The sequence below is a fragment of the Ascaphus truei genome, chromosome 1 (assembly GCF_040206685.1).
Source record: "Ascaphus truei isolate aAscTru1 chromosome 1, aAscTru1.hap1, whole genome shotgun sequence".
Lineage (NCBI taxonomy): Eukaryota > Metazoa > Chordata > Amphibia > Anura > Ascaphidae > Ascaphus > Ascaphus truei.
In genome coordinates, this window is record NC_134483.1 from 162216834 (window position 1) to 162361012 (window position 144179).

Sequence of the window (144179 nt, forward strand, 5' to 3'; positions counted from 1 at the left end):
CATTAAGAGCTACCTCTCGTTTTCAAGTACAGTATGTCCTTGTCACAAAATAAAGTTGACAACATTACAAGTTATAGTTACACACAGTAACAGGTTTAAAGTAGGAAACAGCCAAGGTTTTCAAGGAATTTAGACAGGAAGCGGATTTGAGGGTCTCGGGTAAATTGTTCTCACACTGGGGTGATCGGTACGAGAAGGAAGAACAACAAGATTCTCTATTGAACCTTGAATAACTATAAGCAGTTTTCTGGAGACGGATCTAAGGAGAGAAGTGATGTGTACAGTAGGTGTGCTGCTCAGATAATTGGGTAACCAGAAAGTATATGAAGGCGAGACAGGAAAGAGGCACAATGCGTCTGGACTCAAGTAATAGCCAACCTAGTTCAATGAACATATGTCACTATTTAATAGCGAACCTCTCTGATTTTTAGCTAAACAGAATGTATCATTTATCTACTTTTTTCTTGAAAAATGTTCCTTTGTCCCAATGGACTATTTAGGGATGTCCCTTTTTACTCTCGCAAATCTCCTATAGTGGGATCTTTTAGAAGTCAGCATGTGCCTTGTAAATAAAGCACAACCCTACAAGGCCATTTCAACCAAATGGGTTGAGGTAACATGGAGTTCAAAATTAAACAGGTTCTGTCAAATTCCAGAGGGGTTTGTCGGATTGCAGTGTTTCTACACCTGGAGCAGCCTGGTTCCAGAGAAATTGTATTGTTTAAAGTGTCTTGCTTAGGACTGAAGTGATCTAAAAGGAGTGGCATATTTGCTAATAGGTTAAAGGTAGCTGACTGACACCGTAAAAAAAAAATTGGATAAGCATTTTTTTTCTTTTTTCAAACTTCCCATGTTCACAGTAAACAAAGCCTTGGAGAGTTTTTTTTTTAAAATATGTGTCTTGTGTCTCTTGGCAACAATACTGTTTGTCAGTCCTTCAAGCTCTATTCTTTGTAAAGCAATGTTTTCATTTTTCATAATATATAAATTATTTTTCATTAAATGCATTAAAAAAAGGTAGGGGCGATTCTGGTGAACTTCCTCTGGAAATGGCACTCGCTCTCTCTCTCTGCTCGGGAATGGGTAGTCTTTTCTCTTCTTTTATTTTTTCTTCTCAAACTCAACTATCTTCTCTCTTACTTTCCTTATATTCTATAGACTTTTCTTGTCTTATACTCCTATGGTCATTCTCTTTCACCTGTTATTTCCCTTTTTACTTATTTAAATCTCTCCCTTTTCTTATTTATTTATTTCATTATTAAAAACGGGCTCTCCCTTGTCTCTCCTCTGTCCGGTCTTACCTGCATCAGCTCTTTTTTTTTTTTTTTTGCTTTTGAACCATGTACAGATCTTTTATTTTTTATATATTTTTTTTTTGGGGGGGTACAAATATTTTTTATTGAATAAACAGAGAAAAATAGTATAACATAACATTGATTCCAGTGTCAAAGTGTAGGTACACTTACAGTGACTTTAACAAAGTTAGGATACTTTGACCTTTATATAACAGTATACTATTCTTTCAGTATATATAACATGAGATATAACATTCTTCCCATCGCTAAGCAGGATTAACCTAGTCCCAACCAGTGGGCTTCATTACTGTAATATGCATCAGCTCTTTTTAACTGTCCTCAGATTCTCTCTCCTAACTCACTAACTATTCTAAGGGTCCTAATTCAAATCTGCCTCACCAGCACAAGGCCTCCTGCCTCACTGCTCCATGGAGGAGGAAAGGAAGATGATGAGAACTAAAAGAAAGGTGTGGGATCCCAGGCAGGGGTGTTTTAGAACACCTTACAATAACTTCTGAATTATATGGCTGCTACTGATAAGATGCAACCATCCTGGACACAGATCCACAAAGCTCCGTTATTGACATAACGAGAAGTGAATTTAAGTGCTAACGGGTATCTTCAAAGCTCAGCAACGCTGCTTTAAATGCTGTTTTCAGCCGTAATGAGTCCTTGCGTTACTATAACGGATGTTGATCTGAATGATATGCAAAAAGAGGTGTTGCCTCGCACATCTGCCGAGCTCAGTTAGAGTTAAAGCGGGGATTTAACCTTTCGTTACTAAAGGTCACAGCTAAACGTGGCGTTACTCACATCCAGACCCTGATTATGGGTATTTTACAGGGTTTGGATAAGTGTAAGACCACAATTAGGAATAATTTAACTATCATATTATTATTTACAGGGCTCTTTATTTATTAGGAACAGCAGGAGAAAAACAATGTTTCAGGTCCCATCGGGACATTTCATCTGATTAAAATTATACAGTGAAAGCACAATATTGATACATATTCAATTATTGAACTACCAATCGTCCCATGTATTCTTGGCGCCAAAACAAGTCTCTAGAGACATCTTAACGTAACGGTTCCAGAAAACAAGTTCTACAATATTTCTAAAAACTACAAAATAACGTGAGTGAGACTTGGAATGCTGCCTGGAATGCCAGCCGGATATAAGTAGGCAACCATAACTACGACAGCCACTATAGTGCCAGTAAACATCTGTAATAAAAATAAAGATATCACAGGCAATGAACATATCCGGTAATATAACCACTTAAGAAATGAAATCATATACATAATCAATTAAGTGTATGTGTAGTAACTAAAGACTAAGTGATGAAAGGCACTACACCTAAAATTACGGATTTCTAATATGCTTATGGCTAACCCAATAAACGTGCAGTCTCAAGTGGGGTTTTTATTGGATTATCGATAACCCAATAAAGATGACGTTCTGTGCAGTTTCTAGTTGACTTTTAGAACATGAGAATAAAATGTACTCTTTCAGTGGATTACAATATGAATTCATTTTTTGGGTGTTGAAATCCAAAAACGTATTTACAAACAGATATTTTTTTTTAGAAAAACGACTAATTGTAACAACTTATTATTAGCCAATTTTGTAGCCACGTATAGTACTTCTAAATATGTTAGACAGAGTATTCTTAAGCATTGGAGATTTTTTTTTTTACTATGATTCAAAGTTGATTATTAATTCATTAATAATGAAAATGCATTATTAATTCACACCCTCTTTTTTTGTATAGAAGGGGATAAATATCTGTGACCAATTGGTACAAGTAGATACACAACTCCCAACTGCAACGCAATGCCCCCTGTCTTGTAAAAAATGTGAGATCTTCCCTTGTTTACACTGTAACCACTGTAATTCAGTGATCAGAGGGAATTCTCCCACATCCAACAGCTAGAAAATATAAGATAATGCATTTCATCACCTGTTATTCAGATTTTGTGATCTACTTATTACGGTGCCAATGCGGTAAAGGATACATGGGGAAAACTATAAGCCCCATTAAAAAATGTATTAGTGAACACAAATATAATATTAGAGAAGCACCCAAAAACATTACTCAGCTACCTATAGATAATTGTAGTAGCAAGACACTTCTAGGATTCACGACACTCTGTATGCCAATTGAAATTGCAGATAATAGATATTGTGCACGCCCCCTAAAAAGAGGGGGAAGGAGAGTGTGTCCAAGGATTCACAAGATGGCTACTTAAGGCCTCGGACACGCTTACCGCTGGCGTGCTGAGGCACGCTGAGGCTCAGGGAAAGCGGTTGCTTTCCCTGGCCTTGCGGTTGCTTACCGCAAGCGCTCTCAGCAGGCCATCAGAGGGCGGTCCGGGGGCGGGCGCGTCACTGGCCGGGGGCGGGCCAGTGACGTCACGGAGCTGGTTCGCCCTCATTGGGCGAACCGCTCACGTGACCGGCCTGTCTCGCCGGCAAGCGGGGGAATTTTAAATGCAAGCGCGCGGAAGCGCAGGTGAGCCCCTACTAAAGCCGCTCTAATTGCAGCTGTAGGGGCTCAGTGCTGAGCGGGAGCGCGCCTCAGCGCGCTTCCGCCAGCAAGCACGTAACATGGCCGAGGCCTAAGGCTTGAGATCCACAACATACTGACGCAGAAATAGTTTTGAAAAAAAGCAAAGAATGGACAAATCATAAAAAACCCATTACACTTCTCTAAAAGATGTGAACCAAAGGAGAAAGTGGGCTTGCTTCACGCAGTTGAATCAGCCCTGGTGTCACCATATGCTCTATCCATCAGAGAGTATGAAGGTGGAGCATATTATCCCTTCTGTGAACATGCCACAAAAGAAGATATAAAGCATGTGTAACAAAGACTATTAACACAGATTACACATATAATCAAAGGGGACATTTCTAAGATAAAAACTGAGCGTTCCCACATGGGTAGCCGCACAGCAGATCTGGAGGAGTCTATGCTGAAGGCGCAAGAGCAGCTTCTGTCAGCAGATGCACTCTCAGGGCTTAATTATACAAGACCTACCATGCCAAGTAGAAGACCGGGACAACATACAGTAGGCAAGAGAAGCAATCTGCGAATCAGGAGGGTCCCTGAGATTGTGTACCCTGCAGAGATTGAAGGATGTAATGAATCCAAAGGGAAAACTCTCCCTGGGATCATAAAATAGAAAGAATGTATGTAGTGCGAATTTGCTACCAATATTCAAAATAGTGCTCAAAAAGTACTATAAATTGCCTACTTGTGGTAGCAGAAAAATTCAGGCGTTTTCAAATGTATGAAGGGTTAACACAGAGTCATTGGTCTTTTCTTTAGGACGTTTATATATTCGAACGCCCAATGTTTATGTGAAGAAAAGAGATGAAAAAGATATAGTGCAAAACTGTTTTATAGAATTAAAATGTACACTAGAGCAGTGAACAATGCACTCATATGCTCCAGGACAGTAAACAGCGTATAGACCACCCAGTGTCTTATAGCGCACCGTCCTGAATACTCGCTCCTGCAGATGCCGACTTCTCCTGTCCTGATGCCAGCTGCGCTTCTGGGTAGATGGCGTCCCAAGAGGAAAGGTGCAGGGAGACTAGTGTTCCAGCATCTACTCACAGGGAAGGAGGAAGGACGATTGTCCCCAATCTAATTGTACCCGCGAAAGCTCATAGAACCGAGTTAAACATGTAGGGTGGAACTTTAAGCGCCAATTGTCCTTCCTTTTTTGAATACTGGTAGCAAGTTTGCACTATGTATATTCTTTCTATTTTATGATCCTGGGGAGAGTTTACGCGTTGGATTTGTTGCCGACTTACCTAATTAGATGTTGGGAAACATCTTCAGGAAGAGCTGCAACTCTTCTCTAGGGTGATATGCTCATGTAAAGTTATATTTCACATTTTTCACTTAATTTCACCTATTTGATATTCACTTTTTCATATACATGAGTCTTAGTATTCATTATAATCAGTATTGCATTCACTGAGTTCACTGTGATTATCAGGTTTATCCTTGTCTACTCTTAGAGTTTCTGAATTATATAAGGAGTTTAAATCACTACAGTATTAGTGATTCTTTTTGCGCTTGTTTTTCTCTGTTCTACAGATTGAAGGATACCTGCAGAGCCTTTTCTTCCATGTCCTTAGCACTTTTGGGGCTGTCATATTTATGGCTGCCTACTTACAGTGGCGAGAAAAAGTTTGCGAACCTTAGGATTTTTACATATTTCAAACCTAAAATGTTATTAGATCTTAATATAAGTCCTAATAATAGATAAAGATAACCCGATCAAACAAATGACACAAAAGCATGATATTTTTCAACATTTATTTATCCACAAATAATTAAACATTCAATATCCATGTGTGAAAAAGTATGTGAACCATTAGATTCAGTACCCCTTGAGCAGAAATAACTTCAACTAAGTGTTTCCTGTAACTGCTGGTCAGTATCTCACATTGGTTTTGAGGAATTTTGGCCCATTCCTCCTCACACACCTGCTTCAACTCAGTGACATTTGAGGGCTTCCTTGCATGGACAGTTCGTTTCAGGTCCTGCCACAACATTTCGATGGGGTTTAGGTCCAGACTTTGACTAGGCCATTCTAAAATGTGGAATTTCTTCTTCTGCAGCCATTCTTTTGTAGATCTGCTTAGGATCATTGTCTTGCTGCATGACCCACTTCCGGTTCAGCTTCAGCTTGCAGACGGATGGCCTGACATTCTCCTCTAGAATCTCCTGATACAATGCATAATTCATTGTTCTGTCCATTGTAAAGCACAGAAGATGAACAGGATGGACCTATAGCATATAGGAGAGATAAAAAGAACAAGGAGAAACCATAGTGCACTCTGTATAAAGTACAATAGAGCCCTACTAAAGAATCTCACTTACAAAATAATAAATGAAAATACACAGAAAAATATGGTCTTAGCTGTTTGTATGGTATCTTGGAGAGATCCACTTAATCCACTTGCACTGGGCTCCCTTCATGATCCAACAGCTGGGCTCACCAGTATTCCGAAGTTTCTCCCAGATTTACTCAGAGAGATAGTAAGATAAGGAAAAGAGAGAGGTACCAAAAATACAGAGAATGTATTATATATCACATAAAAAAAGATATGTTCCACAGCTTGGCTCAGCACACGTCAGAAAGCAGTTCTGGGATCCTTAGATCACTCTTACAGATTGTCCTGCATATCACAGTCACAGTTCTCTTTACTGGCCTCACGTTACGCTTCACCGATATGCACCGATGCTGGGCAGTTTACAGAGACGTCCCGTGTCCTTCTCCTCCGTTGCTGCCGTGCTTTCGGATTGCTTCCGCATCACGTGCTGCAGGTACTCGTGTCTCGCGAGATTTCGGCGTGAGGACTGTGTTCTGTTAAATCTGAAGGCTGCAGGGAGAGTTTAGGTAATTCAGTTTAGGCATTTTGTGTCTAGCCCTGTGTATTTTCCTGTCAATTACTTGCGCAGTTCTGTTTTGTTCCTATGGTTCTGTCAATAATGGCAAGCCATCCAGGTCCTGAGGCAGCAAAGCAGCCCCAAACCATCACACTCGCACCACTATACTTGGATGGTTGGGATAAGATTCTTCTGTTTGAATGCAGTTTTGGTTTTCGCCAAACATAACGTTTCTCATTGAGGCCAAATAGTTCTACCTTTGGCTCGTCTGTCCAGAGAACATTGTTCCAGAAGTCTTGTGGATCATCTATGTGCTCTTTGGAGAATACAGTACTCAACCACAGCAATGTTCTTTTTACAGTGCAGTGGTTTCCTCCTGGCTATCCTTCTATGAACACCATTCTTGTTCAGTCTTTTTCTGATAGCCATGAACACTCACATAAGTCAAGGCGAGAGTGGCCCATAGATCATTGGATGTTACTCTGTGGTTCTTTGTGACTTCCTGGATGATTTGCCATTTTTTTCTTGGAGAAATTTTGTTAGGACGACCGATCCTAGGTAGAGTGATTGTGGTCTTGAACTTTCTCCATTTGTCTGACAGTGGATTGGTGGAGCTCCATATCCTTAGAAATTGTTTTGTAACCCTTTCTAGACTGGTGAGCATGAACAACTGCTTTTCTGAGGTCCTCAAAGATTTATTTTGATTGTTGCATGACGTGTTTCCACACACCTGTATGGTGAAGACCAAACTCACAAAGTTTGTGATCTTTATATAGGGTGGGGCCTCCCAAATTCACACCTGAAGATCTACCTAATAATTTAAACACCTGATTTTAATTATTTCCTTTAATTTAGCTGATAAAAATATGGTTTGCACATACCCTAATTATTAATTACTTATTGTTTGTCTTATTCATACATGATTTTGTTTCAAAAGACATGGAATTGTTTAATAACCCGATTGGATATTTAAGAAAAGACTGGTTTTGATTCAAGAAGGATATCATGGAAAAAGTATGGAATTTCCGTACTTAAGTAATAATCCCTGAAGAACAGGGCATTACTGGCCAATAATTCCCTGGCTGGAAGAGTTGAAGGCCCGAGGCGAAGCCGAGGGACTTTAACCCAGCCAGGGCATTATTGGCCAGTAATGCCCTGTTCTGAGGGGATTATTACTATTATAGGCTAAATGTAGGCTTATTTCATAAATAATAGACATTTTTGTATAGTTAAATAGATTTTTTTATTAAAATAAAATGGTAAATACATGAAACCACCTCTATATACACTCACACTGCAGCTATCTATATCCACACAATGCTGCCTCCTCTGTGTACACACACACACACACACACACACACACAGCAGCTCACACACAAATTGCTGCTACACACACACACAAAACAGCACACCACACACAACACAGTGCCTCTACACACACACACTGGAGCTCTAGATACACAACACAGCACCTGCTCTACACTCACTACACAGCACCTCTACACACACAGCAGCAGCTCTACACACACAGCAGCTCTACACACACACTCAAACTCTGAGGCTACACACACATGCTACACCCATAAACACTGCTACTGACACACACACATACACACTGGAGCTCTATATATATATACACACACACACACACACACACACACAAACACACACACACACACACACACACATCAGCTCTACACTTACACAAACTGCTGCTACACATACAACAGCACAACACACACACACTGCAGCCACAATAAAAAATGCAGCCACTTACTAAACTTTGCAGACTCCCCCCCAGCTCTACACACAACACAGCACCTCTACACCCCCCCCCCACACACACACCCACACACACTTACTTCTTTGCAGTCTCTCTTTCCCCCCTCCCCCCTCCAATTCAACTGAATCTGCTCAGAAAATCTCAGTCAGCTCAGGAGGGGGTGGAGTCAAACTGTGGCTGATACTTTTTGACCAATCCCCTGCCATGTCTCAGAGCTTTTACTTAATTCAAACCAATCCCCTGCCCTGTCTCAGCTGTTCTGAAAGCTGATTGGCTGGAAATAAACAGATTGACAACTGCATTTTGCAAACTGCTGAAATTCAGGGCATTACTGTGGATAATGCCCTGAATTTTAACCAATCAGAGAGCAGGGTTTTCAATAATGCCCTGAATTTTACTGCTTTAGCCTATAATTATCATTACGGTTCACAAACTTTTTCCTCCACTTTATATATTGCAATGGAGATATGGTGGTTATGATCAGCGCAAGTAATCCAGGACGGATTTGGATAGAGAATATAACAAAATATATAGCGTAAATGTAATGAAACTTACAGTATTCAAAATAAAATTCACATATGACACATGTTAATGGGAAAGTGACAATAGGTAAATCAATATTTAGTACTCACACAGCCGTGTGTGATCTTGTTCACATCAGGTTTCTTTTAGGGTCAGGGAAATGTATCCTCTCATTTAATCCACCAATTGGAATCTAGAGATAGTGAGTAGCTGGCGTCTCCCTCGTAGTACAAGCAAAGGAAATAGGCGAAGCCGCAAGTCAAATTATGAACAATTTATTGGTAACAAAAACAAGTGTAAAAACTCACTCTAAAAAGCACTGATCAGCTGCGGATACCGCCTTGAGTCCTCTGTCTGTGGTGTACTCCCGCAATATGCGTCCGATAGCGGGACTGCTAGCAGGGGGCTCGTCTGGCGTACGGAAGCTGAGAGTGGCCAAACTTCAAGCACGCACCGGCAGGGAACTACGTATGCGTAAACACCAGATCTCATTGCCTCATGAGGATCAAGGGATGATCTTCTTCTGGTTGAGCTGAGGTACTGTTAAAGGGCCAGTATTTATGATTTAATCTTTTTTCTATCATTGTGTATTTTGGTCTAACAGCATTATATTGATTGGTATTGCAATCTGTATTTACTACCTTTAGGGAGTGCCCCAGTTATTTTGTTCTACTATATATATTGCAGCACTTCCGTTTTCCAGAACCTTTATGCCAGGGGTGGGGAACGTCAGGCCAGAGGCCCGTATAAGGCCCCCGAAATCATTTGGTCTGGCCCTGCTAAGGCAACTGCTATAACCGGGGTCACGCTAATTTTTTAAAAAAAATGGCTGCTGCGTGCCCGATCGGGAGGAGGTGGTGTGAGGCGCCGACACGATCCCCAGCAGCCACTGTACTAGCCCCAGCAGCCACCGTACTTCCCCCCGCAGCAGTCCCCTCACTTCCCCAGCAGTTCCTCCGCACTTACCCCAGCAGCCGCCCTACACGATTCCCCCAGCAGCAACTACCAGAGGTAGGGGTGGGGGGGATCTGTGTGCCTGCATGCCTGCTGTGTGAACAAAATATATTGTGCGCAACTAACAAACCTCTAATAATATCAGTGATCAGTTGTGTATTAACATAAACCCTTCTAATTTTATCCAAATGGTAAAACCACATAAAACCACAGTGTGAAAAATAAAGAATTTTACATAACCGTGTAGTGTGGTACATAGAGCGTCTGCTGCTATAAAACAGGGGGTGGCTCGGCACCCCCCAAACACTAAAGATATGGAGACAAAAAAACAGCGCACAACGCAAATAGTGAAGTATGAAAATAACAAGTGTATATTAAAATAGGGGATAAACGGGTTTTCTGGCCTGGCCTGACCCACCCAATCTCACATTGGCCCCTGTGGTCTAACCAGTCCCCATTACAGTGTAGTGTCTGGTGGTGCACCTGTTGGAAACAGGACTCCTGAGTCTCCCGCATGATGTAGTGTGGGGATTGCCAACCCAGACAGGCAGCTGAGGTAGTGTGCATGAGTCCTATCTATATACAGTGCAGCGCCTCCACCTCATCAGGATCCCAGCGTCCGCTTGTGGATGGTCCTGGTGAGGAACTCCTCTGTGGTGCACTCCTCGGTGTAATCACTCCACACTTGCACATGAGGGTATATTGGAACAGAGTCATCTTTATTGATGTACGGTGGGCTAGCTGCCCGTCACAATGGATTCTCTTAGCTTTCCATTGTTCACCGTACTTCCCTTTAAAAGGTATCTCTTCCCTTAATTGGTGGATTCCCTATCCCCGTAGGGATATCTTCCCTGTGACCAGGTCCCTGGTCACAGTTCCATACACTGTCCTTTCAACAGCTGCTTTCTCCTCTATAACTCAGCAACAACTAACTTTTGCACAGTGCTGTGCCTTATGTATCCTCTGGGGGCTGGCACAACTCTGACATCACTAACCATGGATTCAGAGCATGTGACCACTCCCATCCATACATAGGGCACCTCACCAGGGTGTGAGGGCAAACCTCCATAATTACTGCTGGCATGCCCACAACTTACCAGGCCTTACTGTCAGCAGGAGAGATGACTGTTAGCCATTTTACAGCAGGCTACATTCTCCCCCTGGTGAATCCCACCGTCCCCGGCTGGGACCTAAATTTGAAGTACCTTTCTTCAGGAAGCACTGTAAAATGAAAAACACACACACATAATTATTCCAACATTACAGTCGGGGGTAACCCAATAGACGCAGACAGGATCCTGTGGGAGTATCTACATGCTGCAGTTTTACCAATTGTAAGTTTTTCTGTGTTTTGCTGTTACATTAAATCAGACCCTGTCTTACCTTGGTATCTTCTTTCTTTGCGCTCCACCTCCCATCTCTTCTTTGCATTTTGGACTGTATACCTGGCCGGCTGATCACCGGAGGGAGAGGGAGCAGCGGGAGAGGAGACCTTCCGGAGGAATTTCCCTGAGGATCACAGACAAGCGCGACTTCCATCTCCAAAAACTCCAACATTACAGTTGCATGATAAACACCTTGCGCCAAGCGCGGCCCGACCAGCAGCCACGAACTTGCGCAACAACTATCCTGTACTTCCTAATAGTAGTGCCGAGGGTCAGGTTTCTTAACCTCCTGACCCCCCATATCCAGGACAGTTATGCTGTAGTTTTGCGGCAACCCCCTCTCAGGCCGGTACACTACCTTGTGTTTGTACACATTCCTGCCAATGCTCCAAACCCGCATTAAGTGATCTATTCTTTCTTCAGCCCGGCTGCCTGTAATGGCACCCCCTTTCTTGACCATGTATTCTTCAATGGTCTCCCTTAACCACCTATCCCTATTCTCCTCAATTTCCTCCATGAGGGGTTCGGGGACATATGGGTACTCTAGGCCATGAGAAATTTTATACTTGGCTGCAATAGCCCTCTCGGCCCGGCTGATCCAAGTCAACTCGGCGTTCCCTGCCCTCCCTGGCAGCACCCATGACAGGGGTTCGTCTGGATCCACAGGGTCAGACAATATCTCTGGCCCCATAGGTTCTATATTATACTGGCATATCTGGATCCACCTTTCCTGCATCTCCCTCTTCTTCTGGGCCGGTGTAAATTCCCCTACCGCCCACCAATAGTCCACCACGTCCTCTTTTTGCAGCAGGAACCGCGTGCGGTCCATCCACCCCACATATCCCTCGAATAAGGGGGCCCACCATCGGGTCTCCTGGAGTCCTTCGGATCCCCATTCTAGCGAATCTCCTTCCTCAGTATCCCCCCCAAGAAGATATCCCCGAGGTTCCTATTGAGCGGGGAGGATTAGACCACCTCTCCTGCTTGGAGCTCTCCTCCAACTAAACTATGGCCACTTTAGGCACCCACCTGGATTCAGATACCTTCCCCAATTGCCCTCCACCCCGTAACCCACCAAAGGCATAGCTGCCCAGTCTCTCCCCAGTCCGTTCCTCACCAGCTCCCTGGGACCCTTCCGACACCCCCAAACTGGACGTGGACCCACAGGAAAAGGTGACTGGGACAGGGGCGTTAGCTAAGGCATGGGGTTGGGCATAGGGATGGGCAACGGGTATACGCGGGGTTCCGACCCGCTCTCTACCCTCGGATAGTCCTGAATCACTGTGCGGCCGATCCGCTGGGGAAGTTTCACCCTTCTCAGCTTTCCTCGCCGTCTGCCAGCTCTTGGCCTTCACAGGTGATCGGGAACCGCCGCCCGATCACCGAAGCGTAGATGTTCTCCTTCCGGTCGCTCCGCTACCTCCACCGGAAGCGACGTCATCACCGGAACCGGATACGCCGCCATCTTGCGATGGATCCCCATGCGGGATCTCTTCTTCCACGACGACGTCCGGAAGATCCGCCGCCTGCACGTGCACCGCCTGGGCCTGGCAGGGCCTCTCCTCCGCAACAGTCTTTATCGGAGCTAGGTAAGCACTAGGACTTGTCTTACCACTCCGCTGGTTGGGCGTGGACCGCCCGTCGCCGCTGGACCCGCCGGTCCCTGAATGGGAAGGGCTCCGCCTCTCGACCTTCCGCTCCACTGGCGACACCCGACTCCTCTCACCGCTGGTCCCGGTAAGTGGTGCCTTCCTTCCGTTCCCTTCACAGGGTATCACCACGGGCCGGATCACAGCCCCAGTCGACTCTCTGGGATCCTCATCGGAGGGATCCGCCGGCTCTTTGTTCGGGGTCACCAATCGTGGTGATCGCCGTTTGGCCTCCCGGTCGATACACTGACCGACTGATTTCTCCTGTTTGTCCTCAGGCAGGACGATACATTCCGATCCCCATTCTCCGGGACCCGTGCCCTCCCGCCATAGAGCACCGGGAAGTTCGGCGGTCAGCACAGCCGTCTTCCCCGCGGGTTCAATAGATTGAATCGGCGCAAATGTGGGCATAGGCCATAGATACTGCGTACCACACTGTGGACAGTGCCCCGCTGTACCCACGGTGCCGCCTGGTATTCGGCATTGTAGGCATAGGCCCACCACGGTCTCTGTTCCAGCCACCCAGATTACCAGCACGCCTCCTGGTACCGACTATGGCTGAGTGGTCATCATGCCCATCACTTCTTGGGGTTGATCCATCCTCTTGGTGGGAGTCACTCGCTGCAATGGTTTGCTCGCTAAGCTGGCTCCTCGCGACTGATCAGCAGGGGTTGAGTTGGCAGCCACTCCTTGGTCCAGCTCCACCCTCATCTGACATAGTTGAAACCCGCCCCCAGTAGTAGCGATTATGGGCGGGTCCCAGAACGGTATAGGATGTCCTTTAATTGAGGCCGCACCTCATTCAGTCCTAGAGGGCGCGGCCACAGCTTTCGCGCCCTTATCCCCAACAGGGTGGGGTTCTTCCTTTGGCGCCAATCCCAGCCGCATTCTTGCAGCTGCCTTGCTTGCAAAATACCCTTCCTTCTCGCATACAGCACCAGCTGCAGGAACTACCTTTGGTAACAGCACCGTCGGTTCACCAGCTCTTTGCTCCGCTGGATTCATACTCACGGGGCATAATTGGAAACCACTCCCCCTGGTTGAGATTAGGGGAGGGTCCCACAGGCTAATCGGTTGGCTCAGCACTGGGGCTGAGTGAGTCACTGTCCATGAGGGCGCGGCTGCAGCTTTCGCGCCATACCCCCCATCAGGGCGGGGTTTTCCTGTTGGCGCCAATCCTGGCCAACTCTCTGCAACTGTTGCAAATGCAGTTTTCTCCTCAGCAAGCCCACGCGGTCTCCCAGGGAAGCGGGAGCCGCCATCTTGGTTAGTATTCTGCATAGCGCCCACCGGCTGGTAAGCAAATTCTTCCTTTTCACCACACATTACAACAATGTCTTGCAACACTGTCCTCCAGGGTAGTACCCTGCGGTCCTAGGCAGGACCAAAACGGCGCGAACACAGCCTTAGCACCACTCCACAGCAGGCTCGTGAAAGTCATTTCTGTAGCTTGCTCTCCCATGGCACGCACACTACATGCACTCCTTCCATCTGCCTCCGTCCGCCATTTTGGACACTCCGCACCGCGCGGATTCTCCACTCTTGCGGTCGCCATAGATGTATTGTTTTCGTGATTATTGTACATGGAGCTCCTCTCTGCGGGGCAGCTACCACACCGGCACAATAAAGATTTCTCTGATGCACCACCTTGTGTACCTAATGTAGGTCTGACTCGTGTTGCACTACCTCAGGCTAGGCTCACTCTCTCAGTGTCTGCTGTATCTCCTTCCTCCCAGTCTGTGCTCCCTTCGGTAAGTGGTCTGGAATGGGCTAGAGTACTCTGGAGCTTCCATGCAGTACTTGACGTCTACCTACTGTTGGCTAGCCTAGCGCAGACCCTCTCCAGGACCCCTGACTCGTTACCAGGCTATCCTTCCAGGCATCTTACCAACTAGCACTGCCTCAAGGTGACCTGGAAAGCTATAGCCCCTCTCCAAACCCCCAACTCCTTTCAGGCCCCTAGGTCGTCCTTGCGAACTGACTATTCTCCATCAGCCCCTGACTACTCCTAGGTCCGTCCCAACGCAGCACAAAGTGGCAGCAGACACTCTCCCTGTTTCCAAGTGACCTAGCAAAAGCCTGTCCTGTTGACAGGTATCTCAGCAGCGCCTCCAAATGTAACGGGTTTTCTGGCCTGGCCTGACCCACCCAAGCTCACATTGGCCCCTGTGGTCTAACCAGTCCCCATTACAGTTTAGTGTCTGGTGGTGCACCTGTTGGAAACAGGACACCTGAGTCTCCCGCATGATGTTGTGTGGGGATTGCCAACCCAGACAGGCAGCTGAGGTAGTGTGCATGAGTCCTACGTATATCCAGTGCAGCGCCTCCACCTCATCAGGATCCCAGCGTCCGCTTGTGGATGGTCCTGGTGAGGAACTCCTCTGTGGTGCACTCCTCGGTGTAATCACTCCACACTTACACACGAGTGTATATTTGAACAGTCATCTTTATTGATGTACGGTGGGCTAGCTGCCCGTCACAATGGATTCTCTTAGCCTTCCATTGTTCACCGTACTTCCCTTTAAAAGGTATCTCTTCCCTTAATTGGTGGATTCCCTATCCCTGTAGGGATATCTTCCCTGTGACCAGGTCCCTGGTCACAGTTCCATACACTGTCCTTTCAACAGCTGCTTTCTCCTCCTCTATAACTCAGCAACAACTAACTTTTGCACAGTGCTGTGCCTTATGTATCCTCTGGGGGCTGGCACAACTCTGACATCACTAACCATGGATTCAGAGCATGTGACCACTCCCATCCATACATAGGGCACCTCACCAGGGTGTGAGGGCAAACCTCCATAATTACTGCTGGCATGCCCACAACTTACCAGGCCTTACTGTCAGCAGGAGAGATGACTGTTAGCCATTTTACAGCATGGCTACATACTATATATATTGCAGCACTTCCGTTTTCCAGAACCTTTACGCCAGGGGTGGGGTACGTCAGGCCCGAGGCCCGTATAAGGCCCCCGAAATCATTTGGTCTGGCCCTGCTAAGGCAACTGCTATAACCGGGGTCACGCTAATTTTTTTTTAAAAATGGCCGCTGCGTTCCCGATCGGGAGGAGGTGGTGTGAGGCGCCAACACGATCCCCAGCAGCCACTGTACTAGCCCCAGCAGCCACCGTACTTCCCCCCGCAGCAGTCCCCGCACTTCCCCCCGCAGCAGTCCCCGCACTTCCCCCAGCAGCCGCCCTACACGGTTCCCCCAGCAGCAACTACCAGAGGTAGGGGTGGGGGGGATCTGTGTGCCTGCATGCCTGCTGTGTGAACAAAATATATTGTGCGCAACTAATAAACCTCTAATAATATCAGTGATCAGTTGTGTATTAACATAAACCCTTCTAATTTTATCCAAATGGTAAAACCACATAAAACCAGTGTGAAAAATAAAGAATTTTACATAACCGTGTAGTGTGGTACATAGAGTGTCTGCTGCTATAAAACAGGGGGTGGCTCGGCACCCCCCAAACACTAAAGATATGGAGACAAAAAAACAGCGCACAACGCAAATAGTGAAGTATGAAAATAACAAGTGTATATTAAAATAGGGGATAAATATTCAGCGTACATCAAGGTACTAGGACATAAGCATTGAGTGTGTACAACACACAAGTTACCACTTGGCAGCTGCTAGTACAGGAGTCAGGAGCTTGTTTCCTTCGGCAAGCGTCTGGGACAGCAGCTGTGATGTTTTCCTTCCTAGGAACACCCCTGCACTCGATCACCGCCTCTATGGAAATCTCCCCTCTGGTCAGCTGGGCTCCAGGTAAGTCGAGCGATCTGCAGCCTGCAGTCGCACTCAGAAGGTCCCCGGATTGATCAGTGAGGACTTTTTAGCCCCTATTTTAATATACACTTGTTATTTTCATACTTCACTATTTGCGTTGTGCGCTGTTTTTTTGGCTCCATGCCTGCTGTGTGCCTGTCTGTGTCTGTATGGCCCGCGAACGACGTTATAAATATCCAAATGGCCCTTGGCAGAAAAAAGGTTCCCCACCCCTGCTTTACGCCATCAGGTTATGACATCACTTGAGTCTGTGTTCGCTCCCACAATATAGTTGGTAGTTCACTACTTGTGTATGTGTAAATATCGTGCTTCCACTGTAACATTTTAAGCTGACGAAAGTTCCAGATGGGACCTGAAATGTTTGTCTCCTGCTGTTCCTAATAAATATTTGTATGACACTCTGAATTATGAGTGAAGCTGGTTACATTGTTGGGTACCCACCACAGTTTTGTATTTCTATAGAAAACAATTACAACACTTATATAAATCAGAAAAAAGGGTAATTAAAAAAAAAAAATCCATCCTTTTTAATTGAAAAGAAATTGCACTAGGTAAGTGGGAAAATAAAAAAAAAGTTGTGGCACTTAAATGTATTGATATAAAGGTTGTGGGAGTCCATAACACTTTGACCACCGTTTATCATTATCTAACATTTCACACAAGGTTTTACTATATGAATATGCAGGGCGAGGCTGTGTAGGGGGAAATGATGCCATCTACTGGCAGAACTGCTTCTAAAAAAAATATTTGAGATACACTTGAAAGATACCTGCGATGTTTTCTAGTTTCATCTATGAAGATCCAAATGTTGCTCCCTTAAAAACGCCATCAACACCTATAACGGATATACATTTCCTCAAGGAGTTGCTCAGTGAGTAAAGGCACTGACTGGCACTGAATTTGAAGCAGGGAGTCTGGTTCAATTCCCGGTGTCGGCTCCTTGTGACCTTGGGCAAGTCACTTTATCTCCCTGTGCCTCAAAAAAAAACAGATTGTAAGCTCCAGGGACCTGTGTCTGCAAAATGTCTCTGTAAAGCGCTACGTAAAATTAGCAGCGCTATACAAGAACATGCTATTATTATATACTTGAACAACTCTACTAGAAACTGGTTAAACACAACATAATCAAAGGTCAAATTAAATAGGCTAAGGCTTCGGGCATGAGGCGCGCAGCTGCTGCTCGGCAGTGAGCCCCTGCAGCCGCAATGAGAGCGCTTTAGCAGGGGCTCGCGCACGCGGTCTAAGGCAGGGAAAGCACCCGCTTTCCCTCAGCCTCCGCACAGCTGAAGTCTGTATGGACTCAGCCTTAGTGTTTCATTGTTCAGCAAATAAAAATACCACTTGTGAGCACATTCAGACAGACAGGTCTGCTTTTCCCAATTATCTCTTGGCATATTATGCTTCCACTGCAGCCAGGGATTCTGGGAAGTTACATGCAAATGAGCAGTGTCGCCTTTTCGTTGGAGTTTTTTTTGCCACCTTTTTACCCAATGTAACTTATATAATGTGTTTCATTGTTAAAATCTGCATTGCTGTCACGCCCATCTTCAAAAAGAGAATTTTAAAACCCATTCTATATTTGTAGTTACTTTGTCATTAATGTAAGCTTAATTTTGGTAGGGGTTTCCATTTCTTTAGCCCCTTCCTTATGTATGTTGCTCTCATCTTCCAAGAGTAAGGTCGCTTCTTATTTTCCCCTGTTTGTCTTCAGTCAGGAAAATGGTAGCAGATTTAATTAATCTGCATTCTGGATGTCATGACTAAATTAAAAAAAAAAACAGAAATGTTTTGACATCCACATACAAAAGAGTAACATCTACATGTACATTAGCTGGACAGAGTTAGCTCCACTTTACTGATGGTCAAATGACCAAGTCCCGAAGTTTGGCAAACACTCATCCTCCAGCATGGCGATTACGTCACCCCACCACTCTAGACAGGAAGTCTATGCAGGAGTATCTGCCCTCACCAAAAATGGCCGGCTGATCTTTTCTTCATAAAGCTTTATTGATAAATTACAATTCAATTCAGAGTACGTTTCTGCTACCTGCATGATGAACATCATGACAAAGCGACTCGGCAGCCAGCTGGTGACGTCGCACCCACGCTGCACGACTCATGCAGTGCTGGGCACTCTGATTGGTGGAGACCGCCACATGCCTGTCTCGCGCGACAGTTGCGTCGGCTTTGCGACTTTCCAGTTAATGGTCGTAAAGCGCGTCAGTGCGCATGTGTGGTTGTAACATCCTACCCCCATCCCCTCTGTCTCCATTCCTGGCCGCACGTGTAGCGGTGGAACGAAGCTCGCGGGGAGGAACTTGACACGCAGCGGCTCGCGCCTGAAATACGGTGCGTGACTGGAAACGCTGTCTCCCGGGGTAACCGCCGCGAGCAGCGCCTCTTTGTATATAATGTGAGACTGTATATACCACCTCATATATACCTAGATACATTCCTGTGTCTATTATGTGCATGTAAATACACGTGTGTTTATAATATATATTACCCTCCAATACTTCACAGATCAAACTGCAGGTACATATGCGTCTTATATCCCACACACAGACCCCAAAACCCCGCACTTTATATGCTTCATACCCCTATGTGCCCTTATATACGTCGCTCCGAAACAAATACATTGACTCTGTCGCAAGCGCTTATAGTAAGCGCGACGGTGACGTCGCGACCAAAATTTTTGAAGCCGGGTAAATTTGATTTTTTTAGAGACCGTCTCTACATGTGACTGTCTCTAAACCAATCAAATTGTGCGGCCCGTCCCTTTTACTGACGTCACTGGCCTTGTTGCCAGCGACAATGCTTCAAATCAAATTATAACTTTCTGGTGGCGACGGGTAACGTCATCGGTCGCGTCGCCAGCACTGTAAGCGCAGCCTAAACAAAGCCCCACTGCACATCCAATATGGTAACAATGGAACAATTTTTGTTTTTTTTCTTCTCATAAGTATGAGTCGTGTAGTTCAATGTTTAAGCCTAACAAAAATAATTATTTTTATCTTAGCCTAATTGGTAGGAGCGCAGGAATCGTTCTTTTTGTTTTTCTATATGTATCTTTTTACCTGCAGCAAACTTATATAGTGAGGAGCGCGGTATTATGTACAGTTTCTCACAAATGTTTAAGTCTGCAAGCACGTCAAGGTAGATCCCTCATATACCCTACACCTGTCCTATAGCCCAACCCTTCATAAAGCTCCCCTAAACACCTCATATACCCCAACCCCACTTCTATAATGATCCACCAAATTACTAAAATAACCCACATTATTTGGCAGTCGCAGAGTGTTTAGGGACAGCTGCTTCTCATTGCGACTGGTTCCTTGGCTAGGGTGGCGGTAGGCGGGCAGGCGCGCTCACACTGGCCGCTATGAAATACATTGAGGCAATGTGTGTGGGCAAGCGCCTGCTCGGCGATTAGCTGCTTGCAGAGGAAGCAAATTTGAATTTGTCATCCGCAAGCGCGTCACGTGAACGGTTCTCCCAATGAGGGCGAACCAGCTCTGACGTAATGGCCTCGCCCCCTCTCGCGCACCTAGCCGACCACAAATATATGAAGTGATGCAGAGGTCGATGCATTACAACCTGTACATCAGGTAACTCTTACTGTAACTGCCCAAATCGCACGGTGACGTACATGGCTCAAAACTTAAGAGCAAAGACCTGGATACATTGCAGCAAAGAGATGCAAGATAAATATGACAACGATCTACCTTGGTCTCAATTACATTTTTTGCTGCCAATTTTTGGGGGAAGAGAAAAGAAAATGAATGAGAAACAAAAGCTGCATCAAATGATTTTTGTAGGTCTTCATTCAAACCTAAGGAAAGTTTACGAGTACAGTATTGACTTAATAGTGTATCCCTTAAGTTGCAAAGAACATTACAAATAGATTTCACAACATATATTCTCTTAGATTCATTGGCTAAAAATAAGTAAACATACAGAAATTTTTCAGTGATTTGATGATAGGTGTTTGCAATAAAATAAGGATTTAAATTTTTTTTTAAACCCATTGGGGCCTGTGTATGAGGGTTAAATGAATGTAATGCTGGAGATTAAAAAAAATCTGCACCATATGTATCAAAGAAAATATTGCATGAAAATTATAGGATTTTTTTTATATATATACATCTAGTGCAGCTTGTTTTGTCCCATAATTGCAGCACTTTCGTCTCAAAACATAGCCACCTTAAAGGAGCAATCCAAGCATCTTTTTTTAACCTGGCTAGAAGCAGGGCGTCTCTGGAAGCTGAATCCCCATTAAGCTGGAGAACACCTGCTTCGGGAGATACTTACCTCTGTTGTAGGTGCCGGTAGCCGCTCTGGCTGGACTTTAAAGAGTAAAGCTCCCACTTCACGCGGGCCAATAGGAAGTCCAATCTGATGACGTCACGGCTTCCTCTTGACCCGCAGGGTGCAGGAGCTCTGAACAGAGGCGTTACGTGATCCCTGGTAGCTGAGCAGAGCGCCTACCGGCATCCACTACGGAGGTAAGGCTCTCCGGAAGCAGGGGGTCCGCATAGATGAAATTAATGTGGGGTTCAACACCGGGTATCTAGGTTAAAAATGTAGACCTTGGATTGCTGCTTTAATGTTGAGTTAACATTTTTATCCCGTAATAAATGTATATTTGTCATGATAAATGTAGTTTTAGTTCATAGGGCCCTTTATCAAAATATCACTACAATTCCTATCATTCGGATTATATTATATGTGGAAATGCTTGACTGATGTTAGAGCTCAATGTAGTACTGTGCATTATATGCTTACACTCTTTTCATTGACCCCTATCTAGTATACGGTTACATTGTCTTCCCTGTGCTGGGGAAGATTTTAGACCTTTACATTTGAATGGAGCTGAAGTCTTCTCTAGCATGGGGAAGACATCTTCACAGCATATTGATGAGGGACAAGGTCTTAAAAATTGTCACCATTGTGAATTTTTTAATTGGCCGTAACGAAAGAAGGTGTGTATTATATATTATTCACTTTTCTACATTAGACAGTTTGTTCTCAATTTGAAAGCAATTAAACGTATTTTGAATTGAGAAACCAAAGTTAGAAAGTGGTATAGAAAGAGTTGAATGCTTTCACTTTCTTGCAACTGAGTATTATGAGTAGGACGGTACTGTTCCCCTGTTTCTTTATAGTTTATTGCTGATCTTTATTTCATTTTTTTTTTTTTTAAATCTTCCTGCCACTGTAACTTGTAATTCGCATTTTTGTTCTTGTAGCTTTGTCATCATGGAACCTAAGAATAAAAAGCAGTTCAAAGCAAGAGAGAACCCTTCTCTGCAGAAAACTACCAAGAACACCGCATTTAAGAAAGCTAAAGGTAATGACAACTATCTTGTAAAATATTAAGCAGTATACCCTATTTGGGATTTCACAAATACATAAGGTGCAAAAGTGGTACAACTCAGAGGCACAAACTGCACCTGATGTATCAAATGTAAAATATCTAATTGAAATGTCACTAGATTAAACAAAAGACAAATCCTTTTTGAATGCCATGGAAAATATTATTTTATTAATGCTGGAATCGGTTCTTAGCGTTGGCGGTGACACTTGTTATTCGCTGTTTTAATCCTTAAAGTTTTTTGTTTTTTTAATGTATTTCTTTTTTATTTTCCATTAAATAAAATGCCATTTCTTATTTTTTTTTTAAATTAAGTTTAACATTTAATTTTTATATCCTTTTAAAAATATTATTATTTTTAATCCCCCCCCTGACTGAAGGTTAAAAACACTTAAGAGGGACATATTTCAAAATGCTGTCTCTCGGTGTGTCAGTCAAGACTCGCTTATTGGTTTTCTTTTTGACAGTAGCACCAGGCTTTCAAAAACAAAGAGGGAAAGGCAGCACAGGCCAGGGCCCCATGGGAAAGACCAAATTTAACAAGTTTGCAAAAGGCAAGACATCGTCTGACAGACCAGGATGGAAAACTGGCGTGAAACAATATGCAACCAAGAATACAAAACAGGGAGATGGCTTCACAAAGAAGAGGAAACATCAGCCAGAGGACCAGAAGGAAGGTGAGTGTGCCTGTGGGTTATAGCCACCCGTTAAAACAAATGAAATGTAACCCGCTCACAATTCATCTCTTGCTTGTAATGGTGTGATTGACTATGTGCAGACTGTAGAGGATCCTTTTGCATTGTTGACCACTTACTGTATGTGATGAGCCTGCAGCCACGCCCCCTGAAAGATAGAAATAAAGAAACAAACAGAATGCTTCAGATAAAGAGGGTAAATAAAGAGAGAGGCATAATTGTACTTAATCATTTGATTGGTTTTGCACTTTGCAAAAGCGCCCTTACAATAAATGTAAAAAATGTAAGTAGCACTGTGGCACTACAGCTAAAGTAAGGCAACTATTCTCTTCGATCCATCATACTGTATGGACCTTGCTTTCTGTTTGGACTTATTTAAGAGGCAAACGATCCAAAACGGCACCAAATGTCGGTCCACATGTTATAATTTGACATTCAATTTAAATTAGGTTTACTCTTTAGGGATTTGCCACTGTACTTTGTATTTCTGTCACTGCGCATAACGCTATGTTAATGTGCATATATTACTTGCAGAGAATGAATCCAGTGCCAGCAAATTGAGGCGACATTATACACATGGCCTGCGAATGAAAGAAAAACTAGATAAAGAAATATAGAGAGGGTACTATAGATTACATCAGGGGTGTGCAAACATTTCCCCCTGCGACCCCCGGCCTTGTCTCCCTTGATGCTTGCGCGGCCCCATCCCCCTTTACCTTGTCTCTGGTATTCTGACATCAAGACGGCATGGGACATCACCAAGCCGTTGGAGACAAGAAAGGGACCTTAAAGGCCTTGCATGCGCTCCCCCGGCATTTAATTTAAATGCTTTGGGGAAGAGCGCAGAAAATCTTGTGTCCCCCAGTTTGCGCACCCCTTGATTACACTACTGTGGTCAAGATATAAAAATCATGCAATAGAGCTACAGTCAAGACACACCAAAAATGAATAATCAGTCAAGTTAGTCAACTCATAGTCAGTTTAATGACTTAAAGAGTCATAACCACATCCAGCTGTCGATATATCAACATAAAAATTTGTTTTAACAAAGCAAGTATAACTGATGGCGATTTTAACTTATGCCGTTACCCCTTGTCACAGGCTCTGAAGCCAAGAAACCAAAGTGGGATGACTTCAAAAAGCAAAAGAAGGAATTAAAGCAAACCAGGCAGCTGAATGAGAAAGACAACTTTGAGGTCATGATAAAATCCAAGCAGATCTGGGAGAATATAAGAAGGTATGCTGCATGTCACTAATGATGTTGGAGCCTATTAAAAAAACTGGGCAATATAGATTTTAATATAAAGATATTTTAATATCTCTACTCCTATATCTCCACATCAGCTTGTTTTTCGGACACTTAATTGGTATTAATATTCCCTCTGAATTTGTATTTTGCTATTTTCTTGTTATTTGTTTGTTATACCTTGTCTTGATCTATTGGGACCTTGTATTTCCCTGTTTTTAAAAAAATAATAAATAGCCCAGATTTATGCATTTTTCTATCTTGGATTGCGCTCTTTGTCTTTTTGGTGTATTTTGTGGATTGGATTTATCCTCATTAGAGCTGCATCCTTTTTAGTTTTCATTCCCCTCATCACTACATGTCTTAATTTTTGATAAATTTTTGAGCTCATATCTTCCTTTATTTCACACAATATTTTTTTATACACGTCTAGCGCTGGGTTTCTCCCCCCTCTTCTTCTTTTTTTTCCTTCTAATTATATATAAGGAAAAAACAAACAAAAAACAGGCGCGCACTCATAGTGTAGTAAAGTTACAAAATGTTATGGAACTGAATAAAATATAAAATACGAACTCACAAACAAAACAGGAACAAGAGCATGTATGACATCAATTCTCAAACGCCAACGGTAGCAGCAGTGTCCCAGCAAGGTATCTGGTGCCGATATGTTGTCTCACTCGTGATCTGAAGGGACCGGTAGATGCGTCAAATCTTCCGTGTACTGGATCTATAGTATGTGCGCCGTGTGCTTCCCCACTTCGGTCCCTCCGCCCACCGAAGTTAGTCTCTAGTTGTCAGGACCGGTAGTTGCTTGCAACGTCACAGGGATCTCCGGATTGGCTGTAACATCTCTCGGCAAATAATCTCTGCTTAAGCTGACCTTACAAAGAAGGAGCTAATGTTCCCATCTGTTCAATCGTGCATACAGTAAAATAGAAACTGGCTGTACTTGTACTCCCAAAATATACCCTACGCATTTCGTCTTTTGGACTTCATCATGGGATACTTTGCAATAGTCACCAGACATGCAAAGTATCCCCTGACAAAGTCCAAAAGACGAAACGGTTAGGGTGTGTTTTTAGAGTACAAGTACACACACACACAGCAAAAAATGGCCCTTTTTCTAACCTGCACAATCAAGAATGCTGCTTTTTTTTATGGTTGAATTTGCAATTTTAACTGTGAAAATAGAGTATATATTGTACATAGTTGAGCTTTATTAACAATGTGCAACCCGTAGGTCTTAAAATAAGGACCTGGGTAGCTTTATATTCCAATGCTATTTTTATGGTTACAGTGAGAGGCGCAGCGGTGTATACATGTGTGTACATCCACCCACACTCACCCACCCACAACCACCCACCCCCTCCCCCCACCCCACACACTACCCGCTCCCTCCCCCCGCAACACACTCCCCCCCCTCCCCCCCCCCACCCCCCCGCGACACACTACCCCCTTCCCCTGCAACACACACACATACCACCCCCTCCAATTCTCTAGCGGTAAAGTAACCTAGCAACATTTGAAATGGTAAAAAGTATTGAAAATAAATGAAAAATGTATGTGACATCCCTTTGTCCAAGCAATGTTGTTGATGAGCAGGCGCATCTCCGTGTTATAGTTTTGGTTTATTGATCTTTTTACTTCTCATCTGGCTGCCTTTCTTATTTATTTTTTTCTGCTATGAGTCCCTTGTACTGACGCTGGAATCATGATGCACTGAAAATCACAATATTATACTCTCAATGATGCTGGAGGCATGTATAAGATACATAAGCTATGTAGCGCATATTATAGGGGTTAAGACTAAAATCAGTATTGGCTTATTTACAGGCTTAGATCCAAGCTTGTTTTTCAGGGCTACTCAGATGAAGTTTATTGCATTAAGCTCACTTTCAATCTCACTTGTCACATTAACTGTGTGTGTGTGTGTGTGTGTGTGTGTGTGTGTGTGTGTGTGTGTGTGTGTGTGTGTGTGTGTGTGTGTGTGTGTGTGTGTGTGTGTGTGTGTGTATGTATGTATATATATATATATATATATATATATATATATATATGTATATATGTATATATGTATATATATATATATATATATAAAATCTATCACAGTGCTTTTGGAAAAAAAACGGTATAAATCTAGCAGATGGTCCGCTGCGTAATTCCTAATTATCTTCTGCTGTAAGGTTTTAAGGTTTAAAAAAAAAACTTTTAGAATCCAGCCAATTGTAATTTATTTAGAAGTTTGTGTGTGTGTATATATCTATCTATCTGCACTTTAGATTCTGTATGTTGCCATTTTAATTAATAGCATCTCTTGATATCCCTGCTCTTCTGACCTGCTTCTACTCTCCTCCTTGGTTGTAGAAAGGACTGTGATGTCTCAAAGAGATCCAAGCTAATGGACAACCTGGAGGAGCTGCTTCAGGGCAACGTGAAAAGCGTGAGTACAGCTAGCACTGATTGAATCTTCTTAAAGAGAAAGTCAGGCCGCATGATGCAACGTCTGAACTGTCCTCAGTCAGGATTTATTGCCTTTATTTAGCACAGAATCAATCCGATCTGTTCTGTTCTTGTGCAGTTTAATTAGATTGTATAACAGGTCAATGTGTATTACATTTTAAAGTGTCGGTGAGTGTGTCTCGAGAGTTGTTTATTTGTTTGTATTTAACGAAATTCTGTTACATGCCTATGTATGTGCACATTTTGTACCTCTGATTAATAGGGCTGCAGAATTGTTCCTTGATAAATCTCCAATTGGACACTTTAACTTAACAGTATAAAGCTATAACCAGTAGCATGCAAATACTTCCTATCTTTAGCAATCAAATCGATCACTCACGAGTGCTGCAACATTGTTTCTTGTTTGTATCCTGTGACATATAAATACACATGCATACATAAACAGGCATACCCTGGTTTAAGGACACTCACTTTAAGTACACTCGCGAGTAAGGACATAGTGCCCAATAGGCAAACGCCAGCTGACGCATGCGCCTGTCAGCACGTCCTGAACAGCAATACCGACTCCATACCTGTACCGAAGCTGTGCACAAGCGGGGAGACTAGAGCCTGTTACAAATGACTTATTTGCATCAGTTATGCACGTATATAACGATTGCAGTACAGTACACGCGTCGATAAGTGGAAAAAAGATAGTGCTTCACTTTAAGTACATTTCCGCTTTACATGCTCTAGTCCCATTGCATACGTTAATGTGGGGTATGCCTGTATACACACACACATACATACGTTTCAGCGCCGGTAGCGGCGCAAAATCATTGTATTCCCTGTCTTCCCCGCTGTCGGCCGGATGCACGCTCAACTGCCGTGTGCGCTCGCGGCCCTTGTATAGAAGGGCTGACTAACCTCAGCCAATTATAAGTGCCGCACACGGCCTAGCGCACGCGACCACTTTATAACAAGCCTAAATGAGACTGCCGCTCTAAAGATGTAGTTTTGGGTTACATTTTATGGTTGAAATGGCCTATTAAATAGTTTTCAAAAATCCTAGCCATCAAAAATCCCTGCCTTCTCCAGAAAGCTGTGCTTGACCAAGTTCAGGGCACAGGAGGCAGCACTGTTTCCTTTATTATTAATCACACCAAGGTGCTGAAAGGTTGATGGAGCCATTGAGTGATCAGGGAGTAAATGGGACCTTTCACGGCCTTTCGTTTTGTCGGGTTTTATGGCAAGAGGAAGTGTTTAAAAGGGGTCCCACGTGTATAAAAGAAAGTTTGTAAACAACGGAGTCATTTTTTCCCTCAGGGGAATGTACTAATCATTCTTAGGTTTCTATAAAGATTTAAGAAGGTTTTTTCCTTTTCAGTGTTAACAACACGTCAGTCTAGCAGTGTTTCATACATCTTTAGCCTGTCGTTTCCTTCTCAAAGGACCAGAATAGGTGGAGAATGGGCACGGACCTGTTCAACACACACACACGGACCTCATACAAAGGGGACTCCACTCGTGGGAAATTGCAACTTACTCTCATTTTTTTTTTTTTGTTTTTTTTTTTTGTTGTAAGAATGATGTTAATGAACCAGACTGAACCCATCAATCGTTGATATTGGTCCTAGGAAAGACTGTATCTTTAATTATTGTGTGTTTGCGCACTTCATGCTTGGTGTATCAGTACAAGTTAAACGTTTGCAACGTGTGGAAGTAAAGTGATAGCAGAACATTCTGTGCAATAATCTCTGGGATACTCAATCTACTTATGAAAATTGTGTTACATTGGGCGAAAGACTGGGTTTATCCATAAAATTCAATGCCTTTGAATTTCACATTGAAGTTTAGTGTGTGTGTGTGTGTGTGTGTGTGTGTGTGTGTGTGTGTGTGTGTGTGTGTGTGTGTGTGTGTGTGTGTGTGTGTGTGTGTGTGTGTCACCTGTAAATCCTACATATATTTTCCCCTCACTGATATGCCCATTGGGGTGTTTGTCACCTTTTGATGTTTGATAACTGCAGTGAATGACCTAAGCATTATTTTGCCCCTGACAGATTGCCTTTGCTCACGACACAACCCGTGTAATCCAGTGCTACATAAAACATGCAAATGAGAAAAGAAGGCAAGACGTTTTTGAACAGCTGAAAGGTATTGTTTTTATTCTTGACTGTGTATATGCGAATACCAACTTCTTCCAAGAGTGACGTCCTTTACAGAGCTTAAATATTTTAAGGTAGTAGTGTAGTCATTTTTGTTCATTGCGAATGTTTGTAAAGCCACCTGCCGCCTTCACACCATTACTTTGCATGGCGGTGCTGTCAAGGGGTAAGACTGCATTCAAATTATTGGTAAAAGTGGAGTATCTTGCATTTCGTCAGTGGGTTCAATGCCTTTGTGTGTGATGGGAAAAAATGGGTAACATATTCGCGATCAGTTGTCTGCAATTTAACTTAAAGTTAAGCGCTTTTTGTGATTGATTCTGCCGTAGTAAGAACACTTGGGGCCGATCCACAGAGCTCTGTTAACTCAGGGCTGATAATTCATTAGCACAGGCTTAACGTCATGTTAAATTAGCACAACCATGCGCTGGCATCAAATAACATGACAGTAAAGCATGTCTTACCTAAAAGTGGTGTTACTACATGAAAGAAACTACAGCATACCCCGGTTTAAGGACACTCACTTTAAGTACGCTCGCGAGTAAGTACATATCGCTCAATAGGCAAATGGCAGCTCACGCATGCGCCTGTCAGCACGTCCTGAACAGGAATACCAGCTCCCTACCTGTACCGAAGCTGTGCGCAAGCGGGGAGACTATAGAGCCTGTTACAAATGTGTTATTAACATCAGTTATGCACTTATATGATGATTGCAGTACAGTACATGCATCGATAAGTGGAAAAAAGGGAGTGCTTCACTTTAAGTACATTTTCGCTTTACATACATGCTCCGGTCCCATTGCGTACGTTAATGCGGGGTATGCCTGTATACCTCCCCAAACACTAGTTTATACCTGAGGGAGAGATACCTGTGCACAAAACTGAACACAGTCAAATTGGTAAATTTCCCAGGTATGTCAGGTGTGTTTAGTTTTGTCATTGGGAATTTTACATAAATATGACTCTCCCGCCCTCTCTAACTAACGTTACCCCTTCGGAAAAAAACGATATTTTCATGTCTGTAAGAAGTTTACAGTGCCTTTTTTAAATGAAGAGTAACATTTTTAAATATATATTTATTTTATCTACCCCACAGAACATATAGTAGACTTGAGTAAGTCTAAGTATGCCAGGAATATTGTGAGGAAATTCCTTATGTATGGGTAAGTTTTTACAGATTGCATATTATTTATTTTGTAGTTTTGTATTTTTTAACATTGTTGGGTAGGTGCTTTTTTTGTTTTCAATGTGACCCTTTTGTTGGAAATGTTGTAGATCAATGACTGAAAAAAGGCTGTGTGGTATATGAAGAGAGCTTTTATTACCCATATTTATGGACGTGAAATGGACTTTTAACATTTCTGTGCAAATGTTTTAACTAGAGGATGGACAAAACTGCCAGAACCCGTGTCTGGATTTTCGGCACGTTTTTTTGGTGAAATATGATCCACACACCAAAATCCAAAGGCGGATTGGACACTAAAAAAATATGCCCAAATACATCATAAATCACAACCAGATTATTAGCACCTCTCTCAAGGAGTGCATGCATGCGTACGTGTGCGACGTACGTGAGCGACGCACGTGAGCGTGTGTGTATATATAGATAGTCCTACAAATTTCCCTACAAATAATATAGGGAGAGAGGCACCTCTGCTCAAAAAGAAGTACACCTGGACGACCTGGGGGATAGACTGATATATGCAAAGTATATTTAAATGACTCGCATCCCATATTTCCTAAAATTATTTCCATAAGAACTTTTATAGAGTTGAAAAGGCAACTTGTGAGGCACAATTGTCAGGCCCACCAGGATTAGAACTCCCATCCTTTGGTATTCTGGGCAGCAGCTCTAGCAGGGTGATCTACCCCTGCTGATGGGTGCCATCACTGTCACAGAACGCTTTTGAGCTGCTCACATCTGTGCCTTGTTTTAAAAGCAGACCACTTCCTGGTTTTGTAAATGCAGTGTACCTTGTGCACAAACAGGAGCACACCTGAGAAACCTGTGAGATATGTTAATAGCTGGATTAGGCCGTGGTTATACCAAAAACCGCCGCAGGTGCAAAAACATACTGCTAAAATCTTATGTAGCTGACCATACCATCAACGACGTCCGCGCCGCCTGGGGCAGCAGACTGGCGAGTACACAGAGGATTTTGTTTTGGTCAGGCGATGGTGGCGTCACGTGAGAGATTCAGCCAATGAGGGTGAACCGCTCACGGCCACGCCTCCTCTGCTACTCATCTCTCCTGTCTCGCCGGTATAATCAAGATGCCACTCGGCGGCAGCGATGTGTGACGTCACAGAATAGTGCTGCAGCTCTTGGTGTAATTGAGGCCCTAGATACAGGTGTGAGCAGTAGAGCTGAGATGACTGAGCTGCCACCTCGCCCAAAGCATATTCCCAATTACCAATCTGCTGCTTTGGCACATATAGAATCACCAACTAACTATTTTGAAATAAGCCCGTTTGTAAGCATGGTGAGCTAAGACTTGGGAGGGTTTTGATTTCCTCTGGCTGCTCTGTGGGCTGTCAATAGTTTGCACCACCCATGCCCCCTCTCTCCCCCTCATCATTATTGGCTCTCTGATGAGGACAAAATGGTAAGTGTTTGACAAGCGTTTATTTTGGGGCCCCAAACAAATACAATTTGTTAATAATATCCAGAGAAACAAAGGAAGCCAAATCTATGCTATTAGTGTGGCTAGATTAAAGTTAGGAAGCCAATTAGATTGTTAAATTGTTTACAAAAGGTTGTTTTTTTGGCCTGAAACGTGGGATTGCAAAGCGCTTCTGTGATCGTGTATCAATCTTTAAGTGACGTGGCAGTGTTTGCATAACCAAATGTCAAGACGCCCTCACGTAATTCCCACACAGTAAAACATCAATACAACTAGATTTTACAGTTTTATAATTTATGATATTGTTTGTAATCATGTTAAGGGCAAGCGTTTTCTTGCCCTTAATATCCAAATGTCATTGCCATACAGCAGGCCTGCACAACACGCGGCCCGCCTGCACTCACTGTGCGGCCTGCTCTCCCCATCCCTCACGAGTCCGCTCTCCCGCTGTCACCCTCCCCCGCGAGCCCGCTGTCACTCGCTCTCCCCCTCGCAGGGTAGCAGCGCGCTCTAGCATTGAGGCACTTGCTGCTTGCTAGAGCGTGCAGTCCTGCCTGCTCTGCCACCGCCGCCTCCACCGCAAACAAAGGTAAGGTACGGAAGTGCAGGGGGGCGAGATGATGCGATTTGAAGTGCAGGGGGGGGCGCAATTTGAAGTGCAGGGGGGCGAGATGATGCGATTTGAAGTGCAGGGGGGTGCGCGATTTGAAGTGCAGGGGGGTGCGCGATTTGAAGTGCAGGGGGGTGCGCGATTTGAAGTGCAGGGGGGTGCGCGATTTGAAGTGCAGAGGGGTGCGCGATTTGAAGTGCAGGGGGGTGCGCGATTTGAAGTGCAGGGGGGTGCGCGATTTGACGTGCAGGGGGGTGCGCGATTTGAAGTGCAGGGGGGTGCGCGATTTGAAGTGCAGGGGGGTGCGCGATTTGAAGTGCAGGGGGGTGCGCGATTTGACGTGCAGGGGGGTGCGCGATTTGACGTGCAGGGGGGTGCGCGATTTGACGTGCAGGGGGGTGCGCGATTTGAAGTGCAGGGGGGTGCGCGATTTGAAGTGCAGGGGGGTGCGCGATTTGAAGTGCAGGGGGGTGCGCGATTTGAAGTGCAGGGGGGTGCGCGATTTGAAGTGCAGGGGGGTGCGCGATTTGAAGTGCAGGGGGGTGCGCGATTTGACGTGCAGGGGGGTGCGCGATTTGACGTGCAGGGGGGTGCGCGATTTGAAGTGCAGGGGGGTGCGCGATTTGAAGTGCAGGGGGGTGCGCGATTTGAAGTGCAGGGGGGTGCGCGATTTGAAGTGCAGGGGGGTGCGCGATTTGAAGTGCAGGGGGGTGCGCGATTTGAAGTGCAGGGGGGTGCGCGATTTGAAGTGCAGGGGGGTGCGCGATTTGACGTGCAGGGGGGTGCGCGATTTGACGTGCAGGGGGGTGCGCGATTTGACGTGCAGGGGGGTGCGCGATTTGACGTGCAGGGGGGTGCGCGATTTGACGTGCAGGGGGGTGCGCGATTTGACGTGCAGGGGGGTGCGCGATTTGACGTGCAGGGGGGTGCGCGATTTGACGTGCAGGGGGGTGCGCGATTTGAAGTGCAGGGGGGTGCGCGATTTGAAGTGCAGGGGGGTGCGCGATTTGAAGTGCAGGGGGGTGCGCGATTTGACGTGCAGGGGGGTGCGCGATTTGACGTGCAGGGGGTGCGCGATTTGAAGTGCAGGGGGGGCGCGATTTGAAGTGCAGGGGGGGCGCGATTTGACGTGCAGGGGGGGTGCGCGATTTGACGTGCAGGGGGTGCGCGATTTGAAGTGCAGGGGGGTGCGCGATTTGAAGTGCAGGGGGGGCGCGATTTGAAGTGCAGGGGGGGCGCGATTTGAAGTGCAGGGGGGTGCGCGATTTGAAGTGCAGGGGGGTGCGCGATTTGAAGTGCAGGGGGGGTGCGCGATTTGAAGTGCAGGGGGGTGCGCGATTTGAAGTGCAGGGGGGGCGATTTGAAGTGCAGGGGGGGTGCGCGATTTGACGTGCAGGGGGGTGCGCGATTTGACGTGCAGGGGGGTGCGTGATTTGAAGTGCAGGGGGGGGCGCGATTTGAAGTGCAGGGGGGGCGCGATTTGAAGTGCAGGGGGGTGCGCGATTTGAAGTGCAGGGGGGGTGATTTGAGGTGCAGGGGGGGTGATTGGAGGTGCAGGGGGGGTGATTGGAGGTGCAGGGGGGGTGATTGGAGGTGCAGGGGGGGTGATTGGAGGTGAAGGGGGGGTGATTGGAGGTGCAGGGGGGGTGATTGGAGGTGTAGGGGGGGTGATTGGAGGTGCAGGGGGGGGGTGATTGGAGGTCATGGGGAGGGTGATTGGAGGTCATGGGGAGGGTGATTGGAGATCATGGGAGGGTTATTGGAGATCATTGGGTCATTGGAAGTGCGGGGGGGGGGTGATTTGAAGTGCAGGGGGGTGATGTGATGTGAGGTGCAGGGGAGGGTGAATGATGTGAGGTGCTGGGGGGGAGAGTGATGTGAGGTGCCGGGGGGGAGAGTGATGTGAGGTGCCGGGGGGAGAGTGATGTGAGGTGCAGGGGGGGGGGGAGAGTGATGTGAGGTGCAGGGGGGGGGGGAGAGAGTGATGTGAGGTGCAGGAGGGGGGAGAGTGATGTGAGGTGCAGGAGGGGGGAGAGTGATGTGAGGTGCAGGAGGGGGGAGAGTGATGTGAGGTGCAGGGGGGGGAGAGTGATGTGAGGTGCAGGGGGGGGGGGAGTGATGTGAGGTGCAGGGGGGGGGGAGTGATGTGAGGTGCAGGGGGGTTGGGATGTGTGTGGTGTGCAGGGGGGTATTGTGTGTGTGAGGGGGAGAGATGGGGGTATGAGAGATAGATGGGGAGTATCGAAAGATTGAAAGTGAGGGGTTCTGGGGGAGATATGAGGATGATGATGAAGGGTGCTGGGGGATATATATGAGGATGATGATGATGATGATGATGATGAGAGGTGCTAGAGGAGAGATGATGATGATGATTTTATCCGTGCGGGCCAAATTTTTTTTCCTTGGAGCAGTTCGGCGTTCTCGCTTTACGAGTTGTGCAGGCCTGCCATACAGGATTAGGGATATATTTTGTGTGTGTGTGTGTGTAAATGTGTAACTTGTCATGGCATGCTATAAAATGGTGTTGTTTTTTGTTGTAAATAGTAGTTATGCTTTTAAGTGAGAGATTTTGACTTTAAATGTGCAGTTCCACATGAGGACAAAAATCTAACTTTTGTGTTGAATTTATCCGTTGGGGTCTTGTTTTAGAAAAATATTTACTTAAAGTCAATTTGTAAAAGATAAATATAAGCTACCAACTAATGCCCAACTATGAACGTACAGATGTATCCCAGCGTTATTGCACCCGTTGGCGTGTCAATGTTGTAAAAAAAAACACCTCTGTGCTCTGCGATTTTCGCGTGCCCAATATTGTCAAGACACTGCATTAAACATCGCCTTCAGTGACGCTCCAGCTTTGACGCAGAGTGTCGCGTTAGCAGGAACAATAACGTTGACTACATCTGTTTTTTTTTTCTCTTCTGAAGCTTTTCTTTCATGCTTTTCTTTCATAGAGTTTCATGTCCCAACTTTGCAAAGCTAATATTCCATGAATTGGGAAACAACTGTTAACATGGTAGAAGAGATGTTACATGACTGAGTACTTTCACTTTATTACAGTTTCCACATATGGTGCTAAATGGAAACTATACTTTTAACGTTGATCTATGTCAGTCGTGATACCCTACAGTAGTGGTGTTGGTAAAATAATGACTTGAATAGAGAAGAATAACATTAACACGCAGGGCTTTTTTTCCCCCCTTCCTCAATGGTAGATCTAAGTCACAAGTGGCTGAAATAATTAAAAGCTTTAAAGGGCAGGTGAAAAAGCTGCTGCGCCATTCGGAAGCCTCGTACATTGTGGAGTACGCGTACAATCACAAAGCTATTCTGGAGCAGAGGAACACGCTGTGCGAGGAACTCTACGGGAACACGTTCCGCTTCTTTAAGGTAAAACCTCTGGCAGATAAAGGGCAGAGCTGGAATCCAACACGTCAGCTCGCTCACCGCATCACATTTTCTCAGGTGGTTTCTAAGGGAAGGTCGTTCAGCAATGTTTTTATCCAATATTCTTGCAGTCCGCCGACCACCCTTCCTTAGAAAAGGTGTTGGAAGCTAAGCCTGAGAAGAAGGAATCTATTTTGGAGGAAATGAAGCAGATTCTTACACCTCTGGCACAAAAGTAAGTTTTCTTTCTACAGGGGGAAAGGGTGGGTGGGTTGCGGGCTTTAAATGTGTTTGTTTTTTAATCAGTGTAGTAGTTAAGTACTCTAGTATACCTCTCCAAATACACAGCAATGCGAATGCTCATCTGGTATTTGCACAGATTATATTCTGTTTGCTTCAAGCGGAGGGTTTTAGGGCATATCAGGCAATTCATTATATCCCAGAAAAACACATTATTTCCCTTAAAGCTGCAGACCAAGCAATATCCTTCGTGTTTTTTTTTGTTTTTTTAATCAGTTCTGTACTATGAGAAAATACTTGTACCATTTTTTTTTTTTTTATAACTGTGAATTAAATTTTTAATGTATTATAATGAAACACGCTTTTTTGTTTCTATAGCCACCATTTATAAAGTCACATCCCCTTCCTCTTCTGAAACGGGCTCTGGCTCACCCCTTTTTGATCCCTGCCCTCTCTCTAGCAGTGAACCCATTGTATCTAGTGACTGCCTGGTCACATGATCTTCCCCACAGAACTTTGCATCTTTGGTCTTCTTCTGCTGCACTGACAGCCAGCTAGTGAACCCCCGAGCCGAACCTTCGCTGATCGATCGGCAACTTGACTAATTACTTATCATTGTTTGGATTGTATTGATGCAGATATTAAAGGGAAAAACTTGGACTTCTGCTTTAACAGCAGATAAATAAATCTATATGTGATACATAAATCAAAAATAACCAGAACTGGTGCAGAAGAAAAAAATAGATTAAAAAATGATGTTCTCCTACACAATAAGTTATTTTGCCATGTGGTATTTTAATATAACAGACATGTTTGTTCTTGTTGCCCAGCAGTTTATGATATTTTCTGGGTTTTGTCTTTTAAATGTTAATATTCAGTTTTAAACCTTTGCTGTCAGAGAGACTAGTAATGAATTGTGAAACAATGGGGCAGGGAAGGAATTCATTTTACATGCACTGTCCCTGTGCTGATCTCTCTCTCCCCCTCTGCTGATCTCTCCTCTCTCTCCCCCTCTGCTGATCTCTCCCCCTCTCTCTTCCCCTCTGCTGATCTCTCCCCCTCTCTCTTCCCCTCTGCTGATCTCTTCCCCTCTGCTGATCTCTTCCCCTCTGCTGATCTCTCCCCCTCTGCTGATCTCTTCCCCTCTGCTGATCTCTCCCCCTCTGCTGATCTCTTCCCCTCTGCAGATCTCTCTCTGTTGATCTCGCTATCTGTGCTGATCTCTCTCCCCTATCTCTCTGTGCTGATCTCTCTCCCCTTTCTCTCGCTGTGCTGATCTTTCCCCCTCTGCTGATCTCTCCCCCTCTCTCTCTCTCGGGCTTATTCTATATATGCCAAAGTGGCTGATCTGGCTGTTTTCAGCCAAAATTCCACATCGACACCAATTTTGGCTGAAAACATCCAGATCGTCTGCTTCAGTATATATAGAATAAGCATCTTAATCTTATGAAGGAGCTTTTTTTAAATTTATTTTTTAATTAATTCACCAGGAAACTGAAATGCCAACTTATTTGTAATTATAGTGAATTTCCTGCTTGAACAGTGTGACCTCACTATTGTCCTAAAACTGGTGTGGTTGAAAGTCGGTACATGGGTTTACTGTTCCATATTACTGCCAAAAAAAAACCTATTCCACTACAAAGAAGGAATAACGCTTTGTTTTTTGTTTTTTGTTTTGTTTTTCAGGGAAGCTGTGATTAAACATTCACTGGTGCATAAAGTATTCCTGGATTTTTTTAGTCATGCAACTCCAAAAATAAGATCCGTAAGTGAATATTAAAATGATGATGTGTTAATCGACTGGCTTCTTTTTCCAGATTTTAAAACGTTTAACAGCTTGCCTCATTAAAGCTACTCGTAGTGTGTGGATGTCGAGTTTAAAGCTGCAGACCAAGCAATATCCTACATGTGTATTTTAATTTTTAAATCGCTTCTATACTATAAGAAAATACTTGGCATTTATTTAAAAAAAAAAAAAAAAAACCTCTGACTTTTTAATATATTATAATGTAAAAAGCATTTTGTTTCTATAGCAACCATTTACAATGGCACATCCCCTTCCTCTTCTTAAACAGGCTCTGGCACACCCCTTTTTGAGCCATGCCATCTCTCTAGCAATGCACCAATTGTATCTAGTGACTGCCTGGTCACATGATCTTTCCCACAGAATGTTGCATCTTTGGTCCTCTTCTGCTGCACTGACAGACATTTAGTGAACCCCCTGAGACAAATCTTTGCCGATCGATCAGCAACTTAGCTAATTACTTATCATTGTGTGGTTTGTATTGATGCACATATTAAAGGGGGGGCGCGGCGGCAGCTTGGACTGCTGCTTTAAGCTAGGATAATACATTATTTGACCATTAAAATATTATCTACAGATGTAGCAGACGTTACTGCTCCCGCTGACACATTGCAGGATACACACACAGCCCTGCGGGAGCAGTAACGCTTGTCGTTCCATTAGCCACGCGCGAAAAAGCATCATTGCAAACCAGCGGGTGCAGTAACGCCTGCTACAGTACATCTGTAGATTTGTTCTTTGGTCCCTTTTTGGCTAACAGTGGCTTTATAAGTGTATCCCCCCAAAAAAACAGATGAGAAGATTTGGGTTGCAGTTTGCCATACAAGACAAAGCTCCGCAAATAGTTTAATTTAATCACAAGTCAAACATCCCCTACAGGTAACATCTAATGCCAAGCATGAACCCAATAAACAAAGTGACATTAATTGACTTTTGGTTCTAGAGCAGATTCCACCATAAAGTTTTTTCATAGCTCATGTTTTTATTTTTATATTGCCTTTAAAGCGGCAATCCACGCTGGAGATTATTTTGACATAGAATTGAAGCAGAGGTCTCCGCAGCTGAACCGCATTAATTTCAGCTCGGATAGCTGGGTTCATGTAATAGCGGAGTTTGAAAGATCCCCGCACCCTGCGGGCCAATAGGAAGCCGTGAAGTCATCAGGTGCAGCTTCCTATTTGCCCATGTGACACCGTAGCTTCAAACTGTGCCGAAATACCGGCACCCCATTTGGAGGTCTGTATCTCGGGAAGCCTGGGGTTCCCGGAGCTGAAATTAATGGGGATCAGCTTGGGAGACCCCCTGCTTCATACCCAGGTTAAAAACAGTAATACAATTTTTTTTTTTTAACTTTTATTTTTTTAAAGCATCAATTGCTCCTTTAAGTTGCATCTGTCTGTTTCATCACCAGGAAATGATTGAAGCCATCCGAGAATCCGTAATCTACATGATGCACACACATGATGGAGCCAGGGTCGGCATGCACTGTGTATGGCACGGCACTCCTAAGGTACTTGCACATATGAAGTGTCTGGGTATGAAAGATATCACTCATGCCTAATCCGCTTTTCTGTCAATTATATCTTTAACAAATCCCCTGTTACTAGATGTAGCCTAATCCACATGCCTACGCAGCAATGACAGTGAACAGACATAAGCCAGTAATGCCACTTTGGAGAAAGATAGAGAGAGCCTCACGTGCGTATTTTGTTGAATGTTTCCTCTGCCCTTAAGTTCTGCTATGTCAATGATTTTCATGTTGGTTCAGTAACCCTGTACCAACACGAGTGATAGGGTTCACTGAAACATTGCTGACATAAATATGAATCTGTTGGTACATTGCAAAGGCGATTTTAACTCGCCAAATATGATACTGAAAGGGTTTCTTACCAGCAGGTCCTTATAAGAGCAGGTGGCAAACTAGGATAATTTAAAGGTCTCTTCTCTACTGCTATCTAATAGACTGCTTTCTGAACACCTGCTATTGGTAGTAGAACTGAGGAGAGATTGCACGTATTGCACGTTCTGCTTTCTTACATTTTGAATGTGTAAAGCCAGCTCCTAACAAACATCAGTTGAAGTTGGCACTGCTTCCCAAAGTTTTTGTGCGAATGGTGAATATAGGCATCTGTGTGCACCGTCTCATCGGTCATCATTAGGACTCTTGTATGGATATCTAGCCAGCAACTTCTGTGTTTTGTACTGAATTCTTTAGAGGATTTATCTGTTACACTCCCACTTTTTCAAAGGCTTTGTATTTATTAAAGCACAGCTATGCTACAGTCGACATGCCGGAATTGCCTTTAATTCCTGGATAGAGAATTACCAGTTGCAGTGATCACATTTCTTTGTGAACCAGAATCAGTCGTCTTTAATAAATTGGCTGTCAGCCAGGAGTTTAATTCCTTGGTTTGCTGCTGGGGCGCCCTTGGGAATCTAGGCAGTTTATGTGATTTATTTCTGATCTTGTTCTTAAGGATTCACTCGCTAGCAGGAAAACAGACTGTAACCAGTTTTACTGCTCTGGCTTCTTAGCGGATTCACAGCTCTCTACTTCCCTGTCGAACATTGCAGGTCAGATGGGCCCCAACATTACTTGAGAAAAATCCACACAGCACAAAACATGCAATTTGATCAGGAAAATGCATTAAATAAAATGGCATGCTCAGAAATATCATTACACTACAGTGCTAGCTAATTTTCTCTAGAAATGCTTTTCCTCTTGGAATAGCGATTCATGTATTTGCAAGCTTTCTGGTATCTGCTGCCTACTTTGTATGCGTCTCTTATATTGATGTGCCCTACACCATAAGTAACCACCGTTGTGTACAATGTTTACTGAATTTAGTTTTACTGCACGCCAAACTAATTAGGTAGGAATGTTACGTTTGTGTCGAGCATGTTTTTGTACAATGGATCAGAATCAATTTCTTAGCGTGCTATGGTACTAGTTTTCTCATATTAATCCCAATGTGGGTGCATGGGTTGCTGGACAGGGAAATAATTCCACAAAGAATACCAAAAAAACGTTATATTTGCACCCCCAGGTTTCCCTAACAGCTTTGAAAAGTATAATGTTGTTCTAATTTGGTTCATAATGGTGGGTTGTGACTGACTGACACACCCGCATCACCTTCCATCCTGCTTAGCTTGTAAATACAGATAATGTTTTCGAAGTGTGACTATCCCAGTTCACAGTGATAAGTTGTTCTCCTTTTTTTTATTTTGTAGGACAGAAAAGTCATTGTAAAAACCTTGAAGACGTTCGTTGAAAAAATGGCCACAGTAAGTGATCAACCAGGGATGTTCATGAGCAGTGATTGCAGATATATCGCAAAAGTTATCCTTGACTAGGTAGTCACTCTCACCAGATTAGTAAATGTAACAAAAACTGACGAATTAGTACGAACATTGAGCATTTCCTGTCAGTTGGATTGTGCTCGCTGCTTATTTGAGGCCTAGAAGGATGTCGCTGTAACCCTAATTTACACAGAGAACACTAAACACATGTAAATAGTTACCTGCCCTGCATTGTATAGAAAGTATACACCGTAATAGCTTAACCCTTGGGTAAGTTTATATGTGATCTCAGCACAACCACATGTACTCCTAAGGGTTATTAATCACTCAAATAGGACCAGATTGGAAAAATGGCAGTGATATGTTTAATAAATTACAATTAGGCAATTGATGCGTTTAAAAAAACAACAAATCTTGACTGTTTGCCCTCTAATTAGAAAAACCTTTAACTGGTTAAAAGTAGTTACTTGTTGCTTTTTAATCCAGCATGGGAATTTATGTGAATAAATACGTCACTGCGAAATCCTTTAGTAGTAGTGATTTTTGTTTTGTGAGAAATTTGTGCAAAAATTATTTTGATCAACTTTGTAAACTTTGCACTGACCATTATAACATTGGAATTACTGCCACGTCTCTTGGATTAGCTAAAAGCTGCCCAAGCGCAATATGTACAGTGTTATGTTTAGATTTGGGATTTAGCTTTTCACAGTTCATCTTTTGATCTTAACTTTGTAAAGCTATACATTATAGCAGGTTAAGGCTTAATTGTTAAGTGGTGTTGCTTTTTTACATACATTATCTTCTTTTTTTAATGTATTTTTTTATTTAACCTAAAGTAGGCAAATCCTAACTTTGTTTGAAAGATATGGCAAAGCTCACCTTTGTTTTATCTAAAATGTAAAAAAAAATATATGGCAGGTTTGGTACTTTAAAAAAAATTAAAAAATCATTTGCAAGGTCTGTTCGCCTGCGCTTTCTTGATCAATATGTTACATATATCTCTGTAGTCGGTGATGGATGCCATAAACAACCAGAGTGTCGTGACCCAGTGCTAATGCATGTTTAGAGTGCCATAAATCAAGTTTTGTGAATCATCAGCAATATTCATTCAATTACTGGGGAAAATAGCCACAAAAATACATCCACGCAATGAAACAATAAGTGGCTTAGTCACTAAGCCTTTTGGGTACAGCTTTTATTTCATTACGTTTCCTAAATGAGCGGTGCATGTGTGTCCCTCTTAAGAATGAATGTGCTATAATGTATAAAGATGCATAGTCTTCAAACCGCTCCTGTTTACCAAGCTCATTCTTCATAATGGTGCAGTAACCTTCTTAAGGTGATATCTTTAAGCAATTGAGTAAAAGAGGGGCCTGGAATTGTAAACCAGGAGATCTCTGAACCAGACTCAAGATATTTCACTTTTAATTTTAATGAGAAAAAATAAAGATCACTCGTACTAAACCAGGATTATTTGTTTGGGGGGGGAGAAAGACAACTGATGATTTCTTATGACTAAACTCTTGGTTCAGGTAAAAAAAAAATACAAATATTTGGAGAATTGCTTTGATATGGGGTTGGGTGACCTCTTATTAAACAACAAGCATGTCGCTGCCCATTTCTCTCGTCCTGGCCTTTTATCGAATTGGTGGTCGGCAGGTATTAGGCTTAATTAAATCTGATTACTTTGTCAGTGTGGCAGAGATGAGACTGACAATTTTTTTTTTAATCAATTACCTTAAAACCTAATATGTATGTCGCAGACTTTAGTTCAGTTTGGGTTTACTCTGATCACCTCCACTCGCCAAAACAGCATAACACCGTGAGGGTTATTGGACGTGTGCTCTCTGTGTAATCTGAAACCTGGGGAAGGTGTTTGGGAAATATTTTAAACCTCGATGTTTTTTTTTTTTTGTTGTTTAAGGATCTTCAGTTAACTAGGCTATAGTGAAGATTTTTATCACAATAATGTGCAGCGTAAGTCTACAGAAAATCAATAAATACCCTGATCCCCAACCATGGCCTGCTTATTGGAGTGACAAGTAAACAAAGAAGCACCAATGCAAATTCAATATGACATTATTAGTTAATGCATATCTTTTTCTTCTCATAAGTATGGGTCATTTAGTTAAATCTTTTGGCCAAAACATGTTAAGCCGGCCACCACTTGCTTGTACATTTTAACCCCTTAAACACCACATCCCATGCTATTGACGACATAATTGTTTTTTTGTTCCCTCTATTCCCCATGCTGTGTAGCAAAGTCAAAGGGACACAGTATAACATTGGTGGTGTAGGTACCTGCTGAAAGGGTCTACCTTGATGTTGCAAGCCTAACATGTTTTGGGCAAAAGATTGAACTAAATGACCCACACATATGAGAAGAAAAAATATATAAATTAACTAATGTCATATTGGATGTGCATCGAAGCTTTACTGAAATATATTTGGGGTCACTTACCCAGTTGCACTGTAGTTAGCACAATTAAGTATAGGAATATGTAATGCTGGGGTTTTGCACTTACTAAGATTGTGTATTTCTAATTGTATATTTGAGTGACCATAAGGAAGAACTCCAAGCTCCAGACTACAGAATCATGTATTTAGTGCAGCAGCCTTACAATCTTTGCAGTTGATGTGATAATAACAGTGGCTCCCAAGCTATCCATATGAGCACTTGTAAACACTAGGTTTATAGATTGGTAAAAACCTAAAGATCAATAAGACTGTAAATGCATTTCGACATTTAAAATCCCCCTACACAAACCCAGAGTTCTCTCTAAAGCGATGCACAAAATGAACCGCTCCAGGCAGCCATGCTAAGAAATCACCCTACAACCCGCACAAGAATATAGTGCATTTTCCATGCAGGGAAAACCAGTGTAAAACAGGAATACATTTTAAACCGGAGCTGGTGGCTGAGGTGTGAGATGCGGTTTCTCTTCTCTTTGGCTGCTGGAAGAGGAATTGGTCTATTGTAAACACCGCAGCTTTATCATCCCCAAACAGGGAAAGGTGGGCTAATAAAAAATTCAACACAGGCCAAAAGGTTAACAGCTTTTCCGATTCTGACCTTTTCTCTCATATGGCTTATCAACCTTGTAACACTTAGAAAATACAGTACATAGGTTTCTTCAGATGGTTCTGGCTTGTTAAGTCTTACCCAGAGTGTTTTACTAAATGTTAGACAAGCTGTCAACATTTATTTTTTTCTTGTTTTCTGAAATGAAAAACTGGAGAACATCTCCAGCTTTTTGAATGCTGTGTCCAAAACCTTTGCTGGTCTCTGCTTCTCTTCAGGGGGAATTTTCTCATTTGGTCCTGCTGGCAATGTTCGATTGTATTGACGACACCAAGCTTGTAAAGCAGTTAATCATATCTGTGAGTATCTCTTATTTTGTTACACACTGTGTTACATGTTGAGAGCATGGATTAACGTTTGTGTCTGTGGAGTGACGGTGACAACTGTTTGTCTGCTGGATAAAAGACATTTTTTTCCTATATTATGCAATGTATTTCTTTCTGTTATTGTTGATCATTTCTGCATTGTTTTCTCCTACATACAGAATAACCCTCCCTCCCCCTCCACCTGTAGATTGTAAGCTCTCACGTGCAGGGCTCTCATTACCATTTGTACCTGTTTCTGCATGTTTGTCCTTATTTGTTATGTAACTGCTTATGTAATTTACATCTCTCGGGACTCCCCATGGTATCGCGCTGTGGAATATATTTGCGCTTTACAAATTAACAATAATAACATCGTGGGAAGCAGGGTAACATGCAGGGAACAATGAAAAACCAGGGAGCGAGTTGATTAACGGCATGTAATTCTGCTTCTCACTAACGGTGAGATTCACTAGGCTCCAATAGGGGTTATCTTCCGGGATCCCTCATTATCTGCCATTGACTTGAATGGCAGGTGGCACAGAATCGTGGTGTGATCATCCGTATAGGAGGTTACTGAATCTCTCCTTAAGGGCCAAAGTCAATATAGTCATTCAAGTCAGGTGTAGTTTTTGACTGATCGTGCTTAGAACTGTATTGAATAAGAACCATATTCAGTAAAATGAGAAGTGGGGGAATGTGCTGTTAATAAATCAACATTCATTCAAGTGAATAGGAGCTAATACATCACTGAATGTGTGTCCTATTTGGGGCACTATTCGAAATAACCTTACATTGTGAATTTTCAAAAAACTGCTTTATTTTGTTATTCATCCTTGGTTATTGCAACATTTTAAATATCACCTCTATGCTGACGACACACATTTACTTTTCAACCCCTGACCTTACACCTGCAGTATTGACCAAAGTTTCTGAATGTCTCTGCGATATCATCCTGGATGGCCCTCCGCCGACTTAAATTTAACGTGGCATAAACAGAGCTCCTCATACTTCCTCCAAACCTGGCTCTACTACCCCCTTCCACATTACTGTTGGAAGTACTATCATTCACCCAATAGCTCAAGCACGCTACCCAGGGGTCACACTCAACTCCTCAATCACATTCAAAACGTTTCTAAAACCTGTTGCTTTTTCCTCCACAATATCACAAAGATACGCCCTTTCCTCTGTTGCTCGACTGCTAAAACTCTGACTCAGGTCCTGATTCTCTCCTGTCTCGATTACTGTAACCTCCTGCTGTCCGACCTTCCTGCCTCTCACCTGTCTCCCCTACAATCTATCCTTAACGCTGCTGTCAGAATCACTCTACTCTTTCCTAAATCTGTCTCGGCATCTCCCCTGCTGAAATCACTCTCCTGGCTTCCTATCAAGTTCTGCATCTCGCACTCCATTCTCCTCCTCACTTTTTAAAGCTTTACAGTCTTATGCACTATCCTGACTCCTGCATTCTGCTCAAGGATGTCTTCTCTCTATCCCCTTTGTATCTAAAGCCGTCTCCCGCCTTAAATCTTTCTCACTGACTGCCCCACACCTCTGGAATGCCCTTCCCCTCAATACCCGACTAGCACCCTCTCTATCCACCTTTATGATCCACCTTAAGACGCACTTGCTTAAAGAAGCATATGAGTAGCACTGTGGCTAATACTATACACATGATACATAAAGCTTGGCCTCCTGCAGACGCACTTACCATAATGCCCTCCTACTGTCTCTCTACGTTCTTCCTACCTCCCAATTAGATTGTAAGCTCTTCGGAGAAGGGACTCCTCTTCCGAAATGTTACTTTTATGTCTGAAGCACTTATTCCCATGATCTGTTATTTGTATTATTTATTATTTATATGATTGTCACGTGTATTACTACTGTGAAGGGCTTTGTACATTATTGGTGCTATATAAATAGACATTCATTGTATTCACTGTACATCACAAGGATGAGCGACACTACTATTGCCCATATTTGCTGTGGAACATCTCTCAGTCCCTTTAAGTGATTGGTCTGTAAGGTGTCTTCACGTGCTGGGAGTTGTTCTCTGGCAACATGCTCCTTAGTAAATATGTGGCTGTGTTTGTATTTTCCATGGCGGTGCTGTTTTGGAATTACATTTGAGCCTCAACTTCAAAAGCCATTCTCTTATATCGAACTATGGAACAAATACAATTTCCCCAGCAACAAACAAGTTCACTCTCCACATAGATCAGACCACTTTCTGCTAACGTGAGCGTTATTTCACCTGTTCACACCTTTTAACATTAAAATCACAGACATCTAACCGCATGCTTCTGATCCGATAGGGGAGAAATACTTACTCAAGCTGCATTTCTCCCAAATACATATTTAACTGATTTACTATTGTTCAGATAAGTATGTCCACGGTTGTGTTAACCTCCTTCCCTGCCAGAGTGACTATAACACATTACAGAGCAATGCATTGCTGGCTCTCTGGCACGAAAGGGGTGAAGTATACTTTTTAGCTGTGCAAACTTGAGAATGTCCAAGATCTTAACTGTGCGTGTAACATAGGGGATGTTGCTTAATTGATGGTCTCATTTTGTTCTAGAATGATTAGCTGGGGATTTTCTTTGGGGGCGGGGGGGTGATTCCCTGCTTTTTACTATTGTTACTTTTATATTGTATTTATTCTGTGTGGCTTTGTGTGGTATATGTTAACAGAAAGGTGTAAATATCTGCCTTTTCGTTAAACAAGCGGTTCTAACATTTGAGTAATTTTATGGGGTACATAAAAAGAAGGGAAGTGGGTAAGAGCAACAGTATAATCAATGACCACATCAATATATCTTTTCCCGGGCTCCCAAATTTGTTGAAATTTGGCAAAATTATCTGAAAGATAACTAGATCATTTAATTGCATTCATTACCACTTAATAGTCTTAATTTCTTGTAGTAAGGGAAAATGTTTTTAATATAAAGTATCGGTGATATTACATCTACAGTAGTTTCCATAAGTATACAGGTGACTAGTTTTCTCACTCTTCTGGGAATATCCGTGATTGGTTCATTTAACAGTGCTATCCAGAGGTCATTAGTCAATGATAAACCCAATAAATGATTCACCAGGGCAAAAAAAAATGATTATACAAATGTTTGTACAAAAAGTTACAAAGTGCCTCATTTGCAAAAACCTGGAGAGTGAAATTTGCCTTTTCCTTGATTGAATCAAATTATTTGACCGTATCACTAGAATATATATCTGTAACTCTCAAATGCCCACTTTCTTCCAGGCAATAAATCTCAAAAAGCAAATAGCCGGCTAAAAAATTGGAAGTGACCATACTGGATTTTGGATCATTTTAATTTTAGGGAGTGTTTGATAACGAGGGACTTGAAGGTGTTAGGACCTATTCTCTCAACGAAACTATAGTAAGGAGCACCAATATATTGTGCCAGATTAGTTCCTTTCAATGTCAACCCACCTGTTAGAATAGACTCAAATGCCAGGAGATTGTTTGGCTCAGCTAGAGGTATTATAATAAGATAAGGAGGTAAGCATAAGACCACCCTGGAGTCTTTGTAACGATGCTCGTCTCAAGCAGGAAACGGACCTGCAGGGCTGAAATGTAGGAAGATGAAAGAACCGACCTGAGCCGAGGAACAGAGTCCTGATAGAGTAGGGAGTCGTAAGATGGTAAGGGCTGACTGCAGAGTTGTGTAGTTGGTGAGAATGCAGAGGTCGAGGCAGGCGGAAGACAGGGGTGGTCGAGGTACATAGCCGGGTCTGGTAACGAGGAAGACAAAAGGTAAGTACGTTGCATGTACGCAGCATGAACTGAAACGTTGCTCGGCAACTTCCTGCTTCCAGGGCTGTCCTTTTAAAGAAAACTGCCGTGAGCAAAAATGGAGGATCCTGCTACAGAGGGCGAGCTAGAGCAAAATCCCCGTCTGGACTCAGAAAACCCGGGATGGATTTTGCAAAACCTCATAGTACCCCTCCTCCAGAATCGATCTCCGGATGATTTAACTTGGGCTTGTTGGGGATCCTCCTGTGGAAACCTCGGATCAAGGAGGAAGCGTGGACAACACTAGCCTTCATCCAAGAATTCTCCTCTGTACCATATCCCCTCCAAGATGCAAGGTACTGGAGACTGCCTCGAGACCCTCGGGAATCCAGGATCCGACGAGTTACATACTCCACTTGGCCATCTAGTGGAACTGGGCTTGGGAGGGTGGGAGCAGAAGAGTTGTTGCAGGCCACCGCATTTAGGAGAGACACATGAAAGACCGGAGGAATCTTTAGGGTATCTTGTAACTCCAATTTAAATGTGGATGGGTTTGCAATCTTGTAGGGACCTATGAACCTGGTCCCGATCTTCAGGGAAGGACTCTTCAGACGGATGCTCCTGGTAGATAACCATACGAGATCTCCAACCTGTAACTGCGAGCTGGCCGCTGATGCTTCTGCTTAAGGGAGGCTTTAGTTACATTGGCATGATTCATCCAGAGAGACTTTAGCACCTGGACCTTGTCTTCCGCCGCGGGACTTCCAGATATGGAGGTGGAGGATGGAAGAGTAGAAGAAACTGCCGAAATAGTCTGAGACGGTGGAATTCTCCTGGAAGCAAGTAGATTGGGTCATTGAATGCCTGATGCAGTGGTATTCCCTCAATTTGCTTCTTGATGAAAACTTCCCCAAAATCCTGGTGTGCAAGGGTAAGGCCATCGGGGAGAGATACAGATGACAGCGGTAAGTCGGAGCTGGGACGAGGTACAGACAAGCAAGCCCCAGGTGGTCACTTGCCCTGTTAACAAGTCGACAGTTGGGTTGTGGGCACACAACCAAGGGAAACCTAATACTAGGTGCTGATGGTGCGGTGATTACCATGAAAGGGAGTAGCTCCTTATGCAGAACTCCGATGTTCACTACCAGGGGAAGGGACTCCTGGATGATGGTACCGGGTCCTTGGGGTCTTCTGTCGCTGGCTGCAATCTTTAACGGAATCTCAAAAGAGCAAAGGGGAAGTGCGTGCTGTTTGGCGAACGAAAGATAGAGGAATGCCTGAATAGAGATTGCACGAATGCCTGAGTAGAGACTGAGGCCGAACCCCATGAGAGGGAAACCGGTAGAAGAATCCGGGAAGGCACAGGGGGATGGTAGCGATGTCCAGCCAATGTTCTTCCAACTTCACTGGACACAGTTTTCCCGGCCCCGCGACGATCGAGCAGTCACGGATCCGGTGGTCCTGGGACCCACAATACAGGCACAATCCCAAGGTATGCCTCCTGCTTCTCTCCTGGTCTGACAGTCTGACAGTCTGGTAGTACCCAGCTGCATTTCTCGTCATCTGGAGGAGACGAGAAACAAAATTTGGGGCCAACCGAGTCGTCGGGCTCCTAACAGCACGGCACTTCTCAGACAGGTGTTCCTACATTCTGAGATCGATCTGTATGCCAAGAGAAATTAACTCCTCGAGGTCCAGACTGGTTAGTTCATCTTTTAAGTGCTTCGAGAGTCCCTGCCAAAAGGCCGCTACTTGAGCTTCAATATTCCAGTCAGTCTCAGCCGCAAGGGTGCGAAACTCAATGGCGTAGTATTGGCCTACCATGCGAGTTCACTGGCAAATCCGCAGGCGTGAAGCTGAAGCAGAAGATACATGTCCAGGAGCGTCAAACACCAATTTGAACGTACGGATGAAAGCAGAGGAGTCGCTGATCAGGGGCGAGTCCCCCTCCCAGAGTGGGGAGGCCCAAGCCAGTGCCTCGTCCGTGAGAAGAGAAATTATGTAGGCCACCCCGGCTCGGTGCGTGGTGAACATGGATGGTTGTAATTCAAATTGGATAGAGCATTGATTTAAGGAATCCCCTGCATGCCATAGGGTCGTGTGTCCCCCCTACCCCCCACCCCCCATATATTGTAGAGGAGTCAGGATTCGAGGTTCTCTGATCGCAGCAGATAACAGAAGCGGTATTGGAACCGCACCTGCAGCCTTCAAGTCTGGCTGGTGGGTGTCAAAGTGGGTAACTAAGTCCTGCACCGTTTCACACATCTGTGCCAGTTTTGATTGTGTAGGGCGAGGTGTTGCACAAGATCCCCCAAGTGTTGTCCTTGCAGGGTAACGGCTCGTCCCACCTCGGAAGGGTCCATGTTTGGGACGAACAAAATGTAACGATGCTCGTCTCAAGCATGAAACGGATCCGCAGGGCTGAGGCAGGAATATGAAAGAACCAACCTGAGCCGAGGGACAGAGTAGTGAGTCGTAAGCCGAAGGTCAGGGCTGGCAGCAGAGTTGTGTAGTCAGTGAGAATGCAGAGGTCGAGGCAGGCGGAAGACGGGGGTGGTTGAGGTACGCAGTTGGGTCTGGTAACGAGGAAGACCAAAGGTAAGTACGTTGCATGAACTGAAACTTTGCTCGGCAACTTCCTGCTTACGGGGCTGCCCTTTTAAAGGAAGCTGCCAGGAGCAAAAATGGAGGATCCTGCCACAGAGGGCGAGCTAGAGCAAAATCTATACACAAATGTAGCCAATGTTATAGCACCCATACTGCGCTACCGTGGGTGAAAAGCCTCAATAGCCCCGTCACCATCACGCATGCGGCTGATTCAAAACAGTGGCCGCTTCTCCCACTGGCGTGTTGTGTGTCCCACTGCAGCGTGCCATGGCTTGCAATAACATTGGCTTCATCTGTATGAATATGCCTTTGTCTTTGAGACTAATCAGTACAGTGTTCCCCCCTGCCATTAAACATAGAGCATCAGGGAAGCGCACGAGTACCTGATCATAATTAGTGTCAGAGAATGTTCCCGTCGCATTGAAGGCATCGTTTGTGTAGTCTTCTGGAACTAAAGCTGGTCAGCCTTAGGAGAGTGGTATCCTGCAAAAAGGCAACTAGCCAACAGAAGGTGGTGTCCAGCCATGCAAAACATACCAATCTCGAACCCTGAAGTATCCCGAGTGAATTCTTTCATAGTACATCAGTAGGAAGATGTCTTAAAAAGATATGTAGTAGCTGTATAATACCAGAAACCACTTCCCAAAATGTTGAACTGCTATAGTTCATTCTTCGAGTTTTAATAACCCATTTAACATAGTATTTCTTCACTGGAGAGACAGTTGTTTTTCTGTTTACTTTTTTTTAATAATTACATTAATTAATAATTACTTCCTGTTGCGAATGATTTTTATTAGATGTCTCTATACCATGGCTACCTGTTTAGCTACTGTGTTTACTGGCAGATAAATACACTACTGATTTAGATTATCAGATCCTTACACTGTGCTTTAGAAAAAATATATAAAAGCCTATTTATAGGCTTTAAAAAAAAAAAAAAAACATAAGAACAAAGGGTCACCCTCAGAAGATGTAGCGGGGTGGAATCAAGGGAAAGGTTGCAGAGTACTCCACCTAAATGGTAGCCACGTAATGCAAAATGATATCAATGTTCCAATTCGAAAAGGCTGTGTGTTGAAAATAGAATACAACGTGCACATATCATCGTAGATTGCTACTTTAGGAGTATTCCTCAATCCATTTGACTTCTTTTGAAGCCGTGACAGCCTGACTTCAAACAAAATACATTTGCACAGCAAGCTGTGCCTAACTAATATGGCTATGGAATTTGTACATTGCATCCGCCCTTCCCACAAGAGTCCTTAGTTCATTGTGGTCCATAACCCCCTTGCTCTGATTCTTGTGTTCCCCAAATCCGGGTGCGTGTGTAGTCGCGTAATGGCACGGTGCACTGCATCTCCATTGCTTAGCACTGTCTGTTATAACAGATAAATCTGTCGGGCCTTCAGTTACTCAGAGCTGCATTATCAGGAAACTACACACGTGCAAAGAATAAGCCGTTTGGCTGGCTATAATTTCTAAGCTTGTTACCCATGTGATCTGAAGGCCTTTGTTTTGCAAGGCTGCCGGTTTTAGGTTAGATCGTAATAATGGGACGCAGCCAAATCTGGCCCTTTCTAAAAAAATTAAAAAAAATGAACAGCATCCATATTCAGCCATCTTTGAAGCGCGTTTTGCTAGTGCGTTAATCTTCGGTGTCAGGAATAGTGTACCTTGCTTGTCTGCAGCGCAGTTACCTGGCGTCTGTCACGCGTGAAATAAATTTGTGCTGCAAGTCAAGGGAAGTGTATACCTTTCCCCTTACAAACAGCTGAAAGGGAAGCCAAAAAACCCATATATTCAGTACTTGGCATGAAGCGTTCATAAACATGTTTCTTAATCTTAAACTCCTTGGTAGATTAATGCTTTAAATTCGGCTTGCTCACATGCTTTCCCCTTAGTTACTTTGCTTGCATTCCTTTCCAGCACCAAAGGATTGAGACATATTTGACAGTTGTTTTGATGCAGTCATTTTATTCTTCACCTATCGTAGTAATCTGACGTTGCACGCACTGGCATTTATGTAAACATTATCTTCCCCCGGCATAAAAATAATACAGGGACCCATATTTACTAACCAGTGGTATTCCATAAGATACCTTCCAGCGTTAGAAGGCAATTTATGAGCCATTCATTTGAATGGGATGGAAGGTGCCTTCCAGGGCCTAGAATGTGCCATGGAATAGCAGCACTAAGTAAATATGGGCCATAATGAGTGTTATTGTTACAAGTTTCCAACAAAGCCCAGTAAACATTATTAAAGCATTAGTCTCAGCTTTAAAGAATTATTTTTGTTCATTTTACCTGTACTAACTAGTTCAAGAGCGACGAACCCAAGGACCACTGGGGAAACCATATGGCCACATCAAGCAGAGCATGACGACCCCGCAAAATGCTTTAGCAGTTTTATTAAACATATACTTGATTAAGATGCAAAGGTGAAGGCAGGATTGTATGTTTCAGTTATATTAAGTAAAAAGGGGGTTATTTATCAAAGTCTTCCGGCTGGGAAACTGGGGCAATGCTGAGGCAAAAAATAACAAAAGCTTTATTAGAGCATGAATCTCATTGAAATCAACAGCATTTTTTTCTTTGATAAATCTGGGATCTATATGGTTATATTTTTCTCAGTGCAAATATGAGCTTCTGATTTGAACGTAACTGCATCTTTCTGCCCTGTCTTGAAGTCCACAGTTGCTCTACAGCCACACAGCGGTCTTTAAATAAATCCTTTTATCCTTTTGCCAACTGTTACCAGGTAAGGATTTCCGTAATGGAAACCAAGGATTAAATAGAGATCAGTTAAAGAAAGCAGAACATTTACTTAATATACCAGCGTCATAAACTGTGATGGAATATACTGTAGCTGCAGCGTCCTTTTGTGTGTTACGAAAACATGTATTTGTTTTGGCACAGGGAGAGCTGGGAACAGTTACAGGAATGACCAGATGGTAGCAAAAGAGATTAATACTATAAAAAAAAGGAGGCCACTTTGCCTGCAGGATATTTGGCAACCTACTTCTGAAAAAGCAGTCTAAAGAAGCCGTTCACTTTACTCTTGTTTCTACAAGAAACGTGCATTTCCTTTATCTTACCTATTCCATGCTACATTGTGAAGTATTCAGTAGTTAATATTTTTACATGGTTTTATCTAAAATATATACAGTACTTGTTAAAATTTGTAAAAATGGTTACTATTGTAAATTCTGACACTGCTGATTTTTTTTTTTACTTTGCCCTCAGTTATTTCATGCCTATTTCTCCCCCCAGTACTCTTTCATCAGTTATGTTCACCATCTCAGTGAAAAGATTAGACTCAAAGAAATCTCAGTGGATTACTCTGTGTTCAGTGGCTTTGAGGTCGTCCTTTGTCCAACGGGTGTTAGCTTATGGCTTGAAACAATCAGTCAGGAGACTGACACAATTATAAAGCTATATCACAAATACCTATTGCAGTAATGTTCTTAGGTGTCCCCCCCGATTAAGTGTTTTTTCTAGTGACTAGCTTCACATTTTATTAGATACACATGTAGCAAGATAGCAAGACTTGTTGCCTCCTGCACCGGGGGCAAACTGCGTGACCACAGCTGCCCCGGCGCCGGAAGATTATTGCTGTGGGGGGTCCGATCCAGAAGCATGGACCCCTCCAGCACAACCGCAGCAAATGTGGTCTCCAGCGCGTGGATTTTTGCTTTCTGTGCCACTGTACCACCGACCACAGGTCTTTCTAAATCTGTAGATGCTGTTGAAGTCTATTACAAAAATAACATTGTATAATATCATGTATGGCAGGCCTGCACAACACGCGGCCCGCGGGCCGCCGGCACTCACTGTGCGGCCCGCGGCTGCTGCTGCTGCTTTCCCCCCCTCCTCCTGAGTCCGCTCTCCCTCCCCTTGCGAGCCGAGCCCGTTCTCCCCTCCTCCCCCCAGCCCGCTCTCAAGACTGCACGCTCTTGCAGTGCGGCACTTCCGGTGCCTGCTGCTTGCGAGCGCGCGCAGTCCCGCCGTGATCTGAGGTGAGGGGACGTGCAGGGGCTGATGTGCGGTGAGGAGGTGCAGGGGGTGATGTGAGGTGAGAAGGTGCAGGGGGTGATGTGAGGTGCAGGGGGATATGTGCAGGGGGGTGATGTGGTGTGAGGTGCAGGGGGGTGAGGTGCAGGTGGAAGAGGTGCAGGGAGTGATGTGCAGGGAAGGTGATGTGAGGTGCAGGGGGTGAAGGCGGGGGGGTGAGGTGAAGGCGGGGGGGGTGAGGTGAAGGCGGGGGGGGTGAGGTGAAGGCGGGGGGGGGGGTGAGGTGAAGGCGGGGGGGGGGGGTGAGGTGAAGGGGCGTGATGTGCAGGGAAGGTGATGTGAGGTGCAGGGAAGGTGAGGTGCAGGGGAGGGTCATTGGAGGTGCAGGGGAGGGTCATTGGAGGTGCAGGGGAGGGTCATTGGAGGTGCAGGGGAGGGTCATTGGAGGTGCAGGGGAGGGTCATTGGAGGTGCAGGGGGGGGGTCATTGGAGGTGCAGGGGGGGCATTGAAGATGCAGGGGGGGAGAATGATGTGAGGTGCAGGGGGGGAGAATGATGTGTGGTGCAGGGGGAGAGAATGATGTGAGGTGTGCAGGGGGTATTATGTGTGTGGGTGAGGGAGAGATGGGGAGTATCGCAGAGGTTGATAATGAGGGATTCTGGGGGAGATATGAGGATGATGATGAGGGGTGCTGGGGGAGACATGAGGTTGATGATGATGATGATTTTACCCGTGCGGCCCAATTTTTTTTTTCCTTGGAGCAGTTTGGCCCTTCTCGCTTTATGAGTTGTGCAGGCCTGATGTATGGTATGTCCATTCGATCAGTAGCAGATCAGAGAATGGTGTTCAGAAACTAAATTTTAGCCCCTAATGAGTAGCTGTGAAACCATTTCCATGTCATGGAGCCCCGTACACGTGAATGGGTTTCAGAGGCTTCATTGGATATGGAATAGGGGCCTTAGCGAGCACATTATCAGTCTTGTCCCACATAAGACCAAAGCAAAATGGCTTGTATCTTTTACAATTTTTAAAGTTAAATAAATTTGAAAGTTACGGCAGGGTCATTGACGAAGGGGGGGTTATTTGTTTCTCCCCCCTGTAATACTGGAATCACATTTTGCATCCCCACCCAAACACTGGCTAACTAGAGAGAGAAAGAATAGGGACAGCTACTTTAAAATGCAGTATAATATACAAATGTCAAAGATAAAGGAACTAAAACAACACCCAAGACTTAATTTACAATGTTTAATACAAATTCAAGACAACTTTCAAAAATTAATTTGAAATGTGTGTTTTTTGTTACATGAAAGCATCTATCACCAAGATTTAACCAACTAACTATAACTCTGTCATTAGTTCTCTTTGGTCCATTGTGGGATTACACCTGTAAATTACAACGCAAATAGTAAAAGAGCAAAAATGTTTAGTGCTTAGTTAGGCTATTTCACTTGATTGCCTATATCTATAAATACAGTAATAATAATAAAAATTAAAAAAAAAAACTTACTGTATCGGTTTGGTTTTCCACAAAGGCGTGAGGATGATGTGTGTAGGAGACATTAATCCATGAACATTTCAGCAGTGCCCTCAACCGCAGTCCAGATTTATATTTAATCATAATGTTCAAATGATAAATTGAAACTATTGATTTTGTTTTTTTGCTTCGCCAACACCAGCCTAAAAGTCAATTTACCGCTGTGTCAAAACAGCCAAAGCTGCACTGGAATTTGACATTCCATTACCTGTGTTGCAAAGTTTAGCCTCCAGTTTAGTGGAGGTAATGCATGTCGCAGTAAAGTGTGCCAAAGATTCACTGGTGGTTTTCCATTGTGATTATTTCATGCAGGAACTTATCAGCTCCCTGCCCAATCTTATGGATGACAAATATGGAAGGAAGGTGCTGTTGTATTTGCTGAGCTGGAGAAATCCTGCCCATTTCCTGCCTGAAATCATTGATGTGCTTAAGCAGGGGGATGGCAATACACACAGGTAAACAATACATTTCTTTTTTTCACAGAAGTATGCATTATGGTTTTCACATTTAGCTGTGCCTCAGCCTAAAGCTAAAGCTAATAGCTTTAATAGCTATAGCTAATAGCACCATAACTCTTTCAGCCCTGTAGTAACTGAGCAGTTTATTTGTCGGATATTCTTTTGTTAAAATACACTGCTCATCTGCAGCTGCTCCTGTTGTTGAATGTTTCATTGCCACTAAAGCACCACATAATGTATAGTTAATATTATTTAGCGGGTGCTGTGTCAAAGCCAACAAGCCAGAGGGCAGTAGAAGATACAGGCCAATTAAAAAAATAAAATTATAGGTGGCTTGTCTTTTCCTTTAATGGTGTTGTTGAAAAATCTTAATTTGCTCAAGAAATATTTTGAATTGTTTCCCTTCAGCAAAAAAGATGCAGGGGTCCGGCACCGTGAACTTCTGGAATCCGTTTCCCAGCCCTTGTTAAAGCATCTTGAAGAACACATACAAGAATTGGTGTTGCGCAATGCCATGTGCGTCATAGTGACAAACATTCTGCTGTGCACACTAGGGGACACGCAGCCTATAATGTCTTCCATAGCCAGTATGGCAGCAGAGGAGCTTGTGCCAGGTGGCAAGGATGGAGAGGTAACATATTCTGTCTCCCTCTCATATGTAATAACGAACAGGGGGAGCCCTCGGTCTTTGCTCAGATGAGGGATACTATGCCAAGCATTTCCTTTTTTTCTCAGATGACCTTTGTAGTGTGTCCCAGTAGACATACATTTCAAAAGTGGTAGACCGCCTAAAGTAATCATAGATCTATAGGTGAGAACATCAAAAAAACGGGAGAGCCCTTTAACATGATCACAACCAAAATACTATACTTTTAAAGCTCATCAACTGGTCAATACCTTAGCACAAGGGTTTCTGGTGATAGGAGCCATAATACATTAATATTTTGAATTAAAAGTTTGCAGATCTGCAGTTACTGAGAGATGAGTGAAGGTTTTTATTGTTTTTTTTTTGTTTGTTTTTTATTATAATATACTGAAGGTCTATTTGGAGCACTTAACTAGAAATAAAACACATATGGGGCTGATACTGATGTTTCTCTCTGGTTCTTTAAAGCTTCACATTGCAGAACACCCTGCCGGTCACCTGGTGCTGAAATGGTTAATAAAGCAAGATAAAGACATGAAAGAAAATGGTAAAGAAGGTAAGATGATGCATGTTGAAGAAGTTGAGATTTTACATTTTGCCGTTTTTTAAGATTTTGAGGCTTCAGAGTGTTCTAGTACTAAATTGTGGTGTTGGCCAACTGATCACACAACCTCCACTAATAATCTATAGTGGTGCTTTATTCCTGAGAATGTGTCATTTCACGAAACTTCTATTTTTGAAATATTATTTTACATTTTATTATCCTACATAAGCCATTAAAGAAAGATACCACTTGCTTTCTATTCCCTTGTTATATTTATGAGAAGCCCCATTACATTGAAAAATGTAATCGCTTTGTTTCCCTTTTTATTCTTCTTTGTTGTAAACTGTTTGGGAAAATACTGTGTACAACATCAACCGCACATTCTGCTGCGCGACTAAAATATCTGCCCACCCTTACCCTGTGTACCATGTACCCTGTGTACCATGTACCCTGTGTACCATGGCGACCTTATCCGCTGGCTAAAGAAGTCAGCATGCTTACCCACTAGCAGTCTCTGACCACTTTACTGGCACAGTCTCTGGTCACAAAAACAGCAGTAATAGAAGTTAACATGCCACGGTTATATGTAATAATTAACTCTTTCAGTGCCAGGGTTCACAGTGCAATACAGAGGGTGTTAAAGCCGCAGCAGTTCAAGCAATATCCTACATGTTTTTTTTTTTTTTAATTAATCGGTTCTGCGCTATGAGAAAATACTTGTAGCAACTAAAATCTAAAAAAAACAAAAAAACAAAAAGTTTTAAATGCATTTTTTAATGTTTCTAATGTAGGAAGCATTTCCAAAGTGACAGCCCCTTCCCCTTCTGATAGGGTCTTGAGCCCCACCCGCTCTCTAGCAGTGCACCAATTGTATCTAGTAACTACCAGTGAATCATATTCCAGGAACTACATTGCCCAAAATGCTGTGCAAGAACTGAATTAAATAACCAGAGCAAGCGATTGATTATAGGAGAACGGATCGATCTGCAGCTTAGCTAATCACTTGTCAGTGTGCAGTATTGTATTGATGCGCATATTGCATGGGAAAAAAAATATATATTTTTTTAAATGGCAGCTTGAACTGCAGCTTTAACCTATAATCTCTAAGCTTTTAGACATCCCTATACTTATCTGAACGACTTAATGTGTATTTGTAGCGGCATGTATCCACTTGGCTTCTAACTACAATTTTCTATAGGAATAGTTCTTTTAGTGCAGGAATAGTTCTTTTAGTGCACAAACATTCTTCATAGATCTGCCCTTTGGCCCTGAAGAACCTAAAAGGTCTTATTTACACGTAAGCTCGAGTTTATTACGCATAACCCTTGTGTGGACCCTTTTTTTAACGTAGATTGATTTGTTACAGTTGCAGAAACTAGTGCAATCATGTCTTTGGATATGTTTAAAATCTTTCTTTCTTTCCTCCAAGCGATTAGGCCTGAACTACATTTAAAGAAACATAATTGTAATGGTTTAATTTCTTTTTGTCTGTCTTCAATGCAGGCTGCTTTGCTAGAACACTGTTGGAACATGTAGACATGGAAAATCTCAGCACCTGGGCACAAGTTAACAGAGGGGCCATTGTCCTCTGCTGGTAAGGAAGATACTGTTACTTAGTGACCCACACAGCATATTTTGGTATTGTTTGTATATGTATGTTGAGTCATTTAGGAATAGATAAGGGAGAGGGATTACTTTTTTTATTTCATAGCAATCATAGTATTGAATTGTGGGAAGCCCTTCTTGAGTTTGGTGTATGAATAATTGTATTTGCATTGGAGATCACCTTTCCAAGAACAGACTGGACGGCATTAGCCCAAATTTATGTATGTATTTTTCTGGTTCTATATACATGTGACCCAAGCTATACGCCTCCATACACACAATTCTCTATAGGATTCAATATTAATGCTTCTCCAGCATATCACAATATATCGCAACATCTGTTATATGGACTAGTGCCATGTTTAAATAGTGACTTATGCTGACCATATCTGTGGCTGGTAGACTTACTGTGTATAATATTTTTGTTGCATAGTCTTATATTCAGGCTTCTGGAATGCTGGAGAAAATAACCACATTGAGCTTTATTAAGGTATCACTCGTCATGTGATAGTGTAAAGTTTCTTAGTCCTTTAGCGTTACTTTTCTCCACCTGCTTCCTTTATAATGTCCTTTGGTGAGCATTGTAGCAGAATTTAATTATTTGGGTTTTCAGAGCCCTTCTGTGGGAAATGGAAGAATACACTGCATTGCCTGAGAATCTGATGCCCCATAAACATCAATGTGTAATTAATTTCAAGGTTTATTAAAATGTATGACAATGTGTGTTCTATACGAAATCTTCTGCTTCTCTTTTAAACATATCAGTAGGATTCCGTTTGTAGTACAGTATGTGATGTTTGTGGATTGGTGTCTCACATTCTCTTTGTGCCAGGAAGCTGTTTATGCGAGTATTATTATATTTATATTGCTTCTATGCTCTTAACTTTTCGATATTAATTCCCTACTCTCTTGGACTGCACCATTTACGTCTCTCCCCCTATAATCCTTGCTAAGTAAAAGCAGGCTGAGTTGTATGATTGTATGGCTGAACCTTTAGTAGAAGTGTATCTGGCTGAGACGCAGCAATTAGGGAGGCCAGTAGCTTGAGTGGTGATACACCTCTCCACTTGAGCATGATGCCTTTGTGCTGTGAGTCAGCCTTTACAAGCATTTGCAGCTCCTTATTCTAGTACTCATTGTTTGGGAATAATTGTTATTTGTACTTCTTTTGGCGTAGATCAGTTGTTACATTTGTGATTGCTCATGAAGCACTCCTGCTTCGATTTGCAGAGTGACATACATATCCTTTTTTTGCGGGTTTTAAATTCATAACCACTCTAATGGTGACTATTTGTGAACTGCGGGTAGTCCTGTAATTTGTTTTACTGTTATTTGAGTTGCCCAGGAAAAAGTATTTGCTGGGCTAGACGTATAATAAACAACAACCGTTATGTTATACAGTAACTGCACATATATGAAAGATTCAAAAAGGTTATCAAATATATTTATACCCAAGGTCGAATGAGCCGTAAAATGTGTCACTCGTACTAGTGTAACTTTGTGCCATAGGAACCTGGCAATGCGTTGCAGGCTCTTTCTGGCTGCAAAGGGGTACATTATGATCAGTTGACTTTGAGGAAATGTGTGTGGGCTTTATTTGCTTATTCTTTTTGTTTTTCTTTTAGCCTTCTCCAGAGCTCGGATGAAGAACTTGCTGTTCAAGTAAAAAATGGACTCAAGGGCTTTGTATCCAAAATGAAAAGCTCCACCAACACAAAAGCAATTGAGGCCTTAATAGAAAAATTAAATTCTCCCTAGCGAGAGTGGATGCTTCTTCTGTGCGTTTCGAATAATTCTGTTAGGTGAAGCCGAAGTGATTTCTATTTTTGTTGAGTATGGAGCTAACTGTGTTTTATATTTATAAATAAAATTCCTTTACCAACATGTTCTGGGTCTTGCCTTTCCTTCAACATGATGCAGTTAACAAGCTCAATAGCAGAATAAGTACTTAAAAGTGTCGGGTCAGGAGGATTAATAGAAGTACACTGGGCTTGATCACTACAATTATAATACAGTAGCTAGTCCTTAACGTGTAACCATACACACCTCAATGTTTTAATACGTTTAAAAATGTAAACAACAAAGCGTTAAACAATTTTCTTTAATGTCCCTCAGCAGAACACGTGTAGGCATTATTCCTTCACAGTTAGGAAAGACAGAATCATGATTTTGAGTACATGAGAAAGTATTTGGGGTTTGTTTGTTTGTTGTGACTTGCTGGAGGTAGGACTTATTTACTTGCATTGTTTTGTACAGTTTAGGCTACGGCTCCAGTGTGCACGCGAGCGACGGTGCGCCTGGCGGCACTCGTGACTTTCACCCGAGCGATCTGAGGACTTCAGATCACTCGGGGAGGCGGGGGTGCAGCCACGACGTCACGTGGCTGGTGGCCATCACCACAAGACACATTTCTAGCCTTTTCAAAATGTGCTTGCGCCATCGCGCTTTGTGCATGTGTGTGGACTGTGGCCGGCCCCATAGAGGGCCATCTCTTTGTTCACGCCGCGGTCGTGATCACTGAGGACGAGGACTTAGAATGACAAGAAGTTTTTTTTTTTCTAGCACATCCCTCTAATGTAAACACTTGAGTATTGTAGCTTCTCCCATTACAAAGTAACAATGATGAACTATTTAGCAAAGCTTAAAGTTGAAAATATATATATATTTTTTAATCCACGATGGAGATTAAACAGTGTTAGGAGGGACTGCACTTGTACATAAGGCAAGTGTGCCTTTATCATTTTATTTATGAAATTACATGCCCTACAGAATCCTGACAGTTTTGATGAGAAGTGATTGTTTCACAACCAAGGTGCTAGTCTCGGAAACAAAGTATTGTAATGTACCTGTCTTGTGAATAGGGAACTACTAGACATAGATTTATAATACAGTATATATTTACAGAGAATGAAAGGAAGAGCTATTCAAATTGTCTGATTCATCAGCAAATCCGAATGCTATCAATCAGAATGATTAGCAGCCGATTAGAATGGGTTTCTGATGGCTAACTGTAAAAAAGGAAAGATGAGGCAGAGGATCTACAGGTAAAGGGTGACCAGGTGAACAGAGCAGAACTAAAGGCACTCACTTGTCAGTGTATTATTGGTTTAACATTGGGATGCACAATACAAATGTTTTTCACCATCCGAGATGTTCTCTTTCTAGAATGACCATTAATACATATACTCGTACATTCTGCACTCCTAAATACATACTGATATGTATGTGTACACACTTACATATGCTAAACCCCCTGTTATGGGGGGGTGTAATCTTCTTAACCATTGGTGTCAATAGCACTACTGTCAAGTAACGTTTACCGGAGCGGTAACATCTGCTACATCAGTATATACATATATTGATAGACACAGCAAGTCAACTAAAACACAATGATGGACAAAGTGCAGAATGACTCTTTGAAGACTATCTAAGAATTTGGGAGTCCCCAGTCATAGATATTGCCAGTCCGGACCTTGAGTGCCCCCGATGATTTCCCCAGGCACCTAGCAGGCCAGTCAGTCTGGTTTCATCAAGTGATCTCTATATGTTGTCATATTATGATTCAATATTGCCATCATATTGGCTAACTCACACATTGTTCTCAGTAATATGTATCATTTTCACATGCTTTTCTCTTCCATCCGTCCCCCCCCCCCAAACCAATTTCCTCAACCCACTGGAAGATGAAGGCATCCTCTGCGTGTTCCTAACAAATCTCCCTGAGGAGTTTTCAAATGTTGGCCAGCATAATTACCATTCATCAATCACTTACACTGTGTGATGCGCGTCACCAGAGTGCTTGATTTATCACCTGATCAGACCGGTTGATATCAACCAGTCAGTGATTGATTCATCAGCAAATCAAAATGCCGAAAAGAAATGGAGAGGAGGGAGACAAGTTAATTTAAGGAGACATTATAGAAAAGGTGGATAACTTTCCCATACACTGATTTGGCGTTCCAATAGTGACACTCATTTTTAGCTTTCGCGATCACAAAGTAGTCTCATGGATCGCCACTTTTGCAATAAAATACTATTCTGTGTACTCTTTGAATTTTGATATCGGCTTTCCAGGGTTTTTTCTTAAAAAAATAAAAATAAATAACCAGCAGGGAAATGCTGAATGTATAAAGAATGAGGGTGCATGTAAAAAGATTTAAATGCAGTCAATCTCTACAGCCTTTTATGTTGGAACTGCTATGAGATTTCTCATATCTTCTCTAGCTGAATGAAGCATGTCTTTATGATTGGGTTGATGTTAACATGTGCATGTGTCACTGCTTTCATCAAATTTAAAAAACAAAAAGTATAACAAATATTTTCACCCAATTTTTTTTCTTTTTCAATGCATGAAAAACAAATCGTACTTCATACCTGTTTTTCGCCCTCTTAATTTGCTTAATGGGTGCTCTTCGATTGCAAGTGAAAAATCGAATGTATTTACTGGCATCTGTTTGATGGGCATTAGGTTAATTAAAGTAGGCCTGCATAATGAAAACCACAATTAAAACAAATGTATCCTGTTAAATGACTTTATCTACATGTGAGGATATTTATGCTTACACTTTTGCTCTTACCTGTGTCTGTAATGGAATAAACATTGACGGTCACACCTGATTTCACTTAATTGATGGTGACAGAAAGTGTTTCTGCTTGCAAATGTGTTTTACCTGTGTTGGTATTACTTAAAGCTGCAGTTCAGTCAATATTCTGCATGTGTGTTTTTTTTTAATAAATCAGTTCTGTAGTAAGAAAAAATACTTTTAGCATTTTCTGTTTTTAAAAAAACAACTTTGAAAGACAAATTTTCTTGTATTCTATTTTAACAGCCATTTGCTAAGGCACTGCCCCTTCATGTCCTGTCACAAGCCCTGGCACACCCCTTTGTCAGCCCTGCCCTCCCTCTAGCACATGTCAGTGCAGGAATGCTCATGAATATTCATGAGCTTCCACTGACAGACAAGCAGATTATAAACAAATCCCAGCTTTTAATATGTCACCAAATTTCGACCTATCAATACATGGAGAACGAATTGACCTGCAGCTATACAGTTCTTTAGGTAATTAGAGATTGCACACATGAAACTATTGAAGTAAAAAAATAAATGTAAAAAAAAAAAAAGACTGAACTGCAGCTTTAAAGGTGCAATCCAACATACAGTGTGTAGTCTGCCAGCTGAATTTGTTAGGGGCCTCTGAATGGGGAAGTGTTTGTCAATCAAATGTTTTCTTTACCATTATCTCACCCTGTCCTTAGAGAGCCAATACAGATAAGGGGGGGGGGGGGGGGGGCGAGTGGAGACTGGCTGTATGAACACTTCCACAAATGGAAGCAGCCTGAGGAATTCAAACCTCTCCCAAGTAACTTTAAAAAAATACAGGTGTCACATTTTAAATGTAAAAAGGCTATAAATTACCCTGATTAGACCCCCCACCCCCAACCCTTGTAAATATTTCACTGGAATTAGTTAATTTTGTGTCTAAGGGATTGCCCCTTTTATGCAAAGCTGTCTTAGTGCGTCACATACAAGTGTTCTTTCAGATCAGGAACATCTAAAGGAACGGGAACAAAGGGAACCAATAGGAATGTTTAATGATAAGCAGGCAATTTGCGCCTATTTTCAAAATATAAATCAGACAACTGTAAATACAGTATACTTTAAATATTAGTACAGTATGTTTAATGTATTCATTTTAGCTAAATGCTCTGAAGGACTTCTGCTCTGGCTGTACCTAATCTCATTTGCAGTAAGGCTGTTGGAAAACCTTTTATCTCCAGCCACGTTGTCACTCGCCTTCGTTTAGAAGTGCTTTTTATTCCATGTGTTGGGGATTTAGAAATTAATTATAATACCATCATGATTTATTAGCCATGCATCTAAAGGCGGAGCACAGTAGGCGTCTTATAAGATAACCGTTTTAAAGGACTTATAAAACATTTATTTTATACAACACACAAGTAAATGTTTCACTAAATGTATTATTTAATCCTTCTAATTACGTTACGTTTTTTTAACAATTATTTTTTACTTTGAAAAGGGGCATTAGCCACTAAGACCTAAGTCATTAAACATGACTGCCATGAGTTCATTTTGACTCTACCTGCGTCTGCACCTTTAATAAAAATGGCTTCCAAAACATAATCGGTTCCAGAGTGTGTTGTAGGAGATCCAGCACTGGAAGGAGTTCATTAAATGACAGTCAATTTCCTGTGCGCTTGAATTGGTAAAATGCCGTACAATTTTCACCCTTTTGCCTACATAGCAAGGCAGAGGGCCTTCCGTTAGCAGCCAGTGACTTCTAGCTACTCGGCAAGAGAGCAAAGTGAGAGGTGCTCATCCAAAGCTGAGATTTGCCTGTTACTGGCATTGGGATCTTTATAAACAAATACATAAAGAATGTTTCCTCAAAAATGGAAAGAAAACGATGACTTTACTTTATATGCCGCTCTTTAACCCTTTGAGTGCCCAGGACATAGTCACTACGTCATGGTGACTGACACCCCGGGGGCCCCATGACCTAATGACGACGTCACCCTCAAAGTGCTTGGGTTTTTTTTCCAGGTTCGCTTGCATCCTGCGATTCCTATGGAGTGCAGGACGTGATCTAATAAGTGAGGAAACGTCCCTCCACTTCAGTTTCCTTCAAAATGGCCGTCGCGGTCACAGGGCCGGACAGGCCGTGGCAATCGGGCACCATAACCCTCCTGGCACTCAAAGGGTTAAATTAATGTGCCATTTAAATTCCCAGTTCCACTTAGTTCACAAAAAATAACCAACCGAATAGAATTAGTTACCTTAAATGTAATCATCCTAAAACAAATCTAAAATGAACCCTTAGACTGAATCTCCCTCGAACTTATTTTTTTGTTTACTGTGCAAAGTGCATACATGTTTATATTGGTTTGGAATTAGGCCCATTCTTACAGCCCCTTATGCTATAGGGGCTATAGTTTAATGTGTTGGACAATGAGAAGGCATCATTTGCCACTAGATGTAACGCTTTGAACAGGTCACTTCCATTAGTACACTTTGGTTCTAGGAGTGACTGCTCCTTTAAATAGTGCCACCGTGCTTGCTGTGGACACATCTCCCAGCCAGACTTGTTCTTTAATTATGTCCTCAATTACTTTTATTTTTTTTTACAATTGAGCTGGAGTAGAAATAGAAGTCAATAATGCAGTCTTCCCAGTTGGTCTAGTTTACAGTTTCATGTTCCTCTATTAATAATCACGTTAGCCGATACGTCCCACTTTGTTGGTGGTTCATCTTAACAATAGGAAAAATGCCCTACAATAATTGTCTATTAAGTTGTCTATTATTTAATACAGAACAGTTTAATACGAAACATTAATCAGTTCTGTTTATTACATACTGCGTTTTAGACAAGGATACATTGGGCCAACTTTATTTCAGCAAGTATCACAATCGTTGGGACATGGTTCTGCGCCTTTCTATTGGATAACTTTAATGATCATTTTTTTTTAATCGCAAATTGTAAATATCTGAGAATGAGCCATTTTTTCAGAATATATATTAAAAAAAATTAAAATGTGTTTTTGTTGCTTTAATTGTTGCTATTTGTTTTTACCTTCTAATAACCAACATTTATAAAGCATATTGTTTTCTAAATTGTGTTAGGGAATCATTTCTGCCTAGGCTAATTATCGGGTCTATTAAATCTGCATTTTATACCTCCTTATTTCCTTCGTATTGGCTATACCATGTTACCTAACCGCCAGTGACATACCTGGTTTGCTCACCTTAGCCATGACGTAGGAGATTTTTTTTATATATATATATATATATATATATATATATATATATATATATATATATATATACAGAGAGAGAGAGAGGGGTAATCCACTCCAGCAGAAGCAGACACAAGACAGCACTCAAAGGTAAGTAAGAAAACTTGTATTCAAAAATAAACATAGCACAAACATGACCAATGTTTCGGTCCTCGTGGGACCTTTCTCAGGGTGGTGAGAAAGGTCCCACGAGGACCGAAACGTTGGTCATGTTTGTGCTATGTTTATTTTTGAATACAAGTTTTCTTACTTACCTTTGAGTGCTGTCTTGTGTCTGCTCCTGCTGGAGTGGATTACTTTTCTCTTACTATTGGTATAGGACATGCACCGCAAACTATTTATGGTATTGGGAGTGCCGGCTGCCCCATTTTGTTTTTTATATATATATATATATATATATAGAAAAAACAGAATACAATCAGCGCAAATTCCAAACACTTAGTGGGGTTGTAGTAGTAAAAATATTGACTACCCCTTGCCAATCAGTCAAACAGGAGGTGTTATACCTTACAATCTATTCTTGCTTGAATGCAGCCAATTAGGTCTGCGGCTCCACACTTGCCGCAATGGATAATGTAGAGAAGAAATGACCTAGGCGCAAATAAGCCAGGAAAGAGACAAAGAGAAAAATATCATAGGGCAGTATGTCTGTTACTTTCAGAGTTAAGGTGGTAAGGTATACACTTACACTTATTCAGCCAAATATAAGCCTTTAATCCACCACTGGGATTCAGGAACACTGCTGCTGGGATTTCTTTGCTGTTTGCATGGATCTCAGACTCTCCACGACTGCTGCTTGCTTCAGGGGTCACCTTTTCATCTGCAGCTGCGTGTCTCCTTAATATGGGATATAGCTCACCAGGGAGGGGGGGGGGGGGGGGAAGGGGAAGAGGGACAATGGGACAAAAATAGTATAAAACCTTTTATTGTAAAAACTATCTAAAAAATAACAAACAGTATCTCACTCACATGGTGTGAAATAATTTCAAGCAGTTGAGAGTTTAAATTGAGTCTCTCACACTCGTAGAGTAAGCTGTCCGGTCCACTGCACTGCTGCTAGCCTGGTTTACTTCCGCGTCACGTGCTCCGGCTCCAATTCTCGCGAGACTTCGACCTCCAATGACGTCACAGCGCTATCTCCACTCCGTTCTGCAGCGCGTCTCACTCTGCTCGGTTTGAAATGCCTGCAATGACTGCAGGGTCTGCCCTACGCGTTTCTCCTCTAGGGCTTCCTCAGGGGCATAATCATATATATATATATATATATATACACGAACACAAAAGAAACAATATGGCGCCAACCTAAACCCACTATATGTAAACAAAGCAAGCAATGATGAAAAACTATATTGTACAGGGCTATTACACAAAAATAAAAAATATATAATATAATAAAGAATGAATATTAAAATATATATAAATCAAAATTAAACTGTGTAATAAAATAAAAAATAAAAATGATAAAGTCCAGATCAAATACAAATCTGAATGTAACTCCAAATGCTATCCAATAGAGTCTCTGCAGCCCGAATATAGGGAACACCACTTCCTTGAAGATATATAAAAAGACAGTCCCGTAGATAGAATAGTGAGTAGTGGGTACTAAAACTGGACAATATCACGTCCGCAAAGCACTCCCTACGTGTTTCATCTCGAAAGACTTCGTCAGGGACCCTGAAACGCGTAGGGAGTGCCTTGCGGACGTGATATTGTCCAGTTTTAGTACCCACTACTCACTATTCTATCTACGGGACTGTTTAATTTGTTTTATACACTGATCCCAGACGGCTACTTGCTATTATTGCGGGGACTGCTACCATTCGTATCCTGTGACGTCATCAAGTCTCGTGAGATTTGGATCCGAGATTCACTGTGGTGACGTTGGATTTGGACTAGGGCGGCGTCCCTCGCTTTCTCCGGTACACGGAGTACACTGCTGAGGTTGCTGCAATCCATCCATACCGGACGATCTCACCGGAGTCACCGGAGTCACCTGGTTACCTGGTTCCTGCTTCTGGCTGGTGATTGAGTTTAACTCATAACTGCTTTATATTCCATTTTGTTTGTGTGTGTTTTTTATACGATCTACTCCATAAATATTTTGTTATACTTATTTACGCTATGAGTGTGCCTGTTTTTTTGTCTGTATATATATATATATATATATATATATATATATATATATATATATATATATATATATATATATATATAATTACCTCCAGTTGAAATATTTTGCTTACTGTGTATGTAGAATGTACAGGTGCTCTCCATTCATCCATTCAGTGTGATGAATCCAGATTCTTAGCAGCACATGATAACATTCACCTTGTCTTTCACCTTCTATAGCTCACAAAGAGATTAAAGAGAAGATTGATTAAGATAAGAAACAGACCAAGAACAATCAGCCTCCAGCAGCAGTATGTGCATCCAGAGGGCTATTGTATGACAAAAACAATTAGGTGCCTGCACACAAAAATAGGACTTCTTGACAGTGACAGATAACTTGGTATCATGTCCCATTGTCTGTTAATATCACTGGTAGTCTGCTGTATTCGGAATGTTTATGACTGTTTTACCCTTCTCAGCATTTCTTTTTCTATTGTGTATTAATGAGCAGAGAATGTTTTATCTCCTTATTTGCTGTTTAGATTGTGGGCACTTCAAATTGTAGCCTGTCATCTGTTTTTTTTTTTCTTTTTGAACCCTACTTTAAAAAAATAATAGTAACACAAAGAATACCATCTATAATAATAAAATAGAGATTGTCTTTCTGTCTGGGCTATAGCTTCTAGACCATGAAACCTGAAACTTTGCAGACAAAGGGGGCCCTAGGAGTGAGTTTTTTTTTTTTTGTTTGTTTTTTTAACTTGAAACACATTCTATGAGTGATTCAAAATTCTCTGAGAGGCAAGTCAGCCAGTCGGTGTTGTACCTGGTAGTCTATGTATCTGACACGTGACATCATCGTGCACATAGCCTGGTGGCAGATGTGCAGAGTCAGAAAGCTACAAAGTTTAGACAGAAAGAGGAAGTCAGTTGACAAGTGAGTAGAAAGCAAGTATGCTGGAGAATGAGAGAGGCGGAAAGAATTGGGGACGTCAAAAGGTAGTAAAGGAAAGTGATGGGTGGGAGAGACAATGTATTATTAGTCATTTTGGTTACTGCCACCAGTGCGAAGCTGGGCTTTGACCATATAGTAGATAAATATAGGACCACCCTATTAACATAACTTATGTGGAAGAGTTAATACAAGGAGTATTCAGCTCTAAAACTTACTCACCTGGGTTTATATGTTGCTTAGGGTAATCTCTTTAACCCTATCCATGCCCCATACCGTTGCTCAGTGTTTTTCAACAGGCCTTGGGTTTAACGGGCATCCCAAATGGGGTTCCATACAATGTTCAGGTCATTTGAAAATTGTACCAAATATAGAAGAATGTATAATGCATCTGATCTCAGACACAGTATTAGAGAGGGTTGGGGTTCCTTACAATGCATCTGATCTTAGACACTATTAGAGAGGGTTGGGGTTCCTTACAATGCATCTGATCTCAGACGTGCTATTAGAGAGGGTTGGGGTTCCTTACAATGCATCTGATCCCAGACACTATTAGAGAGGGTTGGGGTTCCTTACAATGCATCTGATCTCAAAAACGCTATTAGAGAGGGTTGGGGTTCCTTACAATGCATCTGATCTCAGACACACTATTAGACAAGGTTGGGGTTCCTTGCAATGCATCTGATCGCAGGTGCGCTATTAGAGAGGGTTGGGGTTCCTCAGAATTTCACAATATAATTATATGGTCCATAATTCCTCAAAATGTTTTAAAAAAAAGAGGGCAGTAGCCATTACATCTTGAGGTCTTACATGCAGGGGACCCATGATGTAATAACTACGTTGCGTGAGTGCTGGACACGATCTGAATCGAAAAGGCAGACCCCTATTCCGTTTGCATCATCTAGTGCAGGCGGAGCTGTGGCACTCTGGTGCCACTGCAGTGCTCAAAGGATAAAATATGCCTCCTATAATATGCCTCCATCCGGGTTGGGGATTATGATTAAAGTTTTTTACATTGAAGGACTTCCAACCAATGGGGTTTGACACTGCCTATGCTGAGTCAATTGACAGGTCGATGGGTCATCGGTGTGTGACATCACACCCGTGGCCGATTAAAAAAAAAAAAAAAAAACAGATTTGTATTGCTTTTTTACACCTTGATAAAGCACAGTGTGTGAAAAGCATAGGTGCGTTTTTTTACCTTGTGGTCAAATGTGATCCAATAAATATATATATATTTTTTTTATGGGAGTCCCCTCTGAATCTTTGTTTCTATCACAGCGGATTCTGTACACCAAATAACCTCCACAGATTTCAAGGATGGACAATGGGCACACTGGAATGTGTGAGTTACGCCTCATTGATACCATCCAGAAGTATGTGTGATTAATTATAATAACCTTAATATGGGAGATGTTTATTGTTCCATCTTGTTTCATTTGTGGTGATCTTATCTAGATACCGTTGGGCACTATTCCTCCCATAAATTCTTATTTTATGTGTACTACATTTATTCTCTGGAAGTTAGGTTCTGGACTTTATGGTACTTATTTATACAGCTGACATAGAGCTTGCTATGTCTGAGCACCGGATCCTTTTCGGACATTGTTCTGGTTGCTTCTATCCTACAGGTAGCTTGACCCACAAGCATTCTTCTATTTTTTGATGTATAGAGGGTGACCCTGTTTTTTTTCCACTTAAAGGTCATTGCTTTTCTATTGCATCACCTATCAATATTAATGATTATATGTCTATATTTTCTCTGTAATTTTACCATTGTAAAGCTGTTTTTTCACACACATTAAAAATTATGTCCTGACGCATTTATGTCGCACCATCGCTTTCAGATGGTTCAAAGTATACCAACAGGCCAATTCCTTAGATTGTGGCCGATTCCTTAGTATGAGGTGGAGTATGAGAACCAAGCTGTAGACATGAAGAACAAGATTACGAACGGGGATACATCAGATCAGAAGATCGGTGGAAAAAAAATATCAGTGAGCTAATGCCACATCCAGAGTCCCACTTCTATCTAGTAAACCCATCACTTATGATAGTACAGTAATAAGATTTTCAGGTTTATCAGCCCTTACAACAACCAGTGGACTAAAGTCAGTGCGATACTTCGCAGACATTGGCACCTCCTCAGAGGATACAGTTCTGAAACAGGTCCTCAAGAGCCATCCGACAATGGTCAGCAGAAGAGCTAAAAACTTAGACCAACTCATGCAGAGTTATTATTCAGAACCAACCACAATGACCTGGCTATCTAATAAAACATTGGGCTCCTATGCATGTGGGAGGTGCAAAGCTTTCACCTAAATGGCACCAACCAAAACTTTCACAGACCATTGTGGCAGATATATACATGATATCAGACAATTCATCAATTGTCAGCACAGGGATTATATAGTTGATCATCTGTCTGCGTGGCAAACAATATGAAGGCATGACACACAGACAGTTCAAAGTGAGGATCCTCGAACATATGGGATCAATTAGAAATTGGCAGGATACTCCTGTAGCGAGACATGCAGGGGAGGCTCAGGGGGGCAATAGCAAAGTCCTTAGGATCTGTGGGATAGAGCATGTCCCCTTAGGACCGAGAAGAGGGGACTCAGACAAAAGGGATCTATAATATGCACACCTTCAAGGGGAGACAAGGTGGATCTATAATCTGCACACCTTGAATCCCGTAGGCCTTAATGAGGGCTTTATTTTTACACATTTCATCTAATTATGGGGGTTTCGGTTATCCGAGTTAAGTTCCACGTTGGGATGATTAAAATGAACGGTAGGGTTTGTTCCCTTGGGTACAAGTACTCTTTGGTTTCTCTCTATATTTACTTTTATGGATATGTGGAGGTTGAACTGGCTACACTGTCGGAGGTGTTTAAGCAGTTTAGTTTCGCCTAGCTTTATAGTTACTATAATATTTAATCACAGAAGCCCGTTTTGTCCACTACGGACGGGTTTTAAGTAGATATGTTTTCCATTCATATATGGGATATGTACTGATGCAGCGGCCGTTATTCGAACACATATCGGCGCCGATTTTGAGTTCTCTGCTGTTCCCCACGCAGCATGAACGCGGCCAATCGCCCCAGGCACCCGCGCTTATCGCGGATGTTTTGTTGGAATTTCATGGATTCTGTTTCTTGGTTTGCAATAAAATGGATGAATTGTAATGTGTACAGTACAGTACTGTGCTACTGTGTCAATTACATGTTTTTAAAAACCAGAACATTAAAATTCATTTTTCTGCTCTCGCCGCTCTCGCATCTTTGTGCGGGGAGGCTGGAATTCATCCCGCGGATTCAAATCAGGATTCCAATGTACATGACGCGTGACGTGTTCGAATAACGGCCGCTGCATCAGTACCTTGGTCTAACACTGACAGAGGTGTGTAGTACATTGAGGTTCCCCTAGTTTCCCTTAATATATTATATATATGTAGCACTGCTTCTCCTCACCCTCCCCCCTCCCGTCTGGGAGATTCTGCCTAGGCTGCAGGTTTCCTTGTGGGGCTGGTTACCTGTGAGGGTCCAGGAGAGATGAGCCTTCCGCGATGTTGTGGGGAACAGGACAGGCTTTTGGCGATCCTCAGGTTCTTTTCATGTGGTGACAGCGCCTACCATGACGTTTCTTTTCTCCTATACTTCTGTCCAATAGAATGCGACTTAGCCAGAAGTATATTAATTGGGTCTTTATTTAATGTAGCCACTGCAGGTGGTATAACAGCTTTTGCATATAGTGGAGAATGGGTTTCAGGCCCTTGGATGGTGCTGGCCAGCAGTTAATGTTGAGGCCTTGTGTATGCACAGATGTTGGTTCACTCAACCCCTCGCTGTGCATCCTCCCTAATACAAAAGGGGAGGGCACAGGGTCTGCACCATGATTGCATGAAACACAGGCCCAGTGTAACCACCTCTCCAGCCACTCAGGAAGGCTGTGTGAGGGGGGTAAACCCCAAAGGATAGCCTGTCCTTCCAGTTACCTCATTATACAATGTAATCTTTTACATTCTGTGTTCCTTAACAAGTCAATTCATTGTTGCCAGAGACCAGGCCTTACAGGTCTTGGAAGCAATACCCCATGATACAGAATGTTATAAAAGGGGGATTGTTGTTTAAAAGAACGGTGTATATTGTACTGCCTGTCAGTGACCAGTAACACTGTTTAATCAATTGGTCCCACTGGAACGGGAAACTAAATATAATATTTTGTGTCCCCAAATTTATTTATTTTTCTTGTTTTAATGATTTCATGCTTATGTTAAAGGGTATGTACCATTATGCCTTTCTTTCAACTGTTATCCCTGGTATGTAAGTCATGTTAGCTGCAGGCAGTAACAGGTTAAATCGTTGGGCTCTTGCCCCCTTTTATGCCCCTCTGGTGAGTGATAGAAGTAAGGTGACTCATGGCCTGTGTAAGTCTATCAGGGATAAGTATAGAGTAGACCATGAGCCCGCCCCTTCTTGATCCTGCTAGGAGGGTCTGACCAAGTTAGTTGAGTCTTGTTTGAGCTCTTGAAGAGAGAGGAAGCAGAGAGCTGTGAGTCTCTCCTATGGCAGGATGAGCGTGCTCACCCCCAGTCTTTTGTTGGGGGAACATCAGATTCAGCCACAGAGGCCTGTCAGATCAGGGCCTTCACCATCCAGAAGTCTGGGACCTCTAAGACTGCATCACTGTATGGAGATCTGCAGTGGATGTCTGCCATACTGAATAAAGACCCTTGTTATGACACTCCTGTCTGAGTATCAGTCCTTGGGCAGGAGGGAGAAGTATGCAGTAGTGGGGGCTGACTTCTGGACATTCTGGAACCCACTACGGTTGGAGGCACAAACACCAAAAGAACGAACCTAGGAGTCTGTCCTGATCTCCACTACATCGCATGACCCTAATAGGTATTGCACCCCACTCTAGGTAGCATAGGCTGTGTATCTCCCACTGGGGGGAGGGGGGCACCAATCTTTGAGTTATAGCCATAATAAAACAAATACAAAACCAATCGAGTTCTGGCAATACCAAAAGTGCTTGCCTTTAGTGTTACCCCCTTCACCACCAGCATGGCTTGCAGTAAAGGGGTTAATGTATTTCTGGGTCTCATGACAATGATGAGAACATAGACCTTATTTGACCGAAACTGCAATATCCTTTACAAACAAGTCACAGATTTGACGCTGGTATTAAAGAATAGAACAGGAAATAAATGACTGCATACACCTCATTAATGTAGTCTGCTTAATACTTCAATCCCAAAGGATGGTTGCAAACATCAATTATTGCAAGCTATTTTAGGATTCCTTCTTGAGTTTCAACAGTTCAGTTTGAAGCCGCACAGAAAAAGACTAAGGGGCCTGTTCTAGTAGCTGCGATGATGTGCTTGTCAAACAGTGCGATTTGACAAGGCACTAAGTCGCAGAATAAAAAATTAAATTTTCTCTTATTCTGTAACATAAATCGCATCTATTACATGGCGTGGATTGTACTTTGTTTTGACGCGGAATTAGCATAACATTGCGAGATATACATCACACACACTATGTTAAGCAGGCATTTTAGATAGTCCGTGTTAGTGCTGTGGGGGGCGAGACAGGGCTAGGAGTTTGGATGTATAGGTTTTCGGTTGATTTGTTTGCAGGTCTTTTGTTCTTATTGTAACCCTTATCTTTTACCTTAGACTGACACCTGCTGCTAAGGGGTGTGGGGGGAGGGGAAGGGGGTGGTGGCAGGGGTGGGGGGGGGACCCTGAGTCCTCTTCCCTTACAAGTTGTCCAACATGTGGCCATAGGTCAGACAAAGGGAAACTTACCACAGTGATCTTTCTAGCATAAGAATATTTATAAAGTAATTATCGTTCGCACAGGTTAAACAATATGATCCCCAAACGGGATTATCATTCAATACATATACAATACATATGGACATAACCACAACCCATAAGACGCTGCGCAGGTGTGTACCCATGTGATCACCCAACACTGGGTGTGAGGGCCTGTGTAAAGATGCCTGCACAACTTTGGAGCTCATAGTCAGTGTATAGCAGGCCTGTATTTCCCAAATGCTTCAGTACCTTTTACTTGTTTTGTCGTTAAGGATCCCCTCTGTCTGCTATGCATGCCCTCTGATATGTGGCAGATGGCTGCTCCATGTTTAGTCCACTCCTGGAGTTGACCTGCAATCACCTAGCCCAGCATCTGTTGAAACGTGCTGCTCACTGACTGACTCCCAATCACTCTTGGTCAGCCCTGAGTTACCTCAAGGTACAGCAGCTCTGCCCTCGTGTGTCCTGCCGGGGCCTCTTTAAGACACTTATCTCTAAGGCCCTCCTCTCCAGAGGCCAATGTCATTGGCTGAGGCCCTGTCCATCACAAGCCACATTCTGAGCATACACAAGAGATGTGGCAGACAGGGGGCAGTGTATGTGTGTCATCTGCATGTATTTACAAGGGGTTACATTATCTTTTGATTTATACTTGTGCCGGGGTACCCCCTGGCTACTAAATCTACCCAATGGGCTGGCAGTAAACCCTGGTATTCACAGGTCTGCCGGTAGTTATCATGGGGTTTTTCCCCCGTCATCCTTGGTGCTGCGCTTGAGTGACAGCAGGGGGTGGCATATCTTGTTGTGGCTTGGCCAACGGGATGCCCGCCCTCTGGCTGTAATTAAGGGCAGGACCGCCCTAAAGTTAGTGGTTGTTCCTTCCCAATGAGGAAGACAGGTCATGACTGGGAGCCTGAGATTGGGGCCTTCCCATGTGCTCTTCCCTCCGGGGAGGAGTAGAGTGACTATACCTCTGCCTCCTCAAAGGAGGTGGGGAAGAGCTAGGACGGCTGCGGGTGCCCTAGGCCCGTAGTTATGGTCCAGGGACTATCTCTGGTGATACCTGAGAGCTGATATACGAGACTGTGATCTGGCAGGTGACTGCTGAGTACCTGTACCTTACTGCACTAAGAGTAGTAATAAACCCGTTCCTGTTTTGCAATATACCTCCTGCCTGGTGTGTGATCTAACTGGGGGGAGAGTTACGATTCTACCGTGGGATACCGTCTCCATATTCCTGGAGCCAACGTCAGATGGAGGCGCTGCACTGCTAAGTATATCGTGGGGTATAGACCCCAGAAGCCTGTTCCTGAAGTCCCAATGTTACCGCGGACAACTTGGCCCTCCTGTTACCAGCAGGTATGCACCACAAACACCCAGTAATGGCCCTGATCTGCGATTGTGGGGGGGGGGAGGGGTACACTGTTACATACTTTTATTGTTGTCGTCAGTGTGAGATTTCCTGTAATGTGTTTGGTACTGTCTTGAATTGTTTTTGTTTCCTAACTGTTGTCTGTATAGTTTGGGGAGTGAGAGGAGTGTGCATGAGTGGAGTGGTGGAGGTGTGGATGAGGTTAGGATAGATGAGGAGGCCTAGAGGGGACAGGCATGACCAATGCTAGGGGCTTGTGGAAAGTGGGCCAGACAAAGGGATCTGGAAAGAGACTGCAAGGAGCCAGTGACAGAACACAAAACAGTTCTGGAAGCTCAGAGCTTTAGTCCCCACCAGCCCTTAAGTACAGTTCAATGTTAGGTAATTATAGTTATTTATAAAGTTTTTTTTCCCACAAATTCAGCACGGTTTCAACTTTCCTTTTAACATTTAATTACCGGTTTACTAATATTTACAGAAATTAAAAAACAAAACAAAAAACATCCAAGAATAACATCAGCACAGCTCATGTAGATTGTTTTCTATGTTATATGTAAGGAGCAATTACACAACATTATCTTATTATTTCATGGGTGGATTTCACTTGTTAGTAAATAGTGCATCACATTTCTGGAGGCCCACATGTCTTCTATTCTGTTAAATACCCCCAAAATTGTGTCAATTAAGGTCAATTGTGTCAACACATACTATTTTTTTCTGGTTGCGTGAATTTATGATGTGTTTTTTTTTTACTACAAGTACCAATTAATACATCTCTAAATAGCAAGAATGACTATACAAACGTACTTCAGATAACACAATTCACATTCTAACATAAGGGTGGTTAATCAGTCTAGCATGTTATGCTCAAGCTAATACTAATGTGAACAAGTGAAGGTGAAAATAAAGGCGCAAGCAACATCAAGTGATCACTAACAATAAAGTGATTAACTCAATAAAACACTTAAGAAAAAATCTAATAGTGCTAAATGCAAATAGTGAAATATAAAAAGGAAATAATACAAAATATAAGGTCTTGACTCCCATCTCAAACCCTCTAGTGGGACCTGTCTTCCCTGGTTCCAAAGCGTGAGGATATTTTCATACAATCCAGGGGGAGCATATGAGGAGAAAAGACAGGAACAATTTAAGTGCAGGTGTACAGTATTGCAGTGTTGGATAGAAATGTTGGTAACTTGGCTCTATACACAGCCTACTCACAGGATACTAGATGTAAAAGGGCAATTTGAAATAAAGCTGCGGCCGTCACTTCTCAAAGGGTATATATAGTAGTCAAAAATCCCATCCAGTAACTTAGGTGAAGTTGTTCTATAGTGCACTTAAAACAGGGCATGTAACACTTATTCGTGTAAGCAGGATAACCGCACCGCAGTGTCTCCCACTGCCTCCTTTCAGTCGGATGCCTCCCGTTCTCTGGGTGTACGTGGCGGGGATTGTGCCTCTGCTCGTCGCGTCCATCGGAGCTGTGACGTCACACCCGCTCTGTCTCCCGCGATGTGAGAACACACAGATTGGTGCGGGTCTCCTGCGTAGCCTGGCGTGGCAAAGATCCTCCCACTCTACGCGTTTCGCCTGGTTTAGGGTCACGGCTTCGTCAGCACCGATCCGGTCAGGCCAGCTCTACTATTAACCCAACAAAAACAATGAAGTAGCGCTATAAAGTGCACATGTGCGTTTGTGATAATAAAGTGATTTTCTAATAATACAATATATATATGACAATAGTGACTACTATATTGTGTGTTCTAAATAATAGACGTATACCCTATATACACAAATTACTTATACATATATACACTCAATATGAACAGTGAAATGTTAATCAAACCAATGTGTTCAAAGTAAAAGGATAAAGTCCAAAGCCTGACGATAATGGTGGATCTTGATGGAGCGAACTGCTGCTTCAAAAATGATGTTGCCACAACATGAATTCCTAAAAGAAAAAGAGAAGCACAAGCTCTATAGCGTGATACTGTAATAATAAATTTAATAAAACAAAAAATAGAACTCTCTTGGACATGCACTCACAACAGAACAGAATAAAAAGGGCATGTACTGTAAGAGATAAATCTCTATCGTTGTGACTTCACCAGTTGGAGTATACAGCGAGTCAGGTTACCAGCACACAGGAAGTACCCAGTCAGAAATTGCTGGATAATAAAAGATAGTCCTCATGCTGCAAATGTCCCAGATAATGTGGAAACACCCCAGAGCATCGCTGGAAGGGTTGCCAGAAAACAGACTGTATCCAGAGGCTCCTCACTGTACGCAGTAAGCACCGAAACGGGGGATGCCTGGCTTTACACTGCAGGACAATTGACCGGAGATCGCCGGGTAGCAGCAGATGATAGCGTGTATTCACTTCCTCGTGGCCCCACAGACACACTTGGGTGACGTCAGCACACCCAACGTAACGTCCCGACGCGTTTCCTCGCGTGATGTGACTTCATCAGGGGTTGGCCAATCATCGCCGGCTCACTGCTTATGTAGCCACTGTGGCATAGCAACATGTCAACAAGCCTAAAATAGCATAACGGCAGGCATAATGATATATTTATGCACCTAATGATGTTGCACAGGCAGTGAGCTAGATGCTGGTGGGTCAAAAAAGGTTGGATAAACTTGATGTTACACAGAGATAGATCAATAAAATGAGTGGACACATAGAGTAAATATAAAAGGGTGGAGATAACACTATTGTGCAGTGATTATTAATTACATTATATTTAAATCACAACTCAATTTGTATAAAAATTCTAAACAATATTAAAGTACAACAATTGCGAAACATTAAAATTTATTGTATAGAACTTATTTAAATTCTGTGGTTAGCTATTCTGCCCGGTTGCAGGGAGTAGAGGAGCAGGGTCTATGTGTTGCTCAATGCAGATTATGACCTTTGGGTGGCGCTGCAGAGCTCACATAGCAGCTCCTCTTCTCCCAGACTGGCTCCTCTCTACATTGTGCTGGTATTGGTAAGTGTATGTAAGTATAGCGTGGGTTCCCCCTGGTCCCCCATTTGTCCCCTTACCTTCTGATAGGCAGCGGATCCTGGGGAGAGAAGTGTGTGTGTGGGGGGGGGGGGTGCGTGGGTGAGTCCGTCCGGAGGGGTGTGCGAGGGCACAGCCGCTGGTGAAGGGGTGACCGGGTCGCCAGAGGCTCCCGGCGGCTCCCTTTGCAGGGAGATGGTGTGCATGCACAGGAGCAAGTGCGGCAGACATTAAGTAGGCGTACATGCACAGTAGAACCAGTAGTGCAGTGGCCATCTTGTATTAGGATCCGCAGTGGAACTACAATTCCCAGGATCCCCTGGGGCGGGCGGATGACATAGCATGGCTCAGCCAATAGGGCTGCTATATTTAGAACAGTTAGGACAGTTGTAAACAGGACAGTTGGAGCCGGGACAAAAAAAGGAAGGTAGGGTCTGGGTGTCAGTGGCACCCAGACTTGGTCAGATTAACCCCCTCAGGTCCAAGATAGTCCCCAATCACCTAATCAGTTTGTGGCTGCTACCGGGGAACCCCTAACTAGGGACATTTCCCCCTTAGTGAGGGAAAATGGGGTAATCACAAAGTCCCTACCTGCGGACGAAACGCGTCAGAGTTTTTCTCTGTAGCAGACTTTTTTCAGTGTATATGCACTCATTAAACAACCTTTTATTCATCTGCGTGTGGATCTCCTATTTCATACCCTGACGGCAGCAGTGAACCACCTGATTACCCCATTTCTGTCTATTTTGCCTGGGCTGGAGCACGCTTTGCTACACTTCCGGATCAGAAGAGCCCTACGTCAGCGTTCGAGTGGAGACCCGGCATGTCAAGATCGTGAGTAACAACTCATCTTCATTCTTCCCCCCCCCCCCCCCCCCCGTGTGGGGATTTTGGCCGTGTGTGACACCGGGTTTGTGAGGGCAGTGGCGGAGGATTGTGGCATACTTAGCCGTTTATGGTTCCCTCATAGGGGACACGGCAGTACCGCTGCTTCATCTCCTCCCTACCATGTTATAGCCCCGTGCCGTGGGATAGTCACTAACGCACGGTGCAAATGGGGTATCATATTACCTTAAGGATTCTATCAGTGGGACGCTGGACGGGAGTGTGTTCATGAACTTATTTATCCATTGATTTTTCTGGACTTTCTGCAGTACGTACATGTGTGCAATTAGTAGCATCAGTTACTCCTTGGAGCGATTCTGGGACATTTTTGTACCCTTAGTGAGGGAAGCTGGCTTGGCGGGCACGTCACGGTGCTTTCCCTCCGTCCGACGTTGGGAACAGGGGGGAGCAGGCCCATAGGCAGCAGGCTGGACACCCTGCTTTCCCTGCGCATGCACGCCGAGACCTCGGCTCTGCGCATGCGCACGGGGATCGTTGGCAATTTTTTTCCCCTGACCTTTTTTAATAAAACGGCAAGGCTGCGCAGGGGACGCGGACACCAACCCCGGCAGACCCACCCCTGTTAGGGGGCGTGAGTGGAAGGCAGAGGGTGATGTAGAGCAGGGGTGCACAATATGTCCCCACTGCGCCCTCCTGCTTGCTGCCCTTCCAGCTTGCGCCCCCCTCCCTTATGTTGTCTCTGGCTTAATGGACCTCACAACGTAATTTGATGCCGCGTTGCCATGGTGACGCATTGCTGAAGACAAGGTAGTTGCAGAGGCCTCACGTGATCCCCCGACATGTAATTTAAATGCCTTGGGGAAGAGTGCAGGGCCTCTGCAACCGCTGCTCCCCCCAGTTTGCGCACCCCTTATGTAGTGAGGATGATACAGGGTAAACTAGCCATAGGTATATATTTTATTAATATGATTGTAAATCAGGTACTGTATTATTAAATCTAGTCCTGTGAACAACGCTAGTTTTCTCTGGCAGCCCACCGCAGCACCCAATACTAAGAGCTTCTCTGGTTGTCCCTGGAATTTTCTTCGTAATGTTGGCAACTATGCAAAGGTTGGGCATTGTTTCACCTCCTCCATTCCCTCAACCCGGGGGTCCTTGGTCAGCAATCTGTTCTTGGCCGAATACAAACTGTTGGCAGCTCTGGCCTCACACATGAGTGTGACTTGTAATTTTATTGAATGTGATTAATAAATATTTGGAGGCGGCTTTGCACTCTTTTACAGATACATTGCTACTTTTTGCAGTGATTGGACCTGAACAGACAGCAGCGACCTCCTGAGAGAGAATCTATTTTATTGGATTAACTACATCATTTGGACACTCACTAACCAGCATAAGAGACTGCCTTACTGCTCTATGGCCCGTAGGTACTAGCCGAATTGCTTCACGATTTTTATTAATCCACGTAACTGTTCAGTTTGTTCATTTACTTATTTTTATTAATTTTCTTCATATTTTTTATATTTCATATTTTTGTAATTGTGTGAAAATTAATTTCTATGTTTATTACTTTATTAAAAAGGTATATCTATTTTAATTTTACTAATAGATGCTTTACATCTCCAATATTGAATTGTTCTGTTTATCCGATCTGTTTACATACACTCCTTGCAATAATGTGGATTCCACTTTGTGGTTTATATTGTGGTAATCATAATATCTTATCCTACACTTATTTATCTAACTAGCCACATAGCATCCATTTAGAAAACCCTTTATATGTATCCCTTCAAGAGCACACAGGCTTAGGGGGAATAGTGCAGAATAAATTAGTAACTTCCACTTAGATTGTAAGCTCCCTGGGGCAGGGATTTCCTTTCCTAATGTCTGACTTTGCTGTGCTTATTGTATTATGATTCACTATACTATACTGTATTGTCTTTGTAAAGCACTGAGTACACTGTGGGCGCTATATAAATAGATATACATACATACATACATTAGGCGATACTTTTTTAATTTGGACTAACAATTATGTCTAATCTAATTATGATAAGAATAATCCAAATAAGAAAGTACAGCTGAACCCTATTATAACACGGTGCTTGGGGTCCACATAATGGGGATTGCGCGCGGGGGGGGGGGGGAATGGCTGCGACAGGGGTTTCTCGTCCGTTGGAGGGGAGAGCAGCGATAACTCTCCCAGCGGTCCCAGACCTGGCAGCGCTTACCCGGAGCAGCTTTGCACGTGCTGGGGATCCGACACCACAGGTCAACCATCGCTCTGTGTATGTGTGTGTGTGTGTGTACCTTCTCAATGAATAACGGTTATTCAGATATTGATTGGATAGTTGGGACTGTTCTCATTACTCTTGCATTGTCAGCCTTGCTGCTTTTAGTTATTGAAGTCTTAAATCGTACAAACCCATCTATCAAGTTATTTTCAGGAGCTCAGAAATATTCCAGAGGACACGATCTGGAATTCCAGACTTGTCTTTTATAGATGGACCCCGTACCGTCCTGTATTGGGATAGCCTTCCTCACCCTTATGGCTACAAGACTCATGTCATGTTTGTCTACCTCTGTAAGCGGCATCTTTTCCTCTGAATTCACATTAAAAGGCCATCTTGGCCTCTTCATGAAGGCTAGAATATCTGAGGCCGACGAGACCTGGCTTCTCAGTTTGTCATTGAATGACTACAAAGCTGAACCAGAAATTGCCTCAACCCTCGTCTTTGCTGTAAAAATGTAACTATACCAACCAGACCAGAAAGTCACCTTTAAAAAGGGAAGCGTATACAAATTATATTTTGGATCTAGTGTCGCACGACCAGTCTTAACCACAACACTCTTCTGCAGATACTGTACAGATAGGGCCATTGAACCAACTGCCAAAATGTACACCATCAAACTAAGCTATAGAGATGTAATCTCTGCTAAACCCCCAAAGAGCTTCATCACTGCTAAACCCCCAAAATTGAAGGCCTCGATTCCTTTTCCAAATGCTTCCTTGATTTTGGCCATCTATATTCGCACGTCTCTGGATACCGATGCCGTAGGCTTACACGGTGAAAGAAGTCATTTTATGAAAACATTCCCTAATCTACTTTTCGTTGCATCTTTAAAACGAGGATGGTGTCGTCCACCAGTAACATTTTCCACCTCACAATTTTTGTGATTGCAACATGTACCTTATAAAATAAATCCACTCTCAGCATTGCAGGGCAGAATATACAATCTGCTGACTGTGGTAGGGGCTATTTAATGGCATACCTGCAAAATAAATATCAGGCCTACCTCAGCAAAAGCCAAACCAGGCGGCGCAGTGGCACCCCCACACAGGATTTACCCGGCGCAGCGTGCTGGGGATCCGACACCATGCGTCAGGTGTGTAGATGTGTGTGTGTTGCTTCACTCAGCTCATATTTATTTTGCCCATTAGCAATAAAGCATTGAATATATATATATATATTTATATTTTAAAAAAAGCCAACCACAGCTGACGTCATTCGGGCGGCGCCGAATCCGGGTCATTCACGTGTGTTGGGTAAACAGGTGTCAGAGGAACTGGGTCGCATCCTCAGCCATGGGAGTTGCATGGTGGTGCCGGGGGAATTAAGAAAGGTAGGAGATATTCTAAATCAGGAGCCACGCACAGTCCGCGTTATAAGTGGATCCGCGTTGTAGAGGATTGCGCTATAACGGGGTTGAGCTGTATCAACTAATACGGAAGTACTCATTTATTCTGCGCTATCGCAACTGGACTAACATGGCTATTTCTATTGAATTCACAACAAAAATTGTGGCCAGGACACTGAGGTCAATGACATCACAATGGGAAGGTGTGGCTAAATTGCAGCTCCTGCCATTTGCCTGGAGTAGTCATCACTCATTGGTCAAAATACTGTCTGCCTTTTGATAGTTAGGCAGCTGCCAACAGCATTGTGAGGTCATGTGAACTCTTCGGGACATCATAATACACTGAATGGTGGTGGCTATAAATGTTGCCTGCCAGGAGAAATTATCATTGGTTGTCAGCATGGAGCAAAGGAGGAGCATTTCCTTGTAACAGCACAAATAATAGTCTGATGACCAATGGAGACACAGAGATGTGAGTGTGGTTTATTCTAACAAGTTGGGACAAGCGATAAGATGCCATTCTACATGTGCATGAAGGGGGGGGGGGAGATGTTGGGCCTGCGAGAGATTGCCTGGCTGAAAACAACCTGTCAGAAAACTGCTTGGATGATGTTACAGACCCTTAAAAATAGTATGGGACCTATTCTAGTAGGTTTGATAACCAACTCATCAGGCAACTTCTTTACCTTTGCGACTAACCACTAAGGCAATGAAGGGGTTAACTACACACTTACTACTAGTTCCCAATGGAGGTGAGGAGGCCTACAGGAATATTATAAAAAATGGGATTATATCAATTTGGGAGTGAGGATGTATAATTTTCTATTAACTCCTAGTATTGTAGGTAAAGTAGGATATTCTGCACAGGACTTGTGTTCTCTTCATTATTTCAAAGCAATCATATTGTCTGGTAGAGTGTTAAGCCTGACCTCAACTTTTTAGTGTCACGGAAAGACAAAAATATTAGTTTGGCATCCAACTGAGGCAGGAAGGAATGATTGCATGGCCTCCACATCCCGTAATCTAACTCCCCAACATGTCCTCCGCCCCACACAAATCCTGCTTGCTCCCGGCTAGTCCAACACACATCTGAGGCCTGGACACTCGCTGTCCGCCCATTTTGTAATGACAACATCCCTCAGACATCCTGTGCCCCACATATTCTTAGGGAACCTAACGCTCACGTTTCAATTCTTACCTGCGCTTTGTGCATAAGTGTACAGCTGCTCAGTCCTTTCTTGGCAGCCGAAGAAAGATCTGAATTTTCGACAGTTTAAACACTGTGGGATCTATGTAGCTAATTCTCCAAGTATCCCAGCTGCAAAAACAACCTCAAATATATCAGCTGGGAAAAAAAGCACATTCAAAGCAATGCCATTTTGTTTTATCTTTTCAGAATCGTGGTTCACTAGGAGAGTTTTATTAACAATCCACTCTATCACATTTTAGATAGGATCAGACTTATTAGAAAAGTTTATGCACGTATGAATTTTCTGCATGTAGTTACTTCCGACCATACTATATATAAAAACAAAAGTTTAATACTTCCCAACTTCTTCAATTCAATTTGCATCTCTCAAGATGTATATATAGTTCCACTGCATTGACCCCTTTTAAGCTAGGGGGACTCGCATCTCTTTGCAAAGCAATGCTTAGCATTCTTCTGTCGAACTGAAGGGATTAAAATAGCTCCACTACCACGAATGTCTGCATGGAAACGCTAATGCCTGCATGGAAAACATCCCAATAAGCCATAACCATGTTTGAACCATCTTAGTTTTAAAAGGTTTTTTGAAAAAAAACCTTTGTTGGTAAAAAAAAAAAATTCTCACGGTCAGTCTTGGCCTTCCAAAACCACACACATCAAGATAACATAACATGAATAATATGCATTTTGATTATTATTTAAATATGTTCTTGTTTTGAACTTTAGGATTAACCTTGGACGAGCAATTTTACTTTTTTTTTCTTTTCTTCAAAGCAGATTAAAAGCCTTTATGTTGATCGTTAGTAACAGCTTGCTAACATTTTATTTTGGACCTAATTAACATGCTTCACTAACTGCAAGCCACAATGCATTGTTGTCTGTTTTTCTGTCTGTGGCGTTGATGGAAATGGCCTTACAGTATCTTTTTGATTTTTCAATACTGAACCGTGTGCTGTTTTTTTTTCTCTGCAAGATAACTTTGAATTCTTCAGTGTAATCTCTGATGAAATTGTAACACCCCTACCCCCCCAGCAAGAAGGATTGTGTGTGCAGTGAGAATGGAGGAATATAATTTATAAACAGTCTCATTCCCTTTAAACTGGGTTAGTACTCGAATGGTGTAGGTCTGTAGGTGCTCAGCTGTTACCTGTTTGCATCTCAGGCTAGATGGATCTGCACTGGCTTGTATGATGAGTGGTGAAGGAATAAAGGTGGCACCAGGAACTTTTGAATATTTATTAACCGGGAATAACCTCTTCATATGCATCACACATTCTTGAAGAGGCACATCTCTTGTGAAACAGGACAGGCTTTCAGCAATTACAGTTCAATACTCTTCCTTCCCTCTCACCATGAGACTAATAGTGGCTCATCTCCTTTATGAAGCCCTTTGCCTTGCCAGGTCGCAGATCCAGACCATCAATCTGGAAATCACCTGCAGCCCACCTAGGTCTCTTACTAGGGCCGAGTTTATAGTAGGGCGACGGCGACCGCGTGACGTCAGCCGTCGCCGTCCCTGCAGCGATTCCTGCACTCTGGTGCAGGAGACCAGAAATCGCGACCGAGGGGCATGGCGGAGGCGTGGCCGTGAGCGGTTCGCCCTCATTGGCTGAAACGCTCGCGTGCCCGTGACGTAACCACCCATCGATTGCTGGAAATATTAAAATCTTCTGGCTTCCAGCGTTCGCAATGACTGAGATCACGCGGTCGTGCCCACGACGGACAACAAGTACTTGCTACGGAGCTGCGCAACGGCCTAGTCCTACAGATTGGAACTACCTGCTACTGTGGTGTAGGACATTAAGTATCTTGTTACTGAGCTGAATACAGGCCTCTCCTTATAAGAGCCCGTCTGTCAGGTTCCTAGCTTTAGGGACAAACCTATTGTAACACCTCCCCTCTCCCCCTCCCCCCGCCCCCAAGGGAGATTTGTAGCCACAGGGTGTGCTGTGGTCCAGTTTTAGACTCACCTGTAATCTTCGAGGTGGTCTGAGTCTCCGCATGATGTAGTAGGGAGTAGCAACAGGGCAGGTTTTCAGGCAGTCCTCTCCTGGTACAGCACCTCCACCCTGTGAGGATCCTGCCAAAGACAGGAGATCTCTCCACAGGCACCTTAACTGATATTAATACACTCCACCAGTAACTGTCCAACTTGCTTTTATTCTGAACCACTACAGAATTGTCGCTCGCAATCTCTCTCTCCTCCTTCCCTGGCTTGAGGCCCCAAGAGCCCATCCTTTGCCCCCTTACCCCCTCATGGGGTAAAGTGGAATCACTCCCACTCCACAGAGGGAGGGAAAACAGACACACACAATTTAGGGGAGTGCCAGCTTTTATACCTGGGAGGGGTTTGTAACCCTGCCCCATAACAGGCAGGGTTGCCACCTCTCTGGGTTTGACCCGGAGACTCCGGGTTTCAGGCACTTACCTTCGGAATACGGGTTGTCGTCATCAATCTCCGGGTGACGGCGGTGTGTGGCGGCGACTCTGGCATTCTGGTGCAATTTCCCCCTCCGACTGCAGTGAACATTGCTGCGCAGCGTCAAATGACACCGCGTTGCCACGGTAACCGGACGCTAGGTGACGTCATGGCACAACACAGCGTCACGTAGCATCATGACGTCACATAGCGGCTGTTTACAATGACAATGCGGCATCATTTGACGCCACGCAGCCATGTTCACTGCAGTTGGACGGGGAAATTGCACCAGGATGACGGAGATTGCCGGAGACGTCGCCACACCACACCAAGTAAGGAATTTTTTTTTTCTTCTCCGGGTTGGCCTTCTGTACAAGGTGGCAACCCTGATAACAGGGCAGGTCCAGGTACTGACAGGCATCACACCACTGGCATGTGATCCAGTCAGTACCCTCTCAGGAATGACATTCCAAATGCCGTTAGGCCTGCACCTGGATAGGGTAACATTGGATCTATCCAGTCTGCAACTGCAAGCTATGCCCTGTGTAGGAGTTTAACCCCAACACTGCCTGTTCCTATCAGGACTTATTAGGCAAAGGGTATAGCCTGGGGCACTAGGCTACACTATCTTATAGGGGCACTTAAAAAAAAAAGGGGATAATACTCAACTATATACATGCGAGATCCCCCTTCCTCAAGATCCTCCTTGATCCTGATTTTCTCCTGGTCTCTTGGGGATCTGAGGGAAAAGCACATGTATGCCTCTTTTATAACCTTGGTAGGGGTAGGACCCCACCCTCACTTACTGGGCAGATTACATTTTGCAATATGGTCACACCACGTCAGGTGACCCTGTCCAGCAGCTTCTAGAACTAAGGCGTGGCTAACCTAACCTTGAAAGTGCAACATTATTAGTAACAGTGTATAACTAGTGAGGATTTAACCCCATACACTGCCTGCAACAACCAGGGCTGACATGCAGGGATTTCTAAATTCTTGCAGGGTGCAACAGAATTTAAAAAAAAAAAACAGTCAATTGTATCATTATTTTTATTTTTTAGGATTTTATCTTAGTCTGTTATATGTAATGATACAAACTTTGTATAAAAATAAATAAAGAAGTAAACAAAAATAAAATGATAGTGGCACATTTAAGGATCCACACCACAAAATGCTATTATTTCAATGATATTTATGGTTACCAACTTTCTAACAAGGGAAATTGGGACACTTTGTGATTACTGCGACGTCATCTGTGAAGCAGCATCTTGCTTCCGTGCTGCTGGATGGTTACCTGCATTTTTCCTGCAGTTGCAACTTCTTTATAGGTAGCTGACAGCCAGCCTGTCTCTTCTTACTCTCACGTTCCTCATCACCACACCTAATAATATTTCTCTGAAACAGAAAAGCACTGAACTTTGGGAAATGGAAAAGGAATTTGGTCAACCATATGTAGCAGGGTTCCCCCTGGGTCCCCTTACCTCTGCTCCGCATCGCGGGGTGTCGGGGAGTTGCCGGGGCGATCGCGGCATCTGCTACAGGGCGCAACCATGTTTAGAGCACTCGCGCATGCGCGGAGGTTTGCGCATGCGCAGAGCGGTCCGGCGGCCATATTGTGGTTGGCGTGACATAGAACAGGGCCTTCCTGAGCTCGCACATGAGCAGAAGAGTGAGCAGCGACCATTACAAGTAGTGCTTCAGCCGTGGAGGGTCAGACCAGTTGCGGTGGCCATTACAGACTCACGCATGCGCATTAGAGATCACGCATGTGACCCCAATGCTAAAGAGGTCCACAGGGGACTACAAGACCCAGCAGCCACTGGGGCTGCTATACATGTGATCCACAGCAGCCAATCGCGTTGCAGAACTTCCCTTGAGGAGAGAGTTACATTGGCGTGCTGGAGAGGGATAGTGAGTTGGAGCTGAGAGGCAGAGAGGGTAGGTTGTAGGTACAGGGAGCAAGTGGCCCTTGTACTAGGCCAAATACCCCAGCAGGCCCCTGCTAGGCCTCAAATCACCCTCAGCTTGTGGCTGCTGCAGGGACTCCCCTCAGGATAGGGACAGGGTCCTGTAGCACCAGTGTAAGTGAGGGTGGCTGCCAGGAAGAGTGAATATCCTGGGCCCGGTTGCTAAAGGTAAATTATCCTCTGTAGCATCAGAGGCAGAGACATTCTAAAGGAAGATCACTCCATGCGGGAGTCATCCATCGTAGAGGCGGATCACGACGTGGGCTCATCTTTCTGGAAAGGGATCTCAAGTACAGCATCTGCGTGCCCGGGTGTGGACACACCCGGCAGGTACCTTCACCAAGTGCACCAACCCTCATCTCAAATTAGTGGGCAGAGCTGTCTCACACTTGGGTGGGGACTCTTGGGTATATGGTGTGGGGTTATGCCTACGAGACTTAGTGTTACAGGTTGACACTGTTGATATTATTATTGTTATGTGTTCTGTGTATCATCTGCATATAGTAAACTGTTATACTTATGTAGCGGTCATGTAAAATGCCTACAGTCATCTCTCCTGTTGGCAGTAAGGCCTGGTAAGTGTGGGCATGCCAGCAGTAATTATGGAGGTTTCCCCTCACACCCTGGTGGGGTGCCCTGTGTATGGCTGGGACTGGTCACATGCTCTGACTCCATGGTTAGTGATGTCAGAGGTGTGTCAGCCTCAGAAGCTTACATAAGGCACAGCACTGTGTCTAATAGTTGAGTTGCTAGAAGGTTCTGCTGAGAGGAGGAAGAGTTCAGCTCTTGTCAGAGCTGAGGCAGGAGTTCAGTTTCTATCAGAGTGTCAGTTATGTTATAGTAACTCCATGGGAGGCTGTGTCCAGGGACCTGGCACAGGACAGTGATTCCTGCGGGAATAAGTGAATCCCTGATCTAGGTGATATACCTATCTAAAGGGAGCACGGACGAGATGATCGGCTGAATGTACACATTGTGGAGGGCAGCTATGCCCACCGTGACAATAAAGATGGAGCTCATCAGAGAAACCCCTGTGTGTGAGAGTCCAATGATTACACAGGAGGTTACACCACCGAGGAGTTCCTCGTCAGGATCATCCCCATGCGGACGCAGGGGCCCTGGTGAGGTGGAGGCGCTGCACTGGAACTAGGTGAGACTCAGCACACTACCTCAGCTGCCTGTCTGACGGGTCCTCCCCACACACCATCATGCGGGAGACTCAGGAGTCCTGTAGCCAACAGGTGCACCATCAGGCATATCTACACTGTAATGGGGTCCGGTTAGACCACAGGGGCCAATGTGAGATTGGGTGGGTCAGGCCGGGCCAGAAATACCGTTACATGTGGAGGCGAGCTGCTGAGATCAGATCTGTCATCAGGACAGGCTTTTAGCTAGGTCACTTGGAAACAGGGAGAAGTGTCTGCTGCCACTTTGTGCTGCGTAGGGACGGACCTAGGGGTGGTCAGAGGGGCTAACGGGATATTGTCAGTTCGCAGGGACGACCTAGGGGCCTGAAAGGAGTGAGGGGTTTGGAGCCGGGTTATAGCTGACCGAGTCACCTTGAGGCAGTGCTAGTTGGTAGGATGCCAGAAGGGATAGCCTGTTAACTTGGTCAGGAGTCCTGGAGAGGGTCTGCGCTAGGCTGACCAAGACAGGTAGACGCCCCAAGTACTGCATGGCAGAGCCAGAGTACCTAGCCCATTCCAGACACACCGTAGGGAGCACAGACTGGGAGAAAGGAGCCACAGCAGACACTGAGAGAGTGAGCCTAGCCTGAGGTAGTGCAACACTGGGTCACACCTAGATAAGGTACACATGTGGTGGTGCATCTGAAGCTAATCTTTATTGTACCGGTGTGGTGGCTGCCCCGCAGAGTGGAGCCTCATGTACGACAACTGTTATGAGAGAGTGGAGGATCCGCGTGGCGCGGAGAACGTAAAATGGCGGACAGAGGCTGATGGGGAGGGCACCCGTGGCGTGCAACCCACTGAAGAGCAGACTGTCGCCGAGTTGTCATTGACCAGGCTGCTCTGGAGCGGAGCGAAGGCTATGGCTGCCCCGTTTTTATCCTGTATGGGACAGCGAGGGGCCACCCTTGAAGAGTGTGAAGAAATTGTTATAATTGGGGGAGAACCCCGTGAGGAGAGCAAACAGATGGACTTTTTGGGCTCAACAGTCAACCAAAATGGCGGTTCCCGCTTGCTAGGGAAACCGCATGGGACAGTTACAGAAAATGTGGCTGGTGCAGGACTTGCAAAAAGCTGGCCGGGAATGGCGCGAACAGCAGAGCCCCGCCCTGAAGGGGGGCATGGCGCGAAAGCTATGGCTGCGCCGGGATGGACAGTGACTAATTCAGCCCCTGTGCTGAGTCAACCGTTGAGTTTATGGGACCCTCCCCTGATTTCTACCAGGGGGAGTGACTATCAACTATGGCCTGTGGGGATGCACCCACTGGGCCCAGGGACTGATATTCAGACGGCGCCACTACAGAAAGTAGTTCCGGCCGTGGAGGTGATTTGCAAGAAAGAAGGGTACCTTGCGCAAAAAGCTGCTGCAAGGAGAAGGCGGGAACTAGCCGTGGGAAAAGACTCCAGCTCTGAGGAGGAATCTGGCGCGAAAACGCAGACTGCGCCCACCAGGACTGAGAGAGGTGCGGCCTTAATTAAGGGGCATGATATTCCCCTGTGGGACCCGCCCATTATTGCAACCCCTGGGGGCGGGTTCCAGCTCTGTCAGAGAAGGGAGGAGCCGAAACAGGGAGTGGCGGATCCAGCAACTTCCATCAGTCAGTTGCGAGGAACCACTGAGAAGGAGAGACCTGTACAGGAAGTGGCTCCTGTAAAGAGAATGGCCTGCTCCTCCACTGTGGGCACAATGGTCTCTACACAGCCCTACTCAGTGCCCGGCGGGGTGCTAGTAGTGAGGGTGGCCAATACCGAGACGGTGGTTGGGCTATGCCTACAATGCGGGCTGCCCGGAGGCACGGTCAACACGGCGGCCCGTTGCCCTCATTGCGGGACTTTGTACCTGTGGCCTATGCCCACATTCATTCCTATACAGCCTGCTGACCCACCGGTGGACGTGACAAGGCGCTCCGCCGAGTCCCCGGGCGCGCTATGGCTCAACCGCGCGAGTCCCGGAAACAAGGGACTGGAGCCGGTCAAGTCGGCTGGGTCACTGGCGATTGAGGCGGCTGAATCAACCCCCGCGTTCGGGGAAAAGAGACTGTCACCCCGCCCGGAGACCCCTAAGTCCGGGCGAGGGGATTACTCAGATGAGGACCTCCGTGAGCTGGCGGTGGTAAAAGCGGAGCTGAAAAGGCATACCGGGAGAACGACACCCCGTGGGGTGAGTGGCAGGACGTCCCCCGCAGATCGGCGATCCGACCGACGGAGTCCCGCCATCCCAGGACCTGGCGGAGATGGGAGAGAGACGCCTACACCCCTGCGGACGGGTAAGCCAAGCAGCCCTATTACTTACTTGGTTGCAGCAGACGGCGAAGCGCTGGAAGGGCCGCGCCAGGCCCAACGCGCACGTGGAGAAACGGCATCACTTCCGGTGGCGACGGCGGAGCAACCGGATGTCGTCATAGAGGAAGAGATCCCGCATGGGGGTCCCACGCGAGATGGCGACGCTTCCGGTTCCGGGGAGGACGTCACTTCCGGTGGCGACGGCGGAACCCAGGAAGAAAAAGCAGCGACGCTTCGGCGATCGGGGGAAGGTCCCCGATCACTTACAAGGCCCAGAAATTGGAGAGACGATCTCAGGATTGAGGAGGGTGAGACATCATCCTTGGACCAGTCTACGGACAGCCAGGAGCGGGTCGTAACCCCGTGGGGTCCCGTTCCGTGCCCCTATGCCCAAACCCCCGCCATAGTTAATACCCCTACCCCCATCACACGGTCACCGGGTTCACCGCCTAGCCTGGAGTACGTGGACAATTCACCGGGGGGCGAGGGAAGACGGACTGGGGAAAGGCAGCGCAGTGGCGCTACGGAGGGTGATTCACGGGGAGGGGGAGAATTGAGGGTAGCAGATACAGCACCCCAACCGGCAGTAAAGGCTCCGGGGTCCTCGAGGTGGTTCAACTCGCGATCCACAAGGTCGTCAGGGGTATTTTCATTTGACGACGACAGGGAACCAGGACCTAACCCATTTAAGGAGACCCGGTGGTGGGCCCCGTTATTTGAAGGGTACTCCGCGTGGATGGACCGTACTCGGTTCCTCATCCGGCGGGAGGACGTGGTAGATTTCTGGTGGAAAGAGGGAGAGTTTACACCCGAGCAGAGGGACAGGGAATTACAGAAGAGGTGGTTCCAGCTGGAGCGTAGAGACATAGCGCCCATGGGTCCTGACACACTGTCAGATCCAGTCAATCCTGATGAGCCCCTATCATGGGTGTTACCTGGGAGGGCAGGTAATGCTGATCTGACCAGGGTCAGTAGGGCGGAGAGGGCTATAATAGTCAAATATAAAAAATCCCATGGGTTGGAGTATCCCTATGTTCCGGAGCCCCTGATGGATGAAATTGAGGACAATAGGGAAAAGTGGCTCCAAGAGACTATAGAGCTGTATTTAGTCAATAGGGGGAGCGCCATTGTAGGTAAGAAGGCGGAAGAAAGGATAGACACCCTGATGCGAGTGTGGAGCATAGGGAGAAATGTTCACAAACATAGGGTGACCTATATGCCAGAGAGAGGATCGCATAGGCATTACTATGTCACGGTCCTGGATATGGGTAACAGGGAGGTGAGGAAACCCGACCCAGATCACTATTTTTAGGGGGGTACTAACACATCCTGCGGGTCTGTGGCTGCTGGTCGGGGCGGGCTTGGCGGATGACTGTATTCATGTGTGATGTTAATTATGTTTTCCGTTACAGTGCTTCCTGGAAAGAGGTATACAAATTTAGGTCCCAGCGAGGACGATGGGATTCACCAGGGGGAGAATGTAGCGGTCATGTAAAATGCCTACAGTCATCTCTCCTGTTGGCAGTAAGGCCTGGTAAGTGTGGGCATGCCAGCAGTAATTATGGAGGTTTCCCCTCACACCCTGGTGGGGTGCCCTGTGTATGGCTGGGACTGGTCACATGCTCTGACTCCATGGTTAGTGATGTCAGAGGTGTGTCAGCCTCAGAAGCTTACATAAGGCACAGCACTGTGTCTAATAGTTGAGTTGCTAGAAGGTTCTGCTGAGAGGAGGAAGAGTTCAGCTCTTGTCAGAGCTGAGGCAGGAGTTCAGTTTCTATCAGAGTGTCAGTTATGTTATAGTAACTCCATGGGAGGCTGTGTCCAGGGACCTGGCACAGGACAGTGATTCCTGCGGGAATAAGTGAATCCCTGATCTAGGTGATATACCTATCTAAAGGGAGCACGGACGAGATGATCGGCTGAATGTACACATTGTGGAGGGCAGCTATGCCCACCGTGACAATAAAGATGGAGCTGATCAGAGAAACCCCTGTGTGTGAGAGTCCAATGATTACACAGGAGGTTACACCACCGAGGAGTTCCTCGTCAGGATCATCCCCATGCGGACGCAGGGGCCCTGGTGAGGTGGAGGCGCTGCACTGGAACTAGGTGAGACTCAGCACACTACCTCAGCTGCCTGTCTGACGGGTCCTCCCCACACACCATCATGCGGGAGACTCAGGAGTCCTGTAGCCAACAGGTGCACCATCAGGCATATCTACACTGTAATGGGGTCCGGTTAGACCACAGGGGCCAATGTGAGATTGGGTGGGTCAGGCCGGGCCAGAAATACCGTTACACTTATACTCTGGTGTATGTGGTTACTGTATGTTGGTCCTGTGTCAGGGGTATTCTACACTCTAGGATCCTGCACTGGTGGAGGCGCTGTAAGTATGTTCCAGGATACACCCCAGGTTCCCATCAGCGGAGGATCAGGCCTCCTGTGAGCCTGACAGGTACCCAGCACATGTAGTTCCCTTAGACATGGGGAAAGGGGGCTGCACCTCTATAGGGATCCCTACAACATAATTGTGCCCCCCTCCCATCTTGCAAGATATTTATCAGCTTTTTGTTTTACATGTTTAAATAGCATCAATGCTGTTGCTACTGCAACTAGATGAAGGTTCTGAGAATAGGTACAATGAGGGTATGTCAATTAATAAGCTACAACATAGACCCCCAGCAAGTGTGTTTTCTCCTGTTTATTGTAATTCACTGTGTGTACGTCTGTTTCAAAGAAATAAATCACAATTTGTTTTACTTCTTGGTTTTGCTCAGTGACATGATCCCGGTATAAAGGTGTAATTGCCTGGTCTCCCGTGACAACCCCCCTATGTTGTTGCTTATTAATGGACATACCCTCATTGTACCTATTTAGCAAGGACTGTACCTGATGTTATGTTCTGCACCTAAATAAAGACCAGCTGCAGCGCTTGTACCTATTTAGTGCCACTGTGTGTGGGAGGAGAAGAATTCAATATCCTATTACTAAATCTCAGAACCTTCATCTAGTTGCAGTAGCACGGGAGACCAGGCATTGTCACGGGAGACCAGGCATTGTCACGGGAGACCAGGCATTGTCACGGGAGACCAGGCATTGTCACGGGAGACCAGGCATTGTCACGGGAGACCAGGCATTGTCACGGGAGACCAGGCATTGTCACGGGAGACCAGGCATTGTCACGGGAGACCAGGCATTTACACCTTTATACCGGGATCATATCACTGAGCAAAACCAAGAAGTAAAACAAATTGCGATTTATTCCTTTGAAACAGACGTACACACAGTGAATTACAATAAACAGAAGAAAACACACTTGCTGGGGGTCTGGGCTACAAAACTAACCTTTCCTAGTTGCAATAGCACATAGAACAGTCTTTACAAAGTCTTTCAGATGACCGGGACTAAGCCCGAAAAGTCCTGGAACAGAAATCGGCATCCAGTTCCTGACACCACCGCTCTTTCCACTCTGGAGGTGCTGAAATCCCTTGACCAGGAGCGAGTACCAAACGGCCTGGTACTCTTTTCGGCCTGCAGTTCCAGCCGCGACCGCTACGAAGTATTCTGAGAACTTGGCCTCGGAAAGTGGGACTTAGAAAAATTCTCGCCTTGAAATTTCCGAAGCCGGCTCACTGACATCTCTCACCTCACAGAGCATCTTTGAATTTGCCGCTGCTGTTTTGGCCCTTAGAATCTGAGGACCGGATTGGCTGCTGGGTTTCTTATAGTATTTCAGATTCATTCAGGAAATACTACAACCAATCCGATCCTGGGCACTTTACAACCAGCCAATAAGAGGGCTGCCAATCTTCCAAAGCCGGGCAAGCGGTTTCTTCAGGATGCAACGAGGGCATGCGCGAGTTTGTCACCCTAACCACTTGTCATTCAGATGCCACCCACTGGGTTAGGTGCCTCAAAGTCTGGGAAGGCAAATGCTGGCCACGATGGCTGGCATTGTTTCCCGGACGAGGATACTCCACTTAATCATCCTGCCCAAATGGCTTTAACACCTCTGGCAGCATCTGTGACTTTGAAGTACGGACCTAGGGCAGACTCAGTGGCACCACAAATTGGTAGCCCACAGGCCACCCTCAGAGAACCATCTTTGAAAGTCCCAGCTTATAAGTATAATTCATTTACAAACATTGCAGTTTAATAAAAATATACTTTTACACTTTTTACTTTGCCTACGTCTTTTGGGCTATGAGGGGTAGAATGGGACTAAATACTTTTATTCCCACCAGCCATATCCCTCATCCACTGTAAACCTGAGTTAGACTGTAAAAACCTTATAGCCACATTGGCTATTAAACAGTTTATGAAACATAAAAAATATTTCCCATTTTTCTTCTAAGTCCTGAAGTGAAATGAAAAGATGCTTAGCTGCAATCCCAGAGCTGGAGCTCCTTCCCTTAAGGAAACCTAATTTTCTCTCTTTCCTTTACTGAAACTTGGACTTAGGTTTCATAAAACCTCTCACAACTTAGTACATAGTTGGTAAAACCCCCAGAAGCTCAATACTGATTCTGGGGTACCTGGGCATATACTGGAGTCCCCTTAAAAACCTAGGGACCCTTGACTGTACCCAGGATACACAAATCCCTATGCCCCCTTTTACCTTTCTGGTCTGTGCTGAAGCAGGGAAACCTGGCGGTGAGTCGCGTAACTGTTTTCAAAGGAGGATTTTGACTGGAGTGATGTGTCTATATGTCCCCTGATTCCTGGATACATTCTTGGGGTAGACAGCAACTCTGGACCCCTCCTACCTAAACACACTCTGACAACACGTTTACCGCAAACAACCCCCTTGAAACTCATAGCCTGAGAATCTCCACTGATTTGCACTCCTGGAAAGGTAAAACACAAATTCTTTATTGCCATACAATTACATTCATTGCAGGTACAATACCCAGGTTGAAGAGCTGACACTCTAAAACCTGAAACGGGGCTCAGAGGTAACCAGTCGGGCATAATACCTTAATTTATGGCCTGGTTACCCCTTCACCGTCACAGGGGTTTAACGATGAATTCCCGCATAGACCATCAACTGATCAGACGTTTAATTCCCAGAAAAGAGACTTAACCTTGCACACTATAAAACTCTTAATAAAGAAACATAAATAATCAAATTCTTCAGCTGGTCTCCCACTCACAGCCCTTAAATCACAGGGAATGGCATAGTGAGAAAGGGAATCAAAATGTGAGCAATATAAATAACTTAGTATTGCTTCTGTCTTGGTCTTTCGTGTGCTGCTATAATCCCCAGTTGCTCCTCATAAAGGATTCTTCTAATCAATTATCCAGTTGAATGAAATGAACGTGAATAACTGCTCAACAAGATCAAACTGATGCCAGTTTACTGACCTAAATCTGCATGGCTCTATATGGGATGCACCCATATGTATTATATATATATATATATATATATATATATATATATATACCCATATGTATTATATATATATTATATATATATAGACCAAAAAAACAGAAAACAATGAAGTAGCGCCTCTAACATACCCTGAACAAAAGCTAATATATTGAAAAACTAATTAACCCTACCATGAATGTGTCTAGTGGGGCGGTGTGATGATGGCTAATAACAATACTAAGAACCTGTGATCTCAAAGAAGATAAGGTAAAATAAAAATTAATTAAACACATTGTTATTTAATAAAGATGAAAAATATAAATGATTATAATAAAAAATATAAAAAATGTAAGAATACACTAAATAAAAAATTCTTTAAAAAATGAATGAAAAAAAAAAACCTTTAAGAACCTCTGAAAAAACAAAGTCCTGTTCCAATGTCAATAACATCCAAGTGTTTGCAGCCCGTTTCAAAGGGATCTCCAATCCCTGACCAAATCTGTGAAAAAGAAGAAAAAAACAGGCGCACACCTAGTGCATTAACGTAATAACATATAGTTTATGGAACATAAAATCAAGCAAATGCCCACTCACAAAAGTACTGTAATAAAAAGCATGTATGAGATTGGCTCTCATGTGCCAGCAACGCGGTCCTCCCCGTCTGGCTCGAGGCAGCTGCATCCTCCCATGGCCCTCCTTCGTGTGACCGGATAGCCGGAAATGGAGTCCCTCCAGTTAGGTGTTCTGTATAAGGAGTCCCTCCGGGAACCAACAGTTAGAAAGTATGCCGATAGCGATATCACGGGAGACACAGGAACCAACGTATCACTTCCAGTAGTACCAGAGATCATGGGCAAATGACGGCCTCAATCAGACCACGCCCTACTCGTTTCGTCATCGATGATGACTTTATCAGGGGATACCCACTAGACGCCCCTTCACAGTATTTATAGGGAGGTATTTGCATACATTAATTAATCAGTTAAACAATCAATTCACAATTAACCATTAACAATTATAATCACATAGTGTTATGAGGACCCAATTGAGCTATTAGAGAATAAGTCCAAAATAGGACATAAGGGGATATTGCATGCAATTGGAATTAAATAAATAAAAAACTTTTATCAATAAGTGAACTATTCTTTATATATGATTAGCCATCAATTAATTAGACAACTATTATTCCGAATCGCAAACAAGGAAAAGAGAATTTAAAAAGGAATAGATGTACAGATTCAATGTATATCGTAGACCTCAATTGGTAACCAAAATCTAAATGACATCAGTTTTTACTGTTTAAATGGACCCGTAACTTTTCAGAATCTGGAGAAGAAAAATATTTATAACTATACAAACACTATAATAGTATATTTAAATCAATAGTATTGGCCACATCCCCTATAATTGAACCATAGTTTCTATCCTATAAAGTACACATATTGAACATACCAAGTGTCACACGACCAGACATCAGTGTGAGTTCCAGGTTTAATGACTCCAATGGGGAGTCAGAGGAGCAGCAGCAGATGAATTTGAGGCAAGAACGGAAGAAAAACATGACTTGCTTGTGTAGTATATTGCACAAATGATGTAAATGTGTGTATATTGAATAAAAAGATTATGTGTTAATGAATTTAAACTATATGTGTGAAAAATATAACTAGTGAGTGTGTTACCATAATTGTGGTATGAAAACATATATTGTGTGTGACTCATATAACTATAATAATAAATATAAAGATCATTTAGATGTGTGGTGTGTATAAATGATATGTGTAATGTGAATTTGATTAATAAATATTAAATCATAATAAGGAAGAGATATGTGTTTGATGTCTATTGTGTAAAACTAAATGTGTAATGAATGTAAATACTACATGTTTGAAATGAAAATAATACAATATAGACCATTTGTGAACAAAATCCAGATACACCAATATAGATGATAATAAACATCCTATGGATAGACCAACAATGTCATTTTAATATTTCAATAATAAAATTAATTTTGTTTAATATGGTCATATGTCTGGTCATTGAGGGTCACTGTTTATGTATATATATACACCATGTGTTTATGCATTTTCCAAAATTAATTTTATTATTGAAATATATATCATACAGTAGCTTTCACACATAGCTTCTCCATTTTGGCTTTATTTTTGTTAAATAAATCATGACACAGTGTAATATGTAATGTGTTGTTGTTCATCTGAGGTTGTATTTACCTAATTTTAAGACCTGCTAAGGAACAGATGATTGTTATTATGTCCTGATATGTAAAACCATAGAATTCAAATAGGGTGTACTTTCTTTTTCCCACAGAATATATACGCAAATCCAGAAATGCACAACGTGGAAGAAGGTCCCGTTCAGAGGACCGAAACATCGGTTGGTTGCAGTGCTGGTATGTTTTAATACATATGCTTTTGGAATAACTCGGTGTGCTGTCTCTCTTTGCCAGTGTCAAACCTGGTGATTTTGGAATATATATATATATATATATATATATATATATATATATATATTTCTCCCACCCCCCCCCCCACTCCCTATGGGAGATTTGCCCTGCTACCGGTGTATGGTGGTGGGCTTTACCTGTTGGTTCATAGGAGGGCTGAGGTGCCGCTAATGTGTTGGGACAACAGGACAGGCTTTTGATGTAGATGCTTCAGTTCAGTCTCTGCAGTGCTAGCACCTCCATCGACCACAGGCTCCAGGAGTGCTGGAGGCAGTCCCTATGGTAGAATCCTACCATCCTCTCCCTGATTGACTGCAACCCAGGCCAGAGTATATTGAACAGAAGTCTATTTATTGAGCATCCACTGCGTACAGATTAATCATACAGCGAATACTTATTTCTTAATCTCAGACCTCTGGATGGTCCCTGTGGCAAATCTTGCTTTGGGCCTTGACACAGTCCCCTACTGGGACTGACCACATAGTCCTACCCCGTAGGGCGAGACACATAGAGTACTTACTCCATGACTAGAGTACTCAGGACTGACTAACTTTAGTGCCTCTTCCTTAGTGCAGAAGGGGAGGGTATAAGGTCTGCACCCATGATTGGGCAACACACAGACCAAGTCCCATCTCCACTCCTGCCACTCAAGGAAGCTGCATGGGGAGGGGTAAACCCAGATGGGCCTAACACTGCCTGCATCTACAGGACTTACGTGTTAAGGAGGGCAGAGGAGTAGCCAGAACCAGCCATGGCTACACCCTCCCTCTGGTGAATCCAATGGCCCCCACTTGGAACCAATTTAGTAGGACCATCCTTCAGCACAGGACCTGTAATATAACAAACACGTTACATAACACATTAGTTACTAACAATGCAGTACATTAACACTGATAGTATGAATTCATACGCTGCCTACAGCGATGAAAAAGAACACCTGAACCACTTCCAATGGGAAGAAATCTATAGATTTACTTATAAAACTTAGGTTGAGGCTTTTTAAGTAAACGCCCATCGAAATCCGTGGCCCAGATGAAATGTGTCCTTAGGGGACTACTCTCGTGACGAAGTTCTATACGATCTTTGTGTAGCCCCTTTACCCCCACCCTAAGTGAGATAAGGTCTGCTACTCCATATTTGCGGTGGTGTGGTGCGTACATGTGAGGTAACAGGAGGGCTGAGCACTTCCGCGGTGATGTGGGGAATAATCAGGACAGGTTCACAGGGTACCTTTGTTCATTGGTTGCAGCACCTCCAGTCAGCTTGGATCATCTGGATAGTAGTAGGATGGCCCTGACTAACACCTTTCTTTAGCCCAAGACAGGGAATCCCTCTGATAGAGGTTTCCAAGGTATTTATTGCATGTTCAGGATCTTACAGCAGTGCATATCTTTCCTGGCTTCCCCTAGTGAAGGTATTACTGATAAGGCTTGAGTCCCATACCAGGCTTCTGCATGGTGCTCCTCCTAGTGAGACCCAGGGTAGCTGGTACTCACTCCACAGGGTGAGGAAAGAGACACACCCACTTTTGGGAAAGTGCCAGTATTTATACCCTTGCGTTGTGCTTGTAACCCTGCACTATAACAGAGCAGGTCTGGATACTGACAGGCCATCACATCCAGCATGTGACCCAACCAGAATCCACCCCTCAGGGTGACACTTTCTGGCTGTTGCTAGGCCCGCCCTTGGATACTTCAAATGTATCTAAGGCTGCAATAGCACACAAGGACTTTCTGAAGGAATTAACCCATCCACTGTCTGCACCTAACAGGACTTACACTGGTAGGGCCCAGGAAAATAAGTAGCGGACAGAGGCTAGGCTACATTTGTATATACTGCGGCCCACTCTCCATTCCCTCATGATCTCACATATCTTGGATTCGGTGCAAAACTCGTGGTGGCTGGTTTTGGATTGAAGGTAGTCCAGCACTGCCTGCTGTAGCCAAATGGGCCTATTGTCCTCTATCTCTTGCATAATTGGCTCCGGTACATAAGGGACATAATTTGAGACAACGAAGACCCTCTAAAAGATGTGAATGAACATTGAGAGCCCACAACAGGAATCCTGCTAGAGGCAAGTATTTCCCCCTCTGAATCTGCATCTGACAGGCTCTTAAAATCCCCAAAGTCCCAGTCTCTCAAATCAGTAGAAAATGCAGGGAATTTACTACAGCCTCCCCTCCTTGGAGAAGCATTTTTTGGGTCAACAGCTGCAGAAAAAGCACCAGCAGCGCGGGCTGATGGTATAGGCCTGAGAGCAATGTCCTGAATAGGACAGGCCTTAGCATGGACACAGGTGGTGGGGGCCTGCGGTATAGGCCTGACACTGTCCTGCACAAGTCCCGGGGATTTGGGCCTACCATGGCCCACTGGTGTTGGTAAAGGGGTGGTATCAGTGGCCACAGGGATCCTGCGACCCCTTCCCTTAGGTCGGGCCAAGTACCTTTGTTGGTCAGCTGGGGACAAAGAGGTACTCACAGAGATTGTTTCCGCCCTGCATCTATCAGTCCCGCCAGTCGCTGTACTGATTACGTCATCTAGGTAGTGAAGCTGGTCCTGCAACGGAAGTTGGTCTGCATCTGGCGCCTCCGGATGTGCATCCTCGCTCCTCAAGTCGAACAAGGCACCGCCCGGTACCTCATCGGCGTAGGCCGCAGCAGGAGCCTGGAGGGAGTAAGGGGGTGGTGCCTCACCGCTCCGATGGTCGGATTCACCACGGTCATGTCCTCATTGTCGTAGGGATCCGCCTCTGCCGTGGTATTCTTCTGGGGCTCCGGACGCACCAGCGCCTTCCTGGAGGACATCTGGAGATCCAGACTCCGCCGACAATCTGCTCTCCTGGGAGGTGGTATTTCTTCCACAGGATTGCTTGATATTGATTCAGTCGGGTGCAGCACTATAGACTCCCAGCTGCTTGCGTCATCCTCAGATGAGGGCAGGGATACTTCCTCAGGGGAACGGCGTCGGGGTGACCCGCATTCCCCGGGGGCTAGTGGCACAGAGCTCTCCCGCTCCCACACCACCAGGGTAAGCGCACCTGACTCTACTTGGGCAGTCCGGTTACCCCGCTGGTCTGTTGGTGAGGGTCCCGGTCCTGGAACCGACTCTGACATCGCTGTTCGCACTGGCTCTGGGCCATTCGGGGCCCCAGGAGCATTGATTAGGATGCACGGGCCCACGGTTGTGTCCGCGATGTTGAGGTCTGTAGAGGCTGCACTTATGGGGGGTGGCGGCCCGGTCTTCAGGCAGGATAGTGTCGGTTGGCATGGGACTCGCAGGCCGCATGTAGTAGGCCCCGCACTACGGATACATGGGGGACAATTAGGGGCCCATGCAGAATATTTACTAAAGTTTTCAGGCGATGCAGAGGAAAGCAAACAGACGTCCAAGGCTCCAGATTTATCAAAATAAAAATTCCATTGTTTTCAAGGGTATTTCTTTTTTTAAATAAATATGATGCTGTTTTTTGCACTGGTGTTCCCCAGGTTTGCAGCCAGGAGATAAATAGACGCCTTCATATCAACACAATGTTTTCAATTTATATTTGCGTCTTGGATTGTTGTGCAGAAAAGACGCACTCGCCTTCCAAAATGGTAAACTTAAATTTTTTTATTAATCATTTTGCAACGTTAATGGAGGTGTGGGGGGTATATACAAAAGATAAAGGAGTGGGGTACATCCATTCATCGATTTGGGTACAATCACAGGGGGAGGGAGGGAAGGCAGGGGAGGAGGGAGGGAATAGAGCATTTGTACATATACAATATATTACACATCAGTTTTAACATAGTATACATCACAGTGTCCAGAGTATTTTTAATCTAGGTACGGCGATATACCAGCATGTCGGAACCAAGGATCCCAAGTTACAAAGCTGTAAACATTTATCTGAAACTGTATTGTACGTCATGGTGTTCAATAGCAAGGGAGAAAACCCATTGACATAGCTCCCACATCCCTCATCTATACAACACGTGGAGAGATACCTGGGAAGCAAAATTAAATATGCAAAAACGGGATATGTCCCATGTTTTTCAGGTATCTCTCCACGTGCTGCATACATCAGTATTTTGGGAGGAGTATAAGTTAACGGGTACTCCATTAAACAGGATTCTCCTCTCTCTTGCAAAAGTCCTATTTAAAGGTCTTGCAAAATGTTGCCAATTCCTAATTTCACACATTTTTGCCAAAGAGTAATTTCACATATTTTTTTTTAGCTCTCTGAGGCTTTGGGAAATATTTGCTAACATACAAAAACGTTCAACGATGGCAAAAAATGCTGTGAACACATGTGGGACAGTTTCACACATCTCCAGTGCTGAATTTCATCATACACAAATATACCTAGATATGCATTGTACACTATAATACATATTCACATACCATAGGAGTATACAACATCACTTGAAAACTGTCTTAAAACAGATTTGGTAATGTTTCTCTCATATTTTGATTCATGATTTCTGTATCCATGTTTAAGTACCTGCATCAATTGCGCACCATATTTGTGATGTTTGATACATATAAACACTTAACTATGCGCCTCGGCAAAATATATCCAAGTATGTTTTTATGCCAGGAAAAAGTTGACAGAAAATGTATGTATTTATGTGGGATTGTCTGATGTACCAACAAGAAGATGCTTGATACATATTATTTAATCACGTTTGACAGGCACACAGACATGTCACTCCAACGCAATATGCGCCGATTAACATTGCAACCTATAACATTTGATGATTCACGTGCGCATGACAAAAATGTGGTTTATTACATAGACACAGTTCTAGATTACAAATGTTTGAGTGATATCAGCGCCAAATATTCATGCGCTCCTTGGTGAATACAGATGTAGCAGCCGTTATTGCTCCTGCAGACACGTTGTATTGGGACATACACACCGCGCTAGTGGGAGCAACTGCTATTCTAAATCATTAGCCGCGTGTGAAAAAGGGAAAGAGCTACCGAGTGCCAGCGGGTGCTACAACTCCTGCTACATCTGTAGGTCCTTTCATTTATTTTTAAGCGTGCTTCCCAAATGTTAATGTGTGTATGACAGACTACATTTCACACTACTTTCAGTGCACGCGCTAACTTTTTGTTCCATCAAGTTGGAGTTTTTGACTGTATAGTATTATAGTGTAGTACTGTATTAATAGTATTTTTAGCTCAGACAAATAACCCATGTGTGTGCCTGCATATCTGAGTCTGCTTTATGCACCGCCTTGTCAGATTGTGGTTAAACTGGTGAAAGAGAGTCTTGGTAATAACCTGGCTATATAAGCTGTGCCATACAACAGGGAAATGATCAAGGGAAACATCCGAGTTTAAAATGAGATGTGCTGTGCTTACCTGCTCAGTGTGCACCTATGTATGTGATTACCCAGAATCCTTGCCTGCAGTTAAATTTCTGTATGATGTGACAATAGGGTGAAAGAAGTACATTTTGGGGACCTGTGAAACACATAGTTACACTCATATGTCCCTTGTCTTTTCTGCGCCTGTACGGTGGAGGTTTTTGTCAATACTGCCACTCATAATAATCGTATTGTGTGTAAAATGGAAGTAGTGATCTACTTGATCTTTGATAAAAAATGTTTCATGGGTAACTGGAGCTGCAATGAGCTCTACCATATTGGAGTTTTTTTGACACACCTGAAGATGAGCTATTTGTGCATTGGTCCATAATTGTCTACCTTACATATTATAGACTTTTCCATATTGTACAAGTACTGATTAATTGGCCTTGCAATTTTCAGCATTTCCATTGCCTATACACCCTTCTTCACAGCAGTGGTGCTTGAACCACTCCTTAGTGCCTGTGCCCTGGGAAGTGTTGCATTGACTCTCCTGAACAACACTCGGACATCTTCTTCATGGCTCTCCCCGTCAAGTTAACTTTTCCTCTCTTCTTCCGTATGGTCGTATATTCGTAAGACTTCAGTTTGCTGTAATAATCTGAAAACTTATTATATAGGATGGAGATGGGCATCCCATTTAGAATGATCCCAAAAGCGATGCAGAGGAAAGCAAACAGACGTCCAAGGTGGGTTTCTGGATACGTGTCTCCATACCCTACAGTTGAGATGCTGACCTGCAGATAAATGACAACAGCTCTGTTAATTAGCTATGCAGTGGGGTGTTTGTATCGGTGGTCCCCATTTCATTTCCCAATGTATTTTCTCTTGTTAGAACAGCAGGAGTTTCCTGACCTACTTCCAAACCAAATTCATATGGACGCTTGTCATGCAAGCCACAAAAAGTGACTGTACAAAAAGTTTGTGAAGATTTCACAAAACGTTATGGTTATTCGCTTTAAAGCAGCAGACCAAGCAATATCCTACATGTCTGTTCTGTACAATGAGAAAATACTTGTAGCAATACAAATAAAAAAAACTCTGAATGACACTTTTAATGTTATCATGTAACAAGCATTTTTGTTTCTATAGCAACCAATTACAAAGTCACATCCCCTTCCTCTTCTGAAACAGGCTCTGGTTCACCCCTTTATGAGCCCTGCCCTTTCTATAGCAGTGCACAAATTGTTTCTAGTGACTGCCTGGTCACATGATCTTCCCCACAGAACGTTGCATCTTTGGTCCTAACAGGCATTTAGTGAACCCCCGAGCTGAATTTTCACTGATCGATCACAGGAGAATGGATCGATCGGCAAATTAGCTAATTACTTATCATTGTGTGGATTGTATTGATGCACCTATTAAAGGGGATTTTTTTTTGTTTTTTGAAACGGCAGCTTGGACTGCTGCTTCAAGGTATTTTTCAGTTGCAGAATATGTATTATGCTAAAAGTAGTAGTAGATATGCTTCTGTGTCAAAAACATTAGTTTGGACGTGTATTGTGGTGGAGATTAAAGTGACTATAGCAATAGATATGGAGTATCCCTCCCTCCCTCCCTTTAAAAAAAAACTTACATGTTTGTACTTTCTTTTTTTTTTAAATGGGATACATTTAAAAAAAAAAAAAAAATCATTTTATGTTTCTAGAGCAGGCCTGCACAACTCGTAAAATGAAAAGGGCCGAACTGCTCCAAGGAAAAAAAATTTGGGCCGCACAGGTAAAATCATCCATCAACATCATCATCATCAACATCATCACTTGCACCTCATCATCTCTCCTCCTGCACCTCTCATCATCATTATCCTCATATACCTCCCCCAGCATCTCACATCCTCATTCTTCATCATCATCCTCATATCTCCCCCAGAACCCCTCACTATCAACCTTTGCGATACTCCCCATCTATCTCTCAAACCCCCATCTCTCCCCCTCACCCACACACATAATACTCCCCATCCACATCAAACACACAATAACCCCCTGCACACCATACACATCCCACCCCCCCCCTGCACCTCACATCCCTCTCCCCCCTGCACCTCACATAACTCTCCCCCCTGCACCTCAAATCACCCCATGCACCTCACATCACTCTCCCCCCTGCACCTCACATCACTCTCCCCCCTGCTCCTCACATCACTCTCCCCCCTGCACCTCACATCACTCTCCCCCTGCACCTCACATCACTCTCCCCCCTGCACCTCAAATCACCCCCACGCACCTCAAATCACCCCCCATGCACCTCCAATCACCCCCCTTGCACCTCACATCACTCTCCCCCCTGCACCTCACATCACTCTCCCCCCTGCACCTCAAATCACCCCATGCACCTCACATCACTCTCCCCCCTGCACCTCATCACTCTCCCCCTGCACCTCACATCACTCTCCCCCCTGCACCTCACATCACTCTCCCCCCCTGCACCTCACATCACTCTCCCCCCTGCACCTCACATCACTCTCCCCCCTGCACCTCACATCACTCTCCCCCCCTGCACCTCAAATCACCCCCACGCACCTCAAATCACCCCCCATGCACCTCCAATCACCCCCCTTGCACCTCACATCACTCTCCCCCCTGCACCTCACATCACTCTCCCCCCTGCACCTCAAATCACCCCATGCACCTCACATCACTCTCCCCCCTGCACCTCATCACTCTCCCCCTGCACCTCACATCACTCTCCCCCCTGCACCTCACATCACTCTCCCCCCCTGCAACTCACATCACTCTCCTCCCTGCACCTCACATCACTCTCCCCCCCTGCACCTCACATCACTCTCCCCCCCTGCACCTCACATCACTCTCCCCCCTGCACCTCAAATCACCCCCATGCACCTCAAATCACCCCCCATGCACCTCCAATCACCCCCCTTGCACCTCACATCACTCTCCCCCCTGCACCTCCAATCACCCCCTCCTGCACATCCAATCACCCCCCCTGCACCTCCAATGACCCTCCCCTGAACCTCGAATGACCCTCCCCTGCACCTCCAATGACCCCCCCTGCACATCCAATGACCCCCCTGCACCTCACCCCCCCCTCCCCAGCACCTCACCTTCCCCCCCCTCCACAGCACCTCACCTTCCCCCCCCTCCCCAGCACCTCACCTTCCCCCCCCCCCTCCCCAGCACCTCACCCCCCCCCCTCCAGCACCTCACCCCCCCCCCTCCCCAGCACCTCACCTTGTGGCAGAGCAGGCAGGACAGCACGCACGCAAGCAGCGGGCACAGGAAGTGCCACACGCATAGAGCGTGCAGTCATGAGAGCAGGAGCAGGCTCGAGGGGGAGGAGGAGGGGGAGAGCGGGCTCCCGGGCGCGGTGAAAGCGGACTCGTGGGGGGGAAAGCGGGCTCGGGAGGGAGGAGGACGGGGAAAGCGGACTCGGGAGGGAGGATGATGGGGAAAGCTGCCGTGGGCCGCACAATGAGTGCAGCGGGCCGCATGCGGCCCGCAGGCCGCGTGTTGTGCAGGCCTGTTCTGGAGCAACAATTATTTTTCTAAAAAGGCCCTTTCCAATGTCCAGCAGGGTAAAAATATATTTGAATGAGTAACACTACACCTATATTTATATGCCTACTGTACATCACCTCTACATTGAAGACATGGTTTAGACTCAATAATTGGACTGTATACAAAATACCACCTGTCCTAGCGGATATTATATGGCAAGGACAGGAGGAAAGAAAATATAGTATGCGAAGATGTTCTTTTTTAGGGATATTGCCCACCCCACGCTGGAAGGTGTCTCATGGCATAGCACCCTTATTTAATATGGGCCCATGCACTGGTGGAGTGAAGAAAGTGGAGTAGAAGATCAGTATTCTGTAATGGAGATTTCTGAAGAGGGAGAAGTACTGTGCTATTGAACTTGAAATCCGAGTGTCAGCTTCTACAAACCTTGGGAAAGTTTCTCCCATATTTGCTAAGCAGTGCCTGTGTCATGAGCCACGAAGACACGTTGCAGCCCAATAAAGTGAGTGGGCCACAGGATGCCATCGGACTCCGGAAGGTGTCTTATAGAGTAGCACCACTTGGTAAATATGGGTACTTATCTCCTTATACTGCAGGCAAAACAGATTGTAATCTCTTTGAGACATGGACTTGTGTCTGGAAAAGAATTGGTGTACAGTGCTCCTACAGGGCTATATATCTTAGTCAAAAAGTGTAACGTATTAGGAAAGGAAAATAAAGAATCTAAGGCCAGAAAGAAAGAAAAAAACACAGTGAGTAAAGACATTGACATGTGATCCTTTAGGGCTGTTATATAGTGCGGCCGCGTGCTACGCCATGCGCGCGCACGGCATTTATAGATGGCTGTGGTTAGTCAGCCCTTCTATACAAGGGCCGCGCGCGTGCACGGAAGGGAGCGGGGAGCCGACAGACAGCGGGGAAGAGAAGGAAAATAATCTTTTTGCGCCGCTACCGGCGCTGAATGTATGTATATGTGTGTGTGTATCTACTCGGTAAGGAACCTATCTATATATATATATATATATATATATATATATATATATATGTATACAGTACATGTGTGTATGTATTTGTGTGTCTGGACAAATTTAATAAATATTTTATTTTTACTAGTGTTTTTTTTTTTTTTTTAAATAAAAAATTACACACACACAAAAAGAAAAAAAAAAAGCAATGGTTTAGCAAGAATAGGATAATTTATGGTGAACTGAAAAAATGAAAAATATAAAAATCACACAGTACAAATATAAAAGATATGGGTGAACAGCAATGAAAAACAAAAGTTTTGTCTGCTTGATAGAGGACTAATGCCGTTGTGCCAAGTGAATTGGTATAGTCTTATACGTTAACCTCCAAGTTAGCCTATGGTGTTTGAGAAAAAGATGAAACTCAGCTTGCCAAATGATTGCCGGGTTGTTTCTGCTACTCAGCTAGGGAGCGTCTCCTGGGGTGGTTACCTCAGTCGGCTTGCTCCCTTGCTTCAACGCATACACACACACACACACACATATATATACATACACACACATACAAACACACAGTACCATCACAGCTCACAGCATACACACAAAAAGCATGCTGCACGTGCACGTGCCTTCAAACAGGCACGCGCATGCACGGCCGCACACACTATATAACAGCCCTAAGATAGGATAGTATGTAGTTTAAAGCTGTGTGTACAGTTGTTTGCCAGCTGCTCTCTTTCCCTCAGGTTCATCAGCTCTGCTACGGATTTACACACTCAGACGGTAACTCCCATACCTGTTTTATAAACTGTACATAAGGACAGACTGTAAAGTCTCCTGAATCTGAGTGCGCTTTACATACAGTATATGCGCACGGAAAAGGGCTGGACGAAAAGCATAACAAATATTTCTTGAGCGTAAGATATTTCGGAAAGTGTTTTAGGAAGAAGCAAATCTGGGGTAATTTGTCATGTTAAAGTAAAACCTGTCTGGGGCCACTTGCAGTTTGATTTTAAGCTGTGCTGAGAGCTGTTTTTTTGTGAGAGCTCCAGCAGTAGATTCTAAGCAACAGTGAATAAGAGCAATAGAGGGAGATAATGGATAGAGGTTAATGACCCAGGTGGTGGGATAATGACTTTGCGGTAAAGAGAAGCGGCTGATTATACCCATGTACTGTATCTACGGTGTAATTGCTACCACAGGCCACGTGCACAGTATCCATTGTTGCTTTGTTTTCATGGGTTATTTGCAGTCACCTTAATTGGACACTGGAATAAATAGACATTGATGGTAGAAAAGCACATCTCAAGCTGGTCAGCCCCCTTTTCATTTGACATGTTTTTATAATTATGTGCCGCTTTGAGTAAAGTGTTCAGGCTGCACCATTAGACAAAATGCACAATGTCAAATGGATTATTACAACCTGTCAAAACTGAATTCCACATGCATTTTAATGGAAACCGTTTGAATCTAATAATGACTAGTTGAGACTTACCCAGCAATAAAGGGGTCAATAGTGCAAATGCCAAAGTGACAGAGCAAGTTATTGCAAAATATATGAGGATTGAACTAATTTAGCAAGAAGATATGGTCCACCCATTACCCAGAGATGACAGTCTCCAGGATACCAAAATCTGTTACATTTTACCAAAACTGGCAATTTCTGTTAGTGACTGAGATGCCATTAAAATATACAGTGTGAGGCTGATGATGCTAAAATCTGTGAGACTGACTCAAAATCAGCGAGGGCTGACGTGATTACCAACTTGAGTTAATTATTAGAACCAAAAACTAATGCAAGGGACAATTCCTATTCAGCCAGAAATTAACGGTTCATGATAGTGGATCATGGTGCATGCAGGATAATAGAAGATCAGAAACAGGGGAAAACAAGCTCTGCAATTGATGCACTCGTGATCATTGTAAATGATTGAATTAAAAGTAATATCTTTTAATAAGTATGGGTATAGTCTGCAAGCAGTGGACTCGCAGACTATATTCCAGCCTTTCTTTTAAACATAATATCTGGTTGTTGATTTGAGTCAGGGCTTGGAATGGGCACTCTGCTAACTAGTGTAGCCGTTCACTCGCAGAATCTCTAATCTGGAGTGACAGTTAAATGAATTCTTTATACTATTAGGACACTTACTAAATAACATGTCCCTTTGCTACAATTATAGCTATACATTCTTGTTATATAAAGTGCTTCTATGGGGTTATTAACTACTCACTATCCCTGAAGCAGTGCACTATTAACCTTTTAACTACTCTTAAGTGAACATAGGAGGTATATTTTTTATCAAACTTATCCTCCTCCCTGACTTCACTGACTGCTCACACAGAGAGAGTAGGATTTTTGCTACAGGTTACCCCCTACCTACGTTAGTAGCTGTCCAAGGTCTGTATACCAAGGGTTACTATTGTCAAATTAACCATCTTGACCTACTGGCTTCTTTAACTCTATCAACATTATTCTCTATAGTCTATAGGAGACTTGGTAATCTGCTACAATCTTGTGGCTATATTTATTGATCTTATTAGGTGTCACTTACCTTAGTGAACATTAGTATAGTACTATATAGCCCACTAGCTTAGGTTTCCATTGCCCAATTATTTATTGTAATTGGCAGGACTGGCTGCGGATCCATTTTAATCTATTAATGTTGTATATATTGTTAGTTGTTTACCAATTCAGTTCCACTTCACCTTACTGGATTTTTTTAAATGACATACTTATTAAAGATAGTACTTTTAATTCATTAATTTACACTGATCACAGGTGCATCAATTTCAGAGCTTGTTTTTCCCTGTTCCTGACCTACTACTATCCTGCATGCACCTTGATCCAGTATCATTAACTTCTCATTTCTGGCTGAGCAGGAGTTGTCCTTTGCATTAGTTTTTGAATCTAATAATTAGCTCAAGTTGATAATCACTTGTCTTTTCTCACACATTGTTTGTGACTCTCACTGTGAGTCAGTCTCACTGATTTTAGCATCATCAGACTCACACTGTACATGTTAATGGAGTCTCAGTCACTAACAGAAATGGACAGTTTTGGTGAAATGTAACAGATGTTGGTATCCTGGAGACAGCTATCTCTGGCAAATAGATGGACCATATCTTCTTGCAAAATTAGTGAAATAAATGCTCATATATATTGCAATAACTTGCTCTGTCACTTTGGCATTTGCACTATTGACCCCTTTATTGCTGGGAAAGTCTCAAATAGTCATCTTGCATCTTTGAGCGTTTAAGATATTTGAAGGGACAATCCCTCTTAAGACTAAAGTATTATTGGAAGGGACATTTTTAAAGGGGTTACATCTGGGTGATTGAGTCCTTTTCTTAACCAAACTCGGACACCTATAATTAGTTTCATTTTAAGTTACTTTGTAAACATGATGATCTCAGACCTGAGAGTTGTTTGATTTCCTCTGCCTACTTCCTTTGTGTGATGTCACTGTGTTCAACAAGAGTTTGCACAGACAAAACTCCCTCTGTTCTCCCTATTGTATTAGCTCTCCGATAAGGACAGGATAGGAAAGGGTAACACACATTTGCATTGCCGATGCATTGTAAGGAACCCCAACTCTCTCTAATCGTGTGTCTGAGATCAGATGCATTGTAAGAAACCCCAACCCTCTCTAATTGATTGCTATTTAAAGGCAATTGTGGCAGCAAAAACATAACACAAGTAGTCAGTTTCATGTTCATTCCTAGATACTGAATATCGTCAGTTTAAATACTGTGACATTTTAGAGACTGGTAAAAGCTTGGGAATCCAATGTGGGATGTATGTATACCTGAAGGTTTTGTATCCTTATTATACACAGCATAAAAGAGTGTTTACAAATCTACGTAAGTACCAGCACTCACTGTCTAATAGCTAAATGATGAAAACAGTTGTAATGCAGAATAAACATTTAATAATAAAATAAGAAAAGAGTGTTTGTGCCATTTTCTTAATCAACCATAACCTTATTTTCGTGTCTGGTCTAGGAACTTTTAAAGCAAATTTGCTTAGGTTCATTTACATTCTCTGTAAAGCTTATTCTGTGGCAAGGCAGAAATAACAAATGAAAGAAAATGGGGGGAAAATAATGATCAAAATATAAAACATCAGAAAAATAAAATTATCCTTTATCTCTCCAAAATATATTTTTTGGTGTAACAATCTACTTCTTTTATTACCCTATTTCCTCGATTCTAAGACGCACCTTTTTTCCGATTTTCACATGTTTGAAATCGGGGTGCGTCTTAGAATCGATGTATTAAAAAAATTAAAAGAAAAAAAAAAGTGCCTACAGTACTAACCCCCTATTTCACTTACCATGTTTCAGGAGAGGTCCCATATCAGCAGAGGACGAAGCTGGCGGCGGCAGAAGAGGTCCCACGTCTGCAGATGGTTGAAGATGGACAGCGGTGGGAGTGCGGTAGCGGCAGGAAAGGTGCCAAGTCTGCAGGTGAATGAAGATAAGACTGCGGGCGTGCATGCCGTGGCAGCGTGGCAGGAGATCATAATAGCAGGAGAGTTGAGAAAAGCAGCATAGGGGAACGACTGGGGAGGTGCAATCTGTAACACCGGAAGTTGACCAGTGTCTGACTTCCGGTTACAGTGCGCTTCTCCCCAGTCGTTCCCCTATGCCGCTCTGCTCCTGCTCAGCTCTGCTGCTATTATGATCTCCTGCCGCCACCGCACACCCGCTGTCTTATCTTCATTCACCTGCAGACTTGAGACCTGTCCTGCCACCGCACACTGTCCATCTTCAACCATCTGCTGACGTGGGACCTCTCCTGCCACCACCGCCCGCTTCATCCTCCGCTGACATGGGACCTCTCCTGAAACATGGTAAGTGAAAAAGTAATTTTCCTTGATTTTAAGGGCCAAATAGAGGGTGCGTCTTACAATCGATGGCGTCTTACAATCGAGGAAATACGATAGATAGATACATGGTTAGCATGTGGATATCATTGTAACTGATCTGTAGGTGTGCAGAATAGGTAGCAAATCAAGTAAAATATGTTGCATTAATATACACTTAGGGGAAACTAAGCCAACACTTACAGCTGCCCACCACCAGGCATGGGGAATGCTGGTAAAGTTGGTGCCAGTGACGTCATGCTCGACTGTGTAGACCATGGCAGAAAAGGAGAAAATGCCCATGGCGATGAAGAGAAGAAGGCACCCTACTTGCTGGTAGCACTGGCGGAGGGTGAATCCAAAGGCCCTAAGCCCTGTGGAGTGACGCGCCAACTTCAAGATTCGGAAGATGCGCATGAGCCTCATGATCCTCAGCACTTGCCCGACTTTTCCGACCCGTCCCACAGCCTCAATCTCTTGATCATGGATGGACCCTGTTCCCCTCTGGTTCTCATCAGCAAACCTCTCGAGAAGCAGTTGGAGGTAGAGCGGTAAGATGGCAATCATGTCGACGGCATTGAGGACACTGCGCAAAAAGTGGCGTGGGACCGGGGTGGAGATGAGGCGTAGCAGGTACTCCAGAGTGAAGAAGGCAATACACACAGTTTCCACATGATCCAGATAGGGCCTTCCACTGGGGAGCCCTGAAGCATTTTTGTACTGCATGTCTTCTACTGTGTTAAGTGTCATGGCCACTACTGATATGAGGACGAAGAAACTTGATGCCACTGCCATGGCCTTGGCTGTGACCGAGGAGAAAGGTTTCTCCATCAGGTTCCAGATGCAACGTCGCAGGTGCCCATAGCGCATCCCCCGGAAAAGCTCCTCATTCTCCTCTGTCTCCATCTCGGCCCTTAGCTCTCGCTGTATCTTCAGCTGTTCATTCAGCTCATCCTGCCTCTCTTCGAAGGAAATGCGGCAGCAGCGGGGAGTGTGCTTTATTCTTACTCCCCAATAGTTGATCTCTTCCAAGAAGCTGCGGGCGCACAACTCATCCCTCACCCACAACACCCCAGTACGGTAGAAGTTGTAGATGTGATGGAACATAGCTGGATCCCGGTCAAAGAAGTAGACATCCTCCAGTGGATTGTAATCATCACACAGGTCTAATTTGCGCTGACGGTCAGTGTACGTAGCCAACCGACCTATGCGAGTCTTGGGGTGGCTGGCTGCTACCATGTAGGAAATGTGGTAGCTGGTTCCCCCCACATTGATGTGCAATGAGTCTTTCCGTGGATTGTTAAAATAGGATGGGGAGAACAGGTGGCTGTCTTGTTCCTCCTCAAAGTGCCCACGGTCCTGCTGTGCTGCAAGACATTGCTTTTTCCATCCATCCAGCCTTTTTTCTTCTTTTTCTGCCCACTTCTGTTCCTCTACATCACCATCATCTTCTTCAATGTAGTAAATGTAGTTGGTTTCTGAGTTCCACTGGAAACTGGAGTCTCTACCCAGCCGCATTCTGTCCTCATTTACCCCACGGGGTCCCCCTGATGCATCCCTGTAATAGGACAAGGGGGATGGTTTGTTCCTTTGTTTAAACTTCAGCATGTCTCGACAGAATATTTACTCCAAGCAAGAAAAGTTAGGAAGTATGAGAATCCTGGGATGCAGGTAAAACAGAATGAGCAGCACCCATCCCCAGAATTAATCAAGGGTCTGATTTTTGTTCACCACAGCTCGTGTTTGCCAACCAGTACACAAAACAATAGCACTGCCCTTTCTACTGTATATGTCACTAACTTCTTTAAGTCCTGCTGACAAAGAAGATCTTAGTACTTAAGAAGGGATTTTATGGCTATTATCCCATTCAGCCTGAAACCCATTGCAGTCTGTGACACTCCAAATAAATGCAGTACACTATTGCATTGTGGAAAGGCCTTGGAAAGAAAAAAAATCCTCAAAAATGTTTACTGGACACTTGTTATGAGGACAGTTAATAATACTAAAATTATACTAAACTTGTTTAAGGATGTTATGCTCTAAAACACCCAAACCATGTCTAAATCTAAAAGAATACTATTACAAAAGAAAAAAAAAATATGTATAGGGATATTGATGTGAAATGTACTGCAGGACAATAACAAATAATGTAATTAATTATAAAAATAGGCGAAATAGTCTAAATCACAATGCCCCTTAGTTAACATGCTCTAAAGCGTTTTTTTTCTTCTTGTCAGTGAAGTTTTCAGGCTCATTCCTTTGAACAGGGTTAATGCTTTCTAGGCTAGGGAATGTTTTCACAGCATATTGAACAGTGGCCACTGTGTCTCCTTTGATTAGTTTAGAGTATTATCCTCAGAATTCCATGTACTCTAGAAAATGTGCAGAACTGTCAAGTCTCGCTGACTTTCAGCAACGGTCACTCATTGTAAGCACTAGTGATATCATACCCTTCAATATATTATCTATTTTGAAGTTAATCATTCATGAAACTATGTTTACTCGTGAACCCCCATATTTAGTTTTTGGAGTGTCTGCTACCCCCCCCCCCCCACCCCCACCCCTTCTGAGCCAAAATTCTTCAGCCTTATTTATTTTCTAAAAACAGACAAAAATGTCAGTTGAACAAAAGTGAAAAGCGATAAAACCACTTTAAAAAGTAGGTGGTATAAAATACAAATACAGTATGTAATAATGATAAAATCAGTGAAAAATCTCCCAAACGGACCTCCTGAGTTGGCTACCCGGGGGGGGGGGGGGTTACATCCTTGCCTCCCCCCGACCTCTTTTGGGCCTTAAATGTTATTTGGTGGTCCCTAGTCCCAATCCAGTGATTGAGCATTCGTTGGGGGGGTGAGGTGCGGAAAACTCCTGTTCAACTGAGGCCCTGCCCAAAACCACCCTGTGACGGTAGGGGTTGCTGGCCTCACCAAATAAAGGTAAAAGCCAAGCTAGTAACCCCTAAAACCGTGCAACCTGGCTGCCCCAGTAATATTTTTTACAGCTAAACGTATTTAATGTCTGGGGAGGGAATGTAAAAACACTTATGTATCAAGACATTGTCTGTAAAAACTTTATTCCCTGTGTTAACAATTCCCCCAGTTTAGTATGCTAGCATTGTTCTGTAATGTAAAGTGATGTGTGTGTAATCACTGTAAATGTGTGCGCAAGAGAACGCAGAGAGGATAACAGGCACACAATTATAACAGCAATCAAGGTAAATTGCCAGTGCATGTGGAAGTGGGGAAGATCCTGCACTACCCCAAAGTAGTCACAAAGAAGGAGGAAAGCATCCAGGCACATGGTCTTGCAAAAAAAATGGTTTATTTAGCAATAAACACACCCAATGTTATAAGCAGTCTTTATCAAGCTGAGGGCTAAACAACAAACAACCAAGTGGAATATATTCTGAAAGACATTCTGTGAAGGGGTTTGGATCTTGACTGTGACCAGCTGGAGATATATGTCAGAGTGGCTGCTGTGTATTCAGCACGCTGATGTCCTGGAAGAGAAGCAGACAGGGTATACCTATTTGAAACGGGTCCCTGCATCTAGTGGAGGCTAGAGACTCCCCCCCCCCCCCAGGTCCCCAGTGTGGTGAGTGTATGTAATTTCTGTATATGTTGTGTATTTGCTGGTTCTGCAAGAATAAACCCTGTTTATTCAATTACTTTGTACTGTGCTTGGTGATAGTGATCCCAGAAGGTTTTCAGTGTTAAAAGTACTGGTCTCCAGTGACAGGCTTTTTTCTGGTGGCAGAGGTGGGATAACTAGGGCTCAGTGCTGAAACTTCTTGCGGGAAGGATTTAGCTCAATAGTAATTCCAAATACACTGTGCACAGTTTGCATACTTCACTTTTCGGTTCCCCTTGTACTAGTCAAACAAAATCTATGATGGCGTTACCGGACCTGGGACCGATTTGCGTTTGTTGCCCAGTGCAAGAGGTATGGGCTGTTCACAGACAGCCAACCCAAGAGGGTCCTTGAAGAGGACCTTGAGTGGCTCGGATCCAGCATGGCTGAGTGTGCTGATGCAGTAGTTGCCACTACCGGTGGAGCTAAGTGCCCGGAGACCAAGCCCCACGGCTTGCTCCAGTATCCGTTCCTACCACGGCAATTGATTTTCTGGCTCTGATAGCCGCACTGGGACCAGGAGCGTCCATGCCTGAGCGCATACAGGCTCTTGAGAGAGCCCTGCAACCCCCCTGTGCCGGAGTGCTCTTCCCCGTAGCTGCTCCAGTGGCTGCGGACTGTGCACCCTCGCGGGCTCTGTCAGAGAAGCGGGTCTAAACCCCTGCAAGAGTGCCGGTGATCTGAGCACTCCCATTGGCTGAGAGAGCCACCATGATGGCTGAGGAGGGCACCACGCTGGTGCCCTGCCTCCCATCCACCAAGGTGGTGGAGGGCTGTGTGTCCCAAAAGACACAGCCAAAGAATCGGGTCTTAAACCCCTCAAGAGTGCCTGAGGTCCAAGCATTCCCCGTGGCTGAGAGAGCCACCGTGATGTCTGAGGAGGGCACCATGGGGTGCCCTACCTCGCGTTCACCAAGATGGTGGAGGGCAGTTTGTGCCCAAAGGCACAGATAGAAAAGTGGGTATTAACATCCATTACTATGCCGGCTAGCAGTACCTCCCCAAGCGCTGACTTTCCCCAAGCCACTGAGCCATGGTGGAGTCAACAGATGGCTGGAGAAGATGCAGCCAAGACAGCAGAGGATGCCCACGAGGACCGGTGCTCCCGGGGAGACCGGTATATCCCATTCAAGTAACCCCAACCCAGGGCAATGTTCCACAGCTACAGGGCTGAAAGCCTATGAGAGACTAGCCCCAGCCAGGGAACAGCAAGTGGCCGTGTAGGAGTTCAAGGAGGGAATCCAGCCAGCAGTCCCTACAGCTGCTGACAGCGATGCAGCTATGGAGCTCGTCGGCGGGCAGCAGAGTGCAGCCATCGGGCTGCAGGACCAGGCTGTCCACAGAAGATTTTTGTGTACAGGGGTCCCAGGCAATCGGCAGGCGGTTGGCCTGGGGGACCCCAGTGCTGTGGTACTTCTGGGGCAGCCTTATATTGTCAGTCCAGAACACCAGCTCCCATGGATGGGGATGCCAGTGAAGCTACCAGGAGAGGATGCTCCTGTGACTCTAGTCACCGGGAGCCATAGTTGGGCAGTTGCCCAAGCGGTGGTGCAGCCATCCATCACAGTGTTTCATGCTCCCCAGTTTTGGAGCCAACAGCAGTGATCGCCGCTCCACTGCATTTGGAGCCATCATGTTCCAGGGTCACTGAGGAGACCAGGCAGGTAAGCCAGACTCAGCCTAACCTCTGTCCTGACATCCCTGTTGACCATTCCCCTGACTTAGTGACAGAGGGCGAACAGGCGCAGCTCAGTGAGCGGTCCTGGTAGATGGTGTAGATAGACCCTGATTTGGAGGGCATGAGACCTCGGACGGCTGAGTCTTCCTCCAAGATCATGCCCGATCAATTACCCGGACCCTGTGTGCTTTTGTACTGGGAACCAGCCCCGGTTGCTCTGGCCAGATTATGGACAGAGAGGGACCAGTTAGTGAGTCCCTGGGTGTATAGAGAACAGAGCTTACAGGGGACTCAGGAGATCCTGCTGACAGAGCACCAGGGGGTCGCTCGCACCAGAGCCCAGCTGGTGCCACCGTTCTGCGGACTGGAGGCATCCAAGGAGGTATCGCGTTCGACCGCACCTTGGATGTCTGCCAGCAAGTGGGCAAGCCAGGGACAGTGTGAGGGCTCCTGGGAGACTGTCACCAAGGGTATATAAGCCCTTACAGAACAAGGCTGTGAGTGAGTCGGTGGCATTAGCTGTATGCAGCTCGCCGCTGGGAGATCTGGAGAGACAGGCTCTCCCCGATGTGCTAGGAGAGGCTAGGCAGAAAGGCTCAGTGGAGCAGGGGGGGGTCGGTCCCCAGCTCACAACTCCCCATCAGGAGTGGAAGTGAGAGGTCGGAAAGATAAACCCGGTCCTGGCTCCAGACAAGCCGGGCAGGACCCAGCCACCTGATCTCCCGGTCGACACCGGGGTTCACAGACCCCTCCACCGGACCACCTACAGGGTCTCGGCGGAAGGGGAACAGAGTTTACAGGGGGCTAAGGAGATCCTGCTGAAGGGGCATCAGGGGGTTGCACACACCAGAGCCCAGCTAGTGCAACCATTCTGCATGCTAGACGCAGCCCCAGAGGCAGCGGCGTGCGGCTGCGCCTGGGATGTCTGCCAGCTAGCAGGAAGGTGGGCGGGGGAAAGTGTGAGAACTCCCCAGAAACAGCCACCGGGATTAAGTGTGCATTTCCAGCGAGAGGCTGGGAGTTGGATTGCGGCATTGGTAGTATACAACCCGCCGCACGGAGGTCAGGAGAGCCAGGCCCTGCCCGATGCCCTGGTAGTAGCCAAGGAAGGAGGCTCCATGGAGCAGGGGGAGATAGGTCCCCAGTTCACAGCTCCCGAGCGGGAGCAGAGGCGAGAAGTAGTGGAGAGAGAGCAGGTCCTGGTTCCGGAGAAGCCGGGATCATAGACCCCTCCACAGGACCACGTACAGGGTCTCTGTGGAGGGGGAACGGAGTATGGAGAGGGAGATAGAGGAGATGCAGGGCCACTTTAGGAGAAGGAAGAGCCAGGGTAGTGTCCCAGACAGTTGACAAAGTGGCGGCTCTAGGTGCTGGCACAATCCCCTAAATTGGGTATGGATGGTGTCGGGGGAGAATGGGACATTGTTAAGCTGAAGCCGTGCCCTTCAGAACTTGGACTTTGCTAAGGGCAGTGGGTATGGCCGCACCAATGTTCTCCCCTGGCAGGAAAACCCCAGTGACATATGGACCTCAAGGATTTTCAGGCTAGGGGAGCCACCTGATGGGGTGGTTGCCCCAGAGCCCTAATCTTGAGGGGGAAGATGTGGCCTCACCAAATAAAGGTAAAAGTCCAGCTGGTTACCCCTAAAACCGTGCAACCTGGTTGCCCCAGTAATATTTAATACAGCTAAATGTATTTAATGTCTGGGGAGGGAATGTAAAAACACTTATGTATCAAGACATTGTCTGTAAAAACTGTACTCCCTGTGTTAGCAATTCCTCCAGTTTAGTATGCTAGCATTGTTCTGTAATGTAAAGTGATGTGTGTGTAATCACTGTAAATGTATGCGCAAGAGAACGCAGAGAGGATAACAGGCACACAATTATAACAGCAATCAAGGTAAATTGCCGGTGCACGTGGAAGTGGGGAAGATCCTGCACTACCCCAAAGTAGTCACAAAGAAGGAGGAAAGCATCTAGACACACGGTCTTGCAAAAAAGTGGTTTATTTAGCAATAAACACTATCAATGTTATAAGCAGTCTTTATCAAGCTGAGGGTTAAACAACCAAGTGGAATATATATATATATATATATATATATATATATATATATATATATATATATATATATATATACACACACACACATATATATATATATATACACACACACATATATATATATATATATATATATTTACACATATATACACACACACACACACACACACACACACACACACACACACACACACACACACACATATATATATACATATATATACATATATATATATATATATATACACATACACATATATATACACACACACACACACACACACATATATATATATATAAACATATATAAACATATATATATATATATATATACACATACACATATATATACACACACACACACATATATATATATATATATGCACTTTTATATATATATATATATATATTGTGACAAACGGCTTACTCCGGGACTCCGTAGTTTGTCCGGGACTGTTTAGAACACGGTCTTTTAGGGTAGGTTAAATGATGAGGCGTCACGTACTGTTCCTTTAAACAGGCTATGCCTGGTTTATTCAGTCCCAGGCACTGAGACTGCCACAGTGCATACAACAGAAAACAGATCAAAACAAAAGCTGCTCACCTGAGCGATAACTTAACTTAGATATCCCTGACTCAGGGTTGGAAGTGGCTTTTCCACTTCCAACATCAAAACACGGTACTTTTGCAGTCTTACACAAATGAACAGAAAGATTGAACCTGTTTGGGGAAGAGGCTTCTCCCCTCTGTAGTTCAGCAGCCTTCCAGCCTCCTGGCTCTTGTGGGGAGCCCAGAGCAAACAGGAAATCAGTCTTTCATACCTGATTCCTAATTAGCATGACAGGTGACAGAAATCAGGCAGCAGACAAACTCTGGTCTGGATCTCTCATCCCTCAGTTCCAGCGCTTGCCAAACTGTGGGATGGAGTGTATGTATTATAAGGCTGCACTCCCAGGCCAAACAGGATAGAAACTGTCTAGTATCCTGGGAGCCCTATATACGGAATTTATTACCATCCCCTGGTTTCTGTCACATATCCTCCCCCCCAGCTCAGACCTCGAGGGATGAGCGACCATGGATATTAGGGAGTGCATCCTTGACAACCCGTCAGCATTGCCATGTTTGTGCCCTGACCTGTGTTCCACAGAAAATTTAAAGGGTTGTAGGCTTAGGAACCACCTGGTCACTCTAGCATTCTTTTCCCTGTTTTGACACATCCAGGTAAGGGGTGCATGATCTGTGACCAACCGGAATTTTCTCCCCAACAGGTAGTATTTGAGCGTCTCTACAGCCCACTTTATTGCGAGACACTCTTTCTCTACTATGGAGTAATTTTTCTCCTGGGGTTTTAGTTTCCTACTTAAATAAAGGATGGGGTGCTCCTCACCTTGAGACTCCTGGGAGAGTACCGCCCCCAGCCCAACCTCAGATGCGTCGGTTTGGACTACGAACTCTTTGGAGAAGTCAGGTGTGACCAACACTGGTTGGGCACAGAGAGCTTCTTTCAGGCTTCTAAAGGCCTGTTCGGTTTCGGGGGACCACTTTACCATTAGCGGTCCTCTTGCTTTTGTGAGGTCAGTTAGTGGGGTTGCCTTAGTTGCAAAATTGGGAATAAACCTTCTATAGTACCCAATTAACCCCAAAAAAGTCCTTACTTGTTTTTTTTGTAACTGGTCTTGGCCAATTTTGTATCGCCTCCACTTTGAGTGTTTGGGGTTTGAGTAAACCTCTGCCAATAGAATATCCCAGATACTTGGCCTCCTCCAGACCAATAGTGCATTTAGCGGGGTTAGCAGTTAGTCCAGCAGACCGGACTGCGTCAAGCACAGCTTGGACCTTTGGAAGGTGGGATTGCCAATCTTCACTATGGATTACCACATCATCCAGGTAGGCGGCAGCATACCGAGCATGTGGTTTTAAAATTTTATCCATCATTCTTTGGAATGTGGCGGGAGCTCCATGTAAGCCAAAAGGCAACACCTTATACTGAAAGAGGCCGTCTGGGGTTGAGAAGGCTGTCTTTTCTTTTGCCCTTTCTGTGAGGGGAACCTGCCAGTACCCTTTTGTTAGGTCTAGGGTTGTGAGATATCGGGCTTTGCCCAGTCTCTCTACAAGTTCATCTACCCTGGGCATAGGATAAGTATCAAATTTTGACACCGCGTTTAGTTTCCGGTAGTCATTACAAAACCTTGTTGTACCATCTGGCTTTGGGACTAAGACTATAGGGCTGTTCCACCAACTTTGGGATTCCTCAATTACACCTAGTTTTAGCATTTTTTTAACCTCTAAACTTATAGCCTTTCTTTTGGCCTCTGGGATTCGGTACGGTTTAAGGTTAACTCGGACCCCTGGTTCAGAGACTAGGTCATGTTCAATTACGCTAGTTCTACCTGGCCGTATAGAGAAGATTTCTTTGTTTCTTCTCACTAAATTCTGAACCTCTCGTTTCTGATGAACAGACAGGGTTTCAGCTATGCTAACCTCTGGGTCAGTTTCTTGATTCTCTGATGGACCTGGGGGTACTAGGGTTAACAAGACTTCTCTATCTTTCCAGGGCTTGAGTAGGTTTATATGGTAAATTTGCTCAGGTTTCCTCCTACCTGGCTGTCTTACCTTATAATTTACTTCTCCCACTCTTTCCAAGACCTCATATGGCCCATGCCATTTAGCAAGGAATTTACTCTCCACGGTGGGAACCAGAACTAGTACCCTATCACCTGGAAAAAAAATTCTGACCCTAGCACCCTTATTATACGTATTCCTCTGTGCTTCTTGAGCTTTCTCCATGTGTTCCCTCACTATGGGTAGGACTGCAGCAATGCGGTCCTGCATCTGGGCAACATGTTCTATTACACTTCTGTAAGGGGTAACCTCGTGTTCCCAAGTCTCTTTGGCTATATCCAGTAAGCCCCTTGGGTGTCGGCCATACAATAGTTCAAACGGGGAGAAGCCTGTGGATGATTGGGGAACTTCCCTAATGGCAAATAACAGGTACGGTAACAAACAATCCCAGTTTTTCCCATCTTTATCAACCGCCCGCCGTAACATGCTCTTTAAGGTTTTATTGAACCTTTCCACTAAACCATCTGTTTGTGGATGATAGACTGAGGTTCTGAGATGCTTGATTTTTAGGAGTTTACATAGCTCTTTTGTTACTTGGGACATAAATGGTGTTCCCTGGTCAGATAGAATCTCTTTAGGAATCCCGACCCGGGAAAACAGAACTACTAACTCTTTTGCTATGTTTTTAGCTGAGGTGCTACGTAGGGGAACTGCCTCCGGATATCGGGTGGCATAATCTAATATTACCAATATATGCTGATGTCCCCTAGCAGACTTTATTAGGGGTCCTACTAGATCCATAGCAATCCGGTCAAATGGTACCTCTATTATGGGAAGGGGTACCAATGGGCTGCGGTACGCCTTGAACGGGGCGGTGATCTGACATTCTGGGCATGAGGAACAATAATTCGTAATTTCTGCCAGAACCCCAGGCCAATAGAAGCTTCGGAGAACCTTTTCTTTTGTCTTTTCCACCCCTAGGTGTCCCCCCAATGGATGACTATGTGCGAGGTGTAATACTACGTTACGGAATGTCCGTGGTACCAACAATTGTTTAGTTGTAACTGATTTCCTTTTATCAACCCGATATACTAGGTCGTTCTCTACCTCGAAGTAGGGGTAAGCAAGTGACCTATCTGGTTGGCCAGGAGTACTATTCTGGTCCCGTATATTTCCCCTTGCTACCGCTAATGTGGGGTCTTCCCACTGGGCCTTCTTAAAACTCCCAGGACTGACCTCTAGGTCAGCGAGGGTCTTATCCGGTTCTGGGGTGGTAAGTGTCTGCTCAACATCTTGATTTGGGGTATTCCCTACCAAAGTAGTGATGGGGAAGGGAATTTTACAGCACTCCTCCTTTTCCCCCTTCTTATTTGGGCCCTCGTCAACCTCCATTTCTGAAAAAGGGAAAGGATTTGTTTCTTCTAATACTTCGTTATGGTCCGCTATTGAACTCTGGGCGCTATTCTGAGCGGGGGACCACATTTTTAGAAAATGGGGAAAGTCGGTCCCTATTAACACATCATGTGCCAGTTTGGGTACAGTACCCACCTTGAAATCTAAAGAACCAAACTCTGTTTCAAAAAAAACATCAACAGTGGAATATTCATGATTATCCCCATGTATACAACAAATTGCCACTCTTTGTGAACTGTTTCCCTGTTTCTTCTTAATGGGCAAGAGGTATTCGGACACTAGTGTGACCATGCTCCCAGAGTCAAGAAGTGCCCGAACCCTCTTACCATTAACCTTTACAAATGCCCACAGATGGTTATTCAAGGGGTCCTCTGGGCTAGGGCCCATACATTGGGACAACAGCGAATAAGGTTCCACGCTGTTGCATTGCATGGGCTCATCATTTAGTGGGCAGATTTTTGCTGTGTGGCCCCTCTCATGACAATTTACACATTTAGGTACATAGTCTGTGTCCCACTTAGAGCCTTTTCCCGGCTCCCCATGTTGGCTATTGCCCTTAGTGTGCGAACCACTGTTGCTGGTGCTGCGTGAAGGTGGTCGCCGCTCTTCAGCGCCCCTTAACCCCGGTACCCTTTTACCGTCTCTGGAAGAGTCCTGGAACCTCGGGTAGTGGGGTTGCTCCACGACTGTGGGTTGCGGGTGCTCTTCTGCTGCATTGTACCTTTCTACGAGGGCCACAAGCATTGTGGGGGTCACTCCGACTGACCCAACGGCGTAAGGCAGAGGGAAATTTCCTCAAGAACTGGTCCATGACCAACCGTTCCACGATGTGGCTGGCTGAGTTGATCTCGGGTTGTAGCCACTTCCGGGCGAGGTGGATGAGGTCATACATCTGGCTTCGGGTGGCTTTATCCATCGTGAAGGACCATGCGTGAAACCTTTGGGCGCGAACAGCCGTGGTTACGCCGAGGCGGGCGAGGATCTCGAACTTCAATTTTGCATAGACGTTAGCTTCGGCTGGCTCTAGATCAAAGTAAGCCTTCTGGGGTTCGCCGCTTAGGAAGGGTGCGATTAGACCAGCCCACTCAGCTTCTGGCCATCCCTCTCTCTGTGCCGTGCGTTCAAACGTGAGAAGATAGGCTTCCACATCATCCGAGGGTCCCATCTTCTGAAGGTAGTGGCTTGCCCTGGTCATTTTCGGAACTGGGGCTGCCGCTGCCAGTGGAAGGTTACTGATAGTCCCCCTCAGGATCTCGAGTTCCTGCTGTAAGCCCTGAGCGAACCGCTGTTGCTCCTCTCTCAGCAAGCGGTTTGTCTCTTGCTGGTTTGCAATCGCGTTTTGCAGGGCTTCATTCGTCTGTTGCTGGTTTGCATTCGCCTGTTGCTGGTTTGCATTCGCCTGTTGCTGGTTTGCATTAATCTCTTGCTGGGCTATTAGCAGCTGTTGCTGGGCTGCATTCGTCTGCTGCTGGTTTGCATTAGTTTCTTGCTGGGCTATTAACAGCTGTTGCTGGGTTTCATTCGCGTCTTTCTGGGCAGCGACATTGCGTACCAGCGCACCCACCACGTCTTCCATCTTGTTTGCAGAGGATGAAAAAAACTATTTTTTTTTTTTTTCTTTCAAAGTTCTTCAACCCGCAGACCCCCTAGTGCTCTGCCCGCATTCTCCACCATATGTGACAAACGGCTTACTCCGGGACTCCGTCGTTTGTCCGGGACTGTTTAGAACACGGTCTTTTAGGGTAGGTTAAATGATGAGGCGTCACGTACTGTTCCTTTAAACAGGCTATGCCTGGTTTATTCAGTCCCAGGCACTGAGACTGCCACAGTGCATACAACAGAAAACAGATCAAAACAAAAGCTGCTCACCTGAGCGATAACTTAACTTAGATATCCCTGACTCAGGGTTGGAAGTGGCTTTTCCACTTCCAACATCAAAACACGGTACTTTTGCAGTCTTACACAAATGAACAGAAAGATTGAACCTGTTTGGGGAAGAGGCTTCTCCCCTCTGTAGTTCAGCAGCCTTCCAGCCTCCTGGCTCTTGTGGGGAGCCCAGAGCAAACAGGAAATCAGTCTTTCATACCTGATTCCTAATTAGCATGACAGGTGACAGAAATCAGGCAGCAGACAAACTCTGGTCTGGATCTCTCATCCCTCAGTTCCAGCGCTTGCCAAACTGTGGGATGGAGTGTATGTATTATAAGGCTGCACTCCCAGGCCAAACAGGATAGAAACTGTCTAGTATCCTGGGAGCCCTATATACGGAATTTATTACCATCCCCTGGTTTCTGTCACAATATATATAAGACATGCAAATGAACATACAGTAATATTTACAGTTGCTTTATGCTTTACTGTGGAGGGTTTTTGTCACTTTTTTTACCCACCATAACCTTAATGACAGTGGTGATTACCTAATCTAGTCTCAAACCTGCAAGCCATTAAGACCAGCCTCACACTGATGATACCCATCAAGGTTGAAACATGTATGTGAGTAGGTCTAATGGCTTTGCATCTCATCCCAGCCTCTGTTTAAAAGCTGTGTTTAAAACAGCATGCAGTGGCTTGAGGATTGGCTTGTGTAATACGAGCTTGAGACAAAAGGTGGCACTGAGTGCTCATTTGCATGTCATTTCCCAGAATCCCTTGCTGCAGTGGAAGCGCTGTATGCTGGGTGACAATGGGGAAAGACAGGGTTGCAGACCTGCAGACCTGTCTAAGACATGCAAATGAACATACAGTAATATTTACAGTTGCTATATATATATATATATATATATATATATATATATATATATATATATATATACACATATATATATACATATATATATATATATATATATATATATATATATATATATATATATACATATATATACAGTATATATACATATATATTGTATTGTATTGTATGTCTTTATTTATATAGCTTCAAAAGTGTACTCAGCGCTTCACAAAGAATACAGTACAGGGAATTATAATTATACAATAAGTGCAGCAAGATCAGACAATAGGAAAGGAAATCCCTGCCCCGAAGAGCTTACAATCTAAGAGGTTTAATGGGAAACTTAGAGACAGCAGGTGAGGGAGTAAGTGCTGTAGATGACAGTGCTTGGTCACAATGGGTGGTAGGAGTGACTAAGTGTGGGACAATACACATATATATATATATATACAGTGTATATATATATATATATATATATATATATATATATATATATAAACATACAACGAATACCGCTAACAACAACCGTCAAATATGATAATGTCACAAGCCAGAAAATATCCCAAATGAACGGGACTGGCGGTGCTAAGGGGCAGGGATAATATAACACACAAAAAGACACAAGAACCCCAGTTAGAAGCACTCAGACATATCTAATAATTAATGCAATCAGATGCAGACAAATGTAATAACCAAAATACAAATTTATTATGAATCTACATCAAACAACATAGAAAACCAAAATGGCAAACATGAAAACAGACCAAACAAATGACTCCTATAGACAGTAAGAATATGGACACAAAAATATAGACAGCAGTACAGGGACACAAAAAACGAGATGGCAAATAATGCAGGAGATATAACTTCTAATACAGATCACTCTGGGTACAGAGAAAGAAAGACTGCAAGAAATCCTGCCCTGTTGATCTCTAAACCAGCAAATATCTGATAAAGTACCCCAGAAAAAAAACACAGTGAACAGCCCAGATGAAAAATAAAAAAAAAACTCAAACTGTATGTGTACTAGTTAAAGGCAAAGGGAAAATCCACCTTACCAGAGTGTTAGCTGTAACCCTCACCCCTTCACTATCAAAGACCCAACATGAGAGTGCCAATGATACACTATACTTATCTTGGATATATGAACTGGGACACCAGAGGTGTATGGGAGGTCATCTCACTGCAGAATGAAGGGAAACACCAGAGATCAGTCTCCAAAAGTCCCTCTGCTTGTCTGGTCCAAATGACAGCTACAGGAAACGTTGATTTGCGCTACTCCACAACGCATTTCGACCCTGTGGTCTTCTTCCCCGAGTGGTTGACCAAACTCAAAAACTACCTCAACGCAGCCAATCTACCCAAATTCCGGCCTCCCAGAGAGTGTTACTGAACCAAAAAATAACATCGGAGGAGATACACCAAGTCAATACGTGATGTGATCTCCCAGGTATGTGCAATAAACACAAAGGCAGAGATAATATAATATCTTTTATATATTAAATGGGATGAAAGAGGTGGAAATACATTCACAGATTTATACAGAAATCAGCGCTTCAGACCACACACTGGGTCGGCGAGAACAGAACACTGCAGTTGGTAAGGGATGCCGACACCTCTCTCGCTCCGACTCCACACGCGTCCGCACTTCCGCATTGTGATGTCATGGATGGGGTTCGGACCAGCCTCCATTGAGTTCCCATATTAGGCAGAGATCATCAGCGCAGCTGAACCAACCATGCAGAGATCCCAAGCAACAATAACCCTACATGTTTGACTCTAGTTGAGCTTCCTCATGGGTTCTGACACATGTAATACTTAGTCCCTTTTTATACTGTTGTATTGCAGTGACGTCATAACGATATGGTGCCATTAAGGGAAAAATAACATTAAAACATTTTAATTAAATGAGGATTAAAATAAAAGAGACAATAAAAATAGTCAGAGAAATAAAAAATAAAGATGAATTCCTTACCATAATGGACTGTCACCACCATTATTTATGTATGGCATGAAAACTGCATGGAGTGAAACGGGCAGGAGCTGAAATCTTGAGTCTTTATAACTACCAGAAGAGCTAAAAAAACAAGACAAATCACACATTTATAAAAGTAAAATGAGGGTTCACCATTTAATAAAGAATGAAAAATAATAGTTTTCCAGCTGCATTTATTTGGAAAATGGGTTGTTAGAGCAACATCCAAAAACAATTGCTTTACAGTATTCATAGTTTCAGACTTTATTACTTTTTACAGCACAAACAAACACTGAACAGGAAGCACGAATAGAGTTATATACACTCCTGCCCTACAAATGAACCTATGTATTTCAAGACTTAGTCATCAGAAAGCAACCCTTACCTTTAGTGAAATAACCCAACGTTAAGGCATTTGGGACTGTGGATTCCTGGCCTGGCAGTTTGGCAGAGGAAAAAGATCAATGAGATGGTGAGAGAGGACCATGGCGAGCAAAGTTGAGTTAAGAGAAACTCCTCCAGGGTAACAACCTCATAGCGTTATGTTTCCATCAAGCTTCAAGGTCCGGAAGAGCATTCCTGGAAGTAATGCAAAACTAGATACAGTACTGTATATGAACTGTAGAGAGTACCTAAGAAATCAGACTGTCATTTCAGAGGCAGAGCTAGAAATTCAATGTAGTGACACTGTACTGTATACTGTATGTATCTGAAAAGAAGACTCTGGATCTTTTAAGATCAGTTTTTGCACTTGCACAGTTTTCTATTAAGATGACCAAGAGGAACTTATTGATATTGAGATATAGATATATATATATATTTTTTTTTTTAAATCTTGTCTTTGGTTTCTAAGATGTACAGCAGCAGGCTGCAACTAGACCGTTTCTCTTGTATTGACCCCAGTGTTAGCGCTGCAAAACATACATCATTCATAATAAATGATGACCTTTTATGCATTATCACCATTTTAAAAAAAATGTACAAGCAATGTGAGCTCCAAACCTCATCCAATAACTTATCCTACCAATATGCGTAATTATAAATGTGTTTCCCGACGGAAGATCTCTAATTCCATCTTCATTTTATTTACTGATACTTCCAAAGTGTAGACTATAAACATTCAGTCTTAATGTACTGTACTCCATTTATGTATCTGTGTACTAGAAGCATAACAGTACTCCGAGCTTCTTTAACACTCATCATGGAGGTTTATTTTAAAGCTGAATTTCATTGTAGGTGTCTATACTTTTTTTTATTATATATATATATATATATATATATATATATGTATATATAATAAAACTATTACTAGTTTATACTACTAAAATAGTAATTATCTCCTCAAAACAGGACATTACATTTTGTGTCGGCACGAGGATGCAGTGTCAGAGACAGGACCTCCCCTCCTTACGAGTTGGAGTGTTGTGAGGTGCCTATTCTTATCCTAGCTTTATAAGTGTAATACTGTCGAGGAAGTATTTTATTTTGTATTATAGGCTAAAGCTCTAAAATTCCGGGCATTATTGAAATCCCTGCTCTGATTGGTTAGAATTCCGGGCATTATTCATTTAGTAATGCCCAGAATTTTTAGCAACTTGCAAATTCACCTTTCAGAGATGCAGGGAGAGAGTGATGAGAATTTGAAATAAAAAATCTCCAAATTTAAAACTGCTAACAGTAAATACCTCTCCTGGTCCAAGCTCCAGCTGCATCTCCGTTCCTCTCCTCTCTCACAGCACATGCAGAGTCTCTCTCTCTCTCTCTCTCGTCTCTATCTCCATATGCAGTCTCTCTCTCTCTCCATTTGCAGTCTCTCTCTCTCCATATGCAGTCTCTCTCTCTCCATATGCAGTCTCTCTCTCTCCATATGCAGTCTCTCTCTCTCTCCATATGCAGTCTCTCTCTCTCTCCATATGCAGTCTCTCTCTCCTCACACAGCTGCTAGTGCTGTCAGGGCCCAACTAGTAACTTTGTTACTTGCAACAAAGTAATGTTTCTGCTGTACTTTCCTGTTATCCGGAGCCATATTCAAAACAACTTATTTAATTAAAAACGTATTATTTCATTAAAAACAAGTAACAGCTTATTTATTATTGAAAACAAAGCATTTTTGGAGGCCAAAACCCTTCAATTGCTTTCAACAGTGACTCAAAGACTTCCTCATCTCCCACGTGCTGCCTCCAAATGAATTCAGCCAAATATGACGCTAAATGATGACGTGCTATTCCTCTGTGTTGTTTGTTTCGCCACTGTGTATTAGGAGGAGGTGAGGAGGGGCAGTTACTGGGTTAGGGGCAGTCCTCACTGTGTATTAGGAGGTGGCAGGGAGGGGCAGTTACTGGTGTTAGGGTGGCAGTTATCTCTGTGTATGAGGAGGTGGGGAGGGGCAGTTATCTCTCTGTATTAGGAGGGAGGGGCAGTTATTTGTATTAGGGTTTGAGGAGGTGGGGATGGGCATTTTACTGGTTAGAGGGCAATAGGGGGAGTTGAGTGGAGGGGGTGGTAGATTTAATATGGGTACTTTCCTGATAACAGGAATATGGCTCCGGATAACAGGAAAGTACTGTTTCTGCTAAGGTAATTTTTATTTGGCTCTTATTTAGTTTGTAGTTAAAATCACTGTCCCCCCACTTCTTCCCCTCCACTCCCCCAACCACACCACCACTTCTTCCCCTCATACCTTTCCCCCCCTCACCTCTCTCCCCCCCTCACCTCTCTCTCCCTCCTCACCTCCTCCACCTCTATATCCCCCCTCTCTATCTACCCCCTCTCTCTTCTCCCCCCTTCACCTCTCTTTTCCCTCCCTCACCTCTTTTCTCCCCCCCTCACCTCTCTCTTCTCCTTCCCTCACCTCTCTCTTCTCTCCCACTCACCTCTCTTTTCTCCCCCCTCACCTCTCTCTTCTCCCCCCCTCACCTCTCTCTTCTTCCCCCCTTACCTCTCTCTTCTCCCCCCCTTACCTCTATCTTCTCCCCCCCTTACCTCTCTCTTCTCCCCCCCTTACCTCTCTCTTCTCCCCCCCTTACCTCTCTCTTCTCCCCCCATCACCTCACTCTCTCCCCCCGAACCGCTCTCCCCCTCTCACCTATATTCCCCCCACCCCTCACCTCTCTTCCCCCCACCCTTCGCCTCTCTTCCCCCTCACCTCTCTCTTCTCCCCTCCTCCTCCTCCTCCTCCCACCCTTTCTCAATCTCCCTCACCTATATCTTCTCCACCACCCTCACCTCTCTCTCCTCTCCTACCTTTCTCACCTCCCCCCTCACCTCTCTCCTCTCACCCCCTCCCTCATCTCTCTCCTCTCACCCCTCACCCCCTCACCTCTCTTACCCCCCCCATCTCTTTCTCTTCTCTCCCACCCCCCACACCCCCCCCTCACTTATCTCCCCTCTCATTTGCTACTTTACTTCTTTTTCCTAGACTGGTGCATCAGCGTAGTTCCGATTTATATATACAAAAGTGTCTATTTTATGAAAAAAGCATACATTTAGCCTAGAATAGTAATAATCCCCTCAGAACAGGGCATTACTGGCCAATAATGCCCTGGCTGGGTTAAAGTCCCTCGGCTTCGTCTCAGGCCTTCAACTCTTCCAGCCAGGGCATTATTGGCCAGTAATGCCCTGTTCTTCGGGGATTATTACTTAAATATACGTACTTCACTATAGAAAGGATCCCTCTCTGTGCTTCAATCTGTTTGTGTATACAGATTTCCTGCCTACTGCCTAGATTAGGTTAAAGGCCCTTTACCTCCTCCACCCATGTACTAATGGTGCGGTAATAACCTGGTCATTGAAGCTTTTTCCTTATACAAATTCTATACCATTATACAAAACCAACTTTACCAAAAATGTGCACAGCGATAAAAACAGTTGACATTTTCTATTTGTGATGAAGTGTTTTAAAGCAGCAATATGGTTTAACTTTAAAAAAAGTTAGCTTGTATTGCTGCTTTAATGTCGTATCTGTAGAAACATTTTTGGTTTTCCGGTTTATAAAACATCTGCTTCTTTCGCTCTCAGAAATTTCTATCTCTGTACTAATATTTTTATTGAAACTTGTCACAGATATTATGATGTCTGTCATGTTGTCTTACAAATGTAGAATAAGAAAAGGTTTAGCAAATTCCAAAAATAATATATATGTATCGTATCATGGAGCGAAACTGTTAGTTATGTCTGCAAGTGATCACAGTTGTTTGACATTAAAATTGATGCTGGCTCTTTCAGTTTCTTCCATTTCTGAAATACGATAGTTCCTAATTTATATAAGACTCAAATATTTTATAGGATGTACCATATGAAGTGTTTTAGCCAATATCAAGGACTTAACTATATAAGAACTATCTTTCTTCCTTAAACCAGGACATTGTCTAATCTTCAAACAGAAGTGTGACATTTCGAAAAACAAAAATAATGACATGAGCTTTCGCAATTCTGTAAGGACTTCGATATGCATTGCTTTTGGGCTCCCTTGATGCTTCCTATTAGCATACGTGATTAAACAAATTTAGCTTCCACTAATTTGATCTGAGTTGTTTTAATTCCGATGTGATTCAAAGCAGTAGTTTAATCATTTGCTGCTTCATCATCCTTACCAGCCTCATCTGTGATACTAGGCTGGTCTCGGAATGACCTAATTCTGACTGCGGCCTCTTTGGAGCCAGATTAGCAGTTTATTTGTGCTCCTTGTCCCATTTTATATAGAAAGACTGATAGTATTGTTAATTCTCTTATGGAACACTCTGCTATAGACTTCTCTATGTAAGGTGTTTGGTTAATTTTTAAGATCCTTAACCATTTTATTGTTTCCTACAATATTAATATTATGGCTGACCACTTCTTTTGAAAATGAGTTAGTTGTATGTTTTTTTCCGCTTTGAGTTTCTCTATAGAACTCATCAGTAACACATACAGTAAATGCCAGATAAGTTGACGCTACCTAAGATATAGATTGAAGAGAACATTGCAACATTAAACCAAGGAGATTTGTAAATCTGGACCTCTTCTGTCAGATAAAGGGACCAAATAAAAAACTGAAAAAGTGATCCAGCTACAGAAGGGATATTTATACATGTAGATCACTCACACATGTAATTCCTACATTGTATGGGGATGGAGGTGTTCACAGGTATAACAGTACAATAACTGAAGAAAAAAGGAAAACAACAAACCTAGTATCAGCACTATGATCTTGTAGTAGGGAACAGTATGTTGTGCCCAACTTAAACATAGATCACAGAAATCATTAAATCCAGCAGTGTGAATGGGAGCTGCAACAACCACACACATACCACTAATGGCCACATAGAACCCAGCCCTAGAGAAATGCAAAATGAATCAAACATCTACAACCCATGCGGACAGAGGATGACACATTAAAAGAAATCTTCCCAGTCCTCCCATCCTTGCCTTCCAGCAGCTGCCAGAAGTTAGTCAACAGAAATCTTCACTGAGAAACACCTTAGCAGGGTGAAAAATATACTTTTAATGTTGATAAAAAATAAATAAATAATGTTACTGGGGATTGAAACAGACGGCGCAGAAAGGCAAACTAAATTAAAAGCAATTAAAAGGAGATAGGCGTATGTACAATTAAGGACGCTTGAGTATATACAGCCGCGGCCCTTTTATTCTCCAACATCTCCGATTTTTTTCGGGGATTTTTTTCCGAATGCCACGCATTTCACCATGTTCATCCCGCATTCATGTTGCATTCATGCCGGCGTCACCCACGGTTGATGTGTTTATTGATGTGTTTATTGATAATGGTTCGGATTTAATTAGTTGCAATTCTTTGCGTATCCGCCAGGTGGCAGAATTGTAATGCGCATGCGCTTCAGTAATGTGTCGACTTGCAGGTGTTTAAAAAAATACCACAGTGCAAAATGCCATTAATGGAGTCTCTCACGATTTTCATTACAGGATCTGTAATTGAAAAATAGCGCCGCAATTCCTCCACAATAGTCCTTCTTAAATTTTCAGGAAGCGCCCTTTTTTCACGATTTCCTTCGTGGTTTACATTGTTGGCCCACCCACAGTACACCAAGTAGGACACATGGTGCTTGAAAATTAACATGCCATACTTCTGGGGTAAACCAGCACTCATCACACTATACTTCTCCCTGAGTGAATTGGGCAGCTCGCGCAGGATGATGTCGGGCACCGTATCGATGCAAGCGTATGTGGGTTGGATTCTGGGAACGGGTGTTCTTCTGGGAGCGGGTGTGCTTGAGGCGGCAGGCGAGGGTAGGTTGTCTGGGAGGATGCTTTCCTCCTGTCTTGGTCGCCATGTTGTCTCCTGGCGTGGTCTTGACGGGGTTGTCATGTCATCCTCGTCAACGGCATACATGTACACATATTCTTCTGGTGGAGGGGGTGCGCTTGGTGATGGAAGGCGGTCGAAGGTCCCATTCATCCCATCCATGCCACCCTCCTGCTCCGGCGTCGGAGATACAGGGGCATGAACTCCGAGCAAATTATGTATCCCCGCTATGTCAGTCTCTATCTTTTCCATCCGTTGATCCATCTTCTCCATCCGTTGATCCATCTTCTCCATCCGTTGATCCATATTTAGCATGGTCTCTAAAAGAAGATCTATCTTTACCAGCATAGTAGAGTTCCCGGGGATATCGACCCATTCAGCATGCGGTCTAACGAGCTGGATCTTGTGCATGGCGTGCTGTGGACATCTGGGTGGATGTGTGCTAAGGAGGATGAGATGGGGGTTCCCTGGAGAGAAGCGGCAGCGTCGTCGAAGAAGGATGGAGGAGGTGACCTGTGGATTTCCGGGACCGAAGCGGCAGCGTCGTCGAAGAGGGATGGAGAAAGTGACCTGTGGATTTCCGGGAGAGAAGCGGCAGAGTTGTCTAACCATAATGGAGAAAGTGACCCGTGGATTTCCGGGAAAGCAGCGGCAGCGTCGTGGACGAGTAGTGGAGAAAATGGGCTGTGGATTTCCGGGAGAGCAGCGGCAGAGTCGTGGAAGCGTAATCGAGGAAGTGGCCTGCGGGTTCGATGGGTTGGCTGCCATTTGTTTTGCTTTGAGTGTGCATCACCGAATTTCTTCTTGACATAATAAGGCTTACGTGTATTAAAACACTTAGCATTTGGGATCAGCAGAAGGTTTTCTTTATTAGCCTTAGCCTTTTGCTTTGGCCTTGGCTTGGAAACAGCTGCCGCCTTTCGCTTTTTCTGCATGACAGGCATGGCAGAGGCGAGTGGGTTCCTGCGTCCATAGAATCGGGGTTGATCCATGGAAGCAGATGGCACGATGCAGTATCTGGACAAGGGAAAGTTCAGATACAGATCATTGAGTGGTGGGCTATGCAAAGTGTGTAACCTTTTATGGATGGCGACGAGGTACAGGTGTTAAAAGTGGGCGTATTCTAATGTGATTCATTAACGTATAAATACACCATCCATTTTGTGGATTCACTGCACATTGAATAGACATCGACTAAACATCGAATATACATTATTGTGTTTGTATTTCTTTCTACTCGCAGCAATGCCTGTTAAAAAGATTTCAAAGGATCTCAGCATGAGAATTAAGGAGATGTACACGAGCGGACGACGAATTGCAGATATCCAACGCTGGTTAGCTGCTTCTGGCCTCATTGTACCAACAACCACCATGTGCTATCATGCACACGGTAAGACCAAACAACGCACGAGGACACCAACGGTAACCAACACGTAAGTATATTTATATAACTATATAATACAGTATATCTATCTATTATTCGTTATACAGTATTGCTGCATATTAATATTACTATATAGTATAGATCTAATATTATAGTTATTTCTGTTTATTTATATTACTATATAATACAGTATATCTATCTATTATTGTTTATATTACTGCATATTAATATTACTATATAGTATAGATCTAATATTATAGTTATTTCTGTTTATTTATATTACTATATAATACAGTATATCTATCTATTATTGTTTACTGTAAATGATGTGCTGTACTTGTGGCCTACTGCACTATAACTTACAGGATTGTTGTTTTTCTTTACACTGTAGGGAGACAACTCTTCTGGTCGACAAAATAAGTGAAGAGAATGATGGGTGCCTTAAGGGTTAAATACACTCTGCTGCAAAATCAAAATCTCACTGTATCCGAGACCAGCATAAAGAAGATGAGACGCAGAATTGGATGGAAATATGGATGTGTGAGGTTAGTACTGGACAGTACAGGAGGTTAAAGTGTTGTTTAAGAAACTGTACTGTACCTATAAAATTATTCCTTGTCATTACAGAGCGTACCCTATGATAAGGGACGTTAACAAGATCAAGAGAGTGGTCCAGGCCCAGGCATGGCTCGACTGTGGAGAAACTTTCCAGGATTGTATCTTGACTGACGTGTATACGGTATCGCTGGATAGATTTGCCACCTTTGCATTCCACAAAAAAATGTTGCATATCTATGAAGCTGTGTCCAAAACACCCAGTGAAGATGCATGTGTGGGTGCCATCTCTAGGCGTGGACCAGGATGCATTGTCATCTTTGAAGGTAAAATAAGTAACACGCTTTTGCCTTATGTACTGTACTGTATTAGTGTGCAGTTTTTTGAGCACTTTTCTTTTCTTGTTATAGGAATCATGAATAAAGCTTTTTTCCAAGAGCAAATTGTGCCTGAGATTGTGGAATACATTACACGTGAGTTCCTAGATGGTCACCGTTTCTACCAGGACAACGATCCAAAGCACACTGCGTCAACAGCGCATATTCTTGACCGTGGTATCAACTGGGTGAAGACGCCAGCAGAGTAAGTGCGGTAACCGTGTCTCATTTTTTCCCACTGTTTTTACTGTGCATCTCTTTAACTAATTGTCCTTTTTTCCCCCCTCCAATGACAGATCGCCAGACTTCAATCCTATCGAAATGGTCTGGCATCAGCTGAAGGATCATATCCGAAAAGTCGTGAAACCCTCCAAAAAGGATGAGTTGGCACAAGGCATAATGAGTTTTTGGAACGATGTACTCACCGTGGAACGATGCAATAAATATATTGACCATATTGCAACTGTGTTGCCCATTGTGATCGAGCGTAATGGGCAAGCATCAGGAAGGTAGTATGGTATAGTACTGTACTGTAGTATGGTAAGTACAGGCACACCAAGTACAGTATGATACAGGTAAGTATGGCACAGATTTTTTCTTTCCTGAGAGAGCAGCACTAGCCATCTGGTTACAAAGTATTTAACAGTAGTTACAGTATGCAGTAGTTCCAGTATAGACTAGTTTGACAGTACTATCTGCATACTGTAGACCAATATGGAGTAGCTATACAGTTCACAATGCCATAATAGAGTATGCACATAACTAATTTTTTATTTTCTTGTATTTTCAGAGAAAAAAGGATGGACAGGGGGAGGGGGGGTATCATGTGTAAATTTTGTGAACTGTGTGTACAGTTAAGTGTATCTAAACTGCAGTCATGATTTACACAAAACCTCCCCTCTCTCAACGAACTACACAGAATGAGGAAGAAGATAAAGACGGAACATTTGTATTACTGTTTTAATTATTATCAATGTGCATTATTCATGATTATCCACCGGCCCTCAATTTTCAACTGTGCTGTACTATTTTGTTATTTCTCTTCTGCATACTTCAATAGTGTATCTACAGTCATGATTCACACAACCCCCCCCCCCCCCACTCTCAATGATTATTTGTATTTTTCTTTCCTGATAAAATAAAATACATATTTAATTACATTAAGATTTTATTTCTTTGAACTTTAAATTCTCTGTGAATGTGTGTGTGTGTGGGGGGGGGGGGAGGGATTCATACAGTTTTAATAATTGGTTACCTTTTTAATAATTGGTTACATAATCAGATTAACATAAGGGAAAGCCAACAATAGGAAAATTAACAAATGGTCTGAGAGAGGTTGAAAAGCACAAAGACAAGCTTTTGAAAATGAATGGTTTTGGAGAGGTGTCGATAAGAGGTTGAAATCCTTGAGCGAGCCTTGTGTGTGTCGCGGGGGGAGGGGCGTAAAGCTGCATGAAGGATTAGCTGTACTGTAGCTCAAAGACATGACATATTTTCAACAGACAGGTCCTCATAATAATTTGATCCCCACACCCCCAAATACATAAAAATCACACAAATCAATCATGTGCAGTCAAACGCACAGTGTTGCAGTCAAAAGCTACAGCACAGATTGAATATCGTAATATCAAGATGGTTGAGGCAGGCACATGTTCATGTTGAGAAAATAAAAATAAAAAATGACGAGAAAAAGGTCACTCACTCTTCAACTTTTGTTTCCCCAATGAGCATTAATAATCAACACAGAATAAATCAAACAAGGCTCTGCACTGCACTGGACTGTACGTTACACATGCAGGAATGTGATGACAGGAATGTGATTGAAACCAGAAAGACACCCATTCAAAGGAATTGTGTGGGAGAGGTGTACTGTAGATAAGATAATAAGTTGAAATACTGCAGTGCAGTAAATTAGCCTGTGTGTGTGCGGGGGCGAGCGAGGGGAGAGCGCTGTATACGCCAAAATGTGATACTGTTACAGTACACGCCTATGCGTTTCAACAATGTTCAAATGAGACATACAGCACTGTACTGTACATATACACAAAAGATACTAGATGGCGCTCAACACTAATAAACAAACATGCAGTGAATATAGTGATAGTAAATAACAATCAAAATAAGTGCAATGTGTGCTGTAGGCAAAAACTCAAACCCTGATAGGACTGTTTCAATTGTCCACAAGAGAGCACAATATAGATGAAGTCAGGGGAGCATCATTACCTATAGGAAAAAAATAAATACAACCATAGTGCAAAAACGTAATAAAAATACACTTAAATGGCAGATCTCTCTCAAGAGCAGAAAGCGCTAGATGGTAACACTATAACCATAGACTAGCGATAAGGAGCAAAATCAGGAGGAAAATGCGTCCAGGACAGAGACACAGAGTCAAAAGATAAAATGCCAAACTTTTATCCGACAGTGATAAAATTGGAGGCTTACGAGATATCAGATGTTAAACAGCATTGGTGTATGGTAAAGATGTTTTGCCGAGTCGCGTTCTCGGAATCCCCGTACACTGCTGCCGCATCCACCGATCCTCGACCTCCGACCTGTGCTGCTGGAGCCGATACGTCACATCCGGTTCTCTCAACTGGAGCCGATACGTCACATCCGGTTTTTGCAACTCGTATGGAAGACGCCACCGGAGCTGCACAGCAGTCTCTCCCTCTGGATCTAACACTGGGGGTTACGCTCTACGCGTTTCGCCGTGCGTGATGACGGCTTCGTCAGGAGTAACTCTAACCCCAATTCGGATACTTTATATACCCTTCTGACTGATAATGACCTTTCCTCCTATTGGTCAAAATGTCACATCTCTAAATAATTAGGTAATCAGCCACTTAAGCTCTCCCACTTATTAAAGAGGTATCACAGCAGTGTTATACAAATAAATTAAAATACAGCCTATATTGTCTTTAATGAACATAGCTAATAAAAATTTCATAAAACATAACTGATAAAATATATACTTCTCAATACAACAGAAAATCTAAACTGTTGCAGCAATGAAAAGTATTTCACATAAAATACATAAAATACATATGTTATATTAAATTAATGAAACACAATTTTGTCCCTATTTGTTTCCCTAATCTTATTGAGGTTGACGATTAATGTATCTCAAAGACAAGAACAAGAAAGATTTCATTAGTACACAGATTATAACACAACATTTTGCACATTGCAAATGTTCTT

General features: G+C 44.0%; 2 protein-coding genes and 1 long non-coding RNA gene across 7 annotated transcripts in view; 2 read left to right on the top strand and 1 right to left on the bottom strand.

The window, feature by feature from the left end:
• LOC142469857 (uncharacterized) overlaps positions 1–1020 on the top strand; it is a 5412-nt gene extending 4392 nt beyond the window's left edge. The window contains exon 2 of the long non-coding RNA XR_012789110.1: positions 1–1020. This exon is cut by the window's left edge and continues 349 nt beyond it. This is a non-coding gene — a long non-coding RNA (uncharacterized LOC142469857).
• Positions 1021–18976: 17956 nt separating this feature from the next.
• PUM3 (pumilio RNA binding family member 3) lies at positions 18977–61103 on the top strand. Of its 5 annotated transcripts, none has more exons than XM_075597131.1 (18): positions 18977–19198; positions 22035–22135; positions 22627–22836; positions 23956–24091; positions 26465–26540; positions 28600–28693; positions 29801–29867; positions 35154–35328; positions 35457–35560; positions 37252–37330; positions 38781–38879; positions 40601–40654; positions 43970–44050; positions 56279–56421; positions 56833–57055; positions 57539–57626; positions 59118–59208; positions 60845–61103. In XM_075597131.1, exons 2-18 carry the CDS (start codon positions 22045–22047, stop codon positions 60975–60977), a joined length of 1944 nt encoding a protein of 647 aa, XP_075453246.1. In that variant the 5' UTR covers positions 18977–19198; positions 22035–22044; the 3' UTR covers positions 60978–61103. The 5 variants fall into 5 exon arrangements, with proteins under 5 accessions (XP_075453246.1, XP_075453239.1, XP_075453265.1 ...); XM_075597124.1 differs by having other exon boundaries at positions 18977–19163; XM_075597150.1 differs by having other exon boundaries at positions 18977–19163; positions 22630–22836.
• Positions 61104–105280: 44177 nt separating this feature from the next.
• KCNV2 (potassium voltage-gated channel modifier subfamily V member 2) lies at positions 105281–118125 on the bottom strand. The gene is made up of 2 exons (XM_075597163.1): positions 116554–118125; positions 105281–107781 (listed from the first exon to the last, which is right to left on the bottom strand). Exons 1-2 carry the CDS (start codon positions 117955–117957, stop codon positions 107500–107502), a joined length of 1686 nt encoding a protein of 561 aa, XP_075453278.1. The 5' UTR covers positions 117958–118125; the 3' UTR covers positions 105281–107499.
• Between the last annotated feature and the right edge of the window lie 26054 nt (positions 118126–144179).

Coding starts and splice junctions, on each gene's coding strand:
- PUM3 (XM_075597131.1), top strand. CDS start 22,045: ATGGAACCTAAGAATAAAAAGCAGTTCAAAGCAAGAGAGAACCCTTCT. Junction 57,056..57,538: donor CAGGTGGCAAGGATGGAGAG/GTAACATATTCT, acceptor GGTTCTTTAAAG/CTTCACATTGCAGAACACCC. Junction 57,627..59,117: donor GAAAGAAAATGGTAAAGAAG/GTAAGATGATGC, acceptor TCTTCAATGCAG/GCTGCTTTGCTAGAACACTG.
- KCNV2 (XM_075597163.1), bottom strand. CDS start 117,957: ATGCTGAAGTTTAAACAAAGGAACAAACCATCCCCCTTGTCCTATTAC. Junction 107,782..116,553: donor ATGCCTGGTGGTGGGCAGCT/GTAAGTGTTGGC, acceptor ATTTATCTGCAG/GTCAGCATCTCAACTGTAGG.